Genomic DNA, 144,179 nt, shown 5'->3' with positions numbered 1-144,179 from the left:
CAGCCTACTCAATCACTTTTTATAGCTACTGATTACAGGCCTCCTGGGCCATATACAGCGTTCCTCACTGAGTTCCCTGAATTGCTATCGGACCTTGTAGGCATAGCAGATAGAATATTCTAATTTTTGGTGACTTTAATATTCACATGGAAAAGTCCACAGACCCACTCCAAAAGGCTTTCGGAGCCATCATCGAATCAGTGGGTTTTGTCCAACACCTACTCACTGTCACACTCTGGACCTAGTTTTGTCCCATGAAATAAATGTTGTGGATCTTAATGCTTTTCCTCATAATCCTGGACTATCGGACCACCATTTTATTACATTTGCAATCGCAACAAATAATCTGCTCAGACACCAACCAAGGAGCATCAAAAGTCGTGCTATAAATTCTCACACAAAGATACCTTGATGCCCTTCCAGACTCCCTCTGCCTACCCAAGGATGTCAGAGGACAATAATCAGTTAACCAACTAACTGAGGAACTCAATTTAACCTTGCGCAATACCCTAGATGCAGTTGCACCCCTAAAAACTAAAACATTTGTCATAAGAAACTAGCTCCCTGGTATACAGAAAATACTCAGCTCTGAAGAAAGCTTCCAGAAAATTGGAACGGAAATGGCGCTACACCAAACTGGAAGTCTTCCGACTAGCTTGGAAAGACAGTACCGTGCAGTATCGAAGAGCCCTCACTGCTGCTCGATCATCCTATTTTTCCAACTTAATTGAGGAAAATAGGAACAATCCGAAATTTATTTTTGATACTGTCGCAAAGCTAACTAAAAAGCAGCATTCCCCAAGAGAGGATGGCTTTCACTTCAGCAGTAATAGATGAATGAACTTCTTTGAGGAAAAGATCATGATCATTAGAAAGCAAATTACGGACTCCTCTTTAAATCTGCATTTTCCTCCAAAGCTCAGTTGTCCTGAGTCTGCTGTACATTTCAATGAAACATGGTGAAGCCCCAAAATTGCCCTCGCTAGAAGCCTGTGTTTCAGACATAAGGAAGTGGATGGCTGCAAACTTTCTACTTTTAACTCGGACAAAACAGAGATGCTTGTTCTAGGTCCCAAGAAACAAAGAGATCTTCTGTTGAATCTGACAATTAATCTTGATGGTTGTACAGTCGTCTCAAATAAAACTGTGAAGGACCTCGGCATTACTCTGGACCCCGATCTCTCTTTTGACGAACATATCAAGACTGTTTCAAGGACAGCTTTTTTCCATCTACGTAACATCGCAAAAATCAGAAACTTTCTGTCCAAAAATGATGCAGAAAAATTAATCCATGCTTTTGTCACTTCTAGGTTAGACTACTGCAATGCTCTACTTTCCGGCTACCAGGATAAAGCACTAAATAAACTTCAGTTAGTGCTAAACACGGCTGCTAGAATCCTGACGAGAACCAAACAACTGGATCATATTACTCCAGTGCTAGCCTCTCTACACTGGCTTCCTGTTAAGGCAAGAGCTGATTTCAAGGTTTTACTGCTAACCTACAAAGCATTACATGGGCTTGCTCCTACCTATCTTTCTGATTTGGTCCTGCCATACATACCTACACGTACGCTAGTCACAAGACGCAGGCCTCCTAATTGTCCCTAGAATTTCTAAGCAAACAGCTGGAGGCAGGGCTTTCTCCTATAGAGCTCCATTTTTATGGAATGGTCTGCCTACCCATGTGAGAGATGCAGACTCAGTTTCAACCTTTAAGTCTTTACTGAAGACTCATCTCTTCAGTGGGTCGAATGATTGAGTGTAGTCTGAACATCTTGGCCATGTTCTGTTATAATCTCCACCCGGCACAGCCAGAAGAGGACTGGCCACCCCTCATAGCCTGGTTCCTCTCTAGGTTTCTTCCTAGGTTTTGGCCTTTCTAGGGAGCTTTTCCTAGCCACCGTGCTTCAACACCTGCATTGCTTGCTGTTTGGGGTTTTAGGCTGGGTTTCTGTACAGCACTTTGAGATATCAGCTGATGTATGAAGGGCTATATAAATACATTTGATTTGATGCAGTCAGATAAAGAATGCATGTGGTTGGTCTGTGCATTGCCCAATAGGAGGAGTGAGTTTGCTGTTGTGCTGTGTTAGGGCAGCGGTGGAAAAAGTACTCAATTGTCACACTTGAGTAAAAGTCTATTAAGTTAAGTGAAAGTCACCCAGTAAAATACTACTTGAGTAAAAGTCTAAAAGTATTTGGTTTTAAATATACTTAAGTATCAAAAGTAAAAGTACAAGTAAAAATAATTTCAAATTCCTTAAATTAAACAAAGCAGACGGCGCCATTTTCTATTTTTTATTTATTTACAGAGAGCCAGGGGCACATCATTTACAAACGAAGCATGCATTTATTGAGTCCGCCAGATCAGAGGCAGTAGTCATGACGAGGGATGTTCTTTTGATAAGTGAGTGAATTGGACCATCTTCCTGTCCTGATAAGCATTCAAACTGCAACTAGTACTTCTGGATGTAAGGGAAAATGTATGGAGTAAAAAGTACATCATTTTCTTCAGGAATATGGTGAAGTAAAAGTAGTAAAAAATATAAATAGTAAAGTACAGATACCCCAAAAAAAGACTAGTACTTTCAAGTATTAAGTATTATTAGTACTTAAGTATTTTACATCATTGGTGTTAGGTGGCTGTTGAAAGCAGCAACACAAACACACTGGTGGTTCCTCCAGCCTGCCTTGCGTACGCCTCCTCCAAAGATAAAATGTGTCTGCTAAGTATTGTTTGGTCCAACTAGGAATCTAATTCAGATGTAATTCACCTCAAGGCCATTCAATCAATGTTAATAAAGACCAGTTTTTCCTGGTCAGGTTACTCGACAGTCATTCATTCATTCAGCAGTGAACACCTGTACAATGAAAACAGCCATGCTGGAACACTGGGTTGTGTTCAATAGGTAACAAATGCAAGAAAACAGACTGAAACAAGGAGGGACTACATGGACATAACAAATAACAGTCCAATAAGAAACACTCCTTTTTGCTTTACGTTTCAAAACATTATAAAATTGTTTTCCATTGCGTGCCCTAATGAACACGACTCAGGTCTTTAACATAGGAGCAGTCCCCAGGTCTTTACAGTAGGAGAGGTAGACTACCTTGTGTACTGCGGTCCCCAGGTCTTTACAGTAGGTGATGATGTTCCTACTGGACGTGTAACCACTCAGCTGGGCAAACTGGTACCTGGACACACACAGATGGACCAATGAAGAAAGGGATACATTTATTGAATCTAGAAATAAAATTAAATGTGCAGATTTCAATGTCATTAAAGACTCAAATGATGCATTCATAATGGAGGAAAACACAACCCATGAGAACACAACCCATGAGAACACAACCCATGAGAACACAACCCATGAGAACAATCCTACATAACATTAGTGTCAGGATTTGGCCAGGGTTGTTCCGGGTTTTTGTCAGTAGATGTCCCCATTGTGCTTTTTGTCCCTGTGTTTTTCCCTTGATCCCCATTATTGTTTGCACCTGTGTCTCGTTTTCCCTGATTGTATTTAAACCCTTTGTTTCCCTCAGTTCTGTGCTCTGTGTTTGTATGTTAGCACCCTACCCTAGTGTTCTGTGTGCTCTTGTCGATTCCGGGTGACGTTCTTGTGGTATTCTGTTTTTTGTTTTTGTTTATTTTTGGTGAGTTTCTTTTGAGTTCTTTTGTGTTTTACCTACCACCTTTTGGATTTGCCATTTTTGTATTTTAGGATTTTTTCTTTATTAAATACACCGTCTTAAGTACTGCTGTGTCTGCCTCATCTTCTGGGTTCTGCTGTCTATTCGTGGCTCAGTTGGTTAAGTGACTGTTTCTCACTCCGGAGACCCAGGTTCGAAACCGGGTCCTGACAGAAACACAGAGCCAAAAATGAACCCAGAGGCAGCCAGTTCCCAGGACCTTTTTGCCACGCTGTCCCACCACCAGGAGACTGTCCAACGCCACGAAGCCGCCCTGGTTCAGCAAGAGGCCTTAATGGCTAGACATTCTCATCTTCTGTCGGAGATGCTGACTTCCATTAAGCAAATATCTGATCGACTTACCCCGGCAACAGTTCCCGTCCCAGTACCTCAAGTTCACGTACCCATGCAGATTGGACGCATCTCCCAGGCTGAGAGAGACCGCCGGATGAGGGAGCGACGCTGTCTATATTGCGGCAAAACCGGGCCATTTCCGTTCCACGTGTCCCGGGCTCCAGGGAAACGCTCTGTCCCGTACAGACCGGGGGGAACTGTAACGGGAAACATAACCTCCTCCCATCCGTCCAACTCCCGTCTGCTCATTCCAGTCACCCTCTCCTGGGACAACCACAAGCTTCACCTTCAAGCCTTGGTAGACTCTGGAGCCGCAGGTAACTTCATGGATGGTGTCTGGGCGAAGGAGAATGGCGTTCCCTCTGAACTTCTAAGTGACCCCATGAGGGTTACTACATTGGATGGAAGCCCTTTGGGATCTGGACTTGTCACTCATGTCACTACCTCCTTGAGACTTTCAGTTTCACAACACCAGGAATTGATGAACTTTCATTTGATCTCCTGTTCCGAGTTCCCTCTCGTCCTGGATACCCCTGGCTTCACAGCCATAACCCTCACATCGACTGGTCTGTGGGCACTATCAAGCAGTGGGGTCCTACGTGCCAAGCTACTTGTATTTTCCAGAATTCCCGGAGTTCTACTCCCGAGTCTTTAGAATCCATCGACCTGACCCGAGTTCCCGAGTGTTACCATGACCTCAAACTGGTGTTTAGCAAACAGAGGGCCACCATGCTACCACCCCATAGATCTTACGATTGCCCCATCGACCTGTTTCCGGGCACTTGCCCCCAGGGGTCGGATCTTTTCCCTATCTCCACCCGAACGAGCTGCTATGGATACCTACATCAAGGACTCTCTGGAAGCAGGCCTCATGCGTCCATCAACCTCCCCGGCGGGAGCAGGGTTTTTCTTTGTGGCCAAGAAAGATGGTGGGTTACGTCCTTGCATCGACTACCGGGGACTCAATGACATAACCGTCCGTAACCGTTACCCGCTACCCCTTATGGCCACAGCCTTCGAGCTGCTCCAGGAAGCAGTTGTTTTCACTAAGCTTGACCTGCGGAACGCATACCATCTTGTGCGGATCAGACCTGGTGACGAGTGGAAGACCGCTTTCAACACGCCTACTGGTCACTATGAATACTTGGTGATGCCCTTCGGCCTGACCAACGCCCCAGCGGTGTTCCAAGCGCTCATAAACGATGTGCTTAGGGATATGCTTAACATATTTGTGTTCGTTTACTTGGATGACATCCTCATCTTTTCGAGCTCCCTTCAAGAACACACTAAGCATGTCAGACAAGTACTCAAACGCCTCCTGGACAGCCATCTGTACGTTAAGCCGGAAAAATGTGAATTCCATTCATCCCGAGTACAATTTCTGGGATTTGTAGTGGAACCCGGTCGAATCCAAATGGACCCTAGGAAGGTAGGGGCGGTAGCGGATTGGCCCACCCCCAAATCCGTTAAGGATGTTCAGCGTTTCCTGGGCTTCACAAACTTTTACCGCAAGTTCATCAAGAACTTCAGTTTGGTGGCAGCTCCTCTCTCAGCTTTAACCAAAGGTGGCAATGCAAGGTTTTTTTGGGAAGAGAAGCTGAGACGGCCTTCCAAGGACTCAAGCAGCGCATCCTCTCTGCTCCCATCCTGATACTACCGACTACGGATGAACCATTTGTGGTGGAGGTAGACGCATCAGAGGTTGGTGTTGGAGCTGTCCTGTCTCAGAGGGGTGAAGACAAGAAGCTTCATCCGTGCGCTTTCTTCTCACACCGGCTTACCCCGACTGAGAGGAACTACGATGTGGGGGATCGTGAACTCCTAGCGGTTAAGATGGCATTGAAGGAATGGAGACACTGGCTCGAGGGGGCTTCTCACCCGTTTCAAGTGCTTACGGACCACAAAAATCTGGAGTATATCCAGCAGGCGAAGCGATTGAACTCTAGACAAGCTAGATGGTCTCTTTTCTTCAATCGATTCCAGTTTATCCTCACCTATCGGCCCGGGTCGAAGAATCTCAAACCGGATGCCCTGTCCCGAGTCTACGCTCCTGCCATTCGAGATGACACGGACATGCCTGTCCTTCCTGCTGCTAAGATTGTGGCTCCGATCTCGTGGCAAGTTGAGGATACCGTGAGACGTGCTCAAGCTAGCGAACCGGACCCTAAAGGAGGCCCTGCCAATCGGTTGTTTGTCCCCAAGGCAGTGAGGACTCAGGTCCTTCTGTGGGGGCACTCCTCTCGCCTCACCTGTCATCCGGGCGTAGGTCGCACCTTGGAGTTCATCCAGCGTAAGTTCTGGTGGCCTACCATAAGAGAAGACGTTGCCACTTTCGTCAATGCCTGCCCCGTGTGCTGCCAGGGCAAATCTTCTCACCTCCGCCCTCAAGGACTCCTTCACCCTTTACCTGTTCCCCACAGACCCTGGTCCCATATCTCATTGGACTTTATTACTGGACTTCCTCCATCCCATGGCAATACTACTATCCTAGTCATAATCGACAGGTTTTCAAAGGCGGCCAGGTTCGTCCCTCTGACTAAGTTACCTTCTGCCAAGGAAACGGCTGAGTTGGTAATTAATCATGTGTTCCGAGTCTTCGGCATTCCTCAAGATGTGGTTTCTGACAGAGGTCCCCAGTTCGCCTCAAGGTTTTGGAAGGCCTTCTGCCAACTCAGACTGGCAGAAGCCCCCATATCTTCAGGGTACCATCCGGAGTCCAACGGCCAAACAGAGAGGATGAATCAAGAGCTGGAAACCACCCTCCGATGTATGACTCGTGACAACCCGTCCACATGGTCATCCTTTATTGTTTGGGCCGAATACACGCACAACACCTTGCGCTCCTCCTCCACTGGTATGTCCCCGCACGAGTGTCAGTTTGGCTATGCTCCTCCATTGTTCCCGGACCAGGAGGCAGAAGTCAGAGTGCCTTCAGCCTTGAGATTCGTCAGACGCTGTCGGCTTATGTGGAGGAAGACCCGTCTTAATCTGATGCGTTCCTCACAGAGGTATCAACAACAAGCCAACAGACGTCGCCGTCCCGGGCCTACCCTGCGCCCGGCCAGAGAGTCTGGCTTTCCACAAGAGACTTACCTCTACGGTGGAGTCTTGCAAGCTGTCCCAAAAATACATCGGTCCCTTCAAGGTTGCCAGGAGAGTTAACCCAGTTTCTTATCGCCTACACTTACCCAGATCCCTTAAGATTAATCCCACATTTCATGTGTCATTGTTAAAACCTGTTGTTTTTCCCCTTGTCCCGGCAGACAGACCTCCCCCTCCGCCTCGTGTCATTGGAGGCCAGCCGGCTTATGTCCACCGGATACTGGATTCCCGCCGGGTGCAGCGGTCCTGGCAGTATCTGGTGGACTGGGAAGGCTACGGTCCTGAGGAGCGCTCCTGGGTTCCTGCCAAAGACATCCTGGACCCTGACCTCATTCGTCAGTTCAGGGTCCTCCACCCTGAGAGAGCTGGTAGGAACGTCAGGAGCCGTTCCTAGGGGGATTCTGTCAGGATTTGGCCAGGGTTGTTCCGGGTTTTTGTCAGTAGATGTCCCCATTGTGCTTTTTGTCCCTGTGTTTTTCCCTTGATCCCCATTATTGTTTGCACCTGTGTCTCGTTTCCCCTGATTGTATTTAAACCCTTTGTTTCCCTCAGTTCTGTGCTCTGTGTTTGTATGTTAGCACCCTACCCTAGTGTTCTGTGTGCTCTTGTCGATTCACGTTCTTGTGGTATTCTGTTTTTTGTTTTTGTTTATTTTTGGTGAGTTTCTTTTGAGTTCTTTTGTGTTTTACCTACCACCTTTTGGATTTGCCATTTTTGTATTTTAGGATTTTTTCTTTATTAAATACACCGTCTTAAGTACTGCTGTGTCTGCCTCATCTTCTGGGTTCTGCTGTCTATTCGTGGCTCAGTTGGTTAAGTGACTGTTTCTCACTCCGGAGACCCAGGTTCGAAACCGGGTCCTGACAATTAGGATAGAAATGGGTAAGAGGTCACCAATGTAAATGCATTGAGCTGTTTATTTATCCCACTGTCATTTGTACATTATACTAGTTGGCACAATATATATATACATACACATATATACACACACACACACACACACACTGTTGAAGTCGGAAGTTTACATACACAGCCAAATACATTTAAACTCAGTTTTTAACAATTCCTGAAATTTAATTCTACTAAAATTCCCTGTCTTAGGTCAGTTAGGATCACCACTTTTTCTTAAGAATGTGAAATGTCAGAATAATAGTAAAGAGTGATTTATTTCAGCTTTTATTTCTTTCATCACATCACAAAGTTTACATACACTCAATTAGTATTTGGTAGCATTGCCTTTAAAATGGTTTAACTTGAGTCAAACGCTTTGGGTAGCCTTCCAAAAGCTTCCCACAATAAGTTGGGTGGATTTTGGCCCATTCCTCCTGACAGGGCTGGTGTAACGGAGTCAGGTTTGTAGGCCTCCTTCCTCACACACGCTTTTTCAGTTCTGCCCAGAAATGTTCTATAGGATTAAGGTCAGGGCTTTGTGACGGCCACTCCAATACCTTGACTTTCTTGTCCTTAAGCCATTTTGCCACAACTTTGGAAGTATGCTTGGGGTAATTGTCCATTTGGAAGACCCATTTGCAACCAAGCTTTCACTTCCAGACTGATGTCTTGAGATGTTGCTTCAACATATCCACATAATTTTCCTGCCTCATGATGCCATCTATTTTGTGAAGTGCACAAGTCCCTCCTGCAGCAAAGCACCCCCACAACATGATGCAGTCACCCTCGTGTTACACGGTTGGGAGGGTGTTCTTCGGCTTGCAAGACTCCCAATTTTTCCTCCAAAAATAACGATGGTCATTATGGCCAAACAGTTCTATTTTTGTTTCATCAGACCAGAGGACATTTCTCCAAAAGTATGATCCCCCTCTCATATCATTACCAAGCCCTGCAGTGCCAAGAGCTGAGCAAAGAAAATAGTCCCTCATTCAGCTGGTCCTGGGGCTGAGTTCACAAACCTATTCTACTAACACAATGCAACCTCAGGACCCTCATCAGAATAAACCAAATTACAACACAGTCAAAACTACATTAACTTGGAAACACAAGAACAAAGCAAAATGCAGTACTATCGGGCCCTAGATGGACAGTACAAAATAACAAACAATTTGACCATGGTTAATGATCAAAACCTTAGTACAGGCTCAGTGAGCACAGCCTTGCCATTGAGATGGGTAGACACAGGAAAACCTGGCTCCCTGTAGAGGAAAGACTGTGCAACCACTGCACCACAGCAGAACCTGAGACAGAGCTGCATTTCCTGACAAATTGTACAAAAAAATAAAAACCAATTAGTTTCCGTTCCCCCAATTTGAAACCCTTATTCAAGGATTCAAAATATCTCTGATGAGAATAGGCTAGCCTTACTGTTGGGGGAGGACTGCAGAGAGCTGTGGGTTGGCAGCGCACTACATTGCTGTCTGCCTGTCACGTTCGTCGTATAGAGGAGACCAAGGCGCAGCGTGATAAGAATACATTCTTCTTTATTTACACGAAGAACACTAAACAAACTAACAACACAAACGTGAAGCTATAAGACACGAGTGCTGACAGGCAACTACACATAGACAATAACCCACAAAACCAAAATGGAAAATGGCAACCTAAATAGGATCCTCAATCAGAGACAACGATAAACAGCGGTCTCTGATTGGGAACCAATTCAGGCCATCATAGACCTGCATATACCTAGACATACTAAAACCCCATAGATATACAAAAAACCCTAGACAGGACAAAAACACCTAGACAATACAAAAAACTAAATCAACCACCCTTGTCTCACCTAACCAAAATAATAAAGAAAACAAAGATAACTAAGGTCAGGGCGTGACAGTAGTACCCCCCCCAAAGGTGCGGACTCCCGGCCGCAAACCTAAACCTATATGGGAGGGTCTGGGTGGGCATCTAACCTCGGTGGCGGCTCTGGTTCTGGAAGCAGCCCCCCCCCCTTCTTTACACTGAGTCCGCTCTTGTAGCACTGACCCGTAGATCATCGTCAGAGGCTCTGGACTGAGGCGCATCGCCGTCGTCCCCGGTCTGGGGAGCCTCGCTGCGTGGATCATCGCTGGATGCTCTGGACTGTGGCCCGTCGTTGGAGGTTCCGGACTGTGGCCCATCGTTGTAGGTTCCGGACTGTGGCCCATGGCTGGAGGTTCCGGACTGTGGCCCATCGTTGGAGGTTCCGGACTGTGAACTGTCGCCGGACGCTCTAGACTGCCGAGGCGCACTGTAGGCCTGGTGCGTAGTGCCGGCACTGGTGGTACCGGGCTGGGGTCACGCACCACAGGGCAAGTGCGAGGAGCAGGAACAGGGCATACTGGACCCTGGAGGCGCATAGGAGGCCTGGTGCGTGATGCGTGTCACTACGGTCCTTGGTTCGAATCCAGGCTGTATCACATCTGGCCGTGATTGGGAGTCCCATAGGGCGGCGCACAATTGTCCCAGCGTCGTCCGGGTTTGGCCGGAGTAGGCCGTCATTGTAAATAATAATTTGTTCTTAACTGACTTGCCTAGTTAAATAAAAGGTTAAATAAATGTAAAAATAAGCTGTAGCCTAAGAAAATATATTACAGATAACTTATTATTATAATAAATTGAAATCATAGACCACTGCATACACACCCAGACAGGGGTGAAACTCTGAATCCTAGTCACAGGACCTAACAGTCCAATGTCCCTACCTATATGATACTATGCCTAAATCTGATGTAATACAAGGCTGTAGTGTGTGTGTGTGTGTGTGTGTGTGTGTGTGTGTGTGCGCGCGCATGTACTTTACCTGTTGAGCAGGGAGAAGAGGCCCTTTGCGGAGGTGATGAGCTCCAGCACCACCTGCAGTACGCTGGCTGGCAGCTTGGTGGCGCTCTGCCCATCATAGGTGTTTACCCTCCAGCGGATCTGGATGCCCATGATCAGGGAGTGGGCCACCACGCACAGGTTCTCTGTCAGACTGCGCAGGGTCTCCCCTCCCATACCGTATGTCTGGGGAGGGAGACAAGGAGGGAAACAGAGAGTGAGGCAGGGGCAAACACCTCACAGACATACACACAGAGTCCAGACTGTAGAGTCAGTACGGAGGGACAGAGTCCAGACTGTAGTGTCAGTACAGAGAGAGTCCAGACTGTAGAGTCAGTACAGAGAGACTATTGGTCGGCCTGTTGCGTGCTTTGGTGTGTATGTTCCCAAGCAAGGACCAGTTGCGCTCTGAGGCAACTGATGTTGGTGGGATTTGGAGGATGGTGGAGGAAACAAAGGAAAGAGCCTCAGATTCACAAAGTCCCTTCCACCAGGTGGCTGATGAGATATATTGGCACGACTGCCATATTGCATCTCCATCCCAAAGCCCTTGCATGCCAGACTGCCAAGAACCTTGCCCTCAACCAGGCCAAGGTGGTGAGTCACGGTAGTGATGACACCATAGGCCTTGTTGATCTCTGCGCCAGACAGGATGTTCTTGCCAGCATATTTTGGGTCCAATATGTACGCTGCGGGTTGTATGGGCTTCGTGCAGAAGACTACACGCTTTTTGATTTATTTCAGTTTCCTCTGCTTGGAGCAACAGTGAAGTGGGCAGGGCAGTACGGATTTCTTCTCTTACATCTGCAAGCAGAGTCTGAACATCAGACAGGAAGGCATTGTCTCCCTCAATCCATGCAATGGCTACTGCTATAGGTTTCTGTAGTTTCAGGCTGCTTACAACTCTCTCCCAAAATACATCATCCAGGAGAATCCTCTTGATGGGGCTGTCCACATCAGCAGACTGTGATATGGCCATTTCTTGGAGAGACTCCTTCCCCTGTCAAACATGATGACAACACCACTCCAACGGGTGTTGCTGGGCAGCTTCAATGTGGTGCTCTTATTCTTCTCACTTTGCTTGGTGAGGTAGATTGCTGCTATAACTTGATGACCCTTCACATACCTAACCATTTCAGTGCCATGATGTTCTTGAGGAGCAGATTCAATGCATGAGCAGCACAGTCAATGGGTGGGATGTCAGGGTAGGAATCCTCCACGTTAGACCAAGCAGCCTTCATGTTGGCAGCATTGTCTGTCACCAGTGCAAATACCTTGTGTGGTCCAAGGTCATTGAGGACTGCCTTCAGCTCATCTGCAATGTAGAGACCGGTGTGTCCCTTGTGTCTGTGCGCTTGTAGAATACTGGTTGAGGGGTGGAGATGATGTAGTTAATTATTTCTTGACCACAAACATCCGACCACCCATCAGAGATGATTGCAATACAGTCTGCTTTCTCTATGATTTGCTTGACCTTGACTTGAACTCTGTTGAACTCTGCATCCAGCAAATGAGTAGATAAAGCATGTCTGGTTGGAGGGGTGTATGCTGGGCGTAGAACATTTAAAAATCTCTTCCAATACACATTGCCTGTGAGCATCAGAGGTGAACCAGTTGCATACACAGCTCGAGCAAGACATTCATAAGCATTTCTCTGACTACGTTCCTCCATTGAGTAAAAAAAAACTTCTGATTCCAGGAGGACCATGAGCTGTTGCTATCGATAAGGTGTCTGATTCATCATTTTCACCTCAAAAAGAAGTATAGGGACTTTTGTCAGAGGTTGCTTGTTGTGAGCGCTCAGGGAACTTTATGCACTTGGCCAGATTATTCTTTGTTGCATTCTTCACATATGATTTGGTACAGTATTTGCACATGTACACAGCTTTTCCTTCTACATTTGCTGCAGTGAAATGTCTCCACACATCAGATAGTGCCTGATGCATTTTTCTGTAAAGATTAGAAAAAAACACTAAATAAATACAATTCCATGTACAGATAAAAAGTTAAGCAGTTAGATTAAACAACTCCTTTGTAAGATACATGTTTTAAAATTAAACATGCATGGAAACATTCCTCAGTTAGCAGGCTCAAGCTAGCTAAAACCCACATGGTAGCAAAAATGAACTAGTAGAAATTGTTGAAAGTTACAAATGATTTAAACACACTTTGCTGGAGGCTACTATTTACTAGTCAACAAAAATATAAATGTATGTCATATAAAATATATTCACCCCACCCAGTATTGTAATCAAAACTTACCAGAAAGCATGTAGTACTTGGCTCAGACAGTGTAGTAGTGTGGGCTCAATAGCATCTCATTAGCGTGCAAGATCTTGAGAATCAGCTGTACATGTAATGGACGAGTGCACTGAACATGTGATGGAAGAATGCACTGTGCATGCAGAGGGTTGCAATTCCATTGAATTTGGGATAGTTTAACCATAATATGCCACAAGACCTCGCACAAAAACGTTTCAACTAACTTTTTAGTTGAACCTTTAAGCAAAATTCCCCAAATTCCTGGATTTAAACTAAACTTTTCCGGCCCTTTGCAACCCTAGATAGACGTATGCACAGCGAGCACACACGGCTTCTGAAAGATTACACAGTGGCCAAAATATCACACACTGCTTCCAAAATATTATTCACAGCGTATAAACTAGTTATAATCCACAGAGGCCCAAACTAAAGCAAAAAAAAAATCATTGTTCAAATCCAATCTGGGTATAAAATGAACATGAATACCAAAATAAACATGAATACCAAAATGAACATGAATACCAAAATGAACATGTAAAAAAAAAAAAAGAATAATGGCAACAGGAAAATGAAAAAGACATTATTTAAAGCAATCCTTTAAGTGGACCACAAAAATCTAATACTTAGGATGCTTAATAAGTGACAACAAATATAAAGATAGAATTATTCTATGTCACGACTTCCGCCGAAGTTGGTGCCTCTCCTTGTTCGGGCAGCGTTCGGCGCTCGTCGTCACCGACTTTCTAGATTCCACCGATCTATGTTTCTGTTTTCCATTTGTTATGTCTTGAGTGTACACACCTGGTTCCTCATAAAGTTACTATTATTTCCTTATTTAACCCTCTGGTTCCCATTATGTTTTGTGCGTGTTTGTTCCTTGTTGGTGTTTGTCTTTTGTGTTAGGTTTTAAATCCCTGCGTGGATTTATTTTTCCATGATTATTATCCAGAGTAAAGTTTGTTATTTTACTCAGTTCTGTGTCCTAACACCTGACAGAATCACGCACCATTTTAACGGAGTCAGCAGGTGCACCCAGTCCTCCGGTACCAGTAGAGGAACGTTCCAGGCCCACCGAGGGTGGTGTTCACCTTCCAGACCCACCGAGGGTGGTGTTAACCTTCCAGGCCCACCGAGGGTGGTGTTAACCTTCCAGGCCCACAGAGGGTGGTGTTAACCTTCCAGACCCACAGAGGGTGGTGTTAACCTTCCAGACCCACCGAGGGTGGTGTTAACCTTCCAGACCCACCGAGGGTGGTGTTAACCTTCCAGGCCCACCGAGGGTGGTGTTAACCTTCCAGACCCACCGAGGGTGGTGTTAACCTTCCAGACCCACCGAGGGTTGTGTTAACCTTCCAGACCAACAGAGGGTGGTGTTAACCTTCCAGACCCACCGAGGGTGGTGTTAACCTTCCAGACCCACCGAGGGTGGTGTTAACCTTCCAGACCCACCGAGGGCTTTTACTTGCGACATATAGTTAAATGCACTAAAAAGAGGAACAATGGGAACATATTAAAGATCAGCATGCTCATCCCCAGAATCTTTTCACGTCTATTTTCAAAGGATACAGCTAAGAACATGAACAACTTCATAGTTAAGAACACTGTAACAATATGGGAGAAAAAAGTATTCTACAACAACAATATCACTCACTAAAAACACAACCCTTTTCAGAATTCACCAATAAAAATTGGTCTTCATGGAAAACTAAAAGACATGGAAACTGTAAATGACTTGGTAATAGGAAATAAATCTATTTTCACGACAGAGCTAAAAAGCAATTTTGGACTGACCAATGTAGATATTTCACATTAAAGGTTTCATATCAAGAAATTTCAATATTAAATATTTTGGAAATCAGCCCAATCTTGAGGGAATGCTATTTAATAGGTAAGCTAGCCTATTTTTAAAAATGTTATTTAACCTTTAATTAACTGGAATTGGTGGAATTGGAATAGTGATAGAGTGAATTAATCGGTCTTTAAAGAATTGTTGGAAAAACGTAGATGTCCTAACCGACTTGCCAAACTATAGTTCTTAACAAGAAATGTATGGAGTGTTTGAAAAACAAGCTTTAATGACTCCGACCTAAGTGTATGTAAACTTCCGACTTCAACTGTACATACAAATGACAAAAGAGCTGTTAGCCAGTGACAACCATTCCCCACACAGTAACTTGCATATGAGAAGTATGATCACTAGTTTCTTTTGTGTTAGCCTTTGGTTTTAGATGAAGTGCAAAAGGATTCCAAGATGTCCCGACTGGATGGAATTCAAGCCATGACATGGTGGAGAGATACCTTGAGCAGAAAGGTGTATTGTATTCTACACTGACTGACCAAGCTGTGACATGGTGGAGAGATACCTTGAGCAGAAAGTTGTATTGTATTCTACACTGACTGATCAAGCTGTGACATGGTGGAGAGATACCTTGAGCAGAAAGGTGTATTGTATTCTACACTGACTGATCAAGCTGTGACATGGTGGAGAGATACCTTGAGCAGAAAGGTGTATTGTATTCTACACTGACTGACCAAGCTGTGACATGGTGGAGAGATACCTTGAGCAGAAAGTTGGGGTGTATTGTATTCTACACTGACTGACCAAGCCATAACATGGTGGAGAAATACCTTGAGCAGAAAGGTGTATTGTATTCTACACTGACTGACCAAGCTGTGACATGGTGGAGAGATACCTTGAGCAGAAAGTTGTATTGTATTCTACACTGACTGACCAAGCCATAACATGGTGGAGAAATACCTGTATTGTATTCTACACTGACTGACCAAGCTGTGACATGGTGGAGAGATACCTTGAGCAGAAAGTTGTATTGTATTCTACACTGACTGACCAAGCTGTGACATGGTGGAGAAATACCTTGAGCAGAAAGTTGTATTGTATTCTACACTGACTGACCAAGCTGTGAGGAACAATGTCAAAGATATTGGTGACTTTGTCTAAAAATGACATGAGACTAGCGGAGGAAGTTATCAAAGTGTGCAAACCTCTCAAAACAGTCTCAACACTGATATGCACTGAGAACATTCCATCAGTTTCCATGGTCCCTCCTATGAAAAACAATGACCCTGAAATCATTGGTGGCATCTGATGAAGATGAACCCGCAGTAAGGGATGTGAGGTCCCTGCTGCACCTGGATGCTGCTGCTCGTCTGAGAGGCTACAATGAACTCACAGCAGAGATTGTGACCAGTATACAACAGGTATTGTATTTATTTTGTTAATGTGACATTTATTATTTTATTATTTAGTGATTTAACAATTCATTATCAAGTAATAATAGTGCCTAATATATATTTCTAACAACAAATCATATTTTTAAAGCCACTTCAGAGACAGTAATTTTCATCTAATTTAATTCTGCAGGGCCAAGCCACAGATACCACAGGAGCCAACCCCTCTCCAGAGACGACCCTGTCGTGTTCCCCTCCAGAAAAGAAGCATGCCATGGCTGAGCTTTTTGGGGAGTTGTTCACGACCCAGGAGCAGGGATACAAGTCAAAGGTCAAGGTCATAGAGGAGGTGACCTCATACAGGGAAGTGGACTGTATTCCCCTGGATGCTGATCCACTTACATGGTGGAAGACCAAAGAGTTAATAGACACTCATGTTGCCATGTTAGCAGGGCGCTACCTGGCTGTGCCTGCCTGGGACCTCTGTCCCTAGTGAGAGGGTATTTATCACAGCTACCTGGCTGTGCCTGGGACCTCTGTCCCTAGCGAGAGGGTATTCTCCACAGCTACCTGGCTGTGCCTGGGACCTCTGTCCCTAGCAAGAGGGTATTCTCCACAGCTACCTGGCTGTGCCTGGGACCTCTGTCCCTAGCGAGAGGGTATTCTCCACAGCTACCTGGCTGTGCCTGGGACCTCTGTCCCTAGCAAGAGGGTATTCTCCACAGCTACCTGGCTGTGCCTGGGACCTCTGTCCCTAGTGAGAGGGTATTCTCCACAGCTACCTGGCTGTGCCTGGGACCTCTGTCCCTAGCGAGAGGGTATTCTCCACAGCTACCTGGCTGTGCCTGGGACCTCTGTCCCTAGCGAGACGGTATTCGCCACAGCTACCTGGCTGTGCCTGGGACCTCTGTCCCTAGCGAGAGGGTATTCTCCACAGCTACCTGGCTGTGTCTGGGACCTCTGTCCCTAGCGAGAGGGTATTCTCCACAGCTACCTGGCTGTGCCTGGGACCTCTGTCCCTAGTGTCTCCACAGCTACCTGGCTGTGCCTGGGACCTCTGTCCCTAGCGGAGGGTATTCTCCACAGCTACCTGGCTGTGCCTGGGACCTCTGTCCCTGTCCCACAGCTACCTGGCTGTGCCTGGGACCTCTGTCCCTAGCGAGAGGGTATTCTCCACAGCTACCTGGCTGTGTCTGGGACCTCTGTCCCTAGCGAGAGGGTATTCTCCACAGCTACCTGGCTGTGCCTGGGACCTCTGTCCCTAGCAAGAGGGTATTCCCCACAGCAGCTGAAATTGTCACAGCAAGCCCATCAGCGCTCACTGCAGATCATGTGAATAGACTTATCTTCTTAAAGAAGAACATGAAAATCTGATAAAAAATGTTTTAATTTTTTTTCAAGTAACCAGTCTCAAGTGGTCCTATTTTGTTCAAGGCACTGCTGTGTGACTTAATGTTGATATATGCTGCTGGACTACACACTCGTTGTTTTAAATTACTATTTTATTTCCTGTTATAAGGCAGACACTGCTGTTTTTTGTTGTCTGTTTGTTTCCATATGCTCCTGGGAATTCAGGCTACCCATGTTTACTATTATAATAAATGAAAAATCTAAATACAAATTACATATTTCTCAGGCATTTAATTTTGTTGATGTATTGGAACCGTACCGAACCATATCGTACCGTGAGTTTTGTGAAGCATTTCACCCCTAGTGTGTGTGTGTGTGTATGTGTATGTGTATGTGTATATATATATATATATATATATATCGTACAAGAAAGATACTATCTGGGGAGGAAGAATAGACGGTAGATGGCCTCATACTTTAATGGACAGTCATTACAGGTCCATGCTGAGTGTCTTTTCACACTTTCAAGGAGCTGGTAATTTGTCTGCACACACACACACACACACACACACACACACACCACCACCACCTCACAGACTTATGTGCTGTATAGCTCTGTGATTAAGGACATGGTCACATGTCCCACGGAGAACAATCAACCATGATGAAGTGTTTATTAATGTTTCATGGATATTTGTATATTTCAATACAGTAGATGGTAATTATGGGTGTCTGACCAGTTGTTCCTATTTTATTTATTCAAGACAGTTAAGAACAAATTTTTATTTACAATGACGGCCTACAACAGCCAAACCCGGACGACGCTGGGACAATTGTGTGCCCCGCCCTATGGGACTCCCAATGACGACCGGATGTGATGCAGCCTGGATTCGAACCAGGTACTGCAGTGACACCTCTTGCACTGAGATGCAGTGTCTTAGACTACTGTGCCACTCAGGAGCCCTGTGACGACACTCACGTACGTACGTAGATGGACGGACAGCGCACTCACGTACGTACGTAGATGGACGGACAGCGCACTCACGTACGTACGTAGATGGACGGACAGCGCACTCACGTACGTACGTAGATGGACGGACAGCGCACTCACGTACGCGCACGTAGATGGACGGACAGCGCACTCACGTACGTACGCACTCACGTACGTACGTAGATGGACGGACAGCGCACTCACGTACGTACGTAGATGGACGGACAGCGCACTCACGTACGTACGTAGATGGACGGACAGCGCACTCACGTACGTACGTAGATGGACAGCGCACTCACGTACGTACGTAGATGGACAGTGCACTCACGTACGTACGTAGATGGACAGTACACTCACACGGACACACACGAAGATGGACAGCACACAAACACAGAAACGAAGATGGACAGTACACACACAGAAACGAAGATGGACAATAGACACACACAGCAGCTAGAAATCTCAATATGAGTCCTTTGTAGTTCATAACATTTCCCTCCCGAAAACTTACCATAAACCATTACAGTATTACAGTTAATAGCACCCAGCACCCAATCAGACCTTAAGTCACTACATGCTGCTGGGGCCATTCAGACCATAGGAAAGACCAGGGCCTGTAGTCATAATTAGGAGTGCTGATCTAGGATCAGCTTTGCCTTTTAGATCGTAATGAATAGCATTACATGGACAGGGGGGGGACCTGATCCTAGATCAGCGCTCCTACTCTGAGACCACTTCATTAAATCATGAAGGGCAGAAACCCCCTTGTTATTCAGTTATTTTTTAAAGCAAACCATTACAAGCAGATCAACGGCTTAGCCCCGGCCTGGCATCCACGGTTACGCCACTGAAACCCACAGGCCCTTCGACTAAATTAATCCTCCCAGGGGAAACAAAAGCACGTTGAAACTTGGATACGGTGAAACACAGAAAACGTGTCCTCTGTTTCCATTCGTGACCCGAGACTGAGTCCACAGAAAGTTAGTGTTGAGGGAAACAGCAAATGGGTGGAGGGAGGAGAGCAGAGACAATTTATTTAAGGGAAAACTTAGAGTGAGAATGGAAGACATGGGAAATTGGAGAGAAGAGGAGGAGCCTGTTAGCCAGTGACAACAAACGTTACCCACACAGTAACTTGCATATGAGAAGTATGATCACTAGCTTCTTTTGTGTTAGCCTTTGGTTTTAGATGAAGTGCACACACACACACACACACACACACACACACACACAAACACACCACTTAGCCATACCTCTCTGCAGGCAAAGTGAAAACAATAAAACACCAGATGAATCCTGAACTTGATAACTCAACCCTCTGCTGTAATCTGCAAAATGGCAGTTGGTGAATGTCAGAGGGGGACTTGAAAAGGTTTGATTAGAAGCAGTCACTTATTTAAGCTGGTACAGACCCAGATCTGTGTTTCTGAAACAGCTACAGCTCTGATTTATTTAGCCCGAAACGAGAATGAAAAAGAGCTTCACACAGACACCCTTGACCAACTCCAATTCGGATATCGCCCCAACAGATCCACAGATGACACAATCTCAAATTACTTCACACTTCCCTCTCTCACCTGGACAAGAGGGGAAATAACTATGTGAGAAGGCTGTTCATAGACTACAGCTCAGCATTCAAGACCATAGTCCCCTCCAAGCTAGGGACCCTGTGACTGAACCCCTCCCTCTGCAACTAGATCCTGGACTTCCTGACGGGCCGGCCCAAGGTGGTGAGGTTAGGCAACAACCTCCGCCACGTTGACTCTCAACACGTGGGCCCCTCAGGGGTGTGCACCTAGTCCCCTCCTGTACTCCCTGTTCACCCACAACTCCAACAACAAGTTTGCTGACAACACGGCGGTGGTTACCGTCACTGATGAGTCAGCCTACAGGGAGGAGGTCAGAGACTTAGCAGTGTGTTGCCAGGACAACAACAACAACCTCTCCCTCAATGTCAGTAAGACCAAGGAGCTGATTGTAGACTATAGGAGAAATAGTCATGAAGTCATGAAGAGGGCACGACAACACCTTTTCCCCCTCAGGAGACTGAAAAGATTTGGCATGGGTCCCCAGATCCTCAAAAAGTTCTACAGCTGCAATAGAAAGCATCTTGACCGGCTGCATCACTGCTTGGTATGTAAAATGCGCCACCCTTGTCTGATACAGAGAGGGGTGCAGACAGCCCATGTACATCCCTGCCATCCAGGACCTCTTAAAATCAGCCGGTGTCAGAGAAAAGCACGAAGAATTGCCAAAGACTCCAACCACCAAGCCATAGACTGTTCACTCTGCTACCGTCCGGCAAACGGTACTGGAACATCGGCTATCGGACCAACAGGTTCCCGAGGCAGCTTCTACCCCCAAGCCATAAGACTGCTAAATAGTCAATTAATGATACCCAAACTATCTGCACTGACCACACACAACGACACATCACAAAACACACACTCATATCATTTCATTTGCTGCTGCTATTACTTTGTTCTTTATTTTACTCGTATCTATCCTGATGTCTAGTCACTTTACCCTGCCTTCATGTACATATCTACCTCAAATACCTTATTATTATCTATCCTGATGCCTAGTCACTTTACCCTGCCTTCATGTACATATCTACCTCAAATACCTTGTTATTATATATCCTAATGTCTAGTCACTTTACCCTGCCTTCATGTACATATCTACCTCAAATACCTTGTTATTATATCTCCTAATGTCTAGTCACTTTACCCTGCCTTCATGTACATATCTACCTCAAATACCTTGTTATTATATCTCCTAATGTCTAGTCACTTTACCCTGCCTTCATGTACATATCTACCTCAAATACCTTGTTATTATATCTCCTAATGTCTAGTCACTTTACCCTGCCTTCATGTACATATCTACCTCAAATACCTTGTCCCTCTGCACATTGATCTGGTACTGGTACTCCCTGTATACAAATCCATTCTTGTGTGTTATACTTTTAAACCGCATCATTGGGAAGGGCTCATAAGCAAGCACTTCACAGTAAAGTCTACACCTGTTGTGACAAATCAAATTTTATTTATCAACCAAAATTGGCAATAACTTTCCACAAAATTCCTACATTTTCCAGAAATCCTGGTAGATGGATTTCAGATTCCCTGTTTATTCCAGAAATCTTCCAACCATGATTTTGTTTTATGAATAAAATAAAACCTTGTGCCTTGTATCAATCTATGAGCCCTCGAGCCCCCAGGGAACAGCAGCCCGGGTCTCACCAGGGAGCAGAGCTTCTCCACAGCCTCCAGGATGAGCTCCTGGTGGCTGATCTTGTGAACGCCCAGCTGCTCCAGGTCCTGGGAGGAGAGCTGCAGCAGGTCCAACCCCGTCACCCTCCACTCTTTGAAGGGGTACTGCTGGAGAGGAGCGTCCAGACCTGGAGAGAGAGAGAGACCACACACGGATAATCAGATTTTTTTTTCAAGCTTTTATTAACATTTTCTGACAATTGTGCAGTTACCTTAATGGACATTATTCTTTTTGTCCTTCCACGAACACACTTGGTTCAAGTTATCAACTAATCATCAAACCTACAGGGCAAAAGCAAAAATATGCATCCTTCTGGGTCCCCCGTCTCCTGGCAACCAAATGTTACGCCACGCCCACGGACGTTTGTTTCTTCTCTGCAATGAGTCTTGAGTGGAGTACCTCCCTGACCCTTCCCCAAATGCTAACATATTCATTCGGAGCCGTCTGATTGGTCTAGAAAACAATGGGTTGGGCCAGAACGTCACTTGTGCCCCTCATCACAACAATCACCACTAGACTTGGTGGTCCGGTACCGCTTGCCGTGCGGTACCAGAGAGAACAGTCTATGACTTGGGTGACAGGAGTCTCTGACAATTATTTAGGCCTTCCTTTGACAAGGCCTAGTATATAGGTCCTGGATGGCAGGAAGCTTCGCCCCAGTGATGTACTGGGCCTTACACACTACCCTCTGTTGCGCCTTATGGTTAGATGCCGAGCAGTTGCCATACCAGGCGGTGATGCAACTGGTAAGGATGCTCTCGATGGTGCAGCTGTAGAACCTTTTGAGGATCTGGGGACCCATGCCAAATATTTTCAGTCTCCTGAGGGGGAAAATGCATCGTCGTGCCCTCTTCACGACTGTCTTTGTGTGTTTGGACCATGATAGTTTGTTGGTGATGTGGAAACCAAGGAACATGGAACTCTTGACTTACTCCACTACAGCCCCATCGATGTTAAAGGGGACCTGTTCGGAACTCCTTTTCCTGTAGTCCACAATCATCCCCTTTGTATTGCTCACGTTGAGGGAGAGGTTGTTGCCCTGGCACCACCCGGCCAGATCTCTGACCTTCTCCCTATAGGCTGTCACGTTGTCGGTGGTCAAGCCTACCACTGTTGTGTCGTCAGCAAACTTAATGATGGTGTTGAAGTAGTGCTGGGCAACGCAGTCGTGGGTGAACAGGGAGTACAGGAGTGGACTAAGCACACACACCGAGGGGCCCTCATGTTGAGGATCAGCATGGCAAATGTGTTGTTGCCTACACTTACCACCTGGGGGCGGCCTGTCAGGAAGTCCAGGATCCAGTTGCTGAAGGAGGTGTTGAGTCCCAGGGTCCTTAGGTTAGTGATGTGCTTTGTGTCCACTATGGTGTTGAACAATGTACTGTAGTCAATGAATAACATTCTCACATCGGTGTTCCTTTTGTCCAGGTGTGAAAGGGCAGTGTGCAGTGCGATTGAGACTGCATCATCTGTGGATCTATTGGGGCGGTATGCAAATTGGAGTGGGTCTAGGGTTTCCGGGATGATGGTGTTGATGTGAGCCATGACCAGCTTTTCAAAGCACTTTATGGCAGGTTACCTACGCTTTCTTGGGCAGAGGGACTATGGTGGTCTGCTTGAAACATGTAAGTATTCCAGACTCAGTCAGGGAGAGGTTGAAAATGTCAGTGTTAGACACTTGCCAGTTGGTCCATGCATGCTTTGAGTACACGTCCTGGTAATCCGTCTGGCCCCGCAGCCTTATGAATATTGACCTGTTTAAAGGTCTTGCTCACAATGGCTACAGAAAACGTGATTACACAGTCTGGAACAGCTGGTGCTCTCATACATGCTTCAGTGTTGCTTGCCTCGAAGCGAGCATAAAAGGCATTTAGCTGCTCTGGTAGGCTCACGTCACTGGGCAGCTCGCGGCTGGGTTTCCCTTTGTAGTCTGTAATAGTTTGCCAGCCCTGCCACATCCGACGAGCATCGGAGCCGGTGTAGTATGATTCCCTCTTAGTCCTGTATTGACACTTCGCCTGTTTGATGGTTCGTCTGAGGGCATAGCGGGATTTCTTATAAGTATCCGGATTAGTGTCTCGCCTCCTTGAAAGCGGCAGCTCTAGCCTTTAGCTCGATGCGGATGTTGCCAGTAATCCATGGCTTCTGGTTGGGATATGTATTTACGGTCACTGTGGGAACGACGTCGTTAATGCACTTATTGACGATGCCGGTGACTGAGGTGGTGTACTCCTCAATGCCATTGGATGAATCCTGGGAACATATTCCAGTCTGTGATACCATAACAGTCCTGTAGCGTAGCCTCTGCGTAATCTGACCGCTTCCGTATTGAGTGAGTCACTGGTACTCCCTGCTTTAGTTTTTGCTTGTAAGTAGGAAGATAGAATTATGGTCAGATTTGCCAAATTGAGGGTGAGCTTTGTATGCGTCTCTGTGTGTGGAGTAAATGTGGTCTAGAGTTTTTTTTCCCTCTCGCTGACAAATTATCACAAGGCACCCCTATCGCCCCTTGTATTTTCGTATTTTCTTCACACGAATGACAGGGATTTGGACCGGGTCTTGGAGAAGCAGCATATCCTTCCTGATGGACTCATTAAAGAAAAAAATATTGGTCTAGTTTGAGGTGAGTGATCGTTGTTCCGATATCCAGAAGCTCTTTCGGTCATAAGAGACGGTAGCAGCAACATTTTGTACAAAATAAGTTACAAATAATGTGAAAAAAAACCCACAAAATAGCACAGCTGGTTAGGAGCCGTAAAACAGCAGACATTCCCTCCGGCGCCATTCTTTCTCAGTTATTATTACCATATTGCAATGGTATAAACTCAGTGCAGACCTTTTGAAATCATTGAATGTGGAAAAGATGCTCTTGTGAACAAAAACAGTCTATAAGCAAACTAAAAAAGTATGTGGAACGATCTACAAATTCAAGCTTAAACTGGTGTGTTGACTGTCAGAGGCATTTGATTAACTGGACTAGTTTCTACTCGCTGAAAATGATGGCTGCAGTATTGGTGTAATTTAGACCCATTTGTCTGCTTTGAAAAAATATATATAAAATACAGCACATTCCAATAGTTCCCCATAATAAATACATGTAGAAGGGACATACTGTACTAGTGTCAATTTAGTAGGCTTCAAAACACGAGGACATTAGGGGCCATGGCATAGCCTAGTAGCCTGATGTATCCGGGCTGTAATACACAATTAATTGGTATATAGCCTACAGCCTGACACTAAAACCTGTAAAAACCAAGCACGCCATGAAAATGGTACATTCTGAATCGGGGAGGATGGCGAACAATCTTTTTTTTTTAAGACTTAAAAAATAAAGGAATTGGCAAAGGTGTCAATTTCTCCCCATCCTCAGAATATAACATGTTCATTGTTATGGCATGCCTGGTTCAATAGTTATTGACGAGAGAACACCCGAGTTTCCAAAATAAAACGAATTTTACCTTGGTGGCGAACCGAACCATATACCGACTGGCATATGGTTCCGACTCTAAAAGGTAATGTGAAAAAATACCTTCCTGTGGATATCTTGTCTCAAATTTCAAGCATTTGAAGGACAAACCGCACAGATAACCGGTAGAGTAAGTTTAAATGTCGGCGTAATTATATAAAACATTCTGACTTCTAAGAAACATTCACACGATTTTGCAGGCAAAAGTATCAGGATAAGCTATATATATTATATACCAATTAATTGTGTATTACAGCTTGATCAATCAGACTCGGCACCTATCAATTTAACTTCCTCATTCCACCTCCCGTTCCAAGATGATTCGTGGCGCTTCTGTTTACGGCTACCTGTGTGAAAACCGAATTAAACTCACCTGCCAAACACAAACAGCGCCAATTATAGCCTACCTTTGAGCCAGTCGCTCACTCTCTCCTTGCTCCACGACGTTATAGGCTGCATGCTGGGAGTCCTGGGAATGTTGATTAAATTATTCCCAATCGAATTCTTCAACGGACTCTACTACTCTGGCTCAGAGGAAGGAACATTTCATCCTGACGATGAACACTCCCATTTACAGGTACAAGTCTCTCCGCGAACCAATAGCATTAAGCTGTCTGCCTATGATTCAGACGCACATAATTTTATTCACACTCACATTGTGGAGCGGTGGGAGTGGTAGAGTAGAATACTGCCATTATTTCAAACTTTAGCCTACATCATTTGATGAGGGATTAACCCCGAAAGAATTGCAACGGGTAGTGAAGTCTGGTCTTTTGTCGACTTAATTCTTATTCCAAAGTTCGTTCCTTTTGGGAATAGGTTTAGTTTCTCAAGAGTGGTTAGGAGCTTTTTCTTTTTTTAGCAATAGTGAGAGCCAAGTGTAATGTAGCAACTATTTAAACTAACTATACTATTAGCTTTTACTCTATATAACTATAGTTCACCATTGAATGTGAGTTGTTTTGGTGAATTATTAATATACCAACAAAATAACGTTAACACAAACAGGCTTCAGTTAGGAACAGATGATCAACACATAAAACACATTTAACATTTCATCTGAGTATCGTATCCAATAATACACAAATGGTATTAGTGTAGAAAATAACTTAGTATTGGCTTTCTTTTTGGTGCATGTCTGGTTACAGTTGAATAGTTTGACTTGGAATAGTTAGGAAACAGTTGTGAAATGTGTTGCTGAACCATTAGAAAACATTGCAGTGCTGAATGTACCTCATGAAATCCAAGCCTGATGAAAGGCCAAGTCATCAGAGGCCCTTTGACATTTTCCACCCCCTAGCGTTTCTCTCTTTCAAATCAGACATGATGATAGAGGGATAGAAGAGCTAGTCATTGGTAACTGCATACAGAATATTAAAATCAAGCAAACAACAACATTTGCTTTAAAAAAATGAGGCTGAGGGGTGCCTCCAACCTCCTGTGGTATGTGTGTAATCTTTCGTAGAACCTTTTTTTGGTTCTATTGTTCTTATTTAAAATGTGTGTAGTTCAGTCCTTGAGCTGTTCTCGTTTATTGATATTCTGTCATGTTTTATGTTCTGTGTGGACCCCAGGGAGAGTAGCTGCTGCTTCAGAAACAGCTAATGGGGATCCTAATAAACTACTAAATACCTGGATTTGGTCCGAAAGTGGGTGTTGCGAAATAAGTGGGAGGATCCACATAAGTGGGTTTATGAAAACTTAACACCTTGGTTGGTTGCCACTCAAGACCAATTTTGCGCTGCTGCTTCCTTGTAGCTTTTTTGCTAAGTCTAACTTTAACCTCATTCTATTAACCTGTCACGTAAATTCTCCTAACATGCAACGTTAGTTCTCCTAACCTGCCACGCAGTAATTCTCCTAACATGCAACGTTAGTTCTCCTAATCTGCCACACAGTAATTCTCCTAACCTGCCACACAGTAATTCTCCTAACCTGCTACGTTAATTCACATACTTGGAGATAGAGGAGAGATTCTATTGGCCTGAGAACTCTAAATTTAATGCATACTAAATTAAATTCAGCTGCTATATCTATTGCTTCATTAACCGTTAGTGGGCGTGGCTTTTGGCCAGGGCGATGGGGGTAGGTAGCCAAGCAAAGATCCTACCCTTTTTAAGCCAAATGGCATATAGCCCAATGGCATACAGCCTACTGTAAATGCCAAGGTCTTTTTATACTTTTACTACACTATATCAAGAAGAGTGGATTGCATCATACCTATATCTTTACCTTTTTAGTGTTTATTAATCTATTAATGCTGTTTGCCCTCATTGTCATCCGACAGGTGGTGTCACACTTAGAATTCGCTCGTCCCTCAACCGACAGTGCAGGCGGATCGGTCGCTCTATCTGACGTAAGGCATCGATTTGCCCTATAACATGTCCTTTCATGTCTGCACACAGGCTACTCAAAGTGAAAGGGAATCTGCTTGATTGAAGCTTTGCAACAGAGCACAGACCAGGTCACCATAACCTGCAATGGGTCAAGAGGCTCTAGTCTAGTAGTCACTTGATTGTGGAGATCATTCAGACCTGGGTACTATTGGTCCTTTTGCCCAATTTGTAATACCAGCATTCCCACTGAACAAAAAAATGCAAGGATGATATGTCTTGTTTTTGCACTAAGAATGGCAACCAAAATATAAACGCAACATGTAAAGTGTTGGTCTAATGTTTCATGAGCTGAAATAAAAGATCCCAGAAATGTTCCATTTGCACACAAACCTTATTTCTCTCAAATTACTATTATTCCTCCTCCACCAAACTTTACAGTTGGCACTTTGGCAGGTAGCGTTTTCCTGGTAACCACCAAACCCAGATTCGTCCACCGGACTGGTGAAGCGTGATTCATCACTCCAGAGAATGTGTTTCCACTGCTCCAGAGTCCAATGGTGCGCAAGCTTTACACCACTCCAGGCAACGCTTGGCATTGCGCTTGGTGACCTTAGGCTTGTGTGAGGTTGCTTGGCCATGGAAACCCATTTCATGAAGCCCCCGTTGAATTGTTATTTGTGCTGACGTTGCTTCCAGAGGCAGTTTGGATCTCGGTAGTGAGTGTTGCAGCCGAGGACAGACGATTTGTACGTGCTACACGCTTCAGCACTCGGCGACGCTGTTCTGTGAGCTTGTGTGGCAAACCACTTCGCGGCTGAGCCGTTGTTGCTTCTAGACTTTCTACTTCCCAATAACAGCACTTACGGTTGACCTGGGCAGTTCTAGCAGGGATGACATTTTACGAGCTGACTTGTTGGAAAGGTGGCATCCATTGACAGTGCCCCGTTGAAAGTCATTGAGCTCTTCAGTAAGGCCGTTCAACTTCCAATGTTTATCTATGGAGAATGCATGGCTGTGTCCTCGATTTTATACACCTATCAGCCACAGGTGTGGCTGAAATAGCCAAATCCACTAATTTGAAGGGGTGTCCACATATTTTTGTATATAAAGTGTATATTGGAAGGAGCTTAGTATATTAATTATGGTAGATAAATACATGCAGGCACTATTCGTTTATTTTTATTGACTTGGAAATGTCATCACACACTAGCATAGTTCGACAGTCAATAAAAATGGATTGGCTCATGCAATGGTGCTACAAACCATCTTCCTGTTACTACATGTAGGCCTATGTCTCAATTAAATTGGCCCTCTCTTTAACGAGTCTGAATACCTATGACACAACATCAAGTCTCAACATGACGTTTCTGCTCTAAAGCGCAGCAAGAGTTACAGTAAAACCACAGGCCTCAGCGCAGCAGTCAATGGCTTCCTGTCTCTCACTGCCTTGAAAGTCAATAACAATTATTCTCTTGCTTAAAGTCAATGACAGAGAACAAGGATAGGAAAACATTGCTGTCAAGCTCCTTTTCATTCTCTGTTCAGCCGTCAGGTTATATAAGACATTTCCCGATACAACATCCCTCGTTCACATTCTGCCTCACTATACCTTAATAAACAATCAGTAAGTGTATTGGCTTTTACATTCATGCTTTTTAGTGTTGATTGGAGTCCAGCCATAGTGAATTATTCATAATTAGTGCTCTGCTCCTCGACACAGAGTTCATTGGTGGTTGGCTGATTGCACTTTCTCCGTCATTAAGCAGCTAATTAATTTGGCTGCAACCCTATTAGGAGAGCAGTGAGGCCCGTTGGACTCAGATAAGCAGAGTTTGTGGAAAAAGTACTCTACCTGGATATGATTGATGCTTTTTAAAAATACTTTACAGGGTCTTTTATTTTTAAAATGCTGTGGTAAAAATAAAGTTTTGCAAGGATGCAAAGAACCAGAAAATGCCCTCTTGTTGTATTTTTGGAAAATGACTGAATTGTTTTGAAGGTGACCCCCTGATTACATCACAGGATAAAATTGCAGTTTTGCGCTGAAAACATATAAAAGAAAATGTAGTTTCCACGTACAGTGGGGCAAAAAAGTATTTAGTCAGCCACCAATTGTGCAAGTTCTCCCACTTAAATAGATGAGGCCTGTAATTTTCATCATAGGTACACTTCAACTATGACAGACAAAATGAGAAAAACAATCCAGAAAATCACATTGTAGGATTTTTAATGAATTTATTTGCAGATTATGGTGGAAAATAAGTATTTGGTCACCTACAAACAAGCAAGATTTCTGGCTCTCACAGACCTGTAACTTCTTCTTTAAGAGGCTCCTCTGTCCTCCACTCGTTACCTGTATTAATGGCACCTGTTTGAACTTGTTATCGGTATAAAAGACACCTGTCCACAACCTCAAACAGTCACACTCCAAACTCCACTATGGCCAAGACCAAAGAGATGTCAAAGGACACCAGAAACAAAATTGTAGACCTGCACCAGGCTGGGAAGACTGAATCTGCAATAGGTAAGCAGCTTGGTTTGAAGAAATCAACTGTGGGAGCAATTATTAGGAAATGAAAGACATACAAGACCACTGATAATCTCCCTCGATCTGGGGCTCCATGCAAGATCTCACCCCGTGGGGTCAAAATGATCACAAGAACGGTGAGCAAAAATCCCAGAACCACACAGGGGGACCTAGTAAATGACCCCGCAGAGAGCAGGGACCAAAGTAACAAAGCCTACTATCAGTAACACACTACGCTGCCAGAGACTCAAATCCTGCAGTGCCAGACGTGTCCCCCTGCTTAAGCCAGTACATGTCCAGGCCTGTCTGAAATTTGCTAGAGAGCATTTGGATGATCCAGAAGAAGATTGGGAGAATTTCATATGGTCAAATGAAACCAAAATCGAACTTTTTGGTAAAAACTCAACTCGTCGTGTTTGTAGGACAAAGAATGCTGAGTTGCTTCCAAAGAACACCATACCTACTGTGAAGCATGGGGGTGGAAACATCATGCTTTGGGGCTGTTTTTCTGCAAAGGGACCAGGACGACTGATGTGTGTAAATGAAAGAATGAATGGGGCCATTTATCGTGAGATTTTGAGTGAAAACCTCCTTCCATCAGCAAGGGCATTGAAGATGAAACGTGGCTGGGTATTTCAGAATGACAATGATCCCAAACACACCGCCCGGGCAACGAAGGAGTGGCTTTGTAAGAAGCATTTCAAGGTCCTGGAGTGGCCTAGCCAGTCTCCAGATCTCAACCCCATAGAAAATCTTTGGAGGGAGTTGAAAGTCTGTGTTGCCCAGCAACAGCCCCAAAACATCACTGCTCTAGAGGAGATCTGCATGGAGGAATGGGCCAAAATACCAGCAACAGTGTGTGAAAACCTTGTGAAGACTTACAGAAAACCTCTGTCATTGCCAACAAAGGGTATATAACAAAGTATTGAGATACTTATTTTCTACCATAATTTGCTGGCGGCGCAGTGTGTTACTGATGGTAGGCTTTGTTACTTTGGTCCCAGCTCTCTGCAGGTCATTCACTAGGTCCCCCTGTGTGGTTCTGGGATTTTTGCTCACCGTTCTTGTGATCATTTTGACCCCATGTGGTGAGATCTTGCGTGGAGCCCCAGATCGAGGAAGATTATAATTGCTCCCACAGTTGATTTCTTCAAACCAAGCTGCTTACCTATTGCAGATTCAATCTTCCCAGCCTGGTGCAGGTCTACAGTTTTGTTTCTGGTGTCCTTTGACAGCTCTTTGGTCTTGGCCATAGTGGAGTTTGGAGTGTGACTGTTTGAGGTTGTGGACAGGTGTCTTTTATACCGATAACAAGTTCAAACCGATGCCATTAATACAGGTAATCTTGCTTGGTAAATCTTGCTTGTTTGTAGGTGACCAAATACTTATTTTCCACCATAATTTGCAAATAAATTCATTAAAAATCCTACAATGTGATTTTCTGGAATTTTTTCTCATTTTGTCAGTCATAGTTGAAGTGTACCTATGATGAAAATTACCATCCTCTCATCTTTTTAAGTGGAAGAACTTGCACAATTGGTGGCTGATTAAATACTTTTTTGCCCCACTGTATGTAGAAACTTGAATTGTGCTGAATATAAGTAAGTAAGACTAGCTGTCGCCATTGGCGTCGGCTAATGGGGATCCTAATAAATAAAATGTAAACTTAAAGCAATGAAGTTCCCCATGTAAGTTGCTCTTCTACAGGTGTAGGAACATTAGTGCAATAACAATCTCTTGTGGACAGACACACATATCAATCTGTCACTAGATTTTAGTTTTGGGTTGGCGAGATTATAATTACACCGTTGCATGTAACTATGTTGAAAATTCTAACTACAGCTGGAGAACATTCCACATGTAGGCCATCTTATGCAGTATCACCAAACAACCATTTTTCCATACATACTCTCTTGATCTTAATTAACAGACAGCATTTCCAATACTGCTAGATTACTGTTAAGATACATTTTTTAAATGTTACCTTTATTTAACTAGGCAAGTCAGTTAAGAACAAATTCCTATTTTCAATGACAGCCTAGGAACAGTGGGTTAACTGCCTATTCAGGGGCAGAACGACAGCTCGGGGATTTGAACATGAAACCTTTCGGTTACTAGTCCAAAGCTCTAACCACTAAGGCTGCCCTGCCGCCCCTGTATATACAGTACAAGGAGGAGGGGGATTCGGAATCCCTCCTCCTTTCTCTTACTATTCTAGACACCACCGTCTCTCTCTTCCATGTTTTTCATCAGCGTCGACTCCAATTGAAAATGAAGTGAAATAATAATGGCAGCTTCTTATATTCTATCTAAGGCCCCTGTTCTGGGACTCAAATATTTAGTATTCATTCCAGACATCACGCTCATGTCCCCTGTCTCAGAGAATCTGGGCTTTAGGCAGCCACATACGACATACACACACACACACACACACACACACACACACACACACATGCACCCCCAAAAACAAACACACATCCCTGCATGATGAATCACACACACATGGCCCTGACTTCCTTCACCCATAACCCATGATCCTTCAGTGCCATCCGGGCAGGGTGTCCCCAGGTTGTCTCCACTTTTGGTGGCTGTCCCTCTCTACTGATGGGGGCAGGGTGTCCCTAAAAACATGGGGGAAGGGTGTCCCCAGGTTGTCTCTACTGATGGGGAAGGGTGTCCCCTACTGATGGGGGCAGGGTCCCTGGCAGTGATGAATCATGGTTGTCTCTAGATGAAGGGAGGTTGTCTCTACTTGGGGGCATTCTAGGTTGCTCTACATGGCCCTGACTGAGTCCTTCACCCATCACCCATGATCCTTCAGTGCCATCCGGGCAGGGTGTCCCCAGGTTGTCTCCACTGATGGGGGCAGTGTGTCCCTAGGTTGTCTCTACTGATGGGGGCAGTGTGTCCCCAGGTTGTCTCTACTGATGGGGGCAGTGTGTCCCTAGGTTGTCTCTACTGATGGGGGCAGTGTGTCCCTAGGTTGTCTCTACTGATGGGGGCAGTGTGTCCCTAGGTTGTCTCTACTGATGGGGGCAGTGTGTCCCTAGGTTGTCTCTACTGATGGGGGCAGTGTGTCCCTAGGTTGTCTCTACTGATGGGGGCAGGGTGTCCCTAGGTTGTCTCTACTGATGGGGGCAGGGTGTCCCTCTCTACTGATGGGGGCAGGGTGTCCCTAGGTTGTCTCTACTGATGGGGGCAGTGTGTCCCTAGGTTGTCTCTACTGATGGGGGCCCTAGGTTGTCCTACTGATGGGGGCAGTTGTCCCCAGGTTGTCTCTACTGATGGGGGCATGTCCCTAGGTTGTCTCTACTGATGGGGGCAGGGTGTCCCCAGGTTGTCTCTACTGATGGGGGCAGTGTGTCCCTAGGTTGTCTCTACTGATCAGTGTGTCCCTCTCTACTGATGGGGGCAGTGTGTCCCTAGGTTGTCTCTACTGATGGGGGCAGTGTGTCCCTAGGTTGTCTCTACTGATGGGGGCAGGGTGTCCCTAGGTTGTCTCTACTGATGGGGGCAGTGTGTCCCAAGGTTGTCTCTACTGATGGGGGCAGGGTGTCCCTAGTCCTAGGTTGTCTCTACTGATGGGGGCAGGGTGTCCCTAGGTTGTCTCTACTGTCCCCAGGTTGTCTCTACTGATGGGGTCTCCACTGATGGGGGCAGTGTGTCCCTAGGTTGTCTCCACTTTTGGTGGCAGGGTGTCCCTAGGTTGTCTCTACTGATGGGGGCAGGGTGTCCCTAGGTTGTCTCTACTAATGGGGGAAGGGTGTCCCCAGGTGTCCCTAGGTTGTCTCTACTGATGGGGGCAGGGTGTCCCTAGGTTGTCTCTACTGATGGGGGCAGGGTGTCCCCAGGTTGTCTCTACTGATGGGGGCAGTGGTTGTCTCCTATGGGGGCAGTTGTCTCTACTGATGGGGGCAGGGTGTCCCTAGGTTGTCTCTACTGATGGGGGTCCCTAGGTTGTCTCTACTGATGGGGGCAGTGTGTCCCCAGGTTGTCTCTACTGTGTCCCCTAGGTTGTCTCTACTGATGGGGGCAGGGTGTCCCCAGGTTGTCTCTACTGATGGGGGCAGTGTTCCCTAGTCTCTACTGATGGGGGCAGTGTGTCCCTAGGTTGTCTCTACTGATGGGGGTCCCCAGGGTGTCCCTAGGTTGTCTCTACTGATGGGGGGCAGGGTGTCCCTAGGGGGGCAGTGTGTCTCTACTGATGGGGGCAGTGTGTCCCTAGGTTGTCTCTACTGATGGGGGCAGTGTGTCCCTAGGTTGTCTCTACTGATGGGGGAAGTGTGTCCCTAGGTTGTCTCTACTGATGGGGGCAGGGTGTCCCCAGGTTGTCTCTACTGATGGGGGCAGTGTGTCCCTAGGTTGTCTCTACTGATGGGGGCAGGGTGTCCCTAGGTTGTCTCTACTGATGGGGGCAGGGTGTCCCTAGGTTGTCTCTACTGATGGGGGCAGTGTGTCCCCAGGTTGTCTCTACTGATGGGGGCAGTGTGTCCCCAGGTTGTCTCTACTGATGGGAGAAGGGTGTCCCTAGGTTGTCTCCACTGATGGGGGCAGTGTGTCCCTAGGTTGTCTCCACTTTTGGTGGCAGGGTGTCCCTAGGTTGTCTCTACTGATGGGGGAAGGGTGTCCCTAGGTTGTCTCTACTGATGGGGGCAGTGTGTCCCTAGGTTGTCTCCACTTTTGGTGGCAGGGTGTCCCTAGGTTGTCTCTACTGATGGGGGCAGGGTGTCCCTAGGTTGTCTCTACTGATGGGGGCAGGGTGTCCCCAGGTTGTCTCTACTGATGGGGGCAGGGTGTCCCTAGGTTGTCTCTACTGATGGGGGCAGGGTGTCCCCAGGTTGTCTCTACTGATGGGGGCAGTGTGTCCCTAGGTTGTCTCTACTGATGGGGGCAGTGTGTCCCTAGGTTGTCTCTACTGATGGGGGCAGTGTGTCCCTAGGTTGTCTCTACTGATGGGGGCAGTGTGTCCCTAGGTTGTCTCTACTGATGGGGGCAGGGTGTCCCCAGGTTGTCTCTACTGATGGGGGCAGTGTGTCCCCAGGTTGTCTCTACTGATGGGGGCAGTGTGTCCCTAGGTTGTCTCTACTGATGGGGGCAGTGTGTCCCTAGGTTGTCTCTACTGATGGGGGCAGTGTGTCCCTAGGTTGTCTCTACTGATGGGGGCAGTGTGTCCCCAGGTTGTCTCTACTGATGGGGGCAGGGTGTCCCTAGGTTGTCTCTACTGATGGGGGCAGGGTGTCCCTAGGTTGTCAAACTGATGGGGGCAGGGTGTCCCCAGGTTGTCTCTACTGATGGGGGCAGTGTGTCCCTAGGTTGTCTCTACTGATGGGGGCAGTGTGTCCCTAGGTTGTCTCTACTGATGGGGGCAGGGTGTCCCTAGGTTGTCTCTACTGATGGGGGCAGGGTGTCCCTAGGTTGTCTCTACTGATGGGGGCAGTGTGTCCCCAGGTTGTCTCTACTGATGGGGGCAGGGTGTCCCTAGGTTGTCTCTACTGATGGGGGCAGGGTGTCCCTAGGTTGTCTCTACTGATGGGGGCAGGGTGTCCCTAGGTTGTCTCTACTGATGGGGGCAGTGTGTCCCTAGGTTGTCTCTACTGATGGGGGCAGTGTGTCCCTAGGTTGTCTCTACTGATGGGGGCAGTGTGTCCCTAGGTTGTCTCTACTGATGGGGGCAGGGTGTCCCTAGGTTGTCTCTACTGATGGGGGCAGTGTGTCCCTAGGTTGTCTCTACTGATGGGGGCAGTGTGTCCCTAGGTTGTCTCTACTGATGGGGGCAGTGTGTCCCTAGGTTGTCTCTACTGATGGGGGCAGGGTGTCCCCAGGTTGTCTCTACTGATGGGGGCAGTGTGTCCCCAGGTTGTCTCTACTCCCCTAGGTTGTCTCTACTGATGGGGGCAGTGTGTCCCCAGGTTGTCTCTACTGATGGGGGCAGTGTGTCCCCAGGTTGTCTCTACTGATGGGGGAAGGGTGTCCCTAGGTTGTCTCCACTGATGGGGGCAGTGTGTCAGGTTGTCTCCACTTTTGGTGGCAGTGTCCCTAGGTTGTCTCTACTGATGGGGGCAGGGTGTCCCTAGGTTGTCTCTACTGATGGGGGCAGTGTGTCCCCAGGTTGTCTCTACTGATGGGGGCAGTGTGTCCCCAGGTTGTCTCTACTGATGGGGGAAGGGTGTCCCTAGGTTGTCTCCACTGATGGGGGCAGTGTCCCTAGGTTGTCTCCACTTTTGGTGGCAGGGTGTCCCTACTCTACTGATGGGGGAAGGGTGTCCCTAGGTTGTCTCTACTGATGGGGGCAGTGTGTCCCTAGGTTGTCTCCACTTTTGTGGCCCCTAGGTTGTCTCTACTGATGGGGGCAGGGTGTCCCTAGGTTGTGTCCCCAGGTTGTCTCTACTGATGGGGGCAGGGTGTCCCTAGGTTGTCTCTACTGATGGGGGCAGGGTGTCCCCAGGTTGTCTCCACTGATGGGGGCAGTGTGTCCCTAGGTTGTCTCTACTGATGGGGGCAGTGTGTCCCCAGGTTGTCTCTACTGATGGGGGCAGTGTGTCCCTAGGTTGTCTCTACTGATGGGGGCAGTGTGTCCCTAGGTTGTCTCTACTGATGGGGGCAGTGTGTCCCTAGGTTGTCTCTACTGATGGGGGCAGTGTGTCCCTAGGTTGTCTCTACTGATGGGGGCAGGGTGTCCCCAGGTTGTCTCTACTGATGGGGGTAGTGTGTCCCTAGGTTGTCTCTACTGATGGGGGCAGGGTGTCCCCAGGTTGTCTCTACTGATGGGGGCAGTGTGTCCCTAGGTTGTCTCTACTGATGGGGGCAGTGTGTCCCTAGGTTGTCTCTACTGATGGGGGCATTGTGTCCCTAGGTTGTCTCTACTGATGGGGGCAGGGTGTCCCCAGGTTGTCTCTACTGATGGGGCAGTGTGTCCCTAGGTTGTCTCTACTAATGGGGGAAGGGGTGTCCCTAGGTTGTCTCTACTGATGGGGGCAGGGTGTCCCTAGGTTGTCTCTACTGATGGGGGCAGTGTGTCCCTAGGTTGTCTCTACTGATGGGGGCAGTGTGTCCCCAGGTTGTCTCTACTGATGGGGGCAGTGTGTCCCTAGGTTGTCTCTACTGATGGGGGAAGGGTGTCCCTAGGTTGTCTCTACTGATGGGGGCAGTGTGTCCCTAGGTTGTCTCTACTGATGGGGGCAGTGTGTCCCCAGGTTGTCTCTACTGATGGGGGCAGTGTGTCCCTAGGTTGTCTCTACTGATGGGGGAAGGGTGTCCCTAGGTTGTCTCTACTGATGCGGGCAGGGTGTCCCTAGGTTGTCTCTACTGATGGGGGCAGTGTGTCCCTAGGTTGTCTCTACTGATGGGGGCAGTGTGTCCCCAGGTTGTCTCTACTGATGGGGGCAGTGTGTCCCTAGGTTGTCTCTACTGATGGGGGAAGGGTGTCCCTAGGTTGTCTCTACTGATCGGGGCAGTGTGTCCCTAGGTTGTCTCTACTGATGGGGGCAGTGTGTCCCTAGGTTGTCTCTACTGATGGGGGCAGTGTGTCCCCAGGTTGTCTCTACTGATGGGGGCAGTGTGTCCCTAGGTTGTCTCTACTGATGGGGGCAGTGTGTCCCTAGGTTGTCTCTACTGATGGGGGCAGTGTGTCCCTAGGTTGTCTCTACTGATGGGGGAAGGGTGTCCCCAGGTGGTCACTATTGATCGGGAACACATCGGGAAGAAATCTCTATGTCCCCTATGACAAGTACCACTCATATGCTGCTTTAACATCCACCGTGACCTGAATTGAGTTAATGAACAAAAGTGGATAATTAGCCAAATTGCAATCTGGAAAATGTATAGAATTTTCGATTGAATTAATATATTTTTTAAAATTAGGATTAGCTCTGGGATTGAAAAACATGATCTCAATTTATGCGCTGGTTCACACTGTGTGTAGACTGAAAGTCGTCCTCTATACATAGCATGCAGCATCAAATAATCAAACCTACTTCCTTTTAGTTAAAAAGTGTACTGTTCGATGCACAACCACACTGCCACTTTCTTTGATTAGATTAGTGTGTGTGTGTGTGTGTGTGTGTGTGTGTGTGTGTGTGTGTGTGTGTGTGTGTGTGTGTGTGTGTGTGTGTGTGTGTGTGTGTGTGTGTGTGTGTGTGTGTGTGTGTGTGTGTGTGTGTGTGTGTGTGTGTGTGTGTGTGATAATGACTGACGGTAACAGGGTCAACAGAGTTACTTAGTCTGGGAAAGATAGACCACTGAGGAAGTGGGATTCCCTTGGAGTCTGGGGACGGTAGAGGGAAGTGCCTGTCTAGGTCTGCTCTGTATCAAACACTGGGACAAACGATTCATTCGAGTTTGGGGACAGAATTGAATGCAACACAGACTATATGATAGATGACCACCCCTAGGTGGCATTAGCGTGCCCCAACCCGGCTAAGAGCACTTTGTAATGGATCTGTCTTGATGTGAGAAACAACTATCCATTAGTTATACACTACTTTGCTGTACGAATGGCCCAGTGGCCACAGCTTCTGGGAAGAGAATGATTTCCCCCCCTTTTTTTAAATTCACCACTTCCCCACTCCAAGATGTCAGTGTGGTCCAGTCACTGAGATTGCAGTGATGTTGAGTGCAGTTTATACATGTGCCAAATTAGAGCACCAGCAGTACCTCTCAATATTATTAGATCACCCATGTAAATTAGATCACTTTTCTTACAACAGTTGTGCTTACTCCTATGAGCAAAATGGGTGTACTATTGGATAAGCCTTTTCTAAGTGGGCGTCTTTTGCTAGGGGCAGGGACGGACAGGCCATAGGGCTGGTCCAAATTGGGTTTTTATTTGGCTAATAATGGGGGGCCTTGAGGGCTACGGGTTTGTCATATTTAGGTGGCCTTGACAAATGATTGAATGACTCATACCATATACAATGCTGTATCAATACTTGTTCTTTTATTCCGAAGATCTCCAGCACGCCTTACATGGAAGAGACTTGAATACAAGAAAATCAAATGGAGACTATAGGAAATGGTCAAAGGTTTTTCTCGATTGAGGCTGCCACTTCAGACATAACAGAACAGTACAATCTGCACTAGACTAAACTAAATAGGAGTTCAGAGATGCAGGAACATATGCTGTACAATATATACTATCACGGTGTGAAGGGACTCATTAATGTAATCAGGGCAAAGTGCTATGAAATGTTCATATGCAATTACAGAAGACATGTCTCTTGATACAACACATCCAATGCATGTAATCATTCGTCCTTTGTGCTGTGTTGCCTTGGTGTTCAGAACTCCATGGATACAGCTACATTCTGTAGAAATACTTTAGCACCAGAATAATACATTCTGTTCAATGCGGGTACACTGTTTTAGTACATAATGGCTGCTGTGTGTGTGCGTGTGTGTGTGTGTGTGTGTGTGTGTGTGTGAGAGGCTCAAGATTAGTATAAATTATTGGTTGAGTGTTTATGAACACAAAGAAAACTATACACAGTCTTCATATCCCGAAATAAATACATTTCTCACTATAATACATTTTAATAGAAAGTTTGCAACAATGGATAAGATCTTGCTACCGTGGAAAGGAAAATACCTGTCTATTTGTGGAAAAATCACCCTGATTAACTCTTTAGTCATACCCCAGTTTACCTATTTGATTATGGCCATGCCTACACCTAGCAACATGTTTTTTCAAATATATGAGCAAAAAATATGCAATTTTATTTGGAACGGTAAGTCAGACAAAATTAAACGGTCCTATTTATATGATGAATATGAATTCGGAGTCAGAAATGATATAATATTAAAGCCTCAGACCTCTCACTAAAGGCTTCAGTCATACAAAAGTTATACTTAAATCCAAACGGGTTCTCTAGCAGGTTAGTAAGAATGTCTCATGATCAAGAATGGCCCTTTTCCCTTTCTTCAGATTACAACCTCTCACTTTCGGTTATTTGAAAATGAAATAATCTCAAAAATATTAAAACAAGCCATCAAAAGTTGGTTGCTATTTCAGTTTAATCCACCAGAAAAGACAGAACAAATATGTTTTTGTAAATTATCTTTGTAAATTATATTCATAAATAGGACTGGTGGAGTTATGTCTCACATGCAGCTAACAAAAATATATGGAAGTGTCTGCTCAACACAAAATTACAACCAACTAATTGTAGCATTACCGCAAACATGGAAGAGGCAAGTGGAAGTTGGAGAAAGTAAGGAACGTGTCTGTCCCTGCATTAAAAAACAAAATTGCTTAAAGACTATTGTGATAATATAGATTTTTGATGTACCAATTCAATGGCACATGGTTTATGAATTGACACATAAAACGATGCCGGAACCTGGAGGTGTGTTGGGTCATTGTCCTGTTGAAAAACAAATGATAGTCCCACTAACCCCAAACCAGATGGGATGGCGTATCGCTGCAGAATGCTGTGGTAGCCATGCTGGTTGTGTGCCTTGAATTCTAAATAAATCACTGACAGTGTCACCAGCAAAGCACCCCCACACCATCACACCTCCTCCTCCATGCTTCACAGTGGGAACCACACATGCAGAGATCATCAGTTCACCTACTCTGTGTCTCACAAAGACACTGCGGTTGGAACCAAAAATCTCACATTTGGACTCGTCAGAACAAAGGACAGGTTTCCACCGGTCTCAGTGGTGGATTTAGGTATAGGTGACATGGGCAGCCGCTGGGGGAGCACGGGGAGCCCGGGGAGCACGGGGAGCCCGGGGAGCCCGCACAAAACATTTTGGACGGTTTTCTATCACTCATTTGCATGTCACGTCAAGTGATATCATGTCACTGTGTGGGACTGTGGGTCAATTAACCTTGTCGGAGTGGGCGCCTGATTCTAGTTTGTGAGCTAGGCAGGCTACTGCCTGGGAAGGTCTCCCACTCAAAAGTACGAGATGGGGAGGGGGTGGGGGTAGGTTGACCTCAGGTCTCCCCACTGGAAGCCTGAGGTAGTGGGAGTGGGGGAATCTATCAAATAGCGCAACTCCAACTTTGTACAGTACTAATGCAATTAGTAAAATCAGTCACACTACGAAATGCTACCAAATAAACCACAATTCATTCATAATACTGTGAATATATATATTTTTTGTGTGAAATCGTTAAGAATAATATAAAACCAGTCTGCACACCACCAAGGTGAATTGGTTTAGTCTTGACTCTTGGTTGACAGTGTTGTGGGACGGGTAATGTATTGAATCAACACATTTGTTTCTATTTGTCTTTTACTTCTTTTTGATATTTATGAGTCTTACTTCTGTATATATTTTTATATTTATAGAATTTTACATGTTATGAATATTTATTTGTGTTATTCCAAATGTCTGAATAAAAATGACAGTTAGTGCAGAATGGTGATTCTTTTTGGGGGGCGAGGGTGGAGGGGGGCAGAAGGGGGGGTTCGCCCAGGGAGCCATACAAGCTAAAACCACAAGCTGAAACCACCACTGACCGGTCTAATGTCCTTTGCTCGTGTTTCTTGGCCGAAGCAAGTCTCGTCTTCTTATTAGTGTCCTTTAGTAGTGGTTTCTTTGCAGCAATTCGACCATGAAGGCCTGATTCATGCAGTCTCTGAACAGTTGATGTTGAGATGTCTGTTACTTGAACTCTGTGAAACATTTATTTGGGCTGCAATTTTTGAGGCTGGTAACTCTAATGAACTTATCCTCTGCAGCAGAGGTAACTCTGGGTCTTCCTTTTTTGTGCCGTTGTTAGGAGTGTGTGTGTGTATAGGAGGTGAAGTCAGGTGCAGGAGAGCAGAGTGTAGTGAACAGGCACACTTTTTATTCTGGTCCAAAATGACAGCACAGTAACATAAAATGTGCACAAACACGGAACATAGACAAAAAGTAATGCGCAATATCCACAATACCAAAATACACGTAACACAAATAATGTTACACAAAGACATGGTGGGGAACAGAGGAATAAATACATATGGATTGATTGGGGAATGAAAACCAGGTGTGCAGGGAACAAGACAAAACAAATGGATACATGAAAAATGGAGCGGCGATGGCGAGAAAGCCGAATGCCGCCCGAACAAGGAGAGGAGCCGATTTGGAGGAAGTCTTGACAGGTGGTCCTCATGAGCCAGATTCATCATAGCGCTTGATGGCTTTTGCGACTGCACTTTAAGAAACTTTCAAAGTTCTTGAAATTTTCCTCATTGACTGAAAGTAATGATGGACTGTCATTTGTCTTTGCTTATTTGAGCTGTTCTTGCCATAATATGGACTTGGTATTTTACCAAATAGGGCTGTCTTCTGTATACCACCCCTACCCTGTCACAACACAACTGATTGGCTCAAAAGCATTAAGAAGGAAATAAATTCCACAAATGTAACTTTTAGCAAGGCACACCTGTTAATTGAAATGCATTCCAGGTGACTACCTCATGAAGTTGGTTGAGAGAATGCCAAGAGTGTACAAAGCTGTCAGAGGCAAAGGTTGGCAACTTTGAAGAATTTCAAATATATTTAGCTTTGTTTAATATTTTTGGGGGTTACTACATGATTCCATACGTGTTATTGCATAGTTTGTATGTCTTCACTATTATTCTACAATTTAGAAAATAGTAAAAATAAAGAAAAGCCCTTGAATGAGTAGGTGTGTCCAAACTTTAGACTTGTACTGTGTGTGTGTGTGTGTGTGTGTGTGTGTGTGTGTGTGTATGTATATATATATATATATATATATATATATATATATATATATATATATATATATACAGTATATACAGTATATACATACATATACAGTATATATATTACAAGTAAACCTTATATTGTTCTGTTTCATAATTTCCTATAAACTGAAAGTATCCATCCTAATGTTAATCATAGATTGTAGTAATTGCCTCTAGTATGTTAGATGATGTCTGGTTGCCAATAGTAACCAAAATTCAGCCAGGAACACTATTCACTTAGCCCAGTGAATAGTCTAGATGGAGAGGGGGAGCTCTCCGGACTGTGCTCTGTATGAAAAGGCCTTGGGACAAACAGTGGTGGTCAGTGCTGTTTGAGATTAGGGACAACCTTTACTTTTATGCGCATTGCCTTATTTATATTACAGCATATTGGATGACTGTCATTCATATTCCATTCACCCAACTCAATGTGACTTCAATAGGTTTAGGCTCCTACGCGATACTTGAATTTGTCCTATACCCATCATGAGGTTGCTACAACTTAGCCTACAAATAAAAGTTTACAACGTAGGTGCACAGGTCGAGAGACGATGACACATTCGATACCGCCTTGAACACTCTTGCCTGCATCTCGCTGATCTGGTGTGAAATCATTATTACAATCCAATATAAACAAGAGTTTCTATTGGACCGATTCAGGTAGGTCCTTCCCTGTTTCGTTCAGGTTGCTTTCATTTATTGACAAACGTTTTGCAAAAGAATTGGCGAAATTATGACACGCCTGATCATCCGCAAACACAGTTCACTTTCATTGTCTGGTCTGTGACCAGGTGCAAAAATCTATCCAAACCAAACCATCATACCATAACCACTAACTGCTACACAGCCTACATCGTTGTCACCAAAATAACATTTATATTGTAGACAACAAAATAGAACTAACATGTTACCAATCCTGGACGCTCCGGACCGGAGGGCGCCGCTGGAGGCTCCGGGCCGGAGGGCGCCGCTGGAGACTTAGCTCTAAGAGCAGGCACAGGACTCACCAGGCTGGGGAGACATAGGCTGGGGAGGCCTCTTCCTTGGCCGAGGCACCGGATACACTGGGCCTTGGAGGCACACTGGCGGTCTCGAGCGCAGAGCTGGCACCACCCTTTCTGGCTGGATGCCCACTTCCACCCGGCAAATGTGGGGGACGCTGGTACCGAGCACACCGGCCTGTGAATGCCCGGCCCAGACCCAGTGCGCGTCACCCCATAGACCGGGGCTTGACCAGTCACCTGCTCGCCACGGTAAGCACGGGGAGTGGGCTCAGGTCTCCAACCTGACTCTGCCACACTCCCCGTGTGCCGCCCCCCAAAATGTGGGGGCTGCCTCTCAGGCTTCCTTGCCAGCCGTGTTCCCTCATAACGATGGTTCCCTTTTCCTGCTGCCTCCGCTCTCCTGGCTGCCTCCACCTGTTCCCATGGGAGGCGATCCCTTTCAGCCAGGATCTCCTCCCATGTCCAGTCCTCTCTTCCACGTTGCTTGGTCCTTTGGTGGTGGGTAGTTCTGTAATGATCGTCTGTTGAAGAAGGTGTGGACGAAAGCGCAGTGTGGTAAACAGTATCCTCTCTAGCTCTGTAACGATCGTTTGTTGAAGAAGGACCAAATTGCAGCGTGGTAGGTGTTCATACTTTTATTTCAACTGAACACTCAATAACAAAGAGAATGAACGAACACCAGAACAGTCCTGTCAGGTGCAGAAACACAAAACAGAAAATAACTACCCACCAAAAACGCTGTGGGGAAAAGCTAAGTATGGTTCCCAATCAGAAACGACGATAGACAGCTATCCCTAATTGAGAACCATACCCGGCCAAAACAAAGAAATACAAAAACATAGAAAAAAGAACATAGAATGCCCACCCAAATCACACCCTGACCAAACCAAAATAGAGACATAAAAAGCTCTAAGGTCATGGCGTGACAATACACATGGTTAGCAGATGTTAATGCGAGTGTAGCGAAATGCTTGTGCTTCTCGGTCTGACCATGCAGTAATCTCTAACAAGTAATTGAACCTAACAATTTCACAATGACTACCTTACACTTGTGTGTGTAAAGGAATGAATAAGAATATGTACATACAAATATATGAATGAGTGATGGCCGAACGGCATAGGCAAAATGCAGTAGATGGTATAGAGTACAGTGTATATACATATGAGACGAGTAATGTAGGGTATGTAAACATTATATAAAGTGGCTAGTGATACATTTATTACATCATTTTTTAAATTATTAAAGTGGCGAGAGATGAGTCAGTATGTTGGCAGCAGCCACTCAATGTTAGTGTTGTTTAACAGTCTGATGGCCTTGAGAAAGAAGCTGTTTTTCAGTCTCTCGGTCCCCGCTACTTATGCACTGCAGTGCTAGCTAGCTGTAGCTTATGCTTTCAGTGCTAGATTCATTCTCTGATTCTTTGATTGGATGGATAACATGTCAGTTCATACTGCAAGAGCACTGATAGGTTGGAGGACGTCCTCCGGAAGTTGTAATAAGTACTGTGTAAGTCTATGGAAGGGGGTGAGAACCATGACCACCCTAGGTTTTGTATTGAAGTCAAGGTACCCAGAGGAGGACGGAAGCTAGCTGTCCTCCGGGTACACCATGGGGCTACCCAACAGAGTGCTGTTGAGGCTACTGTAGACCTTCATTGCAAAACAGTGTGTTTTAATCAGTTACTTGGTGACATGTTTTATCAAAAAAATTATACATTCATTATTTTTATGAAATTCACTGAGTAGGATGGTCCTTCCCTTCCTCCTCTGAGGAGCCTCCTCTGGTGGCAAATGTTGGAGTGAGAGACCAAAACAAATGAACATAAATGTAGGCATTGTTACAATAACACAATGACCCTCGACTATGCATTGATACGCCACACTAAAGAAATTTGATATAATTTTTATTAGGTAATAAATTGTAAGTGTTTTCCTTCAAATCCAAATGTGTCATGTACCCAATGTCTTTTTGAAGGGACACTGATAGCGAGCACTTGCAATAAATGGGCATGACACCTGTGTGCATAAAAATGAATCACTAATTACCATCCTCGTCATCAACGCCCTTGACCCCTCTCTTTTTCTTTGTCTTCTTCTTCTCCCGTCCTTTTTCTCCTCCCTATTATCTTTTTTTTACCATCATGCTGAACAAAATGATCTTCAAGGTCTTATTACGCTGCCAACCTTTTTAATTTGATTGCTGTATTAAAAAAAAGTGCATTTGGTGCGCTTTGGCGTATTACGTAAGGTAATCCTATACATAAATTGCAGTTCAACCAGCCTCCAGAGGATGGCGAAAATACAGTTGGGCGGACCGACGAATACGGGGCTGGAAGAAATCAGTCTGGAGTCTGCCAATAACAGTTCGAGTTGCGCTCAGCTTCAACGCTACATTCTGGAGGCAGTACAGAACGAAATCCCCATTCCGAGTAATCTCTCATAAATACAGAGAAGAAGAGAAGCTGTATGCCTATAATATAATAGGCTGCGTCGTCGATTAATTAGGTTACATGGACTCAAGAGAAAGCTAATTATTTTGGCGAATGAATATAATTGCATAGCCTAATTAACGGCTTGGAAACTCAGTCGGCTCTTCACTACAAATCTGACCTAGGCTACCTGTGTAGAGGCGTTTGATTTTACTCATATCCTGGAATTGGTATCATCAATAGTTTTCTCGTGTGCTTTTCATTCGGGTTTATATTTGTTTGTAGCAAACGGCTCCCGAGTGCGACTGGAATACGCGTCTGCACCGGGGATTGAATTGATACATCATAACCGACCGGAATTGTGAATAAACAAGACATTGTCCAGGGTAACGTAACCTCACTCTACAACCCAATCCATCTGGGCAAACTGAACGTGTATTTCGGTAGCAGAGAGCGATACTAAACCAGCATAATGCCTCTTGCACATCTTGCGGAGCCCTGGCCCCAAATGGAACTAGTTACACTGGACTCAGAGGTAAGGGCACCGGTCAAATTGCTCTTTATTGTCATTCCGCATGCCAGATATAGGCTATTTGTAGGCTACACTTTTCCCTTCTGTTAATTGATGTACTTGGAAAGACACTTGACAATAAATACCAGGATTCAATTGGTTTTTATTGACATAATGGAACAATGTTGACTTGGGCCATGTTCAGTACGAAAACGTTCTCAGGCGTTGGAAATGGAAATTCCACATGGCGCTGACGTGATTCCATATTCTGCATGTCAGATATGCATGTTTGTTCTACATAGCATATTTCTATCTGAACGTCTCAAAACGTTGTCCTGCTGAAGGCGCCCCAGTTGTTATTCTACATGTTTGTAAAGTTAAGGAGTACACTTGCTTGTTTTTTTTTTACAGTAGGTTGATGCAATGTACCCATGTGTGTGACAAAATTTAGCCGAAATCAAATCAGCAGGGGTATAATTTTATGTGATTTGATTCCATGGAGCAGTGACCTGTGAACTCTAAAACGCGTTCAAAGTACTTATTTCACTCTTCCTCTTGCCATTTAGTTGAATTTGTTATCAAGTATGTAGGCTACTCTCCCTATCCACTCTTATCCTGTTTTATTCTGTTGTTGCCAAGGCTTGACATTTTCCTTTTGATGTATAGTAGTCTAGTCTAATAGCTAATGTTCAGAGGACATTAGTTGAACTCGGCTTCTGCCGTTTTGAATGTCCTCCGCACCTCTTGACAGGTGGCTGCTTGCCAGGAAGTTCTCGCTGGAATTTTTACTATGGTCATGACCTTGCAACTTTTGTCAAAGGCAAATTGGAGGCAAGAGTGACATACTGTCTCAGTCACAACGCAATAAACCGGTGTTCTGTCACGCAGCAGCATTACATGTAAACCGAGAGAGCCCATTCGCCCTACTATGTTCTCATACTTCTCACTTTGTGTGGCAGTTTTGGTTCAACTGGAGGAGTGTAGCTATACTACTACACCTGTTGGGAATGAGGTCTTCCCCAATCCCCACCAGATTGGATGGGCAGGTAAAATTATGCCTCTTGCCTCGTTTCGTGTAATGTAGAGAGATGACAAATGCCTTTTAGAATTTGGCACACTGAGATCTTTCCCATTGAGCTTGAGGCTGTAAGTCACAGCACAGCTCTCGTTGGCACCCGGCTCCACTCCAGTCTTAGACCGACAGACGAGACCGCGGCCGATTGATTGAGCTGTAAACTGAGAGCCCTGAGACAGACGGATGTTAAGGCTGGGGTAGGATACCAGAGAGAGCTTTGGATTGATTGATTGATTGAAGGGTTGTGGTTTTGGGTTACTATCGGTTTGGACAAGGTCAGATTCATTAACAGCTTTATGGAAATGTCAAGGTACTGACTGTCAAAGTACGAACTAGGTTCAGATTCTACCATTGGTCCATTGCTATACTTGAGCTGATAATGATGTCAGCTACTGTCGACAGCTGCCGACAGTTCTAAATTGTAGGATGTCAAATATCCAAGCGTATTGTTATGAACGTCTGATCTGAATATAAATGTTATAATCAACACACTCTTAACACATCCACTCGGTGAGAGGAGCTACTCTCTCCTATCAGATGACAGCTGATGGGCTGTTTGTTTCCTGTCAGTGACTCTGTGTTTTGAAACTAGAGACTGTGCGAAGGCTACAGATCCGGCCCAGGGTTTAGTCACATACCACTACAAAGTTATCCCTCCATTCTTCCCTGTCTCTATTCCTCCCTGTCATCACGTCACCAGTCGTTCCGTTCCCTTCCCTATACTAGTCTCGTTCCATGTGCAGCCACTGGATCGCACCTGGCACACCCGCAGGCTTCTTCCGGTCCCAGTTTGCTCCCTTCCTCTCCACTTTTGCCCCATCCGTTTTGACGTTCGCAAAACTGTAATGTGGAGTCTCCCAACACACTGCTCTTTATAGACCAACCTATCCAGAACCTTCAGATCTGCAAAACATCGAAGGGTTATGGCAAAGCAAACATCAAAGGGTTATGGCAAAGCGGGAGGGGGAGGTGCGAATTGGGATTGGCTATCCATCTGAGACTCCCCCGATCCCCAAAGTGATCCGGAGATTCCCCGACAGATGCCTCGACGTGGAGCAATGACCTAGTCATAGACACTCCTTTGATCACTGATGAAGTCACTGTTATTTTTCCTCTGTATATGTGAGGCACATGATTTTTGTTTCCTGCTCATATTGCTTGAGATATTCCCTAACTGCTCTTCTCCTTCTCATATTATCATGAACCTCTTCTTCTGGTGAACATGTAATGCTTTGATATAAATATTATATTTTTAATTTGGAGGACTTGTGACTGAAGGACGTGTTTGCGACTGATGCAATCAGGTGTCTACCTCTACTACACACTAGTCCTCTGTTCCCAGCAGAGCTTTTTCTACCCAGGTGCAGCAGAAGGAGCTGAACATGAAAATATATTCATCAACTCTTGGCAGGACATTTGCAAGTTCGCTGCAAAATAATTCTTCGTTGTGAAAACCAATGCATTTTGGCGCATGCTTTTATCAGGTATTTTCTGATGGAGAGTAGAACAGAGCAGAACAAAACACAACAAGCCTCTGCAAGGGATGACTGTCAGCACTGCTGGAGATCGCCCTGTTATTACGCAAGAGGCCAGGGGTTGAGTTAATAACTGTGAGACAATGGTCCACATTCCTCTGAGCCATGCGTGGCCTGCCAGCACAGGGTACACTTTCTGAGCCTCACAGGGAGGGCGAGAGCGGGTCTGTTCCAGACCAACTATGTTGCAGACGCGCTGCACACAGCAGCTAATGGCTCAAATCACATTATTTGTCACATGCTTCATGGACTAACAGTGAAATGCTTCCTTACGGGCCCTTCCCAACAATGCAGAGAGAGAAAATAGAGAAATAATCCAGTAAATGCGTAATACTACAAATGATAGATACACAATGAGTATAACTTGTCTATATACAGGAGGTACCAGTATCAAGTGTATGTGCTGTGGTAGGAGATAATTGAAGTAGACATGTACATATAACTAGGAATAAAGTGACCGATAGTTAACAGTAGCAGCAGCGTATGTGATGAGTCAAAGTTAGTTTAGTTTGGTGCATCGCTTCTGCTTGCCGTGTGGTAGCAGAGAGAACAGTATGACTTGGGTGGCTATTTTTAGGGGACTTCTTCTGACACCGCCTGGTATACAGGTCCTGGATGGCAGGGAGCTCGGCTCCAGTGATGTACTGGGCCGTACGCACTACCCTCTGTAGCGCCTTGCGGTCAGATGCCAAGCAGTTGCCATACCAAGGTGCTGATTGCAGCTAGTCAAGATGCTCTCAATGATGCAGCTGTAGATCCTCAACGTTCTGAGGGCCCATACCCTTGTCGATCCCTCTTCATGACTTTGTTAGTGTGTTTGTACCATGATCGATCCTTAGTGATCTGGACACTGATGAACTTGAAGCTCTCGATCCGCTCCACTACAGCCCTGTGGATGGGGCAAACTTAATGATGGTGTTGTAGTGCACGGCCCTCCATTTCTTTGTAGTCCACAATCCGCTCCTTTGTCTTGCTGACTTTGAAGAAGATGTTGTCTTGGCACCACACTGCCAGTTCACTTACCGCCTGGTCAGTGATCAGACCTACTACCGTTGTGTCGTCGGCAAACTTAACAATGGTGTTGTAGTCGTGCGCGGCCAAGGCTGTGTGCTCTACTGGATCTATGGCCATTATGTAAGCCGATTGGGTGTGTTCCAGACCTAGTATAATGTAGTGGTGCTGCACGCTGGGGTTGTGAGATCTGGAAGGTGACTGCAATGTAGCCATCTTGGAACACATCTAGAGAAGGGCCTTTTGCCTTGCCTTCAGCTGATCAGGTGTGACCTGTGGAACAAACACTACCTGGGAGAGATGACTTACTGGCTGACATAGGGGCATGTGATAACACAACCTGAAGCTAGTTTCACACTGGCAGATATGAGGTCGCTGTCCTTGTTTTGTCATAGCTGCAGGTAGGGGCGGCAGGTAGCCTAGTGGTTAGAGCGTTGGACTAGTAACCGAAAGGTTGCTAGATTGAATCCCCAAGCTGACGCAATGGTAAAAATGTGTCGTTCTGCCCCTGAACAAGACCGTTAACCCACTGTTCCTAGGCAGTCATTGTAAATAAGAATTTGTTCTTAACTGACTTGCCTAGTTAAATAAAAAATAGCTACATTACCGTTCAAAAGTTTGTGGTCACTTAGAAATGTTCTTGTTCTGGAAAGAAAAGCAAATAATAACGCCTAGAAGGCCAGCATCCCGGAGTCGCCACTTAACTTTTGATGTTGAAACTGGTGTTTTGCGGGTACTATTTAATGAAGCTGCCAGTTGAGGACTTGCGGCGTCGATTTCTCAAACTTGACACTAATGTACTTGTCCTCTTGCTCAGTTGTGCACCGGAGCCTCCCGCTCTTTCTATTATGGTTAGAGCCAGCTTGCGCTGTTCTGTGAAGGGAGTAGTACACAGCGTTGTACCAGGTCTTCAGTTTCTTGGCAATTTCTCGCATGGAATAACCTTCATTTCTCAGAACAAGAATAGACTGACGAGTTTCAGAAGAATGGTCTTTGTTTCTGGCCAATTTGAGCCTGTAATCAAACCCACAAATGCTGATGATCCAGATACTCAACTAGTCTAAAGAAGGCCAGTTTTATTGCTTCTTTAAATCAGAACAACAGTGTTCAGCTGTTCTAACATAATTGCAAAATAGTTTTCTAATGATTAACTAGCCTTTTTTTAAATGATAAACTTGGATTAGCTAACACAACGTGCCATTAGAACACAGGTGTGATGGTTGCTGATAATGGGCCTCTATACTCCTATGTAGATATTCCGTAAATCGTCCGTTTCCAGCTACAATAGTCATTTACAATATCTATCTACATTGTTTCTGATCAATTTCACATTATTTTTATGGGCAAAAAATGTGCATCTCTTTCAAAAAACAAGGCCATTTCTAAGTGACCACAAACGTTTGAACTGTGGTGTGTGCTACATTCTAATTTTTTTCTAAGTAAAGCTAGGCTTATGAATTAAAGATGGTCAATGATGCAGCATTTTAGTTTGAAGTACAGTATTGCACTATGAATGAAGCAATAGTTGTTTTTTGTGTGGGTGATGGAGCGATTACCAGTTGCTTGGTTTTCAGGGTGGTTCCGCTGCTATAATCATAGCTGTTACACTGAAGTTATATTTTAACCACACCATGAGTTCTTCAAGGCTGTTTACATTGCATGCATTATAGATGTCTTTTGAGTAACATAATTGTGTCACATGGCTGGCTGCAAGCTATGTGCATAGAGCGATGGCAAAATTATAATTTGACCGGATTTGATGTTTCTGAATAATGAAAGTTCTAAAAATGCATTATGGGTAGTGCGTGACGCTAGGATAGCAGCATATTAATTCTAAGTGGTTTTAATGGGCTTTATTCATTCTGGTTGCTTTATACTGTTCAATCAAAAAGACTATCTGCAAAAAACTGACAGTGTAGTCGTCCTATTTGTAGAACACCGCGTTAAAATGCTATTTTGTAGCCTCGAACTGGTTTCTATTTGCATATTTGTTCAATTCCAGCATTCATACATTTCTTCTTTGAGTCATTTACTCTATGATATAAAAAAATCAAACATTAAAATACCTTACAGCAGTTCACTGTAAGGTCAACACCCGTTGTATTTGGCTCATGTGATAAATACAATTTGATTTGAATACCATTTAGTGAAGGTACAGTGAAAATCCACATCGGTGGATCAATACCTGTAGCCACATTATATAGTAAAATACCACTCAGCCCTACGTGTGTACAGAAATGTATATCAACGTGTGTACAGAAATGTATATCAGCGATCATCAACTAGATTTTTAAAAATTATATATCATTATTGAGCGGATGGTCAGGGGGTCGGTACATCATTAGATACTTTGTAGACTGCAACTTCACCGCAAGAAGGACAAACGCATATAACATTTAACTAAAACTTGCTTACGTTTGTATACGATCACAATTATGCATGAGAATACTTTGGTGTCTTTATTTTTTATAACTTATTTTTAACATGGGAGGGGACATTTGTCCTGTGGGCTGCCATTTGGGGAGCACTGATGTACATTTTGAATCTCTGAGTTTGAGTTTGAATGTGTAATTGTATGTGTGAGGGTGTAGTTCTAAAGTGTGTGTGTGTGTGTTTTAAGTCTGGTTGAAATCTCAGGGGAGAGCGTGGTGAACTGTGCCACTTGGATCAGCCATGCAGGGCTAATTAGGCCAAAATGTGTGGAGCAGCATCTTCCACATTCCTGCTCCAACCTCTCCTGAAGACCCAGGGATTATGACTACAGTAGTGAGAACTTTATGGGAGGGGGGAGGGGATAAGGAAGGTAAAAATAGAGGGGATGTCTACAGAGGTTAGGGAAACACTCCGGAACCGGACGGCCTTTTGGTTTCCTCCTCAAGGAGACTCTTTTATTATTACATTTATTTGTTTGTGCGTAAACCCCTCCTTTTATGATTTCATTGTTTGTTTGTGTTTCCTTGTTAGTTGTTAAACACTGACCTATCTTTTTGAGTTTATTAAAGAGGTAGTTCACCACTGCAAGCCTGTTTTTTTATGTATTTTTTGAGGTGATTTAGGTGTAACATGTGGAACATACTAAAAATGCCTTTACTACCCCCATGGATGTAAACCCTGATGTCATTGCCTGGAGAAGCATTGTGGTTGATGTCACTTGAACTATCCCTTTCAACAACTGCAGTCAGTGACCACTTTACCATCATTTGGTTTGTTATGCTAGTAAAGTCATACCGTATGGAGGGGAGAGAATTTAAAACACGACAGCTGTGATGGCAATGGCAATTTTATAAATGCTGACAGAATTGTGTTGGTTTGATTTATGGTGGGATCCTGTTGTGTCGGTTAAATTAAGTATGAAAGAAATGTCAGTGGAAATGTTTTATGAGCAAATACTTATATAATAACCACCATATCAAAGTAAATTTGACGCTCCTTTCTAATAAATATCAAGGGTATTATTCTGGTGACATGATGATCGATGCTTGTCTAACATTTGACAAATAAAAATTCTCGCTCTTATCCATAATCTCATGTAGATTACACTATCCATTGACCGCACAGCCTACCCATAGTGTTGGCTAGAGAGCAGGTGCCAAGACCAGAGTGGGCCTATTTGCTATTTAACACAATAGTTTTTGTCACAAAAACTATTGGTAGAGTTTAACTGCGATGGAAACAACACTTAACTTTAGATTTTTATTTGGTTACATGAAAACTTAAGCGAAAAAGTCTTATTTTCTGTGCACTACGTCATCACACACTGATTTTTATCCACAGTAGGTAAGTTTTGTGGAAACTCGTCACTGGTTGGAAAATTCTCATGAGAAATGTCGCAAAACTGGATGAAAACCCCAGCTAGATTTTTGATCTTGCACTCTCCTAAAACCCTCAGGCTGGGTTTGAGAAGCTCATTGTGTTTCCAAGAGCTGATAGCCTAACAAGTTCTCTGTGGTGAGGGTGTGCCCTGAAAACATTCTCTGATTACGGTAATCCTGCTTTCCTTTTGCGCTCTTGATTTGTAGCAGAGGCCGCTGCAGTAATGTCTCACTCTTGGTCCTTTTGGCTGTGTTTACACATGCAGCCCAATTCTGATATTTTGCCTAATTAATGAGCTGATCTGATTCATCAAAAGATCAGAATTGGGCAATCTGTATAAATGCAGCCTTTGAGACTGCAACTTAACATTTCCATGGCAAGTTAATTTGTGTCACCCAACAGACCTATCGTGGACAATCTTAGTGAGTGGGGGTTAAGTCCACGGTTCTCTGTTTAGTGAAGATCTTTTTCTGCCCTCAGACCAAGGGCAGTGTCCCAGATAAGCCATCTTCCACTCTCTTTCTTCTTTATCACAACTTGAGGCTAATCAATATCGTGTGTGGTGTGTCTGTGTGTGTGTGTGTGTGAAGAAAATACTTGTATTGTCACAGGGGAGAAGAGTAGTAGAGGAAGTGTGACTTTAGGTTCGCCTCTCTCCATTGTGACATGACAGGGAAGGAGGGGGGGGGGCTCGGTCAGTGTTGGCGCTTCAAGCCCGAACCTCTCTGTGTCTTTGACTGTTTGTTTGATTTTTTTCAAGTGCAATAATCATAATAATAATATATCCCATTTAGCAGACGCTTTTGTCCAAAGCGACTTACAAGTCGGCTGGGACCACTACTTTTACATATGGGTGGCCCCAGCGGGAATCGAACCCACGACGCTTGGCGTTGCAAGCGCCATGCTCTACCGACTGAGCCACACAGTGCAATATATGTCTCTATTTTGACTGCTATGGTAAGAGAGAGGGGTGGTTTTTGTGTGTTTCTGTCGAGGCAAGAATGTGAATTTGAGTGTTCTAAGGTATTAGTATACAGAATGCTTCAGACCAAACAAATCATATTTAGTTCTTTGAGAAAACAGAGATTGAACATCTCTAGAGATACTTGCCGTCGACAGTTTTAATGGCCCATGGCAGCTTTTTAATGGCCTGTGGTAGCTGAATATTGCATGACAATGTACTGTGGTACCAAACCATCTGCTAAGGCCTTGGGTGAAACATTTTTAGTCAATTACACGTTATTATCCGATGTTCTCAACCCAGCAACCTGGAGTCTTTAAACACACTAACTGTTGGTTATTCAAATGAATCAGGCTGCCTAATCATCCATCATCATCATCATCATCATCATCATGGCTTTAATGGCAGTTTGATTTCACTGGAAAGTGGCCAGCCTGTCATGTAATGGTCTTTTGAAATGCCCTGATTCTCTTTTCATCATGACATTTTAAAGAGTGTCTGCTCTTGTGAAACTACACGGCAATTATTGTCATCTGATGCTTTAGCCTCTGGTCTGTGCTGTGTATGCTGGGAAATAACGTGCAGACTGACTGATAACAAATGGATGTTCTCTTTTGAAGGGCTCTTAACAATGCTTCAGCTAGATGCATTGTTGGAGGATAACTGTGGTTGTTGGCCATTTCAACAGGTGAAACGCACTGGGTTTGTCAGCTTAGGAACAAAGTAGCATGATGAGTGTAGATGCTCTAGGTTGCTATGGTTCCCACCCACGCATACAATCTCACACACAGCAAACATCTTGGCACTGAAACCGTGTTCTGTCTCGTTTTATTTTCAGAATGGGCAAAGCGTCACTGAGGATGGGGTCCCACCTGCTGGTCACAAGGTAAGGGGTGTCTTCTGATCACATCTCGCACATGCTCACCAAATAAACTATGCAATGCTGAAACAATTTGAGAAGGTGCCTTTGGGAAGAGCTATTTTCCACTGCCATTTTATGGGAAGTGCGAACAGGATGACTATAAATAAATAATAGAAATCCAATGAGGGTGAAACTGGGGACTGATGGGCTATAAGACCACATTGTTTTCTGTATTTTGGCTTTTATATATATATATATATATATATATTTTTTTTTTTACCCATTTTCCTAACTAGAAACATCCTCAGATTGTGTGTGCACTTGCACATGTGCAGTGACATTGGAAACCCTAAGCTAGGAGCAACTGAGTGTGCTGTCAAGATGACCGGCTGGGTGGTGTTGGCCAATATTGCTCTGTCAGGATGACCGGCTGGGTGGTGTTGGCCAATATTGTGCTGTCAAGATGACCGGCTGGGTGGTGTTGGCCAATATTGTGCTGTCAAGATGACCGGCTGGGTGGTGTTGGCCAATATTGTGCTGTCAAGATGACCGGCTGGGTGGTGTTGGCCAATATTGCGGTGTTGGCCAATATTGCGGTGTCGGCCAATATTGCGGTGTCGGCCAATATTGCGGTGTCGGCCAATATTGCGGTGTCGGCCAATATGTGCTGTCAGGATGACCGGCTGGGTGGTGTTGGCCAATAGTGTGCTGTCAGGATGACCGGCTGGTGTCGGCCAATATTGTGTGTCAGGATGACCAATGGCGGTGTTGGCCAATAGTGTGCTGTCAGGATGACCAATGGCTGGTGTCGGCCAATAGTGTGCTGTCAGGATGACCGGCTGCGGTGTCGGCCAATAGTGCGGTGTCAGGATGACCTGTGGCTGGTGTCGGCCAATAGTGCGCTGTCAGGATGACCGGCTGGGTGGTGTCGGCCAATAGTGCGGTGTCGGCCAATAGTGCGCTGTCAGGATGACCGGCTGGGTGGTGTCGGCCAATAGTGCGGTGTCGGCCAATAGTGCGGTGTCGGCCAATAGTGCGGTGTCAGGATGACCGGCTGGGTGGTGTCGGCCAATAGTGCTCTGTCAGGATGACCGGCTGGGTGGTGTCGGCCAATATTGCGCTGTCAGGATGACCGGCTGGGTGGTGTCGGCCAATAGTGCGGTGTCGGCCAATAGTGCGGTGTCAGGATGACCGGCTGGGTGGTGTCGGCCAATATTGCGGTGTCAGGCCATGACCGGCTGGGTGTGTCGGCCAATATTGCGGTGTCAGGATGACCGGCTGGGTGGTGTCGGCCAATATGCGGTGCGGCCAATCGCTGTCAGGATGACCGGCTGGGTGGTGTCGGCCAATATTGTGCTGTCGGACCAATGGGTGGTGTCAGGATGACCGGCTGGGTGGTGTCGGCCAATAGTGCGGTGTCGGCCAATATTGCGCTGTCAGGATGACCGGCTGGGTGGTGTCGGCCAATAGTGCGGTGTCGGCCAATAGTGCGGTGTCAGGATGACCGGCTGGGTGGTGTCGGCCAATAGTGCGGTGTCGGCCAATAGTGCGGTGTCGGCCAATAGTGCGCTGTCAGGATGACCGGCTGGGTGGTGTCGGCCAATAGTGCGGTGTCGGCCAATATTGCGCTGTCAGGATGACCGGCTGGGTGGTGTCGGCCAATAGTGCGCTGTCAGGATGACCGGCTGGGTGGTGTCGGCCAATAGTGCGCTGTCAGGATGACCGGCTGGGTGGTGTCGGCCAATAGTGCTCTGTCAGGATGACCTACTGGGTGGTGTTGGCCAATAGTGTGCTGTCAGGATGACCTACTGGGTGGTGTTGGCCAATAGTGTGCTGTCAGGATGACCTACTGGGTGGTGTTGGCCAATAGTGTGCTGTCAGGATGACCTACTGGGTGGTGTTGGCCAATAGTGTGCTGTCAGGATGACCTACTGGGTGGTGTTGGCCAATAGTGTGCTGTCAGGATGACCTGCTGGGTGGTGTTGGCCAATAGTGTGCTGTCAAGATGACCTGCTGGGTGGTGTTGGCCAATAGTGTTCTGTCAGGATGACCTACTGGGTGGTGTTGGCCAATAGTGTGCTGTCAGGATGACCTGCTGGGTGGTGTTGGCCAATAGTGTTCTGTCAGGATGACCGGCTGGGTGGTGTCGGCCAATAGTGCGCTGTCAGGATGGGACTTATTCTTTTCTAGTTGAGGATAGGGATCTAGATGGAAGGAATTGGTTTAAAATATGCTTTATCTGAACAAGAATATAAACGCAACATGCAACAATTTCAAACATTTACATTTACATTTAAGTCATTTGGCAGACGCTCTTATCCAGAGCGACTTACAAATTGGTGAATTCACCTTATGACATCCAGTGGAACAGATTGTATAGAGGTACAGTTCATATGAGGAAATCAGTCAATATAAATAAATTAATCAGGACCTAATCTATGGATTTCACATGACTGGGCAAGGGCACAGCCATGGGTGGGCCTGGCAGGGCATAGGTCTGCGGTTGTGAGGTCGGTTGGAGGTACTGCCAAATTCTCTAAAACGACATTGGAGACAGCTTATGGTAGATAAATGAACATTAAATTCTCTGCCAACAGCTCTGGTGGACATTCCTGCAGTCAACTTGAGACATTTGTGGTGTTGTGTGACCTTTTCGAGTGTTTATATTGTCCCAAGCAGAAGGTGCACCTGTGTGATCATGCTGTTGAATCAACTTGTTCATATGCCACACCTGTCAGGTTGATGGATTATCTTGGTAAAGGAGAAATGCTCACAAGCAGGCATGTAAACAAATGTGTGCACAATTTGAGATAAATAAACTATTTGTGCTTATGGAATATTTCTGGTATCTTTAATTTCAGCTCCTGAGACAAACACTTTAGATGTTGCGTTTTATATTTTGTGTGTAAAATATACAGTGTCTTCGGAAAGTATTCAGACTCCTTGACTTTTAATTGTATTACCTTACAGCCTTATTCTAAAATTGCTTTATTTAATCAATATCCTCAGTAATCTACACACAATACCCCATAATGACAGTGAAAACGGTTTCAGACATTTTTGCTAATTTATTAAAAATAAAACATGCCTTATTTAGGTAAGTATTCAGATCCTGTGCTATGGGATATGAAATTCAGCTCAGGTGCATCTTGTTCCCATTGATCATCCTTGAGCTGTTTCTACAACTTCAATGGAAATTTGGAAAGGCACACACCTGTCTATAGTAGAGGTCGGCCGATTTTATGATTTTAACACCGATACCGATTATTGGAGGACCAAAAAAAAGCTGATGCCGATTTAATCGGCTGATTAAAAAAAAAAAATGTATATATATTATTTAAAATTATTTGTATTATTTTTTTTAAATAAATATATTTGTAATAATGACAATGAGAACTTATTTTAACTTAATACATCAATAAAATCAATTTAGCCTCAAATAAATAATGAAACATGTTCATTTTGGTTTAAATAATGCAAAAACAAAGTATTGGAGAAAGTGCAAATGTGCCATGTAAGAAAGTTAACGTGTAAGTTCCTTGCTCAGAACATGAGGACATATGAAAGCTGGTGGTTTCTTTTAACATAAGTCTTCAATATTCCCAGGTAAGACGTTTTAGGTTGTAGTTGTTATAGGACTGTTTCTCTCAATACGATTTGTATTTCATTAACCTTTGACTATTGGATGTTCTAATAGGCACTTTAGTATTGCAGGTGTAACAGTATAGCTTCCGTCCCTCTCCTCGCCCCTACCTGGGCTCGAACAAGGAACACATCGTCAACAGCCACCCTCGAAGCAGCTTTACCCATGCAGAGCAAGGGGAATAACTACTCTAAGTCTCAGAGCGAGTGATGTTTGAAACGCTATTAGCGCACACCCCGCTAACTAGCTAGCCATTTCACATCGGTTACTCCAGCCTAATCTCGGGAGTTGATAGGCTTGAAGTCATAAACAGCTCAATGCTTGAAGCACCACGAAGAGCTGCTGGCAAAACGCACAAAAGTGCTGTTTGAATGAATGCTTACGAGCCTGCTGGTGCCTACCACCGCTCAGTCAGACTGCTCTATCAATTATCAAATCATAGACTTAATTATAACATAATAACACACAGAAATACGAGCATTGCGTCATTAATATGGTCGAATCCGGAAACTATCATCTTGAAAACAAGACGTTTATTCTTTCAGTGAAATACTGAACGGCTAAAATTCTGGCAAATTAGTTCGCAATGAGCCAGGCAGCCCAAACTGTTGCATATACACTGACTCTGCGTGCAATGAATGCAAGAGAAGTGACACAATTTCACCTGGTTAATATTGCCTGCTAACCTGGATTTATTTTAGCTAAATATGCATGTTTAAAAATATATACTTCTGTGTATTTACTTTAAGAAATTCATTGATGTTTATGGTCAGGTACAGGTGTGCCACGATTGTGATTTTTTTTTTTGCAAATGCGCTCTTGTTAAATCATCCCCCGTTTGGCGAAGTTGGCTGTCTTTGTTAGGAAGAAGTAGTCTTCACAGTTTGCAACGAGTCATGTTAGCAGGCGATATTAACTAAATATGCAGGATTAAAAATATTTACTTGTATTGATTTTAAGAAAGGCTTTGATGTTTATGGTTAGGTACACATTGGAGCAACGACGGTCCTTTTTCGCGAATACGCACCGCATCGATTCAGTGCAACGTAGGACACGCTAGATAACTACACATGGTTGATATTACTAGTTTAACTAGTGATTATGATTGATTTGTTTCTTTATAAGATAAGTTTAATGCTAGCTAGCAATTTAGCTTGGCTTCTTACTGCATTTGCGTAACAGGCAGTCACCTCGTGGAGTGCAATGTAATCAGGTGGTTAGCGCGTTGGACTAGTTAACTGTCAGGTTGCAAGATTGAATCCCCGAGCTGACAATGTTCAGGGGCAGAATGACAGATTTTTACAAGACAGTTAACCCACCGTTCCTAGGCCGTCATTGAATATAAGAATGTGTTCTTAACTGACTTGCCTTGTTTAAATAAAGGTATAAAAAATAAATCTGTGTCCAAAAATACCGATTTCCGATTTATGACAACTTGAAATCGGCCGTTCCGATTAATCGGTCGACCTCTAGTCTATAGAAGGTCCCACAGTTGACCGTGCATGTCAGAGCAAAAACCAAGCCAAGAGGTCGAAGGAATTTTCCGTAGAGCTCGGAGACAGGATTGTGCTGAGGCACAGGGGAAGTGTACCAAAAAATGTCTGCAGCATTGAAGGGCCTCAATAACAAAGTGGCCTCCATTCTTAAATGGAAGAAGTTTGGAACCACCAAGACTCTTCCTAGAGCTGGCCGTGCGGCCAAACTGAGCAATCGGGAGAGCAGGCCCTTGGTCAGGGAGTTGACCAAGAACCCGATGGTCACTCTGATAGAGCTCTAAGGAGATGGTTTTCCATCTGGAAGGTTCTCCCATCTTTGCAGCACTCCACCAATCAGGCCTTTATGGTAGTGGCCAGATGAAAGTCCCTACTCCGTAAAAGGCACAGGACTTGCCGCTTGGAGTTTGCCAAAAAGCGCCTAAAGACTCTCAGACAGTGAGAGACGAGATTCTCTGGTCTCATGAAACCAAGATTGAACTCTTTGGCCTGAATGCCAAGCGTCTGGAGAACCTGGTACCATCCGTATGGTGGAGGCAGCATCATACTGTGGGAACGTTTTTCAGCGGCAGGGACTGAGAGACTAGTCAGGATTGAGGCAAAGATGAACGGAGAAAAGTTCAGAGATCCGTGATGAAAACCTTCCAAGGAGCGCTCAGGACCTCCGACTGGGGTGAAGGTTCACCTTCCAACAGGACAATGACCCTCAGCACACAGCCAAGACAATGCAGCAGTGGCTTCGGAACAAGCCTCTATGTCCTTGAGTGGCCCAGCCAGAGCTTTTGCACGCCCAATTTTTCAGTTTTTGATTTGTTAAAAAAGTTTGAAATATCCAATAAATGTCGTTCCACTTCATGATTGTGTCCCACTTGTTGTTGATTCTTCACAAAAAAATACAGTTTTATATCTTTATGTTTGAAGCCTGAAATGTGGCAAAAGGTTGCAAAGTTCAAGGGGGCCGAATACTTTCGCAAGGCACTATATATATATATATATATATATATATATATATATTTGCAAAAAGTTCTCAAGCTGTTTTTGCTTTGTCATTACTGGGTATTGTGTGTAGATTGCTGAGGATTTTGACCTCTACATACAGTGCATTCAGAAAGAATTCACACCCCTATTTTGTTACATTAAAGCCTTATTCTAAAATGAGGGGGGGAAAACAAATTAATCCAATCTAAACACAATACCCTATAACGACTTAACAAAAACAGGTTTTTAGAAATGTTTGCAAATTTATAAAATAACTATTTTAAGTAGTCAGACCCGTTGATGAGACTGAGCTCAGATGTACTTATCTGCATAGTGACACCTTACAAATATTTGGCTCTCCTTTTCTCTCCCAGCCTGTTAGTGGAACAAACAGCACACAGGAAAGGTGGGCAGGCATCTGGTGTTGCTCATTGGACATGACTCAGTGTTGGTCTACACTATGGGCAGGCTCCTGAACAGCTTCTATCCCCAAGCCAAAATACTACTAAATAGCTAACTGAATGGCTGTACGGACTGAGTTGACCCTTGAATTCTACACACTTGTGCACACTGACACTCCAACATGCACACACATTTATACTGACTACGCACACACACAATCATCATTTTTATGTTGCTGCTACTCTGTTTATCATATATCCTGATGACTCGTCACCTTATCCCTATCCATATCTACCTCTATGACTCCAGTATGCTTGCACATTGTAACTATGGTATTGGAATGACCGTGTGTGTGAGATAGCTTCTTACTTTTTTGTCTTCCTCTTATTTGTACACTTATTTATGTTTGTACTATATTGATTACTACATTATTGGGTTTGGAGCAAACAAAGGCGTTTCACTAAATGTGGCATTTAACACTAAAATGTAACTTTTTGTCTTTGGAGAAGTAAGGCTCAGAGCCTGTAAACATGGACATGGTGTTCTGAGAGTTGAAAGTGGAATACATGAAAACATGCACGCATTCATTTAGATTTATTATTGAGTGTTTTTCATTAACAAAACACTAAATTATGGAATTTTGTGGAAGAATGGGGTTGCATCCCTCCAATAGACACTTGTATAATCTATGCCAAGGCACATTGAAGCTGTTCTGGAGGCTCTTGGTGGCCCAACAGCCTATTAAGGCACTATGTTTGGTGTTTCCTTTATTGTCGTAAAATACCTCACCTCTCTAGATCAGTGCTTTCTCACCCAGGACCTTAACAACATCTCTATATGGAGGTCGATGTTGCATGTAGCCAATTTGTTGGCTGGCTAATGATGGGCATACAAAGTAACTCGGAAAGTAGAGCCTGTTTAAAAAAATAATATATATATATATATATATATATATATTTTTTTTTTTTTTTTTTTTTATTTCCATATCTGACCAGGAAGTACTGTCCTCTCTCTGTGACTTGTGCTGAAGAAGTTTTGGAATGATTTCAAATGTCGCTTTCTCCTCTTATTCCCATAGCCCTGTAATTTAAACTTATTTTTAAGGAGTTTTTATTCAACATTTTTAGTTATTTAGCAGACGCTCTTGTCAAGAGCAACTTAGGGCATTCATCTTAAGATTGATATGTGATTGTCCCAACTAACTGTCTTGGTAAGTACATTTTTCCTCAAAGTAGTTATCAGCTAGGTCAGAGGGGGTTGCAAGGGCCAGAGTGTTGTGGAAATATTTAAGGATCTTTTGTATAGGGTTGGAACAGAGCCTGAAGGTAGGGAGGGGCAGTTCCTCTTGCTGCTCCATAGGCAAGTACCATGGTCTTGTAGTGGATGCGAGCTTCGACTGGAAGCCAAGCCAGTGGAATGCGTGGAGGAGCGGGGTGACATGGGAAGACTTGAACACTAGGTGGGCTGCAGCATTCTGGGTAAGTTGTTTATGTTATGTAGGGTCATATTCTACTGATGTTGTAGAGAATGAACCTGCAGGAGTGAGTTACTGCTTTGATGTTTGCAGAGAATGACAGGATGTTATCTGCGTCATCCCAAGGTTCTTTGCAATCTGGGAGGGGGACACTGTGGAGTTGTCAACTGTGGTGGAGAGGTCTTGGAGTGGGCAGGCCTTCCCCATGAGGAAGAGCAGCGCGGTCTTGTTGCGCTTGAGGTGGTAGGCCGACATCCAAGCGGCAATATCTGCCAGGCACGCAGAGATGCGTGTTGCCACCTGGGTATCAAAAGGGGGTAAGGAGAAAAGTAGTGTCCTCTGCATAGCAATGAAGGAGAGACCATGTGAGAATTTGAAGGAGTCGACTTACTTGGTGTATAGAAAGGAAAAGGCCTGAAACTGAGCCCTGGGGGACACCAGTAATGAGAGTGCGTGGTGCAGACACGGATCCTCTCCACATCACCTGGGAGGAGCGGCCTGCCAGGTAGCATCCAAGTGTGTGCCGAGCCTGAGACGCCCAGCCCTGAGCGGGTGGAAAAGAGGATCTGATGGTTGTCGAAGGCAGCAGATACATCTGGGAGCATGAGGAGAGAGGGAGCCCCTGTGACACAGAGGAGAGAGAGAGCCCCTGTGACACAGAGGAGAGAGGGAGCCCCCCTGTGACACAGAGGAGAGAGGGAGCCCCCCTGCGACACGGGAGGGGGAGCCCCCCTGCGACACGGGAGGGGGAGCCCCCCTGCGACACGGGAGGGGGAGCCCCCCTGCGACACGGGAGGGGGAGCCCCCCTGCGACACGGGAGGGGGAGCCCCCCTGCGACACGGGAGGGGGAGCCCCCCTGCGACACGGGAGGGGGAGCCCCCCTGCGACACGGGAGGGGGAGCCCCCCTGCGACACAGGGGAGGGGGAGCCCCCCTGCGACACAGGGGAGAGCAGACTGGTAAAAAAAAATGTAAATGTCCATTTGGCAGACACTTTTATCCAAAGTGACTTACATTTCACGTACGGGTGGTCCTGGGAATCGCAGCCACTACCCTACCATTCCAAGTGCCATGATTTGCCAACTGGGCTACAGAAGATGGTTCTGATAATGACAGTGAGAGAGTTGGTCAGAGAAGGCACTTAAGTGTTTTGGAAGTCAAAGAAAGAATGGATACCGATCTGTAGTTTGTCGGAGGGGAGCGACTGGCCATTTTGAAGTCGGAGGGGACACAGCCAGTGGTCAGGGAGGAGTTGATGAGGAATGGGAGAAGGTCTCCAGAGATGGTCTGTAGAAGGGAGGAGGAGATGGGGTCAAGCAGGCAGGTTGTCGGGTGGCTGGACGTCAAATTACACCAACACTTATAATCAAATTCTAGCATAATACAGGCAATTAAGACGTAATAACATCTGATGGGAGATTTGGGAAATCTCCTTCAGACAGCTGTAATGCGGTCTGAGCCCTATCTGAGCAGCAAATTAAATTACTTTGAAATTTTCTCTGTAGCAATAATGCAACAGTGCCGCTGTGTAGGTTTAGAACTACTGTTTCAAGCCAGCCTCGATGGTTTCTCCCTGGTATCATCGCCCTTGCGGGGATGTTTTTGGAGAAAGTTTTATCAATCACCTCCAGGGCTTAGTTTGAAGGGGTGTTAAATGAACTGGAGTCATTCATTTCTGTGCCTGACGAGTGAGCGTTGTGAAATTGGGTTGGAAGTGTTGTTGATGGTGTAATTTGATGTAAAGTTGGCATAGCCAGTCGATATTGAGCAATAATTTAGGGGATGTTTTCTACATATAAAAATAAACGTATTTTAAATTTGTGTTAATTTGGGGGTGTTTTATTTCATGAAGGGATCTTTTGCAGAAATACAATTTTAAACACTGCTGCACTGGAAAAGGAGCTCTGTGTAAAAGGAATCCTCGTGAGTGATTCTGTTCGGCTGCACAGTTGGTCGGTTGCTTGGCATGGCTGGCTTTGTTGTCATGGTTGCTTGGCATGGCTGGCTTTGTTGTCATGACATTCAATAAGACTGTGCCAACGACAACCATGGCTGTGGTGAAGTAAGCTCATAATTCAATTATTCATGATTTTATTTTATTTTTTTAGGTAAATGCCACATTTGAGGAAAGGCTGTTGCCTCAGCCATTTCAAAGATTAAAGAAAACAGCCACTTTAATAATTTTCTGTATTTTATTCCATAAAGGCCTAAGTGGTGATAGAACAATGGTGCTTTGCAGAAGAGCTGTCAGTCAGAGGAGGACTGATGCATGATACAAATACACACCTACAAAACACTTATCTGAGACAAGGCAGCTGTTAATGTCACCATGTCTGGCTGGCATTTTGATGTTAATACGTTCTATAAAGTCCTGTCGTCGTGTGGGTTAAAAATGAACCCATCAACCGGAGAGTGTCTACATTTGCTATTAGGTTTTGCTAGATTTAATTTTACATTTTTTACTTGTGGTACAGGTTTCCTGTACAGATTAAGCCTAGTCTTGGACTCAAAAGTACCAGTGTGTGCATGCTTTTCAAGTCCAGGACTAAATGTAATCTGTCAGGGTGACCCCTAAGGTTTTCCCTGATGTTTGTACTGGTTGATTCCTCATGAAACTAGAACAGAACAAGTCTGTGATTTGGGGGATTTTCATACAATTTTATCCATAGAAGGGTCCTTTTTGGAGTCAGGATTATTGACATTGTTTCATTTGTCTCTTAAAGCATAATTGAGAAATAATTAGTTGATGTTGGGACGTTTTGGCTTTACCCAGAGGCCTCCTTTTTAAGACTCCGTAATGTTTCATCTGTATGTGCGACAAAGGACAAATTGGTGGCTTTAACGCTCAGTAATATGACGAGCATTTTGATTTTCAATAACTTTTTGTTATTACTTTAATTTATTAATCAAGAAAAATATAAAATGTTAGATTTGGCAAATTGTTTCTATTTTGTTAAACAATGTACTCTAGGATCATATCAGAGTTCCGTCGTGGGATCTCTGCTCGTTTTTTAAAGATACATTTTCACAGTAGGCAATGTAACCAATCACAGCCCACCTTTTACTTGTATCATTGCCCATCCTGCAAATCACCAGCCGAGGTTGACCATTTTTGAATCCGAAAAGCAATTGGTCTGAATTTTACTATATATACACACACGCACACACACGTATGTATGTGTGTGTGTGTGTGTGTGTGGTTTTCAGACCCCTTCCCTTTTTCCACATTTTGTTACGTTACAGCCTTATTCTAAAATGAATTAAATGAAATGCTTTCCTCATCAATCTACACACAATACCCCATAATGACAAAGCAAAAACATTTTTTTTAATTTTAGCAAATGTATAAAAAAAAAACCAAGATGTTATTTACAAAAGTATTCAGACCAGAAATTGAGATTTGCTCCGGTGCATCCTGTTGCCATTGATCATCCTTGATGTTTCAGCAACTTGACTGGAGTCCACCTGTGGTACATGTGTAAAAATGGATTGGACATGATTTGGAAAGGCACACACCGGTCCATATAAGGTTCCACAGTTGACAGTGCCTGTCAGAGCATAAACCAAGCCATGAGGTCGAAGGGATTTTCTGTGGAGCTCTGAGACAGGATTGTGTAGAGGTACAGATCTGGGGAAGGGTACCAAAACATTTCTGCAGCATTGAAGGTCCCCATGAACACAATGGCCTCCATCATTCTTAAATGGAAGAAGTTTGTAACCACCAAGACTCTTCCTAGAGCTGGCCGCCTGACCAAACTGAGCAATCGGGGAAAAGGCCTTGGTCAGGGAAGTGACGAAGAATCCAATGGTCACCCTGACAGAGCTCCAGAGTTCCTCTGTGGAGATGGGAAAACCCTTCCAGATGGACAACAATCTCTGCAGCATTCCACCAATCAGGCCTTTATGTTAAAGTGGCTAGACGGAAGCCACTCCTCAGTAAAAGGCACATGACAGCCCGATTTGGAGTTTGCCAAAAGGCACCTAAAGGACTCAGAACATGATAAACATGATTCAACTCTTTGTTGTGAATGCAAAGCATCGGGTATGGAGGAAACCTGGCACCATCCCAGATCCTTGATGAAAACCTACTCAGGAACAGAGACTGGGGCGAAGGTTCACCTTCCAACAGGACAACAACCCTAAGTACACAGTGGCTTCAGGACAAGTCGCTGCATGTTCTTGAGTGGCCCAGCCAGAGCCCGGACTTAAACCCAATTTGGACATCTCTGGAGAGACCTAAAAATAGCTGTGCATCGACGCTCCCCATCCAACCTGACAGAGCTCGAGGCTCTGCAGAGAAGAGTGGGAGAAACTCTCAAAATAAAGGCGTGACAAGCTTGTGGTGTTTTTATTATTTTTAATACATTTACAAACATTTCTAAACCTGTTTTTGCTTTGTCATTATGGGATATTGTGTGTAGGTTGGAGGGGGGGGGGGACCATTTAATACATTTTAGAATAAGGCTGCAATGTAGAAGAGGTAACGGGGTCTGAATACTTTCCCGACTACACCGTATCGCAAATTTAGACTGCCACTGTCCCATCTAGTGGAATTCGCTCAGCTCTGCATCCAGGACAAGATTCATTCCGATGACACCTTAACCTGTGTCTGACATATAGTCACCAGTCAGAGGTAGATGAGGGGCTTTGGGCTAGTAATGCTTTTTTCCATTGGTGTCAATGAGATTAGTAAAGTTACTAATTTGACATCATGGGCTTTTGGTTTCGTTTAGCGCTGCTCTGGGCTGTTTTTAACGCTTGACTGCCTGCTGCACTTAAGAGCAGGGCCTGTTTTTTTTGTCACTTTACTCCAGTCGTTTGAGGTCACACAGCCTCTCGAAGCACGTGGGCCGGGGGCGTAGTGTCATCAATATTCCACCATTTTCCGGGCAAACCGTGTGAGAAGTAACCAGTTATTCCCTCTTACACCTCGGGCCCCAAATGCATGTCTTTGTTTAGTCATAAATTGTGTTGAGGCTCCCCTTCTGGATGCCTCAACATGAGATGAAAGAATTCTAAAGGTTTTCTTTGTGATTCTGTGTTGAATCATCTTCATCAGGATTAGCACCTGGTCACGATCCACAGTGTGTGTGTGTCGGTCATGTTTGTCCTATGGGTGCTGTGTATTGAGCCATTCCAATTAAGTGTTTTAAGTATTGGTTGATTGTGTGTAGGTGAGGTATTGGGCATGGAGCTCTGTGGTGGGGGGCATGTTGATGAATGTTAACCCTGGAAACAATGCAGGCCTCCATTCATACTGGAAGCCCCCAGTCAGCAGCGTGTGTGTGTGTGTGTATTCATTCATATTCATGGCGTAGGCATGGCAACTGCTCATTCCCTACCCCCCCCCCCCGCCCCCCAAATCAGGCCCCTATGCTCTTAGCGTGTGCTAATGTGTGCACACACTCATCCTGTCAGCAGCTCACTTCTGAATACAACCGTAATTCTGCTCTACCTGACCTAAACAATGAACAGAGGCAGGAACTATGCCTGGTGGCACATCAACTCAACAGTAGAAGGGGTCAAAGGTCAGATTCGAAATGGACAACACCATACCTGTCAAATAATTACAGCTGACCTAAACCTGGCATTTTGTCTATTGACTGCCCGGTTTAGATGACAACGTTTTCCCCCTGTGCATCAGTTCTGGTTTGAGAGCCAATTGCATTCTGGACCTGTAAATTGCACCAGAATTTCACGTCATTCTTGTCCATGGCAATGAAACCTCCAAACACCTGTTTCTTGCAGTTTAATCAATCTTGTAATTTGGCTATGTTTTTTTTTTTTTTGTCTCGCGTGGCTGTCAACCTCTCTGTTTGAATTCCACATCTTCAAAGTCTTGTGTCCAACCTGTCAGTGCTCCCTAATACACCTGTAACTAAGGGTCAGTAGAGGACAATAAGATTGACTATAGTCAATCAGCAAACATGGCTTTCCCTATGAAACTCCTGCACTCTATAGAAAAGCAACCAGTAATTAAAGCTGCAAGGGGCAATGCCGGGGTTCAAGCTGTTTCCCCAATGTGTCACCATCAGGACAAATTTGGAGACTTCACCTTGGGATGAGCTACTTCTTCTGTTCACCTTACCACACTTGGCAAATGTCAGAATTCAATCAACCACATCATGCAAAAATACTTTTGCTGAATTTATCTTTTTTTAAATGATATTGACTTCTTTAAACATGTTTTTCTACTGAACCGCTGCACCTAATTTGGTATATAGCATCTATGGATGCTCATCTTTTAAACACAACATTTTTCCAAGTGTCGCTATGAGTCGTTGAGCTTACATACATGTTTTTCCTGTCCAACAGTGCCATCATGCTGCCAGACTCTACAGGTTACCTAGACGCACCTCCCTGAGCGTGTGTGCCAAATTTCATCACTCTTGAGACAAACTGCTCGAGAAATAAACATGTGCCTGTTATAGCGCAACCTTGTTGTTGATCACCATATGCTTGCATATGTCCAGTCTTGACAGTGTTTGGAACATGTGCACCGAGTTTTGTTACAATACGAAAATCCATGTCTGATCTACATGAATTTGTGCCAGACCACGCCCACGTGAATGTTTATTGGTCAGTAGCGGCCATGTCTGACATACTAGCCTAGAAAATGTTGCGTTGGGAGACATTGGTCCATAGATAGGTCATTCGGTGCCAGAGGAGCAATGGGTTCTTGAGTGTTCCTCGTGTGGAGAGATCTATGTACCAATTTCTAAGACTCTAGCTCAGTGGGGGAGAGGCGTGAGCTTTCAACACTAGCGTTTCAATCGCTTGTTATAGCGCCAACATGTGGCTAATTGGTATGGCATTGCATGAGGGTGTGGCCTTCATGTAAAATTGCAACCTCCTAGGCCTTACCATTTCACTGAAATTGTTTTTTAAAATTAAATTGCCAGAAGGAAATTACTACTAATAAATTATAATGCCAATAAATACAGTAGGGTTTCACAAGCTTCACAAGCTTCACTACTTAATAACCCTAACTACTCAAGTCTTAAGGGACTGCAGTGCCTTGACGTTGTACCAGTGTGCCCTCTGCTTATAGTGATTGAGGTTATAGTGATCATATTGGGCCTTTACTGTGAGCGAAAGCTGTGGCCCATGTCGGTGCAGCTTGGGACTTCACACCTTAGGAGGAGAGCGTGTGAGAGAGGCTCTTTTCTACCCCCTGAGATCCCGCACGATACTTGCCCAACAGTTGTCCCCCCCCCCCCATCCCCACCCCCTCCAAGCAGGACGATGTAAACAGAATTGTCTTATTTAGCCCAACAGAGATTGTAATAGGAGAGCAATTGTTTTTGAAACCGCAAAAAAATGTATAGACATCTTCCCGTGTATTAGATGTATTATTGAGTTTTTACGAGAAATTTAGAAATTACAGTGAAAGATGGTTACTCTGAAATTGACGGTGTACTGCAGCTTTAAAGCAATCTCAAACACCTTCATTAGTTCAATGCAAAAGCGACTAGGAACACAAGCATCTGACTTTTTCAGTCGCAATCAAGCTTTTTTTTTTTTTTTTTCCCATGTAAATGATTTGCCTGATATTAATGAAATGAAGCATGGTTTGTTCTCAGGAAGGCCGAAAAGCAATCTAGCTATTATTTAGCTCTCTAGCTAGCTTAGCAAGTATGTGAGGAGGATGCAGGCACTTTGTTTAGCTTGCTACCTAGTTCTGTATAGTATGAATGACACTGTTAGGGATTCTTCTGCCATTGAAAACCTTGAGTGGGCCGCCTAATCTCTTTTTCATGCTGCCCAAGTGAAAAGTGTACATTTTAGAAATACGTTTTCGGCATGGAAAAAGTCTGTGAAAACTTAAACGACTAAAATCAGGATGTAATGCAATTGAAATATGCATTTAGCAGTAATGATTTTGTTATGTTTGAGCATTAGCCAATGCATAGAATTGCAGGAAATTCACATTAAAACGGCAACATCTTATCTCTATGTCAGATGTAGATTCACAGGAAATTAGGTATAAAACTAAATACACTTCTCTCAGCTCAATGGGGAAATGTGTAGATTCACAGGAAATTAGGTATAAAACTAAATACACTTCTCTCAGCTCAATGGGGAAATGTGTAGAATTGCAGGAAATAGTTGTAAGAATGGGGTGCACCAAAAATCTAATCTAAAATTCAGCTGTGGCGGCGGGCTGACTGCGCCCATTACCACTCCTCGTGCCACGCCCAACACCTAAGCCCCCTTTTGATCAAGAAAAACCCCCGACTGTATGACAACGTTACTGTACTTTTTTATATTCATATGTGACAGGTAATTTTTTTGCTGTGCTGAAATTGCTTGAGGGAGGGAGAGATGTTCAGTTCTAAAATCAGCTGGGGATGTCTTCTATGATCAACATTTGCAACTCATCACCACTATCCAGGAGCCATACTGCTTCAGGAGGTGTATATGTGGAGTGTGGGTGATGCAAGACTACTGCTTCAAGAGGTTTGTGTGTGTGTGTCTTGTCACCACTTTGCATCGAGCGTCACTTCTTTTGAGAGAGTGTGTAATTGTGTTAAAAGCTTTTTTAGCTTCAGCGAACCGCTGCCTGATGTTTAGGAAGCTCAAGGGCAGATAACAAGATGTTATTTTACCCCTGCTGATCTCATCAGCCTTACTGCAAGAGGTGCTGTTTATGTTGATGGTGTTCAGTTTCGTGGATGAACATTTCTGCTGTCAGTTGGCAGATTTAATGACGTATTTGCACCCCTTTTTAGCAACGTTAAGTTTCAGCTGTGATTAGCTTGTCCAGTTGGCAGCACACCGGAGATTTGCTTTGCCTGCGTGTGTGTTGCACTCCTATCCTGTTTCGTACCTGTTTCTTATTCAAGAGGGTACAATGTAGCAAAATATTTAGCAATGGAAATAAAATAAAAAGTAATGTTTCTTATTGGATAAAACCATGTACACCCTGTGTCAGCCTGTTTTCTTCTGTTTGGCGCCTAGTGAATAGGACCCTAGACTAGCTGTGTTGGAACATGCCTTTGGGCACAGAGAGCCAAACACTTCACATTCCTTCATAGTTGAGGGGAGTGGTAGGGGTACAGAATGGGATCTCTCCAAAAAGAAATCGAGGAGTGAAACCAGAAGGAGATTCCTCTGCACTCCCTATCTTGGTACCGTCTTCAGCTGTAAACACACTTATGCGGATGTTATAACGGCCGTTGGGAGTGAAGGTCAGGAAAGTTATTGGGTGACATCACGGATCGAGATTCCATTCTATCACGTTCTGTAATGGTTGACTATTTTACTGGAAATTTGAATATGTTTCTCTTGTACTCACATGCTCTAAACACTAGTCTGGGGAGTAGCCATTTGACAGCTGGGGACTGGACAGCTTGGCTGACCCTCTGACCTAAAATGCCTCAGTTTTTTCAAACGCTCTAAACCAGGGTTGGGCAAACATTCTATTTGCGGGCTAGAAAAGTACAGTTATTTGAAAATATATAGGTCCATTTTATAGTTTTTATATACTTTTGTTCTAGTTTTACATGTTCAAAAGTGGCATGGAGTTGATTTTATTACCCATAATAATAATTCTACCCATCCACCCCTTAAATGTGTTTACTGACACCTCCGAAGGTCCGGATTGAATGGGTTAGGCTTTCCCACAAGTGAGCTAAACTGACGTCAAAAACCGCAATCCAGCCAAGGTCATGTGTACCTACAGTGCAGGCCTACAGTCGTGGCCAAAAGTTGAGAATTACATTAATTTTCAGTCTGCTGCCTCAGTTTGTATGATGGCAATTTGCATATATACTCCAGAATGTTATGAAGAGTGATCAGATGAATTGCAATTAATTGCAAAGTCCCTCTTTGCCATGTAAATTAACTGAATCCCCCAAAAACATTTCCACTGCATTTCAGCCCTGCCACAAAAGGACCAGCTGACATGTCAGTGATTCTCTCGTTAACCCAGGTGTAAGTGTTGACGAGGACAAGGCTGGAGATCACTCTGTTATTCCAACTCAATCAGCATGACAGACTGGAAGCTTCAAAAGGAGGGTGGTGTTTGGAATCATTGTTCTCCCTCTGTCAATCATGGTTACCTGCAAGGAAACACGTGCCGTCGTCATTGCTTTGCACAAAAAGGACTTCACAGGCAAGGATATTGTTGCCAGTAAGATTGCATCTAAATCAACCATTTATTGGGTCATCAAGAACTTCAAGGAGAGCGGTTCAATTGTTGTGAAGAAGGCTTCAGGGTTCCCAAGAAAGCCCAGCAAGCGCCGGGACCGTCTCCTGAAGTTGATTCAGCTGTGGGATCAGGGCACCACCACTACAGAGCTTGCTCAGGAATGGCAGCAGGCAGGTGTGAGTGCATCTGCACGCACAGTGAGGCGAAGACTTTTGGAGGATGGCCTGGTGTCAAGAAGGGCAGCAAAGAAGCCACTTCTCTCCAGGAAAAACATCAGGGACAGACTGATATTCTGCAAAAGGTACAGGGATTGGACTGCTGAGGACCGGGGTAAAGTAATTTTCTCGGAATCCCCTTTCCGATTGTTTGGGGCATCTGGGGGAGAAAAGCTTGTCCAGGTGAGCGCTACCATCAGTCCTGTGTCATGCCAACAGTAAAGCATACTGAGACCATGTGTGGGGTTGCTTTTCAGCCAAGGGAGTGGGCTCACTCACAATTTTGCCTAAGAACACATGCATGAATAAAGAATGATACCAACACATCCTCGAGAGCAATTTCTCCCAATCATCCAAGAACAGTTTGGTGACAAACAATGCCTTTTCCAGCATGATGGAGCACCTTGCTTTAAGGCAAAAGCGATAACGAAGTGGCTTGGGGAACAAAACATTGATATTTTGGCCAGGAAACTCACCAGATCTTAATCCCGTTGAGAACTTGTGGTCAATCCTCAAGAGCCGGGTGGACAAACAAGAACCCATAAATTCTGACAAACTCCAAGCATTGATTATGCAAGAATGGGCTGCCATCAGTCAGGATGTGGCCCAGAAGTTAATTGACAGCATGCCAGGGCAGATTGCAGAGGTCTTGAAAAAGAAGGGTCAACACTGCAAATATTGACTCTTCGCATCAACTTCATGTAATTGTCAATCAAAGCCTTTGACACTTATAAAATGCTTGTAATTATACTTCAGTGTTCCACAGTAACATCTGACAAAAATATCTAAAGACACTGAAGCAGCAAACTTTGGAAATTAATATTTGTCATTCTTAAAACTTTTGGCCTCAACTGTACACGATATAATGGATTGGATTTGCAGTGCTTTTCCAAGGGTTCAAAGTGCTTTTGGTTGGGATGAAGCATACCTCAACCACACAAAGTGCAGCACCCACCTTTGTTTTTCTATGGTGGTACAGTATTTCTACAGGTGTTTGGCAGACATTAAGTGTCATGTAAGTCCATATTCATTTTAGCAGTAGTTAAAGTTTCACATAGTTCCTCATGCATATTGATGATGGTGAGGGGAGCAAGGGGCTGACTCCACTCTGTCTCCTCTCCAAGGCCAACAGACTCTGGGACTGACTGGGCTCCAGCCTTCTACACTGGGAGACTGCACAGTCTGTGCCAAGACCCAGCTTAGCCTAGACCCAGTTTATCCAAGACCCAGCTTAGCCTAGACCCAGTTTATCCAAGACCCAGCTTAGCCTAGACCCAGTTTATCCAAGACCCAGCTTAGCCTAGACCCAGTTTATCCAAGACCCAGCTTAGCCTAGACCCAGTTTATCCAAGACCCAGTTTATCCAAGACCCAGCTTAGCCTAGACCCAGTTTATCCAAGACCCAGCTTAGCCTAGACCCAGTTTATCCAAGACCCAGCTTAGCCTAGACCCAGTTTATCCAAGACCCAGCTTAGCTAAAAAGACAAAGTAGCATTCCAAATATGCAAATTATAGGACAAGATCATTTGAATCGTATTTATGAACTTCAAGAGACGGTAGAATATCTTTACAAAGCCTGGAGACTGTCTGGCACCCTGCTGAGCTTAGCCTAGCATATCTACAGAGATTCACATGTTCAGCAGGGTTGAAGTCCAGTCAAATCAGAAAGTAAACTAATTCCAAATGTTCCTAATTGAAAAGCATTGATGAGAATTGGAATGGGAATTTCAGTGTACTTCCTGAATTTAAATTGAATTGAACCTGACGTTCAATGTAACCAGAGCGGTGAGTCAGCAAAATCGCTGGCTAGCCCAAAGTGTTACATACTCTTTCTGTTGTCAGGTAGGATTAGACCTTGGCCTGCTTTCTGAACCCTGAGATGGCCTGGAAGGCGTCAACACAATGGGTAGGTGTGGGTGATGCACACATTAGTGAAACATGGCTTTGTACGGTCACCGGCTCTCATTTATGGCCTGGTTTAGTACCATACAATCATATGTTCTACTGTAGTTCAGGTAGGTTTTTCCCCTCACTGCAATGAACCTGGTGTAGAATGTTGTGCAAGCTTTTCGGTTATTGTGGCAATCTCAACTGTGCTTTTGGTTAGTATACTGTTGCGAACAGCTTGCTCTGATACTACATCTATAACCTCATAAGTTGTCACTCCACACTTTCAGTAGAGATCAGTAGGCCTAAAATAGTTTTTTTTTGCGGGTAATTTTGGGGTCCCTAAGTGAGATTTGGTTGGATCCCCCACAAACGTTTTAGTTTCCCCCCCCCCCTTGACTGTGGGGGGAAATCAACTTTTTTAGGAGATTTCTTGCAATTCTTCAAATTTTTCCATGGGCAAAAAAAGTTTTACAAATGTTAAGCTAATTTCCTGCAATTCTACATAGCTCATGTTAATGATATCGGACTGAGACTGACTAACAAAATCAATGGGTGCCCCCTGGAGGTCGGTCCCCTGGGCACGTGCCCTGCGTGACCAGTCGCTGGTATTCAGCCATGATTACCACAAGATGTCTGGCTAGACTAATTTTGCAATCAACAAAATTATCTGACATTGCTAATTGAGTGACTGACATAACAGAGAAATTGCTGATATACAACCACATTTCAAACTTGCACCTCACGTATTCTAACTCTCAACTGTAAGTTGAGACCCAGACTGTCAACCAAAATTGCTTCTGGCAGAAAATGCAGCCTGACACGCCTTGTGACCGTGCCAGACCGGCAGACCAAACAGTGACACAATCAGCCTTGTGACGAGTGTCTGGCTGTTCTGTATTCAGGAGAGCTGGGAGTTGACTGGCCATCAGAGCATTGTCTTGACAGATGGAGCAGAGTTTTTTTTTTTTTTTTTTTTTTTTGCAACAGGGCCATGAGGTATGGATACGCTGTCGTATGCTTTGATGCTAACACATCGTCAGAACACTCTTACACTCTTTCTGTTTCACTTCTCTCTCTGACACTCACTTTCTCACTCTCTCTATCCCTTTTTCTCAGTGTTTTTACCAGTCAACCCATCTTTATATGACCCCAATCATCCCATGCCATAACATCCTTAACCACCACATTTCTCTCTCTCCTTCCCTCCTTACCCCATCTTCTACTATCTATAAACTGTTGCTAAGCCCCTCCACAAACCTGTCTCAGCAGGCATGGCATTACACAGCATTTCATTTCCTGTGATTAACAGAGCTTGCTGCCATGACCAAGAGTGCTAGGGCATTGGGGTTCCTGCTAACACTACACATGCACATACATATACACATACACATACACATACATATGCATACATACATACATGCATACATACGTTGCAGAAGGAGAATGAATAAGGCTGACTGTGAGAGCTGGTGTTTCGAGGTGGCCATGTTCCGCCATACCAGAACATTTCTGGAGCTAGTAAGGAATGCTCCATTCCTGGCGGACTGAGGGTGTTTAAAAAGAGACCAGTGTCTGGGGAAATATCCAGCCAGACTAAGATTGGACAGTGAGTCAGATAATGCCATCTCACAGTTTCAGCATCACCATTTTGTGTGTGTGTGTGTGCGCATTCCTACTGTGCTTACTCAGCAAGTCAAATGTATATTCTTCAGGCTGGGGCATGAAGTTCCCTCAGTGTGGTCATTGCGTTGCCACAACAGCTCTTGGCTGACATTCACGTTGCTTCAGCTACACTCCATAAACTCTTATCGTACTGTATTTCATTCCGGACAGTCGTGAAAGCGCCTGTTAATAGTCTTTAGGCCAAGTTTTTACCTTGGTCAGATGAACTCTGGGCTGAACTGCAGTCTGATGTTGTGGTTGAAGATGTGTTTCTGTTACAGTTCATCCATCCTATGGGATATTATTAATTCAGTGCAATGAGTCAGTCTCTCTGGCCTTGTCTGAATATTAAACAAATCTACTTTCCTTGAGTAAAACCACTGATCTAACACTGTAGCTGTCCCGAAGCTACTCCTGCGTTGTCTTTACTGTGTGCTTAGGGTCGTTGTCCTTTTGGAAGGTGAACCATCGCCCTAGTCTGAGGTCCTGTGCACTCTGGAGCAGGTTTTCATCAAGGATCTCTCTGTACTTTCCTCTGTTAATCTTTGACCTGATCCTGACTCGTCTCCCTGCCACTGAAAAATATCCCCACGGCATGATGATGCTGCTGCCACCACCATGCTTCACCGTAGAGATGGTGCCAGGTTTCCTACAGACGTGATGCTTTGCATTCAGGCCAAAGAGTTCAATCTTGGTTTCATCAGACCAGAGAATCTTGTTTCTTGAGTCTTTAGGTGCTATACGGCAAGCTCCAAACAGCCAAACAATCGGGCTGTCAGGGCTGTCATGTGCCTTTTACTGAGGAGTGGCTTCCGTCTGGGCATAAAGGCCTGATTTGGTGGAGTGCTGCAGAGTTGTCATTTTATTTCACCTTTATTTAACCAGGTAGGCTAGTTGAGAACAAGATCTCATTTACAACTGCGACCTGGCCAAGATAAAGCAAAGCAGTGTGGACTAAACAAACATGCAGTCAATAACACAAAAAAATGAGAAAAATTAGTCTATATACAGTGTGTGCAAATGAGGTAAGATAAGGGCGGTAAGGCAATAAATAGGCCATAGTGACGATATAATTACAATTTAGCAATTAAACACTGGAGTGATCGATGTGCGGAAGATGAATGTGCAAGTAGAGATACTGGCGTGCAAAGGAGCAAGATAAATAAATACATTATGGGGATGAGGTAGTTGGATGGGCTGTTTACAGATGGGCTATGTATAGGTGCAATGATCTGTGACAGCTGATGCTTAAAGATAGTGAGGGAGATATGAGTCTCCAGCGTCAGTGATTGATTATATATAGAAAACAAAAGCAAAAATGCACATTTTAATAATCTTATCCAAACAAATTCCAAATTCATCTGACACAATGTTTAGTTTCCACATTGTTATTCCCACATCGTCCAGTTGGATCTCAGTGGCGTTGTCGTGTGTGTGTATGTATATATGTATGTATATGTGTATATGTGTGTGTGTGTGTGTGTGTGTGTGTGTATGTGTATGTATGTGTATATATGTGTATGTATGTATATGTGTATGTATATATATATTACTGCTCCAAAAAAAAGGGGGACACTAAAATAACACATATTAGATCTGAATGAATAAAATATTTGTATTAAATACTTTTTTCTTTACATAGTTGAATGTGCTGACAACAAAATCACACAAATGATCAATGGAAATCAAATTTATCAACCCATGGAGGTCTGGATTTGCAGTCACACTCAATTTAAGTGGAAAACCACACTACAGGCTGATCCAACTTTGATGTAATGTCCTTACAACAAGTCAAAATGAGGCTCAGTAGTGTGTGTGGCCTCCACGTTCCTGTATGACCTCCCTACAGCGCCTGGGCATGCTCCTGATGAGGTGGCGGATGGTCTCCTGAGGGATCTCCTCCCAGACCTGGACTAAAGCATCCGCCAACTCCTGGACAGTCTGTGGTGTAACGTGGCGTTGGTGGATGGAGCGAGACATGATGTCCCAGATGTGCTCAATTGGATTCAGGTCTGGGGAACGGGCGTGCCAGTCAGCTGCTGTACAACAGCTTTTCCAAACATGTTGGAGAGTAATGATTTAGTTTTTTACATTTTCCGGGTCAAGGTTTGGCTTTTTCAGGAGGCTTTATTACTTCCAGGTGGATGGCGTCTGGAAGGGCATCTAGGAATCTTTGGGTTGCCGGAGAATTTACAGTGCAGCTTTTGATAATCCTTGGTTGGAGTCTGAACAGATTTGTTGCGATTTCAAATGTAATAAAATGGTGGTCCAACAGAGCCACTTTTTTTATTCCACTGGACAAAACTAGATACAGGGTATTACTGTGGCAGTGCATAGGTCCGGAGACATGTTGGACAAAACCCACTGAGTCGATGGCTCCGAAATCCTTTCGGAGTGGGTCGGTGGACTTTTCCATGTGAATATTGAAGTACACACGCTGCTCTTCAGAAAAGCATACATGCACAATTTCTCTCGTTCACTTTCGCTTGTAAGTGTCCACACTGACTGAAAATTACATTTTAGTTGACATCGTCTGTGATTTTGCAATTAGTTTGTGTTAATTTTGAGGTGTCACTACAGTTCTTGGTTTGAATCCAGGCTGTATCACATTCGGCTGTGATTGGGAGTCCCATAGGGTGGCGCACAATTGTCCCAGCATCGTCCAGGTTTGGCCAGGGTAGGCCGTCATTGTGAATAAGAATTTGTTCTTAACTGACTTGTCTAGTTAAATAAAAAAAATCTATTAAAAAGATGCATAATGGGCTTTTTTTGCGTTTTTAGCGCCCCCTTGTGTGCTATGCCCATAATAGTGTAAATCCCGGGAAGAGAGAATATGAAAACCTGAATACCGTCCAACTTTAATTCCCAGTCTAAACAAACACATGCTGCTACAGAGTTTGCGTGTGTGGCACACACCTAATACATGTCTGTACACACGTGGATGTCTCAGGAGAACATGTAAGGCAAAACAATGCCTTTCCTCTTTGTAAAAGATTTAAACATTAGATATTGTGCGTTTCTCTGTTGAGCATAAAACATTCTGAATGGTGTTCGGAGAATACATTTTAAATCGATTATGTAAACCATTGACAAATGCCCACTTGAAGGAAAATCCTACTAGTGTAATAGTATAGGGATATATGAGGTTTGCTGAGACCAATTTTAAATTCCACTTGATTCTGCTGAAATCTGTAGATTAAGCCCTCCCAATACTTTACTGCAATTTGTCAGCATTTGTGAGGACTCTCCTAAAACTACAGGAGTAGATGGGTTGAAAATAATTGACGAATGCACTACTAGTGTGTGTGTGTGTGTGTGACTGGTTAATGTGTTTGGGGATTCAGCTCTTCACTAGTGGGACAACTTAATTGGACCAGCTGTACTGTTTCCCCCTGAGGGATTCTCTTAATAAATTAGAACGACTAAATATTATGAATGGTGTTGGCAGTGAATGCACTGGAGACTGAGCTTGTCGTGACACAATGTCTTGCTGTGAAAGTCTTGTACAGTATTTATACATTGGGTGGCAGGGTAGCCTAGTGGTTAGAGCGTTGGACTAGGAACCGGAAGGTTGCAAGTTCAGACCCGCTGACAAGGTACACATTTGTCGTTCTGCCCCTGAACAGGCAGTTAACCCACTGTTCCTAGGCCGTCATTGAAAATAAGTATTTGTTCTTAACTCACTTGCCTAGTAAAATAAAGGTTAAATAAAATGGGGAGGGGGGGTGAAACATGAGCAGTTTTCTAAGACAACACCTGGCGAAACGTTTTGCATTTCTTATTGGACAAATTCAGGTAGTCCCTCTGTTTCCTTTTGGTGCCTAATGAATACAACCCTGTTAGGTTTCAGGACAGAATGGGGACAGTATGTACTTTTTTTCTTTTGTATCCCTCTTTTCTCTGATAAGTCCATTACCTTCGGTCTTTCAACTCTTCTTCTTCTGTTTCTCGGAAAGCTACATTCTACACGTTTGTTTTTTATTTATTTTCAAAGCCTCATCCTTGTTATTCACTCTGCATCTCTGTATTCAGATACTGTGATATTATTATTTTTTTCTCCACTTAATTCCAGCCTTGGCGGTAACGGCCCCTGAGCCTGTAACACACTCTTCCATCCCTCTCTATAGGCCTTGACTTGTTCCAATGGAAACTCATTGGAAGCCATGGTGAAGGTTTGCTACACAAGCTTTGAGGTGTAAATGCAAACCGTTTTTTTGTTTGCATTTTTTGCTTGCCTAATGTCTCGCACATCTCCTGCTCTTGTCGGGTATTTCAGCAGACGTGCACACAATGATACCATCTCCTGTGGCACTTGATTCAGATGGAATGAGGCGATTAGAATGCATGTCCGTGATATGAAATTATTGACGTCATGAAATTAGTCGTCATGATTATTTCCCCGTGTGTGTGTCTCGCTTCCAACAGCAATCCCTTGTTCATCCTGGCGATTTGTTTAAACTGTGTTTCACTTGTCGTCCTTCACTAGATGGCCCTAGTACTGTTAGCAGAGTTTCTGCATCGCAGCCGACGCAATGCCAAGTGAACCCCTTTAACCTCTTGGAACTCTAGGGGCGCAATTTCATTTTTGGATGAAAAACGTTCCCGTTTTAAACAAGATATTTTGTCACAAAAAGATGCTCGACTATGCATATAATTGATAGCTTTGGAAAGAAAACACTCTGAATTTTCCAGAACTGCAAATATATTGACTGTGAGTGCCCTAGAACGGGAGCAACAGGCAAAACCAAGATGAAACGTCAACCAGGAAACCAGCAGGATTTGAGGCTCCGTTTTCCATTGTCTCCTTATATGGCTGTGAATGCGAGAGGAATGAGCCTGCCCTTTCTGTCGTTTCCCCAAGGTGTCTGCAGCATTGTGACGTATTTGTAGGCATATCATTGGAAGATTGACCATAAGAGACTACATTTTCCAGGTGTCCGCCCGGTGTCCTCCGTCGAAATTGGTGCGTCTTTTTCAGCTGCTGGTATTTTTCCATACGATTCTGAGGGGAAAGCAGGCTTCCACGAACTGCATATCAATGAAGAGATATATGTGAAAAAACACCTTGAGGTTTGATTCTAAACAACGTTTGCCATGTTTCGTCGATATTATGGAGTTAATTCGGAAAAAGTTTGATGTTTTGGTGACTGAATTTTCAGTTCGTTTCGGTAGCCAAATGTGATGTACAAAACGGAGCAATTTCTCCTACACAAAGATTCTTTCAGGAAAAACTGAACATTTGCTATGCAACTGAGTCTCCTCATTGAAAACATCCGAAGCTCTTCAAAGGTAAATGATTTTATTTATTTGGTTATCTGGTTTTTGTGAAAATGTTGCGTGCTAAATGCTACTCAAAATGCTAAGCTAGCTTAGCATACTCTTACACAAATTAGTGATTTGCTATGGTTCAAAAGCATATTTTGAAAATCTGAGATGACAGTGTTGTTAAGAAAAGGCTAAGCTTGAGAGCAGGTGCATTATTTTAATTTTATTTGCGATTTTCAGAAATCGTTAACGTTGCGTTATGCTAATGAGCCTGAGGCTTTATTCACGATCCCGGATCCGGGGTGGGGAGTATCAAGAGGTTAAAAACAGCCTTGACAATACAATGTTTTACGGAATGCTGAGAACTACATTGCTGATTTGAAGAACCTGATTGGACTAGAATGCAGATGAGAACTTTTGATTTATTTTTAAATGCTCCTTGTGCGACTCCCGTTATGGGAAAAACCTTTACTCTTCATTTTGTTTTACCCTCTGGCAGCCTTGTCTTTGAACAACAACTTGTCATGAAAAATCTGTCTGCACTTTAGTCTGAGCTGACTGAAGCCGGCTGGACTTTGTCTGTACTTTGAACTCACACTGGGCCTGTTGTGTTGTTGGTGAATCTCTACTCTAGCAAAGCACCAGTCAGTGCTTTACTTGACTGACCCAGAACCCTGTTTTTGTTTTGTGGTTCTGCATTAATTGAACCAATGCTGGAGGGCTTTGAAAATGAATTTAAATAGCACTTCCGGATCTGCAGTACCTAATCAGCCTTGACTCTGATTGCTTCTGCGGACCCTGGGGGCGTGGGGGCGCTCAGTGCGCACTGTCAAGTGCGTCTGGTTATCTCAGGCTCTGGTCCTAGGATTTACAGTACGTGCGCCTTGTATCGTTTTGCCGATCATGACGGTCTTGATGTGGGCCTGAGCATGTCTGTCGATCATTGAGGTCCATTGTGTCCATCCATGTGCGTCATCAGTAGACAGGCGATGGAAGCCCTGCTTTACTGGTTGTAGTACTGCCGCAGCAGGAGTGGAGAGGCCAGACCGAACGGTGCATGGTTTAGTCTAATTACCCACACTGCTGCTGGGTTGGAGGAGGGCACTAAATCACCAGGTGTTTCTATCCTATCCTCTCCACACAGAGACCTGTGTTTTTTTTTTTAATAGGATTTGTTTCCTTTCAAATACTTTGAGTGCCTGACAGCCAGATGGTCGGTGTTTGCACTTGTCCACTATTCATTGGTTCCACTGCATGCCATCTAGGCATGCTCAATCAAGCACAGCTGAAGTATCTTTCCTGTCCCAGCCTCGCTCTGTCTAGCAGTGAACTAGCGTTCTATTTGGCAAGGATGGCTTCCCATATCAGGGCATCTACTGTGGATGCATGGTCTCTCTTATCCAATCTAACAATGGCCTCAAGCCTCATGTCTTTGAGCTATTTGCACACATGGCATTGGATACAATTGCAATCAAGAGAAACCAATCCAACTCCAACCAGCAGATCTCATTGACCTTCCTGGATTGCACACAGTCTTGTGAGATTGGAAAAACACTAGTCAAGCATTTATTTTTTAAACTGTTTGTATTTGTTTGTCTGGGTCCATATTATCAGGACAATAATCGGTACTCGCTCGTCTTCATTCAGAGGATTTGAGATGCAGCCTGATGTTTTCTGTTGTGGTTGTGAGGTTAGATGGAAACATCTGCTGGTTCCATCATATCAGTAAAGCCTGCGGTGGGTTGTCATGGCTACTGCAGCTTTTCCTCAGTACCACAACACAGTACCCTTTTGACATGTGCCACAGAGTCAAGGTGTGTGTACGTACACCCCCCCTCCTCTCTCTCTCTCACACTCACACACACACACACACACACACACCCTCTACAGCAGTACCCATTCACAGAAATTCTCCCCCAGTCTGTTTCATGGGGCTTTTCCTACCTCATTAATCTACAGAATCACTGTAATTCAGTCACACACACTGTAATGATGTATCGCTGCCCAGCTAAAGGAGGTTCCATTAATCAGTGTGTGAATGATGGGGGTTCTAATGCAGAAGGCTAATGAACAGTTGTCACTATTTAGATACACTTCCTCTTCTTTTATCACCATCAGAGGGAACTCTCTGTAACCTTCTCTGTGTGACAAAAACAAATGTTGTGAGAGAGGGCCAGGGGTTGCCATAGTTTCAATGTGTAGAGACAAGGTGGAGTTTTTCCTTTTCAATCATGTTCCCCATTAAGGTCATCTATACGTCTCCGTCTACAGGGTGCTATTTACTCTGAGCTGTCTCTGACTGCGTCCAGAAGGACACCCTATTCCCTATTATAGTGCACTTCTTTTGACCAGAGCCCTATGGCACCCTATTCCCTATTATAGTGCACTTCTTTTGACCAGAGCCCTATGGCACCCTATTCCCTATTATAGTGCACTACTTTTGACCAGAGCCCTATGGCACCCTATTCCCTATTATAGTGCACTTCTTTTGACCAGAGCCCTATGGCACCCTATTCCCTATTATAGTGCACTACTTTTGACCAGAGCCCTATGGCACCCTATTCCCTATTATAGTGCACTTCTTTTGACCAGAGCCCTATGGCACCCTATTCCCTATTATAGTGCACTACTTTTGACCAGTCCTATGTAGAGAATAGACTGCCATTTTAGATGCAGACTCCGCCTTGTTTTTATTTATTTAATTTAACTAGGCAAGTCGGTTAATAAGAACCAATTCTTATTTTCAATGGCGGCTTTGTTCAGGGGCAGAAAGACAGATTTTTACCTTGTGTGTCAGCTCGGGAATTCGATCTTGCAACCTTTCAGTTAGTAGTCCAACGCTCTAACCACTAGGCTACCTGCGCGCACACACTGCTAGGTGTTTTTCTCTGGTCCTCAGTAGATGGGTTGTTACACCAATTCGGTGCCTTTTTTTTGTTGAGAAGTGTAAAAAAGTAATTTCGTTTAAAAAAAAAGTGTTCCCATCTCAAGAGGTTAGTTAAATGAAAATACTATAGCAAGTGCCAAATAAAGTAATGGTTGAACGCAACAGGGTTAACTTCTTAAATCAGCCATAAATTCCCTTGTGAAAGGGGGAATGGAAGCTTGTTGTGTGCAACAGTGAGTGGCAAATGAATGCAAGCTTCACAACTTTTATAATTATTTTCTTTCTTTGCAACATTTCTAGCCTGTATCAAAGGGTAACGGGTTGATGTTTTTATGCTCGACCCGCTCAGTTTTCCACAACAACACCAGAAAATGGCCAAAAAGAGTAGAGCCACTAATGATTTGACGATTAGATGTTCCTTTTTGAAAAACACTTTTTTAAGGAATAGTTTCACCATATTAGACTTCAGTTCACCAAACAGGGTTGACTTTAAAATGAGGGCTCTAGACGTGAAATAATCATCTTTGTCAAAGCAACAAAATAATTTGGGTTTTACAATGATGGTAAAAACATGGAGAAATGTTGGGATTAAGTGGGCTAAAATCTTCCTAGAAGTCAGTATGCATAGAGGGACATAGCAAGTCTTCATTCATGTAAAAAAACAACAACAACATTTTATAGAAGTCTCCGTGTGGTGTGTGTGTGTGTGTGTGTGTGTGAATTAATATAACAGGGTTTTAAATATTGATGAACAATTTCTACTTAAAATATCATTGCACTCAGCTGTGCAATGTGCAGCCTGCTCTGAGTGACAGACAGCCTGGTTTAGCCCAATGCTTTGAGGGCCATGGTCACAACGCCCACCACTACTCAACCCCCCCCCCCCCCCCCGTGTGGTCTGGCTCAGCTGACCTCTGTTCAGCATCTTCACATTGTTGTTGCTGCTTTTATTTTTAATGGAGGCCGTCTGCATTTGAAATTCGACTCGGCCAAAGTTTCTCCCCTTCAGCTATTGTCTTTGACTCCGTCCTCCACTATGTGTGCTTTAACACGTGTGGTTTTTCTCTCTCTCGACGGTCTTAGATTTATACCACTAGGGTGTGGCCCGGAGCACAGTACACTAACCTTTGACACGGGTTGCCGTGGCAGCAGCACTGTCGTAGGCGGCAAGGCGTTTAACGAAGGCTAAACACACTATCTACATCCAAATGTAGTCTCAACTGGGTCAGTCACTCTGGACGGCAGCCATATCTATACCAAGTCATTACTATGGGATTTACAAGCTATTGAGCGATCCAAAGGCTTCTATTTGATTGTGTCTGCTGTAGGTGTCGGCTGTAGGAGATAGAACTACCAACTGAGTGGCGGAGAGCGTGTAGCTGGTTGAGGGAGAGCGTGTAGCTGGTTGAGGGAGAGCGTGTAGCTGGTTGAGGGAGAGCGTGTAGCTGGTTGAGGGAGAGCGTGTAGCTGGTTGAGGGAGAGCGTGTAGCTGGTTGAGGGAGAGCGTGTAGCTGGTTGAGGGAGAGCGTGTAGCTGGGTGAGGGAGAGCGTGTAGCTGGGTGAGGGAGAGCGTGTAGCTGGGTGAGGGAGAGCGTGTAGCTTTTACTTATGGTAAAAGGTAGTGCCGGGAATAGGTGGCCATTTGGGACTCAGTCAGGCAGAGAATGTCATGCACCACTTCAGAAAAGGTGGAATGGCTGTCTGGTTAAATATTTTCTGTGTGGAGGGAACTTCCCACTAAGCTGGGAGTTGAAAGGCAATGGCTCCACGGTTGTACTGTCTGCATGTTCATTTTTAATGTTTTATTTCACTTTTATTTAACTAGGCAAGTCCGTTAAGAACAAATTATTATTTATATTGACGGCCAAACCCTCCCCTAACTACAACGCGGTGCCTTATACCGCTGCGCCACTCGGGAGAAGGCACTGGGTAGAGTGTTGTACTGTCTGTATGTTAATGTAGGGAAGGCTAGTACTATCTGTATGTTGAGGTTGACTGGACTCTGAAGAGTGGGGAGCAGAGACACTGTATGAAGCAGCCTGTCTAGAATTTCCCCCACAGTGGAGCTGGCTGGTACATTATTAATACAAAAGTATGTGGACACGTCTTCAGATTAGTCCATTTCAGCCACACCTGTGGCTGACAGGTGTATACAATCGAGTACACAGTCATGCAATCTCCATAGACAAACATTGGCAGTAGGATTGCCTTACTGAAAAGCTCAGTGACTTTTCAACATGGCAGTGTCATGAAATTTCTGCCCTGCTAGACCTGTCCCGATCAACTATAAGTGCTGTTATTGTAAAGTGGGAAACGTCTAAGAGCAGCAATGACTCAGCCGGAAAGTGGTAGGCCACACAAGCGAACCGAACTGCCGAGTGCTGAAGCGCCTAGCAACACACACTACAGTTCCAAACTGCCTCTGAATGCCAACGTCAGCACAATAACTGTCGGGAGCTTTGTGAAATAGGGTTTCCATGGCCGAGCATCTGCACACAAGCCTCAGATCACCAAGCGCAATGCAAAGTGTCGGCTGCGATGGTGTAAAAATTGCCGCCATTGGACTCTGGAGCAGTAGAAATGTGTTCTCTGGAGTGATGATGACTCACGCTTCACCATCTGGCAGTCAAACGGACAAATCTGGGTTTGGCAGATGCCACGAGAACGCTACCTGCGCTTATGCATAGTGCCAACTGTAAAGTTTGGTGGATGAGGAATAATGGTCTGGGGCTGTTTTTCATGGTTCGGGCTCGGCCTCTTAGTTCCAGTGAAGGGAAATCTTAAAGCTTCAGCATACAATGACGTTCTACACGGTTCTATGCTTCCAACTTTGTGGCAACAGTTTGGGTAAGGCCCTTTCCTGTTTCAGCATGACCGTGCCTCCGTGCACTAATGCTCTTGTGGGTGAATGGAAGCAAGTCCTAGCAGAAATGTTCTAACATCTAGTGGAAAGCCTTCCCAAAAGAATGGAGGCTGTTATAGCAGCAAAGGGGGGACCAACTCCATATTATTACCCATGATTTTGGAATGAGATGTTTGACGAGCAGGTGTCCACATACTTTTGTTCCTGTATGAATGTTCCTGGGGATGTGAGGTAGTGTTTACGTGTGTGCAAGACAAGGGATGTGGGCTAGGGGAGGTTGTGTGTGAGAGAAACATGGGACGTGTGTTTCAAGAGAATTGCAGGCTGCTGTGAGTCACGTTCATGTTCTATAGGAGTGCTTGATATACAACATCACTACATTTCTGCTGCAGTCAGCCCTTAGCCCTGCTGCGCTTTGTGATGACCTCATTGTTTACGTTACGTCATCCTAATCTCCAATCGACCCATCCCGCCACTCCAGACATTACGCCCTCCTAATGTGCCACCATCCCCCCTTTCAACCAACCCTTCCTCTAGGCTAATGTTACCACTCTATTCCTGCTAGCGCTGCTACTATTATTAATATGACCCTTCCACTACTTCCGCTAATACTACTAGTCACGTCAACATTTTAAGCAGGTAACGCTAACGGCTACTTGCCAAATTGCTGCCTTTGCAATTTTTGCTCCGTCACTGTTGACATGTACCAACTAGCCGTTAGCCTATGCTAACTGAATGTACTATTACTAGCATTTGCATAGCATTGTTCTGTTGTCTGTGGTGAGTACAACTGGGCCCGATCCCCTAAGCCATATGCACCTGTGGAGATCTGAGAGGATTTGACACATGTCAGCGATATGGTAATAGATTAACTTTGCCCTCTAGGCTATGTGGAAGTTTCACCATATTGTTTATTTCAATCAAATCCACTCAGATCTCCACAAGTGACCAGGGTTCGACAGTATTATTGTTATTCCATGGACATGTGGGATTGCGCCTGGTTGAAGTTTGACATTTTTTCTGGGATTTTAAAAGGGTGTTTTATATTAAGTTCTGGACTCTTTTCTTCCTACTGTAGGCACACTCACCTCAGCCCGAACGTCGACTCTCTCTCTCACTCTCACTCTCTCACTCTCTCACTCTTCACAGGTGGTGCAATAGACCTGAAACAGCAGGTCATGGTAACTCTACACCTGAGGATGATTCACCCAGCTCCACCTATGTAATTCTTCCACATCTGTGCTTCACACTGCGGGGGGGGGCACAATTTATAACCAATCAAAAACAATTTTGTAGGGACTTCTGGTCCCTACAAATATAGTTAAACATATCCACACACATGACCACACAGCTGTCTGATCCCCCCCCCCCTCTCTCAGCTGCTTTACCCACCTGTCAATCTCTCACTGCTGGGGTTGGTGGGAGGGGATTGTGTGTCTCACTGCTGGGCCTGGTGGGTTGGAGAGATGATAGAAAACTAGAGACAGAACCCCTCTGCTTGAACACTGCTCCACTGTCTCAAAGAGAGCAGGGAGGGGAGAGAGGGGCATTCCTCTGTTCATCGTTCATCACCTGAATGATGGGGCCAGGGGACCCTGGCCTGCCGACAAGGCCCAGTGTGTGAAAGGAACTCCTCACAGTGACCAGGGTTATCTCCTCTATAATGATGCTACACTAATCTACTGTTAGGATGATCTCACGAGGCCACACGCACTAAGGTGAGGTGAGCTAATCGTGTGTGTGGGGGAGGGAGGGAATCAGAATCAGTTGGCTCCATTTTCAACATTAGCGAGTCAACAGGTTTTTTTAGCACTGAAATGTTTGTTTTGAAGCTTTTGCATTCTCGTCTGAGCCAAATCCAGCTGACTCAGTGTTTCACATTGACGTGGCAACAAGTGCTCTCCATAAAATAGCAGCTCCATGCATTCAGCACACTGTGTGTGACATTATATATATATTTGTGCAGGCAGCAGGAGCTGCTATTTGTAACGCTGTGAAAGCATTACTGGGAAGTGTGTGTGTGGTACAATTCAGTGTGTGTGGGAGAAAAAAAATATATAGATTATATATATATTAGTGCAGGAGCTGCTATTAGCAACACTGAAAGCGTTACTGTGAAGTGTGTGTGTGTATCAATGTCTAGAAGTGTTAGTTGGTGATGTTCGACCTAGTTTCTGATAGTGATGTGCTCCAGTTCAGTTCCATAGTGTATATGATATGCTCCTCTGGCTTGGCATAGCTGGAGTTTAGCTCTGAGCTGAAGTGTTTTGGACTGAGCACTTGTCCCCTCTCCCTCCAACCTCTCTCTGGGCTGGGGTCCAGTATTTCAACAATGAGATGCACAGTGTGTGAGGCTGTACAGTTATTACACACTCTGGGGGGAGGGAGAAGGAGAGGGGGCACCGAAACGGTGCACTGAGAGGGTGTCTGTCAGACATCCTGGTACACGGCCCAAGTGAACCGTCTCATCCTCCCTTCTCCTCAACGAGACTCCTTTGCGTCTCATCCCTCTTAATTTTCTTCTCTCTCCTCCTCTACCAGGCTGCCTTGTCTCTCTCCTCCATATCTTCTTCTCGTTTCCTGGTCTGGTGTCTTTAACGGTTTCTCACTTTATCTATAGATCTAGTTCCATCTCTTTCACTGTCTCTCACACACTACCTTCACCTTTCTCTCCTCTGGGCTATCACCTCTCCTCCCCTGTGTTCTCTCGCTTTCTTTCTCTGCCTCCATATCATCCTGCCTCTTACATCTGTCGCTTTGTTGAGCTGTAACAGTGGGACCGTGTTCTTGGCTGCAGCAGCTCCACCTCTAGTCTGTACTGGCGTTAGTCTCTATGGAGTTGGGTCTGTTGTAGAGAATAGACCCACACTTCCCCCTCGTGGTGTTTATTTAGCATTACATTAATATGTGGACCACTGGTGAAACTAGGCTTTCTTTACTGCTTGGGGACTTTGACAAAAGCCTTACCACTACATTTCAAGCACATTCTTTCACTACCATTAAACAATGACCCTTTTCAATGTGGTTTTTAAAGGGTATGTGTTTTATTAACTTCATGTGGAAGTGGTTTTGAAGGTTGTTTTAGTTTAACACCAAGTATATTTGCGCTAAACTCAAACAATTCCCTCTCACACTAAACTCCAGGTGATTAAAGACACCGGAGATGCTGTCTTCAAAAAGGTTTCGCTTCATACAATTGTTGTCTCTCGATGGGAGGCAAGTGCAATTTCAGTACAAAGTATTTCATCCAGTCTGTAAGCATGCAAGTCACTTCCTCTCCTTCCTGTCGTTGCTTTGCAGAAGGAAACAGAATTTAGCGTGCTGGATCATGACCAGAGAGATCGCCAGCTTGTAGTCCTAAACTAAATAGATTTAGCATTTTCTACGTCTGGTTCATTGGCTATTCCCACTATTGCTCTTTATTCAGTAGAGACATTGAATGAGTAAGTAACCTAAACAGATAACTTGTCTGAAGTAGACATGTCTGGAATTGTTCAGTGGCACTTTAATAGCAATGTATTGTATTTGTAAATCTTTGTGTAAGTGAACAAGTGAAAGTGTGTGATTATATATCTCATACACACACACACGTATGTGGACACCCCTTCAAATGAGTGGATTTGGCTATTTCAGCCACACACGTTACTGACTGGTGTATAAAATCGAGCACACAGCCATGCAATCTCCATAGAAAATGTTGGCAGTAGAATGGCCTTACTGTAGAGCTCCGTGACTTTCAACGTGGCATCGTCATAAGTCATTGTGTCAAAATTCTGGCCTGCGAGCGCTGCCTTGGTCAACTAAGTGCTGTTATTGTGACGTGGAAACGTATAGGAGCAACAACGGCTCAGCCGCGAAGTGGTAGGCCACACAAGCCCACTGAACGGGAACGTCGAGGGTTGGGAGCGCAAAGCCTGTAAAAAGTTCCAAACTGCCTCTGGAAGCGAGGTCAGCACAAGAACTGTTCGTCGGGTGCTTCATAAAATGGGTTTCCATGGCCAAGCAACCGCACACAAGCCTAAGATCACCATGCGCAATACCAAGCGGCGCCTGCAGTGGTGTAAAGCTTGCCGCCATTGGACTCTGGAGCAGTGGAAACGTGTTCTCACGCTTCACCGTCTGGCAGTCCAATGGACAAATCTGTGTTTGGCAGTTGCCATGAGAATGCTACCTGCCCCAATGCATAGTGCCAACTGTAAAGTTTGGTGGAGGAACAATGGTCTGTTTTTCATGCTTCTGGCTCGGCCCCTTAGTTCCAGTGAAGGGACATCTTAACACTACAGCATACAATGACATTCTAGACGTTTCTGTGCTTCTGACCTTGCGGCAACAGTTTGGGGAAGGCCCTTTCCTGTTTCAGCATAACAATGCCCCTGTGCACAAAGCGAGGTCCATATAGAAATGGTTTGTCAAGATTGGTGTATAAGAACTTAACCGGCCTTCAGAGCTCTGACTTAAACCCTATTGAATACCTTTGGGATGAATAGGAACACCAACTGCGAGCCAGGACTTCGCGCCCAACATCAGTGCCTGACCTCACTAATGTAATGCTCTTGTAATGCTCTTGTGGTTGAATATTTAAGTCCCCGGCGCAATGTTCCATCATCTAGTGGAGAGCCTTCCCAGAAGAGTGGAGGCTGTTATAGAAGTAAAGGGTGGACCAACTCCATATTAATACCCATGATTTTGGAAGGACATTTTCGACGTGCAGGTGTCCACATACTTTTGGCCATGTGGTGTATTTCTTCTCATGGCTGCAAATATACATTTCTCTCCCCCTGACCACACCTGTGGAATGGACTTGAACATTCAGTCTTCTACCGGGGGTGAACATGTGCTTTGCATTTCCCCATTTGTGTGAGAGATGAGCGTACTGCCCCATTCTGAGTGTCACAGCATGTCTGTGTGTCAGTCGAAGTCAGAGACGGTGTGAAATGGGAAGCTCTGATCGACAAGATGTGGAGACACATATTTCGTACCAAACAAGGTTTCCGCGTAACCCAGGCAAGTCTCAGACCCTCTGTTTTCAGTGTGTGTGTGTGGTGTATTTTAGGGGCCAGAGAAAAGGGTCCCCCCTGTGAGGACGGTGGGTTTGGAGAACTGCGAGGTAGGAAACACATGGTGGTGTCTCCTGACTAGCCCTGACAAGCCCCAGCTATTCATTCTCTCTGTCAGAGGAAGAAGGCCACAGTACTGTCAACTTGGACTCTACTGAAACCTCTAACCTTCACTTAAAATGCATTGTGGCATTCCCCAGCATTGTGTTCTGTATCCAAACTAAAGAAAACGCTCTGAAACAGCAAAACTTGGAGGTACTATCTACACTAGTCCAATAAGAAACACATTTTCCTTTCATTTCCAACGTTTAGAAATGTTTTGTAGCTACAAAAATAAACTAGATCTGTGTAGATGTTACGACTACAGCAAAAAGGTTTTAGTTGGCACACCGTTTTTGGTTTCTGTATTTGCATGTGTTTGAGTTACCCTTCACTTTCCATTTGCTGTGAGAAGATTCACATTGTTCCATAATTCCACAAAGAAATTCCTTTACCGCTAGTCAGCACTTATGTGAAATCCTATGGAATGTGCTGCCGATTGAATTGCATTAATTTACAGCTTCTTGGAAGAGCGACTGTGTAAGGACCGTTTTCTATACTCGCTGACAGCTGTAGATTGTGTGAGTGGCTGTTGGTAGAGCACGGTGCTTGCGACGGCAAGGATTGTGGGTTCGATTTCCTGGGGCCACCCGTATGAAAAACGTATGCACACTTGACTAAGTTACTGTGGATGAAGGCTTCTTCTGAATTGGAATGTACAGTGCCGTCAAAGTATACATCCCCCTTGACTTATTCCACATTTTGTGTTTACAGCCTGAGTTCAACATTTTATCAAAATGTTTTTTTAAATGTGTCTCACCCATCTACACACAATACCCCATAATGACAAACTGAATCTGTTTTACATTTAGATTTCAAATGTATTGACAATGAAATACAGACATCACATTTACATACGTATTCACACCCATGATTCAATACCTTGTAGAAGCACCTTTGGCAGCAATTACAGCTTTGAGTTGTGTGTGTCTGTACACTAATCTGAATTCAGGGATTTTCTGCCAGATGCTCAAGCTCTGTTAAAATTAGATTGGGAGCAGCAATCTTCAAGGTTTTCCACAGATTTTCCACAGGGTTCAATTCTGGGCTTTGGCTGGACCCCTCGAAGGACTTTCACATTATTGTTCTGTGGCCATTCCAGCATGGCCCAGGCTGTATGCTTGGTGTCATTGTCCTGTTGGAACATAAATCCTCTCATCGAGGATGCTTCACTGTAGGGATAGTGTTAGATGAGTTACTGGTTGTGCCTGGTTTTCTCCAGACATACTCTTTGGCCTGAATGCAAAGCACTAACATTTGTCTCAACAGGCCACAATATTTTACCTGATATCAGTCTTTCATGTGCCGTTTTGCCAACTCTGGCCACTAACCTTAAAGCCCAGATTGGTGAAGTGCTGTGGAGACTGTTGTCCTTCTGGCAGGTTCTCTCATTTCAGCCAAGGAACTGCAGTTCTCGCATCTTGGTCATTGGTCACCTTCCTGACCAAGGTCCTTCTTGCCTGGTTGCTTAGTTTGGTTGTACGACCAGCCTTAGGCAGAGTCTGGATATATCCATATATTTTCTAATTTCCCAATGATTGAGACCACTGCGCTCTTGGAAACTTTCAAAACTCTAGAAATAGTTTTTATACCCTTTCCCGATTTTGTGTCTCATTACAATTCTATCTCCGAGATCTACAGACAGTTCCTTGGACTTCATGGTATAGTTTGTGCTCTGACATGCACTGTCAACTGTGGAACCTTTATCTAGATGGGTGTGTTTCTAATTCACGTCCAAACAATTGAATTGGCCACCTGTGGACTCCAATCAAGTTGTATTGATCAAAGGAATTTGCTTCACCTGAGCTCCATTTGTAGTGTCATAGCAAAGGGGCGTGGATATTTTAGATTTCTGTATTTCATTTTCAATAATGTCTAATCATATTTTCACTGTCATTACGGGGGGGATTCAGGCTGTAACACAATGTGCAATAAGCCAGAGTCTGAATACTTTCTGAACACACTGTATTTAATATTGTCATGAAGCCCCAGGAAGCGAGCGAGAGTTGTGACAAGTCTCTTTCTGTGGGTTAACAGAGAAACAGGAAGTGAAGTGTGGGAGGGCAGAGCTGCGTCCTGTCATCTGTGTGTGTGTGGTAACCAAACCATCCTGACTGCCCGGGTGGACAGGACACACAGTTGCTGACGTGTGTGTGTGTGGCCTATTTATAGAGCCCATGTATCAAAATAATGGCCTGCAAAATAATATCTATACTGATGGCTCTAAATGTCATAAATGTCAGTTGCCTCATAAAAAATCAAATATTTTCCCTGCATCACCTCTACAACCGACTTTTTCCTATAGAACACTGCATGTGAATCACAGCCGAACCTGACACCCTTCTCCCTCTAACACCTCCCAATCAGGACAGGTCCCATATTACCTGGGTAGAGAAGGACTTTGCCAATATTACTGCCAAGGTAAGATTATTCCTCATTCAGTGGCCTTATCCACAGCTAAGTCAATACACTCTCTTCCTCAAATGCTTTGCCTTGCTGAGCTAAAATCAATATTGTGTCAACAATATCAGAATATGTTGCGAATAATATGCTTCTGTCTGTCGACTCCGAGTGAAATGTAATAGCGCTGTGGCGGTCTCCTTAGCTGTGGCGGTCTCCTTAGCTGTGGCGGTCTCCTTAGCTGTGGCGGTCTCCTTAGCTGTGGCGGTCTCCTTAGCTTCAGAATTTGACAAGCACCTTTTTCCATACATCTTTGCTGGAGAAATGTTATTTTCAACATCTGGTTGAAATCTGTGGATTTTCTCGGGTTATCATCATGTGACTTCTCCATTGAAAATATTTCTTAGACGAGACAGCATATAGGGAGGAGGTCAGAGACCTGGCCGGGTGGTGCCAGGATAATAACCCATCCCTCAACGTAACCAAGACTATGGAGATGATTGTGGACGACGGGAAAAGGAGCACCGAGCACGTCCCCATTTAGTGGAGCAGGTTGAGAGCTTCAAATTCCTTGGTGTCCACATCAACAACAAACTAGATTGGTCCAAACACACCAAGACAGTTGTGAAGAGGGCACGACGAAGCCTATTCCCCCTCAAGAAACTAAATGGTTTTGGCATGGGTCCTGAGATCCTCAAAAGGTTCTACAGCTGCAACATCGAGAGCATCCTGACCGGTTGCATCACTGCCTGGTATGCAATTCCTCGGCCTCCGACCGCAAGGCCCTTCAGAGGGTAGTGCGTACCGCCCAGTATATCACTGGGGCAAAGATGCCTGCCATCCAGGACCTCTACACCAGGCGGTGTCAGAGGAAGGCCATAAAAATTGTAAAAGACTCCAGCCACCCCAGTCATAGACTGTTCTCTCTACTACCGCATGGCAAGCGCTTTTACCCCCAAGCCATAAGACTCCTGAACTGACTCCTGAAGACTCCCGGACTATTTGCATTGTGTGCCCCCCCCCCCCCCGACCCCTCTTTTACGCTGCTGCTACTCTCTGTTCATCATATAGTCATAGTCACTTTTACGATACCTACATGTACATACTACCTCAATAATCCTGACTAACAGGTGTCTGTAGCCTTGCTACTCTTAGTTTCAAATGTCTTTTTACTGTTTTTATTTCTTTACTTACCTACACACACTTTTTTTCCCCGCACCATTTGGTTAGAGCCTGTAAGTCAGCATTTCACTCTAAGGTCTACACCTGTTGTATTCGGCGCACGTGACAAATAAACTGATTTTATTAGTCCAGGATTAGGCTCTGCATCCTGGGAACTTATCCTACATTCCATGTCTCTATCACATCACAAATGGAGTTGGGACTGCGTTCATATGGCAGGTAGCATCGCGCTTAAGAACATTGGGCCAGTAACTGTAAGGTCGCTGGGTTAATCACCGAGCTGGTGAAAACTCTCTGTCGCTCTAGATAAGTGTCTGCTAAATGACTCAAATGTAAACGTAAATTATACTGTGAGGATAATAGGGGTGCGATCAGCAGGATACGTTTTGTAACATTCCGATAAAAATATATCTCACAAACATGCCTCTCTGTCATGTAGACCAAGGAATCATGTTGGCGCAATTCATGGTATTTGAATCTGTAACGTTCAACTTTTGGCAACTGAAGGTGGCCTAGGTACAAGTGGTACAGTACAATATATTTAGATCCTGGTCTAGTCATGCAGTAGAGCTCTATAGTACCTAACATGGGATCTTAAGAGCTTGAAGAAGTAGTAGTGACTTAGAAAGCCGATGGAGACTGAGTGGAACAGTGTTCGGTGAAGCTAAGAGGAAGTGTGGATTGATTTATATAGACACAGTGACAGTGTGTTTGTAGGGATGTGGAAGTTCCTCTCCTCACACACGGGGTAGATGAGGGTGGCAGGAAAGGGGCTGTAAGGGATTCCTGTGTCCTGGCCCGTCTCACTCGCTCTTTATAGCGCGAGAACGAAGGAGACAGAGTTCTCTCTCTCTAGTCAATTCAAGGGGCTTTATTGGTATGGGAAACGCATGTTAACATTGACAAAGCAAGTGAACTAGATAATGTACAACAGTGAAATAAAAATGAACAATAAACCTTACACTCACAGAAGTTCCAAAAAGAATAAATACATGACAAATGTCATTATGTATCTCTATCTGGGTCATAACGTTGACCGTGAGGGAGGTGACACCTCACCACCCTGGCCATAGCCGAAGGGAAGTTGTCCTGTCTGTCTTTCACACACTAGTTGTGTGGGTTCTGCACACAGGTCTCTTCCTTCCTGCCTCTCTCTCGCTCCCTCTGTCTGAGTGTCTCTTTCAGTTCAGCAGTAGTCAAAGCTCTGTGCTAGCAGAGGACAGGACACAAAGTTAACAGCTTACGTACAGAGGACAACATTCACCTCATCTTACCTGGCAGTCTACCAGGCTGGTATGAGATTGAGGACTTTGTTCAGAGGTAGGGGGGGGGGTGTGACTGAGATGAAGAGGTCTAGGTTGGCAAGGCGATGTTGAGATGGACAAGGACAGGAGGAAGTTGAAAGTGAGCCGCTTGCTGACCCTCTTCTTCCTCTTCAAGAAACACCAGACCAATGCTTTGGCCAGCTGCAGCGTGCCACAGACGGGCAATGAGACAGACGCCTCATGTGAAGACCGTCAGAACAGAAACCGGTGTATGGTAATGTGGTCTTCACACCGGGGCGAATCCCGACTTCCACTTGTCAAATTTTCACTTCCATGGTCATGCGTTGAAGTGTATTTTGGACTAAGCTGAAGGTTTTGGGCCCATCGATAATTAGATCTGGGCTTGTTGTTTATGGAGCAGGAGATGTGTAAAAGTCATGTGTGTTAGAATGTATTGTTTGCATTTCCTGTCCTCTTCTTTGTTTTGCTTCCTGTTGACAGACTATATGAATGCGCAGTGCCAAAAGCAGCTGTTGAGGTATATGGCAGTTGTGTAGGTGTATTAATGAATGAACACTTATTCTATTGTGCTGTGTGGCAGCAAGTGTTGTGAGAGCTTATTGTGGCCGAAGCAGTCTGACTCAACGGGTTGACGGCCTTCACATCGCAGGTGTTCCTCATTATCACCTTGGTCATTATCCAGTTCCTGTGAAACACCTGAATAAGTCAAAGTGCTTCACAGAATGTCAGTTATTTGAATCCTAAACACAGAGATACAGTATGAAAATGCAACCGTATGTTTGTCATTCAGAAAGTATTCAGACCCCTTGACTTTTGCCTCATTTTGTTACGTTACAACCTTATTCTTAAAACAATTTTTTTTTTAAAGGATGTTTGACAAGCAGGGAATTGTCAATGTACTGTAATAGTGTTCTTGACGGTAGGGGTTTGTTTGTTAAGAATGTACTAATTTATTCCAAACAACTTATCTTGATTACCATAAATGTACATTTTAACCACCGAACGTATACCTGCTAGCTTTGTAGGAGACCGATGCAGTGGGTTTGAGGGTTTTTTACTTTACACAAGTAACAATGTGTCAGTTAGGTGTGGTTGTTGTAATTTCATGGTGACTCAGTGTTAACTTAGTCAGCAGTGTGGTAGAGGAGTGTTGGTCTAGTGTTAGTTAGTGTTGGTCTAGTGTTAGTTAGTGTTGGTTTAGTGTTGGTCTAGTGTTGGTCTAGTGTTGGTCTAGTGTTGGTCTAGTGTTGGTCTAGTGTTGGTCTAGTGTTAGTTCTACCCTCATTAGTATGATGATCTACTCACTATGGTTGGGTCACTGCACATTTATTTATTTAACCTTTATTTAACCAGGTAGGCAAGTTGAGAACAAGTTCTCATTTACAATTGCGACCTGGCCAAGATAAAGCAGAGCAGTTCGACACATATAACAACACAGTTACACATGGAGTAAAACAAACATACAGTATAAACAAGTCTATATACAATGTGAGCAAATTAGGTGAAAAGGGAGGTAAAGGCAAAAAAAGGCCATGGTGGCAAAGTAAATACAATATAGCAAGTAAACACTGGAATGGTAGATTTGCAGTGGAAGAATGTGCAAAGTAGAGATAAAAATAATGGGGTGCAAAGGAGCAAAATAAATAAATAACATACAGTAGGGAAAGAGGTAGTTGTTTGGGCTAAATTATAGGTGGGCTGTGTACAGGTGCAGTAATCTGTGAGCTGCTCTGACAGTTGATGCTTAAAGCTATTGAGGGAGATGTGTTTCCAGTTTCAGAGATTTTTGTAGTTCGTTCCATTCATTGGCAGCAGAGAACTGGAAGGAGAGGCGGCCAAAGGAAGAATTGGTTTTGGGGGTGACCAGAGAGATATACCTGCTGAAGCGCGTGCTACAGGTGGATGATGCTATGGTGACCAGCGAGCTGAGATAAGGGGGGACTTTACCTAGCAAGGTCTTGTAGATGACATGGAGCCAGGGGGTTTGGCGACGAGTATGAAGCGAGGGCCAGCCACCGAGAGCATACAGGTCGCAATGGTGGGTAGTATATGGTGCTTTGGTGACAAAACGGATGGCACTGTGATAGACTGCATCCAGTTTGTTGAGTAGAGTATTGGAAGCTATTTTGTAAATGACATCGCTGAAGTTGAGGGTTGGTAGGATGGTCAGTTTTACAAGGGTATGTTTGGCAGCATGAGTGAAGGATGCTTTGTTGCGAAATAGGAAGCCAATTCTAGATTTAACTTTGGATTGGAGAGGTTTGATGTCTGGAAGGAGAGTTTACAGTCTAACCAGACACCTAGGTATTTGTAGTTGTCCACGTATTCTAAGTCAGAACTGTCCAGAGTAGTGATGTTGGGCAGGTGCAGGCAGCGATCGGTTGAAGAGCATGCATTTAGTTTTACTTGCATTTAGGAGCAGTTGAATGCCACGTAAGGAGAGTTGTATGGCATTGAAGCTTGCCTGGAGGGTTAAGTGTCCAAAGAAGGGCCAGAAGTCTACAGAATGGTGTCGTCTGCGTAGAGGTGGATCAGAGACTCACCAGCAGCAAGAGCGACATAATTGATGTATACAGAGAAGAGAGTCGGCCCAAGAATTGAACCCTGTGGTACCCCCATAGAGACTGCCAGAGGTCCGGACAGCAGACCCTCTGATTTGACACACTGAACTCTATCAGAGAAGTGGTTACTAGCCTACTGCATACTGAAGTCTAAAGCCTTGTTCACATTTGCAAATTTGAAGTGGCTGAAATTCAATTTATTTGCATTTCTTATTTGAATCTCTTTTTCATGCTGTCTGAACAGCCAAAAAGCACATGGAATCAGATATTTCAAGCAAAGTTTCAAACCACCTGATTCCTGGCCATGTGACATTTCTTGTCTGAACAGTCAAATCTGATTTGTCTGCCCTCAAGTGGTTTTTAGACTTATTTGGCATATCTTGCTGCTTGCCCGCTACTCTGACTTTTTGACAAGAACATGTGGTAGCTAACTAGCTTGTTTACAAACAAATTAGGGACTGTGCAAGAAAGCTAAACAGCTAACTAGCTAGTTGACTGCTGTGGCTAGCCAAAAAGGACTCGTTTTAAAAGTTGGATCTTATCGTTTGATGCGCTACAAGTGTTCTTACGCTATGATTTGAAACATTCAAAGCAACTGGGAAATGTCCATGACAATGTTGTTGTCACCTCAGCTTTCTACATAACTTCTGAGTGATTGGTTGTGGTGCTTGTGCTTCCTATCAGCCTACACCACTGCACACATACCCGTTGTTACTATGACAACTAGCGCAGCCTTGTCAGCAAATGACTGCTGTCTGAACACATCAGATTTGGTCACTTGTAACTTGCTGTTTAGACCGTCAGTAGTTCAAAACAGATTTGTAAAAACCAAACCGATTGTGAGCATTGAGGCCTGCAGGGAGAACGAGGCTTGTAATGCCGTTACACTGCAACTCTACATACTGGATTTGGCTATTTTGAGAAATGTCTCAACAGACATTGGTATAACGTGTAAAGGCAATTTATTTGCAAAAAAAAATAATGCGTTTGTAGTGTGTGAATACTCAGTGAGATTCAGTAGGCCTAGGCTCTAAAGCAGCCTGTGCTACAACGCTGGTGTAAAAACTGAATTATTTAAAGTTGTGGTTGCTGTCACCATTCTCAGTATCATCAACAGTAAATGGTGCCATCAGCCTCACTGTTCCGACAAGCTGCCCACAACACAAATACACATGAGGGTTGAAGTTTCCCAGGGGACTTGTTTTTAAATTTTTGTCTTACACACTCTTGTTCCCTCTGTCTTCTAAGCCTAAATAGCACTGCTCCACCAAGCCATTACCGTTCTCTGAACTCTCTCTCTCATATATATATATATTGCTTGAATGCTGGTTTTAAGACTACACACTCTTTGCAGGGAAGTGATGTTTTTTGTTTGTTTTTTATATATTTTTATATATATATATATATATATATATATATTGTTTTCTCTTTCCTCAGTTGGCTTCTTAGAATTAGGTACACCCACTTTGATCAGGACTCAACCTAGTATGAGAAAAGAGGAACCTGTATCAATCAACTCCCAGCAGCTCCTTAATGTCTTGCTCCTAAGCTACATGCAATAGTTATTTGTATGCACTGTATGAAGCTCTGGTCCTATTCATTCTGAAATAATCTTATCAAGAATAGTTTATTTTCATGGTCATGTGATCAAACGTCTTTTGGTTTTCCTCACTGGACCGTTTGGAGAAAGACAAATTTGTACTACCAAAGGACGCATGGCAAAATCTTACCACATTTAGGATGGGTTTTATCTTTAGACAGTGTCAATGTTTTCTCTTGGAAGGGTGACCTACTATGCCATCTCCTGCATAATGGACCTTGTTTTTGTCTCTGTCTAGGACAATGATGTCATCAAGGAGATCAACATCACCAACGTGGTCAAGGAGGGCTCAGAGAAAGCCGACGCCCGCCAGTTTGAGCTGCTTAAAGTGCTGGGCCAGGGCTCCTTTGGCAAGGTAAGACATTGTCTAAGGTAAGACATTGTCTAAGGTAAGACATTGTCTAAGGTAAGACATTGTCTAAGGTAAGACATTGTCTAAGGTAAGACATTGTCTAAGGTAAGACATTGTCTAAGGTAAGACATTGTCTAAGGTAAGACATTGCCCATGTTCCATTAACCCCCTACTTGCAGATAAAGAGTAGATTGGTTTAAACCAGGGGTGGGTAATTCCACCTGATTTGATGTCAGTTTTTCCCCAGCTAACACACCTGACTTCAATCAACTAATCATGATCTTCAGTTTAGAAATGCAATTAGATGAATCAGCTGTGTTTGCCTGGGATGGACAAAAGGAGTGACACCAATCAGGCCCTCGAGGATCTAATCCATTTTGATCTAATCCAGGGATGGGCAACTCCTCACATCTTTTTCCCCAGCTAGCACACCAGACTCCAATAATCAACTAATCACCATGATCAGTTTAGAATGTAATTAGTTGAATCAGCTGTGTTTTCCTAGGGATGGGGGGAAGTGACACCACTCCGGCCCCTGAAGACGAGTTGCCCATCCCTGGATTAGATCAAAAGGGGACGAGGGGATAATCGTTAGTTAGTGGGGGATAATCGTTAGTTAGTGGGGGATAATCGTTAGTTAGTGGGGGATAATCGTTAGTTAGTGGGGGATAATCGTTAGTTAGTGGGGGATAATCGTTAGTTAGTGGGGGGTAATCGTTAGTTAGTGGGGGGTAATCGTTAGTTAGTGGGGGTAATCGTTAGTTAGTGGGGGTAATCGTTAGTTAGTGGGGGTAATCGTTAGTTAGTGGGGGTAATCGTTAGTTAGTGGGGGTAATCGTTAGTTAGTGGGGGTAATCGTTAGTTAGTGGGGGTAATCGTTAGTTAGTGGGGGTAATCGTTAGTTAGTGGGGGTAATCGTTAGTTAGTGGGGGTAATCGTTGGTTAGTGGGGGTAATCGTTAGTTAGTGGGGGTAATCGTTGGTTAGTGGGGGGTAATCGTTGGTTAGTGGGGGGTAATCGTTGGTTAGTGGGGGGTAATCGTTGGTTAGTGGGGGGTAATGGTTGGTTAGTGGGGGGTAATGGTTGGTTAGTGGGGGGTAATGGTTGGTTAGTGGGGGGTAATGGTTGGTTAGTGGGGGGTAATGGTTGGTTAGTGGGGGGTAATGGTTGGTTAGTGGGGGGTAATGGTTAGAACAAAATGACTGCAGCATGTTTTACTACACTTCTGACCTTTTTGAGGGAAGAGAATCGTGTTTGACTTTGTGACGGATACTAATGACTGACTGTTAAGCTTATCTCTTTAGCAGAAATACTTTACACTATAAACCATGCAGAAAGCTGGTGTTTTAGCACAGTGGTTTTCCTCTCAGCCGTTCCATGCATTTGAACTATTCCACAGACTGATTCAACTAATCGTCAAGGGCTTGACTAGGTTAACCAGGTGAGCTAGTTCAGGGCTACAACAACATTGTGAGAAGTCTGGAGGTCCCAGAGGAGCGGTTTGAAAACCCCTGCTTTAGCAGCATCCAATCACTCCCATGCGTTGTTGATGGCTGTGATTGTGCACATGAATCAAATTATATTGGTCACATACACGTGTTTAGCAGATGTTATTGCAGATATAGTGAAATGCTTGTACTTCTAGTTCCGACATTGCAGCAATAGCTAACAATTCCACAACAAATACCTAATACACACATCTAAGTAAAGGAATTAAGAATATCTAAATATATGGATGAACAATGTCAGTGGCATAGATTAAGATACAGTATGAGATGAGTAATGCAAGATATGTAAACATTATAAAAGTGACGACATTTAAAGTGGCCAGTGATTTCAAGTGTGTTGGCAGCAGCCACTCAATGTTAGTGGTGGCTGTTTAACAGTCTGATGTCCTTCTAATAGAAGCTGTTTTTCAGTCTCTCTGTCCCAGCTTTGATGCACCTGTACTGACCTCGCCTTCTGGATGATAGCGGGGTGAACAGGCCTTGGCTCGGGTGGTTGTTGTTCTTGATGATATTTTTGGCCTTCCTGTGACATCGGGTGCTGTAGTTGTTCTGGCGGGCGGGTAGTTTGCCCCTGTTGATGTGTTGTGCAGACCGCACCCCCCTCGAGCCCTGTGGTTGTGGGCAGTGCAGTTTCCGTACCAGGTGGTGATACAACCTGACAGGATGCTCTCGATTGTGCATCTGTAAAAGTTTCAGGGTTTTAGGTGACAAGCCACATTTTAGGATCTTCATGAGGTTGAAGATGCGCTGTTGCGCCTTCTTCGCCACACTGTCTGTGTGGGTGGACCATTTCAGATTGTCAGTGATGTGTACACTGAGGAACTTAACTTTCCACCTTCTCCACTACTGTCCCGTCGATGTGGATAGGGGGGTGCCCCCTGTGCTGTTTACTGAAGTTCACAATCATCTCCTTTGTTCTGTTGACGTTGAGTGGGGGGGTTATTGTCCTGACACCACACTCCCAGAGCCCTCAACTTCTTCCTGTAGGCTGTCCCGTCGTTGTTGGTAATCAAGCCTACCACTATTGTGTCATCTGCAAACTTGATGATTGAGTTGGCGGCGTGCATGGCCACGCAGTCATGGGTGAACAAGGGAGTAAAAGAAGGGGCTGAGCACGTACCCTTGTGGGGCCCCAGTGTTGAGGATCAGCGGAGTGTAGATGTTGTTTCCTACCTTCACGACCTGGGGGTGGCCCATCAGGAAGTCCAGGACCCAATTGCACAGGGCGGGGTTCACACCCAGGGCCTCGAGCTTAGTGATGAGCTTGGAGGGTACTGTGGTGTTGAATGCTGAGCTGTAGTCAATGAACAGCATTCTTACATAGGTATTCCTCTTGTCCAGATGGGAAAGGGCAGTGTGCAGTGCAATGGTGATTGCGTCGTCTGTGGACCTATTGGGGCGGTATGCAAACTGAAGTGGGTCTAAGGTAAAGGTAGAGATGATATGATCCTTGACTAGTATCTCAAAGCACTTCATGATGACAGAAGTGAGTGCTACGGGGCGATAGTCATGTAGTTCAGTTACCTTTTGTTCCTGTACCCAAGATTGCAATGGTGGCCATCTTGACACATGTGGGGATAACAAGAGAGCCTCAGTAATACAAAGGAAAAACCCTGCATATGGATATGTCCATTTCCATATGTATGGCTTGAGAATGCGTTGTTTTGACAAGCCCTTGGGCCTGATGCTGATGATGTCTCATACCTGGCTTACACACACATTGCCTGTCTTTCACCTCTGCTTGCTCTACTGATATGCCACAGGAGGTGCTCTTTCTTTTATTTAGAGCACTAAGAATGCATTCTAGACAAATCTGTTCAATGTTCATGTGTAATTTAGTCCAATTTACAACAAGTACGCATCTAAACAAACCCATTTAATGTTAATTCGTATTCATTCCATTTAATCTCTCACACACTTCAGATGACAAGGTCTAAAATAGCAGTTTTTTTTCTCTGGTTGAGTTTATTGCTCTGGGTGTCAGGCCAGGCTGTTTCGCAGTAAGATAGGACCTTCATTATTTACACTGACTAGGCCTGACTACATAATGGAAGTTAAGGTAGTTAGGTGAGGTATTGGTTACAAAATACAGTATTTATAGCCTTTTATTATTGTTATACAGGCCAGGATGAATGCCAGAGAACTTCACATGTAGTAGTTCCAATGACCATAGGTTTGTAGCATTGTATGTGTGTGTGTATATATATATATTATATATATATAATCACCACCACCAGTCACGGAGCATTGACTTGGATGGGAATGTCCGTTGTCCGCTCCAGTAGTTCTATTTCTAGGATTGAGAGTTGGATGACGTCTTGCGTTGCCTGCAGGTGTTCTTGGTGCGGAAGGTGACGCCTCCCGACGACAACGAGCTGTATGCTATGAAGGTCCTGAGAAAAGCCACCCTCAAAGGTACACATACACACACACAACGTGGAATAGAGACATATACTATCATGGGAAACGATACTGTAGCTACATATTCATGGGGTGGTAAACATGTTGTGAATTTTTGGGGCGGTAAACATGTTGTGAATTTCTTTTGTGAGGTAAACATGTTGTGAATTTTTTGGGCGGTTAACATGTTGTGATTTTCTTTTGTGAGGTAAACATGTTGTGATGTTTTTGGGTGGTAAATACAGTGGGGCAAAAAAGTATTTAGTCAGCCAGTAGTTGTGCAAGTTCTCCCACTTAAAGATGAGAGGCCTGTAATTTTGAACATAGGTACACTTCAACTATGACAGACAAAATGAGAAAAAAAATCCAGAAAATCACATTTGTAGGATTTTTAATGAATTTATTTGCAAATTATGGTGGAAAATAAGTATTTGGTCAATAACAGAAGTTTATCTCAATACTTTGTTATATACCCTTTGTTGGAAATGACAGAGGTCAAACTTTTTCTGTAAGTCTTCACAAGGTTTTCACACACTGTTGCTGGTATTTTGGCCCATTCCTCCATGCAGATCTCCTCTAGAGCCGTGTTGTTTTGGGGCTGTTGCTGGGCAACACAGACTTTCAACTCCCTCCAAAGATGGGGTTGAGATCTGGAGACTGGCAAGGCCACTCCAGGACCTTGAAATGCTTCTTACGAAGCCACTCCTCTGTTGCCTGGGCGGTGTGTTTGGGATCATTGTCATGCTGAAAGACCCAGCCATGTTTCATCTTTAATGCCCTTGCTGATGGAAGGAGGTTTTCACTCAAAATCTCACGATACATGGCCCCATTCATTCTTTCCTTTACACGGATCAGTCGTCCTGGTCGCTTTGCAGAAAAACAGCCCCAAAGCATGATGTTTCCACCCCCATGCTTCACAGTATGTATGGTGTTCTTTGGATGCAACTCGGCGAGTTGAGTTTTTACCAAAAAGTTTGATTTTGGTTTCATCTGACCATATGACATTCTCCCAATCTTCTTCTGGATCATCCAAATGCTCTCTAACAAACTTCAGACGGGCCTGGACATGTACTGGCTTAAGCAGGGGGACACGTCTGGCACTGCAGGATTTGAGTCCCTGGCGGCGTAGTGTGTTACTGATGGTAGGCTTTGTTACTTTGGTCCCAGCTCTCTGCAGGTCATTCACTAGGTCCCCCCGTGTGGTTCTGGGATTTTTGCTCACCGTTCTTGTGATCATTTTGACCCCACGTGGCGAGATCTTGCGTGGAGCCCCAGATCGAGGGAGATTATAATTGCTCCCACAGTTGATTTCTTCAAACCAAGCTGCTTACCTATTGCAGATTCAGTCTTCCCAGCCTGGTACAGGTCTACAAGTTTGTTTCTGGTGTCCTTTGACAGCTCTTTGGTCTTAGCCATAGTGGAGTTTGGAGTGTGACTGTTTGAGGTTGTGGACAGGTGTCTTTTATACCGATAACAAGTTCAAACAGGTGCCATTAATACAGGTAACGAGTGGAGGACAGAGGAGCCTCTTAAAGAAGTTACAGGTCTGTGAGAGCCAGAAATCTTGCTTGCTTGTAGGTGACCAAATACTTATTTTCCACCACATTTTGCAAATAAATTCATTAAAAATCCTACAATGTGATTTACTGGATTTTTTTTCTTCTCATTTTGTCTGTCATAGTGGAAGTGTACCTATGTTGACAATTACAGGCCTCATCTTTTTAAGTGGGAGAACTTGCACAATTGGTGTAGAATTGCTGACTAAATACTTTTTTTGCCCCACTGTATGTTGTGAAGTTTTTGGGTGGTAAACATAAGTGTCTCTGAATCCATCCAACGGAGCCCATGGTTTCAGCACCACATCTTCAAAGTAAAGACTTGGTCTCACCTCATTTCATTTATTGACATGTCTTTGCGTTAGCTCTATACTCCACGTGCCATTTTGTCCCCAGTGTTTTGATCTTGTCTCAAGGCTCTTATAGTGAGAAGAAATTGGCGTTTTCTTCAGTTAGTGTGTATCTCGTCTTCCTATATGTGTAGTTGTAGAATACCACACCGCTAGCTAGCTGTCGGTCTGTCGCTCCCCACCTTGTCACCACTAGATGTAAACACCTTCCTTGTCAGTTTAATTATCAATGAGTACAGATTGTCTCACAGATTACAACTCACTGCCACTGTGCGCTGAAAATCTGTCTAATCGTTCAACAAGAATGTCTGTTCACATTTTCATTATTTACATATTTTTTTAAATTTGTATTATCAAAATATGTCAAGGATTGATTATTTGGCATTTTTGCCTTGGATTGAATTCTTAAATACTGTATCCATTGAGTGAGATTTAAATATTTTTGCTGACACTGACAGTTTTTAGTTATGTCTTAGCCATGGACTCCCTGTTCCAAACCCATCTGTTACGAAGCTAATGTGGTAGCATTTGTTTTGCGTGAACCTTCTGACGGCTCTGAAATGGTGCGATCCTTTCCCCACAGTGAGAGACCGGGTGAGGACCAAGATGGAGAGAGATATCCTGGCAGACGTCAACCACCCCTTCGTGGTCAAACTCCACTATGGTGAGTTCACAACCAGACCTTTGTTCAGGTAACATGGTAAAGGAACACAGGGCTGGTGGTGACGACACTGTGTCACTTAGCAATAAACATCCCTGTGGTCATAGTGGACAGTGCCCTCCATGTTTTATACGTTGAATGGGAACAGCTTTGGGTGCTCTAGCTTTGCCTGACATTTTTATGCAAATGATTTAGCACTGGATATACACTTGTGCTAGCCCATTAAGTGTGTGTGTGTGTGTGTGTGTGTGTGTCTAGCATTTCAGACAGAAGGAAAGCTCTACCTGATCCTGGACTTTCTGAGAGGAGGAGATCTCTTCACCAGACTGTCTAAAGAGGTGGACCTCAAGGACCTATGTTCCAGGAAAATACATCTAATGTGACATCTTATGTGTCATGGTTATTATAACCTCTCTGCATTATATTTTGTGTGTGTGTGGTATCCAGGTGATGTTCACAGAGGAGGATGTGAAGTTCTACCTCGCAGAGTTGGCTCTGGGCCTGGACCACCTGCATAGCCTGGGCATCATCTACAGAGACCTCAAACCTGAGAAGTAGGTGGTGCAGTGCCTCAGCGGAGGGCAGCTAGTCCTAGCTAGCCTAGCATAGCATCACACGTCCTAGCATTGCCGTCCTACAATAATAATATATGCCATTTAGCAGGCACTTTTATCCAAAGTAACTTGGTCATGTGTGCATATATTTTACATATCAGTAGGCCCAGTGAGAATTTAACCCACGATCCTGGTGTTGAAATCGCCATGCTCTACCAACTGAGCTAGAGGACCACGTGCTAGTGCTGTACTATGCTATGCTAGTGTAGCCCCAACCCACAAATGCTTTTTCTAAAATGACAGGAACCTTGAGATTCAATGTGCTTCTCTGTTAGCTATCTCTTCTATGTGTGTATATACAGTTGAAGTCGGAAGTTTACATACACCTTAGTCAAATACATTTAAACTCAGTTTTTCACAATTCCTGACATTTAATGCTCGTAAAAATTCCCTGTTTTTGGTCAGTTCGGATCACCAGTTTATTTTAAGAATGTGAAATGTCAGAATAATAAGAGCGATTTTATTTCAGCATTTCTTTCTTTCGTCACATTTCCCAGTGGGTCAGAAATTTACATACACTCCGTTAGTATTTGGTAGCATTGCCTTTAAATTGTTTAACTTGGGTCAAACGTTTCGGGTAGTCTTCTACAAGCTTCCCACAATAAGTTGGGTGAATTTTGGCCCATTCCTCCTGACAGAGCTGGTGTAACTGAGTCAGGTGTGTAGGCCTCCTTGCTTGCACGCTCTTTTTCAGAGTCTCTATAGGATTGAGGTCAGTGCTTTGTGATGGCCACTCCAATACCTTGACTTTCTTGTCCTTAAGCCATTTTGCCACAACTTTGGAAGTATGCTTGGGGTCATTGTCCATTTGGAAGACCCATTTGCGACCAAGCTTTAACTTCCTGACTGATGTCTTGAAATGTTGCTTCAATGTATCCACATAATGTTCCTCCCTCATGATGCCATCTATTTTGTGAAGTGCACCAGTCCCTCCTGCAGCAAAGCACCCCCACAACATGATGCTGCCACCCCCGTGCTTCACGGTTGGGATGGTGTTCTTCGGCTTGCAAGCCTCTCTTTTTCCTCCAAACATAACGATGGTCATAATGGCCAAACCGTTCTATTTTGTGTCATCAGACCAGAAGACATTTCTCCAAAAAGTACAATCTTTGTCCCCATCTTAGTATGGCTTTTTATGGCGGTTTTGGAGCAGTTGCTTCTTCCTTGCTGAGTGGCCTTTCAGGTTATGTCGCTATTGGACTTCTTTTACTGTGGACATTATATACTTTTGTACCTGTTTCCTCCAGCAACTTCACAAGGTCCTTTGCTGTTCTGGGATTGATTTGCACTTTTCGCACCAAAGTACGTTCATCTCTAGGAGACAGAACACATCTCCTTCCAGCTGCGTGGTCCCATGGTGTTTATACTTGCGTACTATTGTTTGTACAGATGAACGTGGTACCTTCAGGCGTTTGGAAATTGTTCCCAAGGATGAACCAGACTTGTGGAGGTCTAGGCTGATTTCTTTTGATTTTCCCATGATGTCAAGCAAAGAGGCACTGAGTTTGAAGGTAGGCCTTCAAATACATCCACAGGTACACCTCCAATTGACTCAAATTATGTCAATTAGCCTATCAGAAGCTTCTAAAGCCATGACATAATTTTCTTGAATTTACAAGCGTGTTTAAAGGCACAGTCAACTTAGTGTATGTAAACTTCTGACCCGCTGGAATTTTGATACAGTGAATTATAAGTGAAATAATCTGTTTGTAAACAATTGTTGGAAAAATGACTTGTGTCATGGTCAAAGTAGATGTCCTAACCGACTTGCCAAAACTATAGTTTGTTAACAAGAGATTTGTGGAGTGGTTGAAAAATGACTTTCAATGACTCCAACATAAGTGTATGTAAACTTCCGACTTCAACTGTACGTACTCAAGGCCCCTTAATCCACATGTTTAGAAACTCACTGCAGTGTAATTGATTGTCCTCTCAGTTTTGATGGGGGTCATTTATGTTATCAACAATCATCATGTCTGGTCGTGAGTACCGGAGTCTTAACATGACATATGGATACTAGAGAATGAGAGAGCCTTGCCTGAGTGCACAAACCGATTACATCAATGTTATCACGTGTGTGTTATATACATTTCTGATACTGTGAATTAACTGAGGGGGGGGGGGGACGTGATTTGGGCTGCGCTTTTACTACTACATTTACATATCTGTGAAGGAAAGAGGGAGGACGAGGGCTACAATACAAAATAAAAATGGAGTCTACAGGTTTTTGAACTCAGAAAATATTCTACCCTCATAATGCCAAGTATTTTGCAATCCGGTTGTGACACAACGCAGAGACAAACTGTCTATTACTGACATAATGCCTGGCAACTCTCTATTCTGTTGTAGCATTCTACTGGATGAAGAGGGCCATATAAAACTCACAGGTAGGACACACAAACACACAGACACTACCCCCCCCCCCCCCCCCAAAAAAAGAAAGAGATCCTTCCTAATATTGAGTTACCCCTGTCCCTCAGAACAGCCTCAATTCGTCTGGGTAAGGACTACTAGGTGTGGAAAGCATTCCACAGGGATGCTGGTCCATGTTGACTCTAATGCTTCCCACAGTTGTCTAGATTGTCTTTGGGTGGTGGACCATACTTGATACACACAGGAATCTGTTAAGCGTGAAAAAACGCAGTTCTTCACACAAACTGGTACGCACGGCACCTACTACTATACTACTTAATATTTTGTGTTGCCCATTAACCCTCTGAATGACACACATACACAATCCATTTCTGTTGGCTCAAGGTCTAAATTATGTAACCTGTACTCCACTTCATCTACACTGATTGAAGTTGATTTTAACAAGTGACCTCAACAAGGAATCAACCAATTACATGTGTTTTATAAAGTCTTTTTTTACATTAGCTGATGTCACAAAGTGCTTACACTGAAGTCTATACAGTGGCAAGAAAAAGTATTAAAATCTTTGGAAATTCCTGGATTTCTGCATGAATTGGTCATAAAATTTGATCTGATCTTCATCTAGGTCACAACAATGGACAAACAGTCTGCTTAAACTAATAACACACAATGTTTTCATGTCTTTTTTTTTTCCTTTATTTAACCAGGCAAGTCAGTTAAGAACAAATTCTTATTTTCAATGACGGCCTAGGAACAGTGGGTTAACTGCCTGTTCAGGGGCAGAATGACAGATTTGTACCTTGTCAGCTCGGGGGTTTGAACTTGCAACCTTCTGGTCACTAGTCCAACGCTCTAACCACTAGGCTACCCTGAACACACCGTGAAAACATTCACAGTGCAGGGTGGATTTTTCAACCATTTCTCTTTACAAAACTGTTTCAGTTTAGCAATATTCTTGGGATGTCTGGTGTGAACTGCTTTCTTGAGGTCATGCCACAGTATCTGTCGGTTGCGGTCAGGACTGACTGGGCCACTCCAGAAAGCGTATTTTCTTCTGTTGAAGCCATTCTGTTAATTTACTTTTGAGTTTTGGGTCGTTGAGCTTCAATTGGCGGACAGCCTAACATTCCCCTGAAAAATATATTTTTCCGTCGACGATAGCAAGCTGTCCAGGCCCTGAGGCAGCAAAGCAACCCCAAACCATGATGCTCCCTCCACCATACTTTACAGTTGGGATGAGGTTTTGATGTTGCTGTGCTGTGACTTTTCTTCTCCACACATAGTGTTGTGTTCCTTCCAAACAACTCAACTGTAGTTTCGTCTGTCCACAGATTATTTTGCCAGTAGCTCTGTGGAACATCCAGGTGCACTTTTGCAAACTTCAGGCGTGCAGCAATGGGTTTTTTTGGACAGCAGTGGCTTCTTCTGTGGTTCCTCCCATGAACACCATTCTTGTTTCGTATTTTACGTATCGTGGACTCGTCAACAGAGATGTTACACATATCTCTCTGGAACATGCTGTCTTTAGCTGACACTTTAGGATTCTTAACCTGAGTGAGCAGTGTTGCAGTCATCTTTGCAGGACGGCCACTCCTAGGGAGAGTAGCAACAGTGCTGAACTTTCTCCATTTATAGACAATTGTCTTACCGTGCACTGATGGATATCAAGGCTTTTAGAGATACTTTTGTAACCCTTTCCAGCTTTTCTATGCAAGTCCACAATTCTTAATGTTAGATCTTCTGATATATCTTTCGTTTCGAAACATGGTTCACATCAGGCAATGCTTCTTGTCAATAGCAAACTCAAATTTTGTAAGTTATTTTTATTATAGGGCAAGACGGCGCTAACCAACATCTCCAATCTCGTCTCATTGATTGGACTCCAGGTTAGATGACTCCTGACTCAGATTAGCTTTTGAAGAAGTCATTAGCCTAGGGGTTTAGATACTTTTCCCAACCTACACTGAATGTTTAAATGATGTATTCAATATAGACAAGAAAAATACAATAATTTGTGTTATTGTTTAAGCACACTGTTTGTCTATTGTTGTGATTTAGATGAATAGCACATTTGATGACCAATTTATGCAGAAATCCAGGTAATTCCAAATGGTTCACATACATTCTCTTGCCACTGTATATATGACATTACCCCCCCCCACCCCCCCCACACACACACATCCCTCTGCCTCACCCCCCACACACACATCCCTCTGCCTCACCCCCCCACCCACACACACATCCCTCTGCCTCACCCCCCCCCCACACACACACATCCCTCTGCCTCACCCCCACACACACACATCCCTCTGCCTCACCCCCCCACACACACACATCCCTCTGCCTCACCCCCCCACACACACACATCCCTCTGCCTCACCCCCCCACACACACACACATCCCTCTGCCTCACCCCCCCACACACACACACATCCCTCTGCCTCACCCCCCTACACACACACACATCCCTCTGCCTCACCCCCCCACACACACACACATCCCTCTGCCTCACCCCCCCCTGTCCCCATCCCTCTGCCTCACCCCCCACACACACACCACCGTGGTCCCACACACTACACACATCCCTCTGACTTTGGGGGTACGGGTCTGTCCACAGGGGTACTAGGACCCTCTGCCTCACCCCCCCACACACACACATCCCTCTGCCTCACCCCCCCCCCCCCTGGGGGTGGTCTGTCCACAGGGGGTACTAGGACTGGGGTACGTGGTCTGTCCACACACACACACACACACAGGGGTCCCTCTGCCTCACCCCCCCCCTCTGGGGGTACACACACACACACATCCCTCTGCCTCACCCCTACGTGGTCTGGCCACAGGGGGTACTAGGACCCTGGGGGTATGAGTTCTTGAAGACTCATGAGACAATAGCCAACCGGTAAAATGCATATGTGGGCGTGCTTTAGGGGTACTCCGGCCAAAACAAAATTCAGTTGGTGGTCCACTAACCGAAAAACAAATACTGATATAGAGCATGAACCTGAAATGAATAAAGTTTCTCCTGCATCTTATCTATCCTGTAATCCCTTTCTCCTCATCTGTTTACCTTGTTGGCGCGCACACACACACACACACACACACACACACACACACACGCACCACAGGTGACCTTAAAAAATATCCCGGTGGGGTGTATTTCCTTCACATGGATCATTTGAATGATAAGGCCTTAGAATACCTGAAGAGTCGTCATGGCATCAGGAAGTGTTACGGATAGTTTTCCCTGATCACCTGGCGAGTTGAGAACTCTAGGGCTTTGTCTGAAATGGCATCCTCTCCCCTAAAATATAGTGCACTCCTTTAGACCAGGGCCCTCTAGAATTACCCACCATAGGGAATAGGTTACCATTGCAGACCTAACCTGGGCCCTAATTGTCATCTACAGACTAGTTATTATAGTCAAACTCCTGGCCATTTCCTTAAAGCATAGTGTTAATGTCCTTTTTTCCTCTGTCTCGTGTGTACTCGTGTGTTTATGGTAGTACAGGTAAATGGATAGTAACTGACTTGTGATGTCTTCTCCCTAGATTTTGGCTTGTGTAAGGAGGCTGTTGACCAAGAGAAGAAGGCCTACTCCTTCTGTGGTACGGTGGAATACATGGCGCCAGAGGTGGTGAACAGGCAGGGCCACATACAGAGCGCCGACTGGTGGTCGTTTGGGGTACTGATGGTGAGGCATGTCGTTTGGGTCATATTCATTAGTGCACTACTGTGAACTTGGTAAAACGCATTGCAACTGAAAACAAATATAAATGTTAGTTATTGGACACATTTAGGTAGTTTCTCCCAGTTTGTCTGTTTTCTTCCGTTTGGTGCCTAATGAACACAACCCTCTCAATACAAACATTCAAACAGACATGAGTATGATGTGTGTTTGCTTCAGAGCTCTAGAATTGAATGTAAAAGGTAGTGGTTGTATTTGTTTGACAGTTTGAGATGCTGACCGGATCGCTTCCGTTCCAAGGGAAGGACCGCAAAGAGACCATGAACCTCATCCTCAAGTAAGTAGAGGCTGTCACAGAATAGGTCACTCCTTTTGATAAGCCATATAAACTCAGCAAAAAAATAAGTCATTTTTTTCAGGACCCTGTCTTACAAAGATAATTTGTAAAAATACAAATAACTTCACAGATATTCATTGTAAAGGGTTTAAACACTGATTCACATGCTTGTTCAATGAACCATAAACAATTAATGAACATGCACCTGTGGAACGGTCATTAAGACACAAACAGCTTATAGACCGAAGGCAATTAAGGTCACAGTTATTAAAACTTTGGACACTAAAGATGCCTTTCTACTGACTCTGAAAAACACCAAAAGAAAGATGCCCAGGGTCCCTGCTCATTTGTGTGAACGTGCCTTAGGCATGCTGCAAGGAGGCATGAGGACTGCAGATGTGGCCAGGGCAATAAATTGCAATGTCCGTACTGTGAGACGCCTAAGACAGCGCTACAGGGAGACAGGACGGACAGCTGATCGTCTTCGCAGTTGCAGACCACGTGTAACAACACACCTGCACAGGATCGGTACATCTGAACATCACACCTGCGGGACAGGTACAGGATGGCAACAACTGCCCGACTCACACATGGAATGCACAATCCCTCCATCAGTGCTCAGGCTTGTAGGCCTGTTGTAAGGCAGGTCCTCACCAAACATCACCAGCAACAATGTCGCCTATGGGCACAAAAACACCGTCGCTGGACCAGACAGGAATGGCAAAAAGTGCTCTTCACTGATGAGTCACGGTTTTATCTCACCAGGGGTGATGATCAGTCCTCTGGAGCGGGATCCATTTGGAGGTGGAGGGTCTGTCATGGTCTGGGGCAGTGTGTCACAGCATCATCGGACTGAGCTTGTCATTGCAGGCAAAGTCAACGCTGTGCGTTACAGGGAAGACATCCTCCCTCATGTGGTACCTTTCCTGTATGCTCATCCTGACATGACCCTCCAGCATGACAATGCCACCAGACATACTGCTCGTTCTGTGAGTGATTTCCTGCAAGACAGGAATGTCAGTGTTCTGCCATGGCCAGCGAAGAGCCTGGATCTCAATCCCATTGAGCAGGTCTGGGACCTGTTGGATCGGACGGTGAGGGCTCGGGCCTTTCCCCACAGAAATGTCCAGAAACTTGCAGGTGCCTTGGTGGAAGAGTGGGGTGACATCTCACAGCAAGAACTGGCAAACCTGGTATAGTCCATGAGGAGATGCACTGCAGTACTTAATACTTAGTATCTGGTCAACAGCATTGACTGTTACTGTTGATTTTGACCCCCTCTTTGTTCAGGCACATTATTCCATTTCTGTTAGTCACATGTCTGTTGAACTTGTTCAGTTTGTCTGTTGTTGAATCTTATGTTTATATAAATATTTACACATGTTAAGTTTGCTGAAAATGTACGCAGTTGACAGTGCAGGGACGTTTCTTTTTTTGCTGAGTTTATATAATTCAACACTATATATAGGGAATAGGGTTCCTTTGCAGAACCACACTGAGCCAACAATCCGTGTGGTTCTGCAAAGGAACCTTATTCCCTAGAGTGTCTGTAATTATTACCAGAGCAGTACTATTTATTCAGCCTGAATGCTGCGTTCAAGGAAAACGTGGTGAACGTTCAGCAGCGTTCAGTCTGGATCAACCAGGCTGCTATTTTATAAAACTTCTGGATTTAACAATGTCTCCCTCTGCAGGGCCAGATTGGGAATGCCCCAATTCCTCAGTACAGAGGCCCAGAGTCTCCTCCGAGCTCTGTTCAAGAGGAACCCCATCAACAGAATGGGTGAGTACTTACCCACAAGTCAGTGACAAGCTAATTACCGTGGTTACTGGGGTATGATAAGACTGATTTGATATTAAAGGGACAATCTGCAGTTGGTACATCCAGTTGTAGATGTATAAATTTAAGGATATGTATTGAATTAAATGTATTTTGTGTAACAGACGCATACAACAAAATATACCATGTGGACCCAGAGGATATCACTTGAAAGTATTAATTAAAATGCTTGTTTCCAAAGTGTTCCTCGACCGTTAAAACAATAACACACATGATTCAAAGGCAAGACAAAATTGCAAACAACCATAAATACATTCATTTATATTGACAACATAAAAAGTTGAACTATTCACTGCATAACCTTAAAAATCAACCATATTAATTTCACATCATACTGATCCTTCAAATAAATGCAACTAACCAGCAGTAGGGGGCAGTGGAGTGGTTTCTCAGACCAACTTGTCCAAATAAACTGTTTCCTGCTTTTTAAAGCTATTTTAACTTTTTCTTTGCTTGATCTCCAAGGGGAGGATATTCCATAGACAAGTGTCTGTATAGAGAAACGTACTCCTCGCAGTACTGTTTACTCTTGGGATTTTACAAGACAACACTAGCTCTGGTATTGTAACTGTGGTGGTTATAGACCATATCAATGTGGGTTTTCATATAACCTGGGGCACGATCATTTTAAGTTATCAAGCAAATTATTAAGTTTAAGTTTGTCCGCGTAACTATTGATTCTTGAAGAATATAACTTATAAATGCCTCATGAGTTTAGTTCAACTGTCGTACCCAATCAGAACAGAAAATATAAGCTTGTTGTATTTAACAAATATAAACATGGCTAAAACTACATTTATAAAACTATATTGATATCGTGAATGGTCACTCCATGCATCCATAGATCTGTTTATGAATTTGCCAGGCTGGCGGGAAGAACGCATTGCTTCAACTGCTGATTGCCGCTTTAAGCATAGAGCTGGTGATGTTGAATGCAGTCATCCGCACTAATAGTGTGATTGTGTGGACAGGGTCCGGGACGGATGGTGCAGAGGAGATCAAACGCCACACGTTCTTCTCCACCATCGACTGGAATGTGAGTGGGGCCTCCCCTCTAGCACTCCTCGCACACTCATAGTGTCGTCCTATCAGGACTCATTATCAATCTCAGTATCCAATTAGCATTTTTAAATGAATATTTTCATATGCTACGGGCAATTGTCAAGTCTCCATTATTTGAAACCTTTTCAGAAACTATTTTAACGCTTTCAGAAACTGTTCCGGCGAGAGATCCCACCCCCGTTCAAGCCGGCGGTGGCCCGACCAGACGACACCTTCTACTTCGACTCGGAGTTCACCTCCCGCACACCCAAAGGTAAGAGGTCAAAGTTGACAAGAGTAACTTGTCCTAGCGTGACAAGACAGACCAGGGCTGACAATCTAAGTGTGTATGATTCCCACAGACTCCCCAGGTGTTCCACCCAGTGCCGGAGCCCACCAGCTCTTCCGGGGCTTCAGCTTCGTCGCCCCGGCCATGCTGGATGAGGAGGGGGCCAAGGAGCCGGCCAAGCCCACACCACACCCAGTGGTCCAGGTCAGCAGTCCATCACAGATGAGAAATTCCTACTATTAATATATAATTATAATATATGCTATTTAGCAGGCGTGTTCTCATTTCTTATATTAATTTCTATCAAAAACTATATCATATAGACAGTAAGAAGACAGAGCTATCTGACAGCCAGATGGTTCCCTCCCCAGGATTTTGTCTTTCGTTGGTGTTTTGAAGGAGAGCATGCTCTTTCACTCTGACCACTAGATGGACATATTTCCCCCATCCGGCAACACTGTGTCAATCAGTATAATGTAATGACAGTGAAAGCCATACTTACTTAGGGCAGATAAGGCTCAGGTTTAATTGCTTGATGATTTTACACTGCACATGTTGTTGAGGAGTAAACCTCTAATCCAGTTGATTTGCTTGGTCAAATACCATCAGTAAGGATGGATGATGTGCTTGATTTTACCTCCAATGTTTTCTGTGTTCTACTACAACTGTGGTGTGTGTGTGTCATAATAGAAGAAAGTATAATATTAAAATACATTGATTGTTGTAGACTGTAGTTCAAGCACTATAACATAGATGTGTGTGTGTGTGTGTGTGTGTGTGTGGTTCATACAGCAACTCCATGGAAAGAACGTGTTGTTCAGCGATGGCTACATGTTGAAGGAGGACATCGGCATGGGCTCTTTCTCCGTTTGCAAGCGCTGTATCCACAAAGCCACCAACACCGAGTACGCCGCCAAGGTCAGAACACACACTGTAACCTCCCTCTCTGGGTTGTCACTCTCCCAAGAACCCCAAGTTCTTATCCATCCACCTTGTGGGCTGCTGAATCCGTTCCAAACCTGTAGTTGGACATGACTATTCATTATTTTGATGAAGGTCTTTTTGGAGAGTGCCGTTCTAGTCATTTGTCATCTCTCAAATGGTCTCCTAATGGAGGATTTATAATATTGTGTTATTGTCAGGTGATTGACAAGACCATGACAGACCCCTCAGAGGAGATTGAGATCCTGTTGAGATACGGCCAGCACCCCAACATCATCACCCTGAAAGACGTGAGTACGCACGCACGCACACACACACGGGCACACGCGCACACACACCCTGAGCCATCCATCATGTGTTCTCTCCATCTGTCAGGTGTATGACAATGGGAAGCAGGTGTATCTGGTGACAGAGCTGATGAGAGGTGGGGAGCTGCTGGACCGGATCCTCAAACAGAAGATCTTCTCCGAGCGAGAAGCCAGCTCCGTGCTCCACACCATCACCAAGACTGTAGAGTACCTCCACGCACAGGGGGTGAGACACTCATCTACACACTGTAACAGACTGGTCACTATGGACTTAAACAGTAGTTTGATATTCCTCCTTATTCTTAGTATGTTTTTTTTCTCCTCCCTTTTTCTCTGTTCTAATATTCATTCTTTAAAATATACAGTACCAGTCATACATTTGTACACCTAATCATTCAAGGGTTTACATTTATTTTTTACTATTTTCTACATTGTACAATAATAGTGAAGACATCACAACTATGAAATGACACCCATGGAATCATTTAGTAACCAAAAAATTATTTCATATTTGAGATTCTTCAAAGTCGCCACACTTTGCCTTGATGACAGCTTTGCACACTCTTGGCATTCTCTCAACCAGTTTCACCTGGAATGCTTGAAGGAGATCCCACATATGCTGAGCTGCTTTTCCTTCACTCTGCAGTCCAACTCATCCCAAATCATCTCCATTGGGTTGAGGTCAGGTGGAAGCCAGGTCATCTGATGCAGCACTCCATCACTCTTCTTCTTGGTCAAATAGCTCTTACACAGTGTGGAGGTGTTGGGTCATTGTCCTGTTGAAAAACAGATGATAGTCCCGCCAGATGCCCAAACCAGATGGTATTGTGTATCGCTGCAGAATGTTGTGGTTGCCATGCTGGTTAAGTGTGACTTGAATTCTAAATAAATCACACAGTGTCAACAGCAAAGCGCCATCATGCCACCTCCATGCTTCACGGTGGGAATCACACATGCAGAGATCATCCGTTCACCTACTCTGCGTCTCACAAAGACACGGAGGTTGGAACCAAAAATCTCAAATTTGAACTCATCAGACCAAAGAACAGATTTCCACTGGTCTAATGTCCATTGTTTGTGTTTCTTGGCCCAAACAAGTCTCTTCTTCTTATAGGTGTCTTTTAGTTGTGGTTTCTTAGCAGCAATTCGAGCATAAAGTCCTGATTCACACAGTCTCCTCTGAACAGTTGATGTTGAGAGGTCTGTTACTTGAACTCTATGAATTATTTATTTGGGCTGAAATTTCTGAGGCTGGTAACTAATGAACTTATCGTCTGCAGCAAAGGTAACTCTGGGTTTTTCTTTCCTGTGGCGGTCCTCATGAGAGCCAGTTTCATCATAGCGCTTGATAGTTTTCAACACTTTTTTGGGGGTACTACATGATTCCATATGTGCATATTTCATAGTTGATGTCTTTGCTATTATTCTACAATGTAGAAAGAATTAAGAAACTCTTGAGTGGGTGTGTCCAAACTTTTGACTGCTACTGTGTGTGTGTATATATATATCCAAGTGAGCAGTTGAGTTGATTATTGTTGCATTCGCATTTAATCTTTACTAATTAATAAATTCTCTCATCCTGTCCTCTCTACTATCCTGCCCTAACCCTCGTCTCTTCTTCCCCTACCCCCTCCTCTCTTCCTCCTGTACCTCCTCTCTCTCCCTCACCCCCTCCTTTCTCCTCTTTCTCCCCCTTCTACTCTCTCTTCCCCTCCTCTCCTCGCTCTTCCTACCCTCTCCTCTTCGCCAGGTTGTCCACAGGGATCTAAAGCCCAGTAACATCCTTTATGTAGATGAGTCGGGGAACTCTGAGTCTATCCGGATCTGTGACTTTGGTTTTGCCAAGCAGCTGAGAGCTGACAACGGCCTACTCATGACTCCATGCTACACCGCTAACTTCGTAGCTCCGGAGGTAAGGCCCGTGAGAGTGTGTTTGTCATGATGATGATTAATACATGCATAGCGCATCAATGCCCCCTATCATATGCTATTTGGGGGGTTTTAATAGAAAATAAACCATAGAGAGCGAGATTATTGATCCACCAATATTACATTTTTGGCTGATACGATATCCAATATTTTCCTTGACAAAAACCCCCCAGATATTTAACATTTTAGCAGACTTTTAAACATTCTTGTACAGTCAAATGGGTAACACACACACATGGACACAGCATCTCGGTGCAAGAGGTGTCACTAAAGTCCCTGGTTCGAATCCAGGCTGTATCACATCCGGTCATAATTGGGAGTCCCATAGGGCCCAGCGTCGTCCGTGTTTGGCTGCGGTAGGCTGTCATTGTAAATAAGAATTTGTTCTTAATTAACTAACTTGCCTAGTTAAATAAAGGTTACACACACTGACCAAAATATATATATATATTGTTGGCATTTACGTATGTCCCCATTACCAGTGAAACATAATCAAGCTTATTTCTTTCACTTACTTGCTGTGCTGTTTCGTCGTTTCATTCTCAACCAGGATTGCATCATACATGTCAAGCAGTGAAGTTTAAGCTCTGTCTGTCGGTGGCCTCATCCTCGGTGTGCACTGTTACTGTGTCCGTTTCCATCTTGTCCAGCTCTGTATGTAACATTTCACCTAAACCCTGTTTCTTGTCTGCATCGAAGTAGCGGCCCTTGTACATAGCATTGAGCATGGTGGTAACACAGTAAAGAGAGAATGCCACCAAATCACTTGTTCACAGCCTGTGTGGGCAGTTTTGTTCTCAGGGCCCACTGTTGTCAAGGGTAACTGTTTCATTCGCCAATGTGGGCCAGTAAAAACATCCACCTCGTCGGGAAAAGGGGCCATCTTCACTCCATAGAAACTAGTCAGCACTGTCGCACACTAGCTAGTATTTGGTCAATAACAAAAGTTTATCTCAATACTTTGTTATATACCCTTTGTTGGCAATGACAGAGGTCAAATGTTTTCTGTAAGTCTTCACAAAGATCTCCTCTAGAGCAGTGATGTTTTGGGGATTGTTGCTGGGAAACATGGACTTTCAACTCCCTCCAAAGATTTTCTATGGGTTTGAGATCTGGAGACTGGCTCGGCCACTCCAGGACCTTGAAATGCTTCTTACGAAGCCACTCCTTCGTTGCCCGGGCAGTGTGTTTGGGATCATTGTCATGCTGAAAGACCCAGCCACGTTTCATCTTCAATGCCCTTGCTGATGGAAGGAGGTTTTCATTCAAAATCTCCCAATACATGGCCCCATTCATTCTTTCCTTTACACGGATCAGTCGTCCTGCTCCCTTTGCAGAAAAACAGCCCCAAAGCATGATGTTTCCACCCCTATGCTTCACAGTAGGTATGGTGTTCTTTGGAAGCAACTCAGCATTCTTTGTCCTACAAACACGACGAGTTGAGTTTTTACCAAAAAGTTCTATTTTGGCTTCATCTGACCATATGAAATTCTCCCAATCATCTTCTTCTGGATCATCCAAATGTTCTATAGCAAACTTCAGACGGGCCTGGACATGTACTGGCTTAAGCAGGGGGACACATCTGGCACTGCAGGATTTGAGTCCCTGGTGGCGTAGTGTGTTACTGATGGTAGGCTTCGTTACTTTGGTCCCAGCTCTCTGCAGGTCATTCACTAGGACCCCCCGTGTGGTTCTGGGATTTCTGCTCACCGTTCTTGTGATAATTTTGAGATCTTGCGTGGAGCCCCAGATCGAGGGAGATTATCAGTGGTCTTGTATGTCTTCCATTTCCTAATAATTGCTCCCACAGTTGATTTCTTCAAACCAAGCTGCTTACCTATTGCAGATTCAGTCTTCCCAGCCTGGTACAGGTCTACAAGTTTGTTTCTGGTGTCCTTTGACAGCTCTTTGGTCTTGGCCATAGTGGAGTTTGGAGTGTGACTGTTTGAGGTTGTGGACAGGTGTCTTTTATACCGATAACAAGTTCAAACAGGTGCCATTAATACAGGTAACGAGTGGAGGACAGAGGATCCTCTTAAAGAAGTTGTTACAGGTCTGTGAGAGCCAGAAATCGTGCTTGTTTGTAGGTGACCAAATACTTATTTTCCACCATAATTTGCAAATAAATTCATTAAAAATCCTACAATGTGATTTTCAGGATTTTTCTTATTTTGTCTGCCATAATTGAAGTGAACCTATGATGAAAATTACAGGCCTCATCTTTTTAAGTGGGAGAACTTGTACAATTGGTGGCTGACAATACTTTTTTGCCCCACTGTATATATGTGTGTGTGTATAGTTTCTGAATGCACTGTATGGTCTAGCGATCGATTGGTGGTCTAATTCCACGAAGAGGGCGAACAATTTCTCTGTTTGTTTAGCATGTTTATTTAGCATGTTTGTTTAGCATTCCCGTAGCAAACAATGCCATTGAGTAACATGGTAATGTTTTACCCTCAACCCGGTCCATGGCACTGAGATGACACAGTACATCCCTCCCCTCATTCTTTCTTCAAAATTACATTTCTGAAATGTATTGAAATGTCCTTTCCAAGCCTTCAGAGACCTGAAAGAAGGTTCACTGTTTCAATTGAAACTTTCACCCGGGTCAAAAAATGTATTTGGGCTTTGTTGAGACACATCCGTCTTAAGATAACTAAATATGTATGCATCGACATGAACATTGCCATACAGATGGTAAAACATGTTTAAAGTCACGGGACCTAGCGTTTTTGATGTTGAAGTGTTCTAATTTGGCGGGAAATAGTAGGAAGCCGCGTCACTGAGGGGGCATGTCCGCCCATGAGCTCTGTCCGATAGGGGGCATCGATAGGCTCGTGTCCTTGTCAACGCACTTTATTGCCTTTGGTGTATAGCTCTACCCAGATGATGTGTTGTGACATGATGCTGTGTGGTTTCTAGGTGTTAAAGCGTCAGGGCTATGACGAGGGCTGCGACGTATGGAGTCTGGGAGTGTTGTTGTACACCATGCTGGCTGGGTAAGGAACACACGATATGTCACTCATACAGCTGTGCACTGTATCCCACTCCAACAAAATGTTATGTTCTCAATCACTCACTTACACATATACATACACATTAATTCTCATTTGACTGGTGCTCACTCCCTCAGCTTCACGCCATTTGCCAACGGGCCCGAGGACACTCCAGATGAGATCCTGAGCAGGATAGGCAGCGGTCACTTCACCCTGACTGGAGGCAACTGGGATGCCGTGTCGGAAGCAGCGAAGGTACTGTAGGACTGACTAGGACTTGCTGGGTGACAACTTTTCACATGATCGTGCCGACCTGAACTATGCTGGCTTATATATTTTATTTTTGCAATGTAGTGAAGTGGAACAATGACTAAATGTATTTCTGTTTGGATTTCAAGGATGGAGGTGCAGTATATAATCTAGAACTCATCTAACCTCCCAGCTATGTGTCTTTATAGGACCTGGTGTCTAAGATGCTTCATGTGGACCCTCACCAGCGGCTGACCGCAATGCAGGTCCTCAAGCACCCCTGGATTGTCCAGAGGGACAAGCTATCCAACAGCCAGCTGCAGCACCAGGATGCCAAGCTAGTCAAGGTACTAGACTCATGCTATACTGTACACCAGTGGTTACCAAATGGGTCAATTCGTGATTGACTGGTCGATCGTCAGTCGTTTTGAAACACCATGCCCATCAGATGCAGGTACCATCAGTCCAGTAAAATAAAATAATTTAAATTTATGCTCAGCTGTGCTTTCCATGGCTGAGCAGCCGCACAAAAGCCTAAGATCACCATACGCAACTCCAAGCGTCAGCTGCCATTGAACCCTGGCGCAGTGGAAACACATTCTCTGGAGTGATGAATCACACTTCACCATCTGGCAGTCCGATGGAGGAATCTGGGTTTAATGGATGCCAGAAGAATGCTACCTGCCCTATGCATAGTGCCAGCTGTAAAGTTTGGTGGAGGTGGAATAATGGTCTGGGGCTGTTTGTATGGTTCAGGCTTGGCCCCTTAGTTCCAGTGAAGGGAAATCTTAATGCTACAGCATACAATGACATTCTAGATGATTCTGTGCTGTCAAGTTTGGGGAAGGCCCTTTCCTGTTTCAGAATGACAATGTCCCAGTGCACAAAGCAAGGTCCATACAGAAATGGTTTGTCAAGATTGTTGTGGAAGAACTTGACTGGCCTGCACAGAGCCCTGATCTCAACCCAATCGAATACCTTTGGAATTAATTTTAAATCCGACTGTGAGCCAGGCCAATTCTCCCAACATCAGCTCCTGACCTCAATAATGCTCATGTTGCTGAATGGAAGGAAGTACCTGCAGCAATGTTCCAACATCTCTCCCAGAAGAGAGGAGACTGTTATAGCAGCAAAAGAGGGACCAACTCCATATTAATACCCATGATTTTGTAATGATGTTCGATGGGCACATGTCAACATACTGTTAGCCATGTAGTGTATTTCTGATGGACTCAGCTGACAATTCATTACAGGTCTGAAAAGTTGGCATTAGAGCGCCATGTTGCACATGCATTGTCAATTATTCTGCCAATAGCACCATGTGACCTAACTTTTTAATAGCTGCAACAATATTTGTCCTCAACTGTTGTCTTAACATTGCACTACCTCTTCTCTTCCCACAGGGGGCGATGGCTGCCACCTACTCTGCCTTGAAGAGCTCCCAGCCCACCCCGGAGCTCAAGCCCATTGAGTCGTCCTTCCTGGCCCAGCGACGTGTCAAGAAGCTCCCCTCCACCTCTCTGTAGATCCACCAGAGAGAGACCATGAGCACCGTCAGACTCTAGCTAGAACATCAGCCAGTACAGGAACAAGTCACGGGACTGAAGAGACCGGTAGATCCCCTCTATCTAACCAGCCAAGGACCACTGACTACTCTACTGCTGTCTCCTTCCCTGGTAGTGATATCAATACTCTGCTGTAGTCCCTTCCCCTGCCAATGATATCGCTACTCTGCTGTAGTCCCCTGCCAATGATATCGCTACTCTGCTGTAGTCCCCTGCCAATGATATCACTACTCTGCTGTAGTCCCCTGCCAATGATATCGCTACTCTGCTGTAGTCCCCTGCCAATGATATCGCTACTCTGCTGTAGTCCCCTGCCAACGATATCGCTACTCTGCTGTAGTCCCCTGCCAACGATATCGCTACTCTGCTGTAGTCCCCTGCCAATGATATCGCTACTCTGCTGTAGTCCCCTGCCAACGATATCGCTACTCTGCTGTAGTCCCTTCCCCTGCCAATGATATCACTACTCTGCTGTAGTCCCCTGCCAACGATATCGCTACTCTGCTGTAGTCCCCTGCCAATGATATCGCTACTCTGCTGTAGTCCCCTGCCAATGATATCGCTACTCTGCTGTAGTCCCCTGCCAATGATATCGCTACTCTGCTGTAGTCCCCTGCCAATGATATCGCTACTCTGCTGTAGTCCCCTGCCAATGATATCGCTACTCTGCTGTAGTCCCCTGCCAATGATATCGCTACTCTGCTGCAGTCTTCACCCCTGCCAACGATATCGCTACTCTGTTGTAGTCCCCTGCCAACGATATCGCTACTCTGTTGTAGTCCCCTGCCAACGATATCGCTACTCTGCTGTAGTCCCCTGACAGTGATATCGCCACTCTGCTGTCGTCCCCTGCCAACGATATCGCTACTCTGCTGTCGTCCCCTGCCAACGATATCGCTACTCTGCTGTCGTCCCCTGCCAACGATATCGATACATGCTGTCGTCCCCTGCCAACGGCATATCGCCATTTCTCTGTCGTCCCCTGCCAACGATATCGCTACTCTGCGGTCGTCCCCTGCCAAAGATATCGCTACTCTGCTGTCGTCCCCTGCCAACGATATCTATCGCTACTCTGCTGTCGTCCCCTGCCAACGATATCGCTACTCTGCTGTCGTCCCCTGCCAACGATATCGCTACTCTGCTGTCGTCCCCTGCCAACGATATCGCTACTCTGCTGTCGTCCCCTGCCAACGATATCAGTAGTTAGCTTTCCTCTGGATGGGCTTCTGGGCATGGTCACTTGATGTCAATCAACCTGGACTAGCAACAAGACATGGTTGGGGATGAGGGGGCAGTGGGGTAGGGGCAGGTTATGACAAATTTGTTAGCAGTATATTTTGGATAAAAGGTGTGTGTGCGTGAGTTTGAGACAACCTGCTACCACGGAGGACGTTGATGATCATTGAGGATGTTTCTGTTGTGTCTTTTGTTCTGCTGTCGTTTTGATTGGCTCTGCATCTCCGTTCAGCATCGCTGTGATTGGCTGTCGCTAAACTCTCTGCATGTCTGTCTGTTTGGTGTGTCAGTCTCTCTCCAATTGATCAGCTTGCCAAATCGATTTGTGTATTTTTGCTGTTTTACCATTGAAAGCTGGAAGGGACAATGGCACAAAACGAGATCACAGTCCATCACTATCATTTTCCTACATTTTGAATGAACATTAAAAGAAAGAAAAAAACATTTAGCCATAAATGCCTCTCGTTTTTGAGACTACTGGAACTAGGAATTCTGGGTAATGTAGTCAATGCTAATGTTTTTTCCAGGCCGAATGTCTCACTCTCCATTGCATGACTTAGTGCGTATAGTCCAGGGAAGAGTTCAGAAAGTTGTTTGCATGGTCTGGTGCAGTGTGGCGTCATGTTGCTTTGTCCTTCTCTTATCTTTTCTTGGTGACATTTCCGATCCTGAGAAGAAGAAAAGATTTGAGATATGGCCAAATATTTTTATTGTAAAAAAAAATTAAAAAGAGAAAAGAATGTCTGTAATACCACTAACAAGGTGGAATGTTGAAATCTGTTTTTTCATTGTGTTTTCTTCTTGGATATGCCTATTTTGAATGTAGTCTTTCTTGTATTTGCTTTTGTTGTTGAAAGGCATGTCGAACGCACACACACACTCTGTTGGAGCTTCCATGATGGACTCTTTCCCACAGCCCTCTGTGTTTCAATGTCAAGTATGGTGAGAGTGATTGTCAAAACGATTGTACTGAGCACTCAAATGCACACTCTCCCTTAAAGATATTCTCCCGTACTTTTGTATACTTTTTAACCAGTAGTTAAGTAGCGCCAAAAATGGTCCCGAAAATTGCCGACCATGTCATTTCTCTTGCTCTGCTGGGTTTGCTTCTTGCCAGTTGTCAGTCAAATGGTAAGGGATTGAAACTCAAATAATTAATGGGGGGCTGGCCCACGTGCAGGTAAATGTAGGGAAAATGGCGCTGCACAGCTTCCAGAAAACTGTCACTTTCAAACTCTGGGTTTCGTGGCTAATTGAGGTAAGACCGTAATTCTGCTCATAGATTCTGCATGTATGAGCTACACATTGACACATCCAGCCCAAAGCGGGAGATTTAAAAAAAATACTTGCCAGTCGCCAAAGTACCCGGGCATGTCTTTAAGGTCTCTATAAAGTATATTGGTTTTACTTAGACAATCCTTGACAGGAATATTTTGTGCTTTTCTGATTTGATTGGCCCGTCTGTTGGTCTTAATCAGGACATAAAGTACATGTCCTCGGGTCCTTTCTGTCTCCTGTTCAGTTTCACATTGTCTGAGTAGAAGTGCCGATCTAGGATCTGTCCATATGTTATTCTATACAGACACAACTATCTAACAGACACAACCTGCTGATCCTGGATCAGCACTCTTACTCTGAGACGCATTGTGGATACGGTCCTTGGACTCTAGTACAGTATAGGTCACAACAACGTCTTTCTTGGCTAGAGGTTCCTATGGAATAGTACATGTTTGCGTGGCTGTTCTTTTGGTAGATTTAAATTCCTTATTAAGGGCCGAATTCCTAGACACAGTATCTGCGTTGAACATGCGTTTTAGTCTACGACTTGTCCGGGAAACTGGCCCCTGCGCCTACAGCAGGAAGATCCTGTAAGTTTATGTAGGCTTGGATCTTTAGTCTTAGATATGTGATGGATATCTGTAGACAGGTTGGGATAACTCTTTCTATGGGTAATGCATTATTAAGAAGAAACAGATCAAGATGAAGGGAAAGTTTGACTAAAAGAAGAAATAACAGCTACCACCCACTGAGACTCCTCGTAGTAACAGTACCCCATCTGCTATAGTAGCACAGTGACATTACCACAGTTGCAAAGTATGAAAACCCCTTTCATCTCAGATCAAGTGGAATACATAGTTATGTTTATTTTGTTTTAAATCAAGTTCTCTATCGCTTTATTTTTTTACTTAACCTTTATTTAACTAGGCAAGTCAGTTAAGAACAAATTCTTATTTAAAATGACAGCCTACCGGGGAACAGTGGGTAAACTGCCTTGTTCAAGGGCAGAACAAGCTACAAAGATTGAGATTAAACGTTTAATTTACTATGATGATATTTACCTCTTGTCTGTTCTATGTTGTTGTACCTTTCCTTATAAGGGTCCATAAACACTTCTCGTGGCAAAAAGACGATTCACCAATGAATTGCAACCTAACTCCGACACGTCCCATGATTCTGCCATCTAGAACCAATGAAATTCCATCTTTGCTGCCATAGTTTTTTTCTGCCACGACCAGTGTGTTTGGACCCTGAAGTGGGAGCTTTCTTTGGTATGGAACTATTCTGTGTTTGTTCTTCTTGCTTTGTATTCCCTTCCTTCCTGGTTTTCCATGTGAGTCGGGATCAGATGGGGTAGTTCACTCATCTGCCATTACAGCAGTGGGGATTCAGGCCTATAGGGAGTTCTGATGAGATGCCTTTCTATTAAAACACTTTTCTCTGCGCTGATCGAAGACTGCTCTGTGTCAGCTTTAACATTTTCTGTCATGTGTTCATGTATGTGGACTTAAATAATATGATAAAAACAGCAGGATACAACCAAAATTGCAAATACTGTGGAAAAGGGTTTTTGCAAAATCCTTTAAAATGGGACTTGTTTTGGTCCTATATTCTTGTCTGTATGATTTTATACTATTTTCATGGATCAACCCCTTTAGCATAGCACCCCGTATTATTGGCATATTCAACAGCGTTTAAGAAATATATTACCTTCAACAGTGTTATCTTGTGATCAAGCCATCAATGTTTTGTAATTATTGTGTCGTAAAAATGTTAGCTAACGGGTTAGCAATTAGTAGCATTTTCACTGAAATGTCAAATATATGTTCAGCTTTTTGATACGGTCTACCCAATAACAAAAAAAAGTCCTGTATTATCGGTATATGGTCCCCAGTTATTGGCCACCGAACTATTTTGTTTAAAAAAGACAACCAAGTATCCAAAGTGTTTATGGGATAGTTGGCTAGCCTTCCAGTAGAAAAACAAACAATTAGTTGCCTGAAATCCGCTATCTATATTTGAGGTAAAAAATTGGATAGTAAATGACGTGGGGTCAAATTTTACAAGACATTTTGTGGGACACGCTGTATTTAACTTTTTTTGAAAACTCAACTTAAATTGCAATGAAAATCGGTGGTCAGCTAGCTAGAATGGTGTCTTTAGTCGCGAAACGTACCGTTAGTTTCCAGTCCTTTTAAAAGTTGAGCTCGAGGTGATTTTAGTTAGCTAAGTGTAGTGTTCTAGACCCTGTGCTGTATTACTTGACGAGTGGTCCTTTTTAAAACAAACTACAGTCGTGGCCAATAGTTTTGAGAATGACACAAATATTAATTTTCAGTCTGCTGCCACAGTTTGTATGCTGGCAATTTGCATATATTCCAGAATCGTTTGAGTGATCCGACGAATTGCAATTAATTGCAAAGTCACTCTTTGCCATGCAAATGAACTGAATCCCCCCAAAAAAACATTTCCACTGCATTTCAGCCCTGCCACAAAAGGACCAGCTGACATGTCAGTGATTCTCTCGTTAACACGGGTGTGAGTGTTGACAAGGCTGGAGATCACTCTGTCATGCTGATTGAGTTTGAATAACAGACTGGAAGCTTCAAAAGGAGGGTAGTGCTTGGAATTATTGTTCTTCCTCTGTCAACCATGGTTACCTGCAAGGAAACACGTGCTGTCATCATTGCTTTGCACAAAAAGGGCTTTACAGGCAAGGATATTGTTGCAAGTAAGATTGCACCTAAATCAACCATTTATCGGATCATCAAGAACGTCAATGAGAGCGGTTCAATTGTTGTGAAGAAGGCTTCAGGGCGCCCAAGAAAGTCCAGCAAAGTGCCAGGACCGTCTCCTTAAGTTGATTCAGCTGTGGGATCGGGGCACCACCAGTACAGCGCTTGCTCAGGAATGGCAGCAGGCAGATGTCAGTGCATCTGCACGCACAGTGAGGCAAAGACTTTTGGAGGATGGTTTGGAGTCAAGAAGGGCAGCAAAGAAGCCACTTCTCTCCAGGAAAAACATCAGGGACAGACTGATATTCTGCAAAAGGTACAGGGATTGGACTGCTGAGGACTGGGGTAAAGTCATTTTCTCTGATGAATCCCCTTTCTGATTGTTTGGGGCATCTGGGGAAAAAAGCTTGTCCGGAGAAGACAAGGTGAGCACTACCATCAGTCCTGTGTCATGCCAACAGTAAAGCATCCTGAGACCATGTGTGGGGTTGCTTCTCAGCCAAGGGAGTGGGCTCAACCACAATTTTGCCTAAGAACACAGCCATGAATTACGGATGGTACCAACACATCCTCTGAGAGCAACTTCTCCCTACCATCCAGGAACTGATTGGTGATGAACAATGCCTTTTCCAGCATGATGTAGCACCTTGCTTTAAGGCAAAAGCGATAACGAAGTGGCTTGGGGAACAACACATCGATATTTTGGGTCCATGGCCAAGAAACTCCCCAGACATTTAATCCCATTGAGAACTTGTGGTCAATCCTCAAGAGGCGGGTGGACAAATAAACAACCCACAAATTCTGACAAACTCCAAGCATTGATTATGCAAGAATGGGCTGCCATCAGTCAGGATGTGGCCCAGAAGTTAATTGACAGCATGCCAAGGCGGATTGCAGAGGTCTTGAAAAAGAAGGGTCAACACTGCAAATATTGACTCTTTGCATCAACTTCATGTAATTGTCAATAAAAGCCCTTTGACACGTATGAAATGCTTGTAATTATACTTCATTATTCCATAGTAACATCTGACAAAAATATCTGAAGACACTGAAGCAGCAAACTTTGTGGAAATTGTGTCATTCTCAAAACTTTTGGCCACGACTGTAGGTGTGCTATGCAAGCAGAAGAACACTGTGTTCATCTCACTGCCTGTCTGCAGCACACACAGCAGAGTACACTCATGTCCTCCCCGCCTTCGCAAAGATCCTCAAATGTACTCAGACCAGCTCCTGTGATGGACCTCTGCTGCAGACACACACGCACACACACTCCCAGGTGTCTAAAGGTAGCGTCGAGCATAGTAACACCATCCTCATCTACTGCACCATGCCATTCTGCTATATAACACACACACATGTCCTGAACACACACACCTGAAACGGAGTGAAACATGCTCTCACCTAAACAAGAGTTTAATATCTCCACATAATTGACTACTTCCTCTTGCACATGCTTCTGTACAATTACATAAACTCGTAACGTGTATATAAACAACTACACAATACGTTATTCTGTTCAACATCAAATAGAACAACTGTCTCCCTCTGACACATCCCATCAGTGCACTTCACACCTCAGTAAAACTACCTCTCTCTAGCCTCCCACACACACACTCAGCCCAACCTGTAACAGCTGCCGGTAGCTACCGGTTCCCGGTATTGATTACAGTATGTGCATCTGAACCGAGGATGGAGAAGCCATCATCATCTGTCCTGTCTGTTCGAGACAGAGTGGTGGCTCCCGTTACATTAAATTGGTCTCCTCTCTGAAAGACTTTCTGGGCTCCCTCCCAAAAATCACCCTATTTAGTGCACTACTTTGGAACCGGGCTCTAGTCAAGAGCAGTGGTGGGAGAAAGTACTAAATTGTCCAACTTTGGTGAAAGTATAGAGTACATGCTATGCATCACATTTCCTATATTAAGAAAACCAGATGGCACAATTTTCTTGTTTTAAAAATGTACGGATAGACGGGCACTCCAACACTGAGGCAGTAGGGATGATAATGTTATATTGATAGGTGCGTGATTGAGGCCATATTACTGAAACTGTTCATACCCCTTGACTTAATCCACATTTTGTGTTAATTGTTTTGTTTTTACAAATCCGTTTTCAACTACTGATTGTCTAAACAGCAAGTTACAAGTGACCAAATCAGATGTGTGTTCAGACAGTAGTCATTTGCTGACAAGGCTATGCTAGTTGTCATAGTAACGACGTTTGTGCAGTGGTGTAGGCTGATTGGTGGTGGTGCTTGTGCTTCATATCACTCAGAAGTTATGTAAGCAAGCTAAGGTGACAACAACGTTGTCATGGACGTTTCCCCGTTGCTTTGAATGTTCAAAATTATAGGGTAAGAAAAAAAATGTTTAAAAGTCTCAATGAGTCCTTTTTGGCGAGCCACAGCAGTCCGCTAGCTAGCGTAAACTCACCCGATTCCGTACAAATGTGCGCAACCTCGACATTCAAACGAGGTTGCAAAGAAAACTAATGGGACTGTAGCGACTGTGTTGACTTTAAAATCTGGGGTGTGAACTCCGTTTCTATTCAAGCGTTGATCGACATGGTAATGGCTCTATAGTATTGGAGAAAAGTTTATAAAACGGACCCTCCGTTACATCGGGATGTGTCATGCCGTAACGTACAGCACGCTTCAAGCAACTATTTCTGTCTTACAATCTCTCTCCACCAGGTGTAGCACTTTTCTCATCGTTTAAAAACAAGAAATGCACAGTGACGGGGGTAAGGGGGGGATACCTAGTTATTTTTTAAGTCATCACTGCAAGCGATCATGACTCTCAAAAGCCACTTTAACTTCTGAAGATCACTTTAGCAACCCCTAAAAACCTGATTCAAATTCAACACAAACCTTCAATTAGGTATGTAAATGAAACATTATATACACTCTTTATAGTGTTGTATTTACATTTTAGATGTGATAAGTTGGACAGATCGAGTGAAAAAAAGCAGTTTCTCCACATCTCTCCTTCTCACTATCACGCATTAGTTTAGCTTCCCTACCCGCCATTTAAAAAAATACCCGACGGAGCTCATTGCCTTCTTGAATCATGCAGAAACGGGCAGCGTGGAGGTCTCGGTGTGGATTTTGTTTGGAAAGGGGAGAAATTGTGCTTTACCAACAGTATTGACATTACAGTTGTTCTGGAAGTATTACGTTTTTTGGGCGCTAAAATAAGGTCAATTGTACGGACCAAGGCGATGTACAAAAGTGAGTTTACGTTCGCTGTTTATCTTTCTAGCACATTTACTCATTTGTTTATAAACAATTAACACGCTAGTTAGCTACCACATGCTATTGTCAAACTGTCAACTGAGCAGCTAGCAAGCGGCAAGATATACCAAACAGTCTAAAAACCACTTCAGGGCAAATACATCTGATTTGACCGTTCAGATGGCTAGGAATCAGATGTGTATCTGACTTCAAACCACGTCCCCACTTGTGCTATGTCATGATATATAGTGCCTTCAGAAAGTATTCACACCCCTTGGCTTTTTTCAAACTTTGCTGTCTTAATGCCTGAATTTAAAATTGATTACATTGAGATTTTGTGTCGAAGTGGAATTGTGTTTTTAGAAATGTTTACAAATTAATAAAAAAAATGTAAAGCTGAAATGTCTTGAGTCAATAAGTATTCAACCCTTTTATGGCAAACCTAAATAAGTTCAGGAGTAAAAATGTGCTTAAGTCAAGTCGTATGAACTCACTCTGTGTGCAATAAGTGTTTTACATGATTACTTTTGAATGACTACCTCATCTCTGTACCCCACACACACAATTATCTGTAAGGTTCCTCAGTCAAGGAGTGAATTTCAAACACCGATTCAACCACAAAGACCAGTAAGGTTTTCCAATGCCTCACAAAGAAGGGCCCCTATTGGTAGATGGGTACAAATAAAAATAAAAGCAGATATTGAATATCCCTTTCAGTATGGTAAATTTATTAATTACACTTTTGAATGGTGTATCAATACACCAAGTCACTATAAAGATACAGGCATCCTTACTAACTCAGTTACAGGAAAGGAAGGAAACTTCTCAGGGCTTTTCACCATGAGGCCAATGGTGACTTTAAAACAGAGTTTAATGGCTGTGATGGGAGAAAACAACTGAGGATGGATCAACAACATTGTAGTTCCACCACAATACTAACCTAAATGACAGTGAAAAGAAGGAAGTCTGTACAAAATACAATTATTCTGAAACATGCATCCTGTTTGGAGTAAGGCACTAAAGTCAACCTGCAAATAATGTGGCAAAGAAATTAACTATGTCCTGAATACAAGTGTTTATGTTTTGGGAAATTACAACACATCACCAAGTACCACTTCATGTTTTCAAGCATGGTGGTGGCCTGCATCATGTTATGGTTATGCTTTTCATCGGCAAGGACTAGGGATAAAAAATGTAATTAAAAAAACAGGATTGCGCTAACCACAGGCAAAAACCTAGAGGAAAACCTGGTTGTCTGCTTTCCAACAGACACTGTGAGACAAATTGACCTTTCAGCAGGACAATAACCTGAAACACAAGGCCAAATATACACTGGAGCTGCTTACCAAGACGACATTGAAAGCTCCTGAGTGGCCTAGTTAGTTTTGACTAAAATCTGCTTAAATCTATGGCAAGACTTGAAAATGGCTGTTTAACAATGATCAACATCTGACTTGACAAAGCTTGAAGAATTTTGAAAAGAATAATGGGCAAGTGTTGTCCAATTGAGGTGTGCTAACTCTTGGGGCCCAATTCCGACTTAGGATATTATGTCTTTCTTATGCACTTCTCAGTAGTTGGTATTCAGACTTACCTTATGGTGTGTTAAGGGCTTTGCAGGCATGGTTCTTTTGCGTGTGTTGAATAAAGGTATTTCAACTGCTGAAAACCCCCCCACTTGCTGGCCAACAGATGTTCTTGTGTTTTCATTCAATGGGGTATTCATGGGCTGGTTGTGACAGAGCCTGGGCACGAACCCAGAGTCTCTGGTGGCACAGCGGGCGCTGCAATACAGCGCCCTTAACCACTGCGCCCCCCGGGAGGCCCTATGGTGCACCTTTTTTTGATTCAAATTTTGTTGACCGAGTAGAATATATCAAGAGAACAGGTTCCGAAGATGGGTATCAATGCAAGAAAGCCATCTAAATATATGCATATTCGTCTCTGTTTCGGCACCAACTGGTAGATTCTTGTGGATTTAGGCCCATTTTATGATTTGGAAAGTATGAATCATTAAAGAAAAGTCTTTACACACACATATATTGATTAATCAAAACACTGGTTTGATTCATTCTGAAAATGTCCACATTCAGTTCTTAGTGTACATAGAAGTATAATAGGGAGAATAGAGTACAACAGTAGGCTATACCCTCGTCTATTGCCTGCACTAATTATGCAACTGCAATGACCAGGTCCAAATATTGGGCCATGCATTGGGTTTAAACTGTTAAGGCTTAGTCTGCACTCAGCACCGTAATGACTTATTTAGCCTACGTGTTTTAGTTGTTTATATTATCAACTGTTAAGGCTTAGTCTGCACTCAGCACCGTAATGACTTATTTAGCCTACGTGTTTTAGTTTTTATATTATCAACTGTTAAGGCTTAGTCTGCACTCAGCACCGTAATGACTTATTTAGCCTACCTGTTTTAGTTGTTTATATTATCAACTGTTAAGGCTTAGTCTGCGCTCAGCACCGTAATGACTTATTTAGCCTACGTGTTTTAGTTGTTTATATTATCAACTGTTAAGGCTTAGTCTGCACTCATCACCGTAATGACTTATTTAGCCTACGTGTTTTAGTTTTTATATTATCAACTGTTAAGGCTTAGTCTGCACTCATCACCGTAATGACTTATTTAGCCTACGTGTTTTAGTTGTTTATATTATCAACTGTTAAGGCTTAGTCTGCACTCAGCACCGTAATGACTTATTTAGCCTACGTGTTTTAGTTTTTATATTATCAACTGTTAAGGCTTAGTCTGCACTCAGCACCGTAATGACTTATTTAGCCTACGTGTTTTAGTTTTTATATTATCAACTGTTAAGGCTTAGTCTGCACTCAGCACCGTAATGACTTATTTAGCCTACGTGTTTTAGTTGTTTATATTATCAACTGTTAAGGCTTAGTCTGCACTCAGCACCGTAATGACTTATTTAGCCTACGTGTTTTAGTTGTTTATATTATCAACTGTTAAGGCTTAGTCTGCACTCAGCACCGTAATGACTTATTTAGCCTACCTGTTTTAGTTTTTTATATTATCAACTGTTAACTTACTTATGATCCTGATGAACAACCACACGGCCGCGACAGTGTTTCCAGAGGAAGCAAATGAAGATAAACGAAACAATGTACTTAAATGGAATGATAATGTAGGCGACACCAACTGAAGGGGACTAACAGTAAATTGGCAGTTGAATATGTGTGGTTATTCGGCCTACTGGCGGTCGATACTGATAGTAACTAGTATTTAACATGATAAAAATAGGAAACAGACAGTTGGGGTAGCCTATAATTAAGACATTAGAGAGCCCATCCCTGCAAGTTAAAAGGCAGTACAATTTAAATTCTGCATATTTCATTTCATAAACTTTACTGTGGGAAAGTTGATATGCTTCAGTTTGCTGCCGTATGAATGGTTTCACATTCGTCTCCAGTAATATTGAGGTAAAATATATCTAAAAACAAGTGTCATTTATATTTATAATTCCTTTATCCAAACAGGTTATTCATTCACCCAGCTCTTCTTAATAGCTCTTATCCAGCTGTAAATAGCAGTGCAGAATAAAGTAGATGCTATTTCCACTTGGAACCGGTAGGTTTGCTAGACCTTATTTATGGTTTATTCTCACGTAAAGGTGGTGAAAATATTAGGGAATTGGGTGAGAATATGGAGTATCTGCAGACACACCTCTGCCACCCAGAACGAATAGCAGGTGAATAGCTTAAGTTCGTCAGAATACGCATAGAGAGAAGTGTATAAAAAGGGAATAACGTTCCGTTTCCACGTTCTTAACTCGGGTTGGAATCGGGGCCAAGACTTACCCAGAAAGACTCACAGCTGTAATCACTGCAGATGGTGAATTTGATTTCTGTACTTATTTTTCAATGAATGTGCTAAAATTTCCGAAAACATGTTTTCACTTTGTCATTATGGAGTATTGTGTGTAGATGAGTGAGGAAAAACGTATATTAAATCCATTTGGAAATCAGTCGAACACAAAATGTGGAATCAGTCGAGGGGTGTGAATACTTTCTGAAGACACCTGGACCACCTATTGATGAGCCTTTTTAAGTGACTCAGGTGTTAAATGAGGTGGAAAGGAGTTCCACTTTAACTGGAGTTTAACTGGAGTGCAACTTTAACCACACTTAAAGTACTTAAGTAAAAATACTTTACAGTATTAAGTTGTTTTTTTTGCAGATATTAGTGCTCTACTTTACTAATTATATTTTTGACTTTTACTCTGCTACATTCCAAAAGAAAATAATATACTTTTAACTCCATACATTTTTCCTTAACCCCGAAAAGTACTCGTTACATTTTGAATGCTTAGCAGGACAGAAAAATGGTCCAACTCATGCACTTATCAAGAGAACATCCCTGGACATGTCTACTGCCTCTGATCTGACACTCACTAAACATGAATGATTCATTTGTAAATGATGTCTGAGTGTTGGAGAGTGGCCTTGGCTATCCGTACATATAATAAAACAAGCTATTGTGGCGCCTGCTTTGCTTAATCGGTATCGGACCCTTTTTTTTTCACCTAAAATGACATACCCAAATCTAACTGCCTGTAGCTCAGGACCTGAAGCAAGGATATGCATATTATTGATACCATTTGAAAGGAAACACTTTGAAGTTGATGGAAATTCATTTAAAATATGTTTTTTTATTATTTCATCTTTATTTGATAATGTAAGGAATTTTAAATTATTTATAATCTTACTTTTGCTACTTAATATTTTTACTATTTTACATCGAGCACACAGTCATGCGATCTCCATTGGCAGTAGAACAGCCTTACTAAAGAGCTCAGTGACATTCAATGTGGCACTATCACAGGATGCCACTTTTCCAACAAGTCAGTTTGTCAAATTTCTGTCCTTTAGAGCTGCCCCAGACAACTTTGCTGTTATTGTGACGTGAAACATCTAGGAGCAACAACGGCTCAGCCGTGAAGTGGTAGGCCATACAAGCTCAGAACGGGATCGCCAAGTGCTGAAGCGTGTAACACGTCAGCAAAAGAACTGTTTGTCGGGAGCTTCATGAAATGGGTTTCCATGGCCGAACAGCCGCACACAAGCCTACGATCACCACTCGCAATGCCAAGTGTCAGCTGGAGTGGTGTAAAGCTAACCGCCATTGGACTCTGGAGCAGTGGAAACACGTTCTCTGGAGTGATGAATCACGCTTCACCATCTGGCAGTCCGACGGACGAATCTGGGTTTGGCGAATGCCAGGAGAATGCTACTTGACCCAATGCATACTGCCAACTGTAAAGTTTGGAGGAGGAAAAATGATCTGGGGCTATTTTTCATGGTTTCGGGCCCCTTAGTTTGTGAAGAGAAACTTAACACTACAGAATACAAGGACATTCTAGATCATTCTGTGCTTCCAACTTTATGGCAACAGTTTGAGGAAGGGCCTTTCCTCCCCAAACACAAAGCGAGCATTTCCTATTGTGCAAGTACAGATAGTACTTCCCCGTTTCACACAATTTTTTGAAAAATGTTCTTCCGTTATGTGCCTACAAAACACAAGTCTGTGTGGTTTCGAGGCAGTGGTTTAGAGGCAGCGCTAGATAGAGACAGGAGTGTTAATTGTCCTGCGGATGAGTAACCATGTCTGAATGTCCTAAGATGCAGCGTGAAGGCTGCCTCTGTCTCCTCCTGTCTCTGTGTGGACAGCATTTCTCTGTCTCTGTGTGGACAGCATTTCTCTGTCTCTGTGTGGACAGCATTTCTCCGTCTCTGTGTGGACAGCATTTCTCCGTCTCTGTGTGGACAGCAGTTCTCCGTCTCTGTGTGGACAGCATTTCTCTGTCTCTGTGTGGACAGCATTTCTCTGTCTCTGTGTGGACAGCATTTCTCTGTCTCTGTGTGGACGGCATTTCTCTGTCTCTGTGTGGACGGCATTTCTCCGTCTCTGTGTGGACGGCATTTCTCCGTCTCTGTGTGGACAGCATTTCTCCGTCTCTGTGTGGACAGCATTTCTCCGTCTCTGTGTGGACAGCATGTCTCCGTCTCTGTGTGGCCAGCATGTCTCCGTCTCTGTGTGGACAGCATGTCTCCGTCTCTGTGTGGACAGCATTTCTCTGTCTCTGTGTGGACAGCATTTCTCTGTCTCTGTGTGGACAGCATTTCTCCGTCTCTGTGTGGACAGCATTTCTCCGTCTCTGTGTGGACAGCAGTTCTCCGTCTCTGTGTGGACAGCAGTTCTCCGTCTCTGTGTGGACAGCAGTTCTCCGTCTCTGTGTGGACAGCAGTTCTCCGCCTCTGTGTGGACAGCAGTTCTCCGCCTCTGTGTGGACAGCAGTTCTCCGCCTCTGTGTGGACAGCAGTTCTCCGCCTCTGTGTGGACAGCAGTTCTCCGCCTCTGTGTGGACAGCAGTTCTCCGCCTCTGTGTGGACAGCAGTTCACCGCCTCTGTGTGGACAGCAGTTCTCCGTCTCTGTGTGGACAGCAGTTCTCCGTCTCTGTGTGGACAGCAGTTCTCCGTCTCTGTGTGGACAGCAGTTCTCCGCCTCTGTGTGGACAGCAGTTCACCGCCTCTGTGTGGACAGCAGTTCTCCGTCTCTGTGTGGACAGCAGTTCTCCGTCTCTGTGTGGACAGCAGTTCTTGGAGATGCAGAGAGCACTAACACCTTTCACTCAAACAGTAAAACGTCGTAAACATTTTTGATACCAGTACATACTGTACTATCTAGTATCTACTGAACAACCGGATTTAATGGGTGTTTTATGCAGTTGGTTTTTATTGCTCTTTCTGGCTGATGTGAGCTGAATTCTGATTGTGCCTCTTAAAAGCTTTTGTTAGTGCTGCATTACTGCATACACAAGCATGAAAAAATATGGACTTCTCGGTCTCTCTCTCTCAGCAGGTGATTTGTCTCTCTCAGCAGGTTGTGTCTCCAGTTCCTCTGCAGTCCAGCCCAGTAAAGCTCCCTCAAAGTAGAGCATACTCTGAAACTGTACACACAGGCACTGCTATCCCTATGCGCAAAATACGTTGTTTTTTTGGGTTGAAAATACATATTTTTAAATGTCTTGTGCTCACTGTGATGAGGCCAGCATGCACAACAAGGAAATGGGAAGGACTATTAGACCTATTTGGAGCAGTTGGGGTCAAACACTTACACAGATGCATGTTACTACAAATTGTATCCCCAACTATCATGCTTCTGATGTTGTAATGGGTGCAACAAGCCATTACGGAATAACTTGCTTTCCTACAACCCTTCCACCAACGTGACATCTTACTACCAAGACACTACCATGCATTCCATACACCCTAGCTGTCAATGGAGTATCCCTGCCTCACCCGTGACCCTCTCTCCCCAATCAGACCTCATGATGCACAATCGAGGGCGTCCTGTCGGGCTGTAT

The 144,179-nt window shown here is 44.2% G+C and overlaps 2 protein-coding genes across 6 annotated transcripts in view; one reads left to right on the top strand and one right to left on the bottom strand.

The window, feature by feature from the left end:
- Nucleotides 1-26,011, bottom strand: part of LOC135508453 (connector enhancer of kinase suppressor of ras 1-like) — a 91,374-nt gene extending 65,363 nt beyond the window's left edge. The window contains exons 1-4 of the mRNA XM_064928647.1: nt 25,841-26,011; nt 21,937-22,094; nt 10,883-11,085; nt 3,111-3,195 (exon numbers count right to left, since the gene is read on the bottom strand). Of these exons, the coding sequence (XP_064784719.1) occupies nt 3,111-3,195; nt 10,883-11,085; nt 21,937-22,094; nt 25,841-25,892 (498 nt within the window). The 5' untranslated portion in view covers nt 25,893-26,011. The remainder of the gene's footprint in view (nt 1-3,110; nt 3,196-10,882; nt 11,086-21,936; nt 22,095-25,840) is intronic.
- Nucleotides 26,012-46,355: 20,344 nt separating this feature from the next.
- On the top strand, nt 46,356-129,256 carry LOC135508452 (ribosomal protein S6 kinase 2 alpha-like). Of its 5 annotated transcripts, XM_064928641.1 has the most exons (23): nt 46,356-46,968; nt 56,178-56,225; nt 96,650-96,703; nt 103,550-103,666; nt 107,505-107,586; nt 110,061-110,141; nt 110,397-110,476; nt 110,586-110,692; nt 113,102-113,139; nt 116,674-116,816; nt 117,077-117,147; nt 118,842-118,930; nt 119,959-120,023; nt 120,200-120,302; nt 120,391-120,521; nt 121,110-121,235; nt 121,460-121,549; nt 121,635-121,793; nt 123,318-123,479; nt 126,419-126,495; nt 126,630-126,747; nt 126,951-127,088; nt 128,145-129,256. In XM_064928641.1, the coding sequence occupies exons 1-23, from the start codon at nt 46,906-46,908 to the stop codon at nt 128,265-128,267; spliced, it is 2,265 nt and encodes a 754-aa protein (XP_064784713.1). In that variant the 5' UTR covers nt 46,356-46,905; the 3' UTR covers nt 128,268-129,256. The 5 variants fall into 5 exon arrangements, with proteins under 5 accessions (XP_064784713.1, XP_064784716.1, XP_064784717.1 ...); XM_064928644.1 differs by lacking the exon at nt 96,650-96,703; XM_064928645.1 differs by lacking the exons at nt 46,356-46,968; nt 56,178-56,225 and adding an exon at nt 94,024-94,130.
- Nucleotides 129,257-144,179: the final 14,923 nt, after the last annotated feature.

Source organism: Oncorhynchus masou, chromosome 21 (assembly GCF_036934945.1).
Source record: "Oncorhynchus masou masou isolate Uvic2021 chromosome 21, UVic_Omas_1.1, whole genome shotgun sequence".
Lineage (NCBI taxonomy): Eukaryota > Metazoa > Chordata > Actinopteri > Salmoniformes > Salmonidae > Oncorhynchus > Oncorhynchus masou.
Note: the sequence above shows the minus strand (reverse complement) of the source record. Positions and strands in the feature narration are given on the sequence as shown.

Bases quoted from the DNA above. Each gene is read 5' to 3' on its own strand.
- LOC135508452 (XM_064928641.1), top strand. From the start codon at position 46,906: ATGCCTCTTGCACATCTTGCGGAGCCCTGGCCCCAAATGGAACTAGTT. The intron at 120,024-120,199 runs GTGAGTGGGGCC...TAACGCTTTCAG, and splicing joins TCTCCACCATCGACTGGAAT to AAACTGTTCCGGCGAGAGAT. The intron at 123,480-126,418 runs GTAAGGCCCGTG...TGTGGTTTCTAG, and splicing joins CTAACTTCGTAGCTCCGGAG to GTGTTAAAGCGTCAGGGCTA.